Raw genomic sequence first — 144,179 nt, forward strand, 5'->3', positions numbered from 1 at the left:
AAAGCGCAGGAAATGACACAGTTATTGAGGAAAATGTGGAAGAGAATGTAGAACTCACTGTTAGTAAAAATTTTGAAGATGAAATGACAAAATTTGCTATCATCTCTAATGAAAGTTCAAATATTACTTGTATTTGTTGCCGGAGAAGCCATTATAAAATTCAAACAAGGAATGTTGATCTGTATAAAAAAAGTGAAAATGAAGATAATTATAAGTGGAAGGATTTTGCAACATATATATTTCTGGAAAATAGTTTTGATTTGGGTGAAGATCAGCGTATTTGTAAATACTGTTATAACAAGTTAGAAGAAAATAGAATGCCAGCCAGAGCTGTACATAATAATTTAGAATTGGTTGATATTCCTGCAGAACTTTCTGATTTAAATACGTATGAGTCTATACTCATTCAATGAGTCCATCCGTTTCAGACTATAGTGCGTATGGAGCCCAAAACAGGTAAATTACCTCCTTCGGATTTACAAAGAGGTTTAAAAGGAAGAGTTTTCTATTTGCCATTGGATTTGAAAAAAAATATGGAAACAATTGATGCAGATAGATTAGAAACTGAACCATTAGTTATTCTGGTTAATGGAGTACCAACTAAGAATAAGAAAATTTGGCAGGAGCTGGTAGATGTACGAAAAGTACAAAGAGCAAATTTATATTTGAAAAGAAATAATAAATGGTATGAAACAATTTATATGGATGAAGATGAAGAAGTTTTACTAGCAGACTCAGGAATACCAGCTGGGCAAATTGAAAACGTGGATAAGTCAAAAGAAGAAGAAATTTATGAACATTTCAGCATACATCCTCTTCATTCTAAAGAAGTTATGGGAAACACTATTGATCTGTTTCAGATGAAAAAAGCACAAATAACTCCCGTGAGTGTATGGGAGGAGAGCTTGGAAGCTCGTTGTTTTCCCCAGCTGTTTCCTACAGGAAAAGGTGGACGATATGATGAACGTCCAGTACAGATTCCTGCTTCTGAGTATCGGACTACAAGGTTATATGCAGAAGATCCAAGATTTCGTCAAAGTATTCCTTATTTGTTCCATCTTTTATTTGAAAGTGACTTGTCTGCACTATTTTATGCAGTAAATCACATTTTAAAAACTGGAGTACATCTACATAATGTGTCTGCAAAGGATTTTATGAACAAAGTGCAACAGTGAGATGATCCTTTGGAATCTCAATTGATAAATTTGATGGCTTGTCAGCGTGGAACTAATGAATATTGGTACCGACGCCATGGAGAATTGAAATGTATGTTACGGAATTTAGGAACTCCTACATGGTTCCTTACCCTAAGCTGTGCTGAGTACGCTTGGGATGATTTACTGGATTTTCTTCGAGACGCAAATTCAAATATTGAAAACATCCAATATAAGACAGCAGGAGAATTGTGCTCATTGGATCCGGTTAATGTTTGCAGATATTTCAATCATAGATTTGAGGCTATGATTTCCTTCATCTGCAATAAAAAAAATCCACCTCTTGGAGAAGTTGTGGATTTCTTTTGGAGAAAAGAGTACCAAGCAAGAGGTGATCCTCATATTCATATGCTGTTGTGGATCAAGGATGCCCCAAAATTTGGAACAGATTCTGATGATGCAGTTTTATCTTTCATTGAAGAATATGCAACATGTGCTATACCTAAAAGCACAGAAGAAAAAAACTTAAAAGAGCAAGTTTTACGTTTCCAAAGTCATCGGTGTGGAAAATACTGTCGACGAAAGTACAAGAGTAAAGATAAATTCTACACAAAATGTCGATTTGGATTTCCACGACCAGTTCTTTCAAAAGGAAGAGTAAACAGTTTTATGTCAGCTGTGCTACATACTATTACAAGAAAATCGCCTAAGAATACCTACAACCTAAGAAGAAAAGAAGAGTCAAAATATATAAATGACTACAACCCAGTCATTTTATCCATGTGGAATGCTAACATGGATATACAGTATGTAGCTGACAATTCTATTTCTGTTGCTCGGTATGTCACATCTTACATCACTAAATCTGAGAAAACAGAATTGAAAGAAATGTGGGAAGAGATTTCTCAAGAGAAGACTGTCAGTAAAAAGCTATACAGTTTCAGTTTAAAGATGTTATCGCATCGAGAAATTGGATCCTACGAATGCTCAGATAGGTTATCATCTGCAAGTCTGTACTCCAAATCCAGAAGAATAATTTGGGTAAGGTTAGGCCTTGCAGGAATGAGAAATCGGGTACTGAAATCTGTTCGAGAAATTGAATATTTAGCAGAGTACGAACCTGAAAGTACAGACATTTTAAGAACAAACATGTTGGACACATATTACCCACAAAGAAGTCATCATCTTGAGAACATGTGTCTATATGAAGTGCTGCAGAACTACATTTATAAACGGAATACCACAGAAGACATCAACAATGGAAAATATAAAGTCACTGGTGAGGAAGGATGTTTGGTAAAACAAACAAAAGGAAGTTTGATTAATCACCGGAAGCTGAGTTGCGACACTACTGACAAAAAGGAATTTTACTACTTGGCACTTTTACAGCTGTTTAAACCATGGCGTTCAGAGGACGAACTACTTGGAGATTTTCAGAGCTATGAAGATTCCTTTAATGCTTGCAAAGATAGCATAGAATGCAGTACTTTCTCAACTTATGTTCAAATGTTAAATGAAGAAATTGAACAAGAAGCAACAATTGCAGCTGAAGTAGCTAGAGACAGTTCTCAAGACAGTCAAAGTTCTGGGACGTTCAGTCAAGATCCTCTAGGACAACCAATCGTAGAAAATGAAGCTGCAATAGCCATGACTGAAGTCGAAACAGCTATGAATCAAGCTCAGGAAGATTTAATAAACTTACCAAATATGGAACTACAACTGAATGATGAACAACAACAAATTTATGAGGAAGTCAGAAAAAAAATTAATCACGGATTACTACATGAAAATAAAGAGTGCTCATGCACATCGTTTCAACAAATCAGAATGTATGTGAGTGGACAAGCCGGAACTGGAAAAAGTTTCTTGATTAAAGTAATTAGAAGCTATCTACAGCAAAAAACAGATTCAACTTTGTCTTGTGTTGTTACTGCTCCAACTGGGTTGGCAGCATATAACATAAAAGGAATTACCCTCCATCGTTTGCTAATGTTACCAGTAGAGCACGAGAACAAAATACAATACCACAAGCTAACAGGAGAAGCATGTTTTGAAGTTGCAAGAGTATTGAAAAAAATGAAAGTTCTCATCATTGATGAGGTAAGCATGGTATCAAACTTAATGCTTGCCTTTGTGCATTTAAGAATGCAGCAAATTCTAAAGACAAACTATGACGTGCTATTTGGAGGAAAACATGTTATAGTTTTTGGGGATCTTCTGCAGCTCACTCCAGTTAAAGGACAACCAGTATTTCAAACCCTTACACATGAAGACACGAAAAAGTCATTAGGAAGTATAGGTAATGTGAATATTTGGACATACTTTGAGTATAAAGAACTCATTACCAATATGCGGCAAGCCAATGATGAGGATTATGCAAGTATTCTCAAAGATATCAGAATTGGACTACTCACAGAACATGGCAGAAAAGCTTTACAGAGTCGATTGCTATGTAATGTGTTTCCAACAGAACGAATAGTTCCAGAGAAAATATACAAGAACATTGCTGAAAAAAATACTGTATTCTGCTTAATGCCAACACTACATGAATGCTCTATATTCAATCAAGAACTTTTGAAATTGGAAAATAAAGAGATTGTCAAACTGGAAGCTGTGGATAAAATACAACATGAAGGAATAACTATTATATTGACAAACAAATTGACAAGTAAATTGGATTCTCTAGAGAAAAAAATCTAGAAAACAGCCGGTTTAGAAAAGAATCTTTATGTATGTATGAACTGTCGAGTAATTTTAAGACGTAATTTGGATGTAGAGAAAGGTTTAGTGAACGGAGCTATGGGTAAAGTTGTGGGTTTTGTTAATTACCAGAAAAAAGTTGGAATGGAATTTTTAAAAATAAAATTTGATCAGATTGAAGAGGTTAAAGACATTTGTCGTTGTTCAGTTCGTTTCTTGCTTGTGAAAGACTTATATGTACGTAGGAAGCAGTTTCCGTTTTCTCTAGCATATGCTGTAACTATTCACAAATCTCAATGATTAACTGTAGATAGTGCATTTGTAAACATTGGATCTACTGTGTTTAAAGAAGGTATGGCATATGTTGCTTTGTCACGCGTGAAAAAAATATCTGGTTTATTCATGATAGACTTTGATGACTCAAAAGTTAGTGCTGATGCAAACTGTGTAAAGGAGTATAATAGATGAAGAAGAAGCTATGCTCCTCCTTTAGGTCAGTATCCTGTGTTTGAAAAACGTGTTGTTTGTCGGAAAAGGAGATTTGAGAATATCTGTAATGAGGATGTACAGAAGAGAAAACAAAAAGAGAGTGATGTGACTGCAAGCAAAAAGAAAAAGGACAGTGTTGAAGAGGTTGTTGGTTGTCATTTTGAAAATAGCTCTGGTGTCAACTGCTACGCAAATGTAGTGCTGAATTTTGTATTTTATCTTCAAATTTTGCAAGAGCAGATAATACTAAATCATGAAAAAAGATTCTGTTCTCTGCTGAGTCTCCTTTATGAGAAGCTGAGTAATGATAAAACTAAAATAGAAAGTGCTTCTGATGTTAGAAATCTTTTAGATGAATGTTCTGAATGTACACAGTTTACACAAGATGTCCAGCAAGATGCACAGGAATTCTTGATGTATATGCTTATGGTACTGGAAGATGAAGGGGTAGAAATAGAAAATATATTAGGTGTCTCATATAAATGGGAACATTGTTGTGAAAACTGTATGAACACATGCAGCAGTAATGTTGATTCTGAAAGGTTCAAATATTTAACATTACCAGAGAGTAAAACAGTGACTTTTAGTAAATTAGTTAAAGATGCAAATCACAACATGGAATGTTCTCAATGTAAATCAGACATGTTATCAACGTTATTTTTAAATAAATATGGACAGTATGTAATTTTAATGATGCAACGTTGTAGAGCAGATGGAACTAAAATGGAAACTTTACTAAAGAAGTTTGTAGGAAATCAATTATCAATATCAGGTAAAACTTTTGTTGCAGTTGCAATTATTTTTCATGATGGACCTTCTATAACTTCTGGTCATTACACAGTTTATCCTAAATGTGAAAAAGGATGGACACTGTGTAATGATTCTCAATTGATTTTCAAGCAACGTTTGCCTTATGATTTACCAAATTGTTACTTAATTTTTCTAAAACCAAAATTTTAGATACAAATTCCAGCATCTGAAGAAACCATTATTTCAATTTTATAGGATTAACATTGGATATTTCACTTACAAAGGATTTTAAAATTACCATTTGGCCTTATGGAAAGGTAAAGGTAACAATTGTGTACTTGTTTGATAGATATTATTTTGGTGTACGTGCTTAAGCAGCAAGATTTACAGACCTTATTTCTTGCAAATAGTTATTGTTCTTAGAAGGTATTTTTACTATATTTGTGACATTTCTATCAAGGTCTGTTTTAGTGAGAAGAGATTCAGGGCTTTTTTTAAACAATCTTTCAGATTGTTTTTTTTTTTTTTTGCCCGTTGTTAACCCCTTCGATGCTCATGACGGAGCGGTTCCGTCATGAGCAATAATTTTCTGGAAGACTTTTCTGCCCCCCCTGGGGGCAGATCGGTCGACTTTTGGTCCGTTTTCTGGCCCCAGGGGGGGGGGCAGAAAAGCCCACTAGACACCAGGGAATTAGTGTAAATAAAAATGGAAGTGACCCCTTTGGCAAGAGTCGCTTCCAGGGTGCAATTTTTATAATATGTATTTGGCCCACTCGCCCCGGGACAGAGTAGCCTTTTTTTTTGCTGCTGTTTTCTGCCCCACCTGGCACACAACCCGATTGACCATTTGGGTAGTAACATAGCATGTTATAATGTTTATTGTTATATGTTTTGTGAATTGCAATAGTAATGTTTTTTTTTAACTTTTTTGTTCTAGGTGAAGGCTTTTGCTCTTTTCAGTTTGCCGTGTTGTTACTGGTGGTTCTGCTGTTTGTGTAGTTTGGTAAGAGACTTTTTTGTACAATGTAAATGTGTTTGATTTCTCTGCATGAATTTTTTTTGCAAATGGTGTAATAATAGCAGTATGTTTGTTTTTTGAGTGTCAAAAACTTTTTGCATTGGTGCTCGATGTGTATTTTGTTGTCTTGTGAGTAATTTGTTTTGTTTTCTTCTTTCTAGTTTGATATCGTTGGTTTTTGCTGTGTCACTGCAGAGTTGGTTTCTGGTGAGTGCAGCTGTCTCTTGTAATTGAATTGTATAGTTTTTGAGTACATTGATCTTTGTGATAAAGGTACACATTTCTTTACTTACTTGGTTTGCACATTGTTGGTTGTTGTTGACTTTTTTGTGCAGTCTTCTATCTTAGTAAGTATAATGGCTAGCCGCAGGATTACTGCTCAGCAGGTTGTTGGTTTTCTGTTTGAGTCTTCCTCTGACCATGGTTCAGAGACTGACTCTGCATCTGAGGGAGAGGAGGCAGGGGGCGATTCTGGCAGTGAGTTTTCTCTCCGTATGGAGTCATCGGATGATGAAGATACTCTTAGTGCGGATGAAGTGCCTGTGTTAGAGGAGGAGACTGATGTGCCGATAGTCCGGCAAGAGGCATCTGGGCTGCAGCCTGGGGCTGCAAGGCTTCCCGTTGGTGTAGTGCGGCAAGAGGCATCTGGGCTGCAGGCTGGGGCTGCAAGGCTTCCCTTTGCAAGTGATGACCTCTGGGTTGCCCCTGGCATGGTGCAGCCGGCATTGCCAGAGTTTACTGGTGTTCCAGGGTCTAGAGTGAATACTGAAAACTTTTTGCCGGCAAATTTTTTTCAGTTGTTTATGGACGATGTGTTTTTGGCAGAGATTGTTGAGCAGACTAATTTGTATGCCGAACAGTTTTTGAGGGACAACAGTGCCAGTCTTAAGCCATACTCTAGAGCTACCCGGTGGACTCCCACAAATGTTGAAGAGATGAAGAAGTTCTTGGGTTTAACTTTTTTGATGGGCTTGCTAAGGAAGCCATCAATGTCTTCATATTGGTCTAGCAGTCCCTTGATGGCAACGTCTATTTTTCCGGCAGTCATGAGTCGTGACAGGTATTTGCTTCTGCTTCGGATGATGCATTTTGTTGATAATGGTTTAGCGTTGCCACGAGATCACCCTGAGTGTGACCGTCTTTTTAAGATTAGGCCTGTCCTGGATCACTTTGTTGATCGATTTTCTGAGATTTATGTCCCTGGGAAAGAAATTGCAGTGGATGAGTCTTTGGTGTTGTTCAAGGGCCGCTTGGTTTTTAGGCAATACATTCCTAGTAAGAGGGCACGCTATGGAATAAAGCTGTATATGCTGTGTGACAGTAGGACTGGATATGTCTCTAATTTCAGGGTGTACACCGGCAAGGAATCTAGGATTAACCTCCCTGGTTGTCCGTCCACTTTTGGAGTGACTAAGAAAATTGTTTGGGAACTTGGTAGAGGATTTTTTAACAAAGGCCACCATTTATATGTAGATAACTTCTACACTGGTGTGCGGTTGTTCAGGGAATTGGCCAAAGTGGACACTGTTGCTTGTGGCACAATCCGCTCTAACCGTAAAGGTTTCCCGAAAGAACTTGTTTGTCAAAAGCTTGTGCGGGGACAGTGCAGTGCGTTGCGTTGCCAGGAGCTTCTTGCTGTGAAGTTTTCAGACAGGAGAGATGTCTACATGCTGACTACCATCCATGATGAAAGCACTGCACCTGTGACTGTTTGGGGTCAGGTCGCTGAAGCGCGCAAACCTGTGTGCATTTTAGACTACAATAGGCACATGGGTGGTGTTGACAGAGTAGATCAGAGGTTGGAACCTTACACTGCTCTTCATAAGGCTTACATTTGGTACAAGAAGTTGGCTATCCATCTTTTCCACTTGGCAATGTTTAATGCTTTTGTTTTGTTCCAGGATTCTTGCCCTGAGTCAAAGATGACTTTTGCTAAGTTCCAGGAGTCTGTAATAGGCAGCCTTGTTGTAGTGGAACAGGCAAGTGTTCCTAGAGTTGGAGTGGTGGAGGATGTTGCTAGATTGAAAGATCGCCACTTTCCAGATCACATTCCTCCCACACCCTCAAAAGATTTTCCCAGTAGGAGATGTAGAGTCTGTTGGCGAAGAGGTACGCAGAAGGAGAGTCGTATGTACTGCCCCGACTGTCCTTCTCATCCTGCACTGTATCTCCCTGCTTGTTTTAGAGCGTACCACACACGAAATAATTTTTGGGAGCATTCATGAGTGGTAAAGTGAACTGCCTGGTCTGTATTCTTTGGATAATTTGATTCTGTTTCAAGGTTGGTGTTAGTGCAATGTATTTAGTTGCTGATTTTCTGTTAGAAGATTTGTATCTATTTGCGATTTGTTTGTGTTTTTATTTTTTTCTAAAAAAATCCTAAATGTGATGGCGGTGGGTGTAGGCTTGCGCTTGGCTGTTGGTGTGTGTGGACTGGCACTTGGTTGGTGGTGTGCGTGGAATGTTGCTTGGCTGGCGGTGTGCGTGGACTGGCGGTGTGCATGGACTGGCGGTGTGCGTGGACTGGTGCGTGGCTGGTGGTGTGCGTGGACTGGAGCTTGGCTGGCGGTGTGCGTGGAATGGTGCTTGGCTGGCGGTGTGCGTGGACTGGTACTTGGCTGGCGGTGTGCATGGACTGGTGGTGTGTGCGGACTGGTGCTTGGCTGGTGGTGTCCGTGGACTGGAGCTTGGCTGGTGGTGTGCGTGGACTGGAGCTTGGCAGGCGGTGTGCGTGGAATGGTGCTTGGCTGGTGGTGTGCATGGACTGGTATTTGGCTGGCGGTCTGCGTGGACTGGTGGTGTGTGCGGACTGGTGCTTGGCTGGTGGTGTCCGTGGACTGGAGCTTGGCTGGCGGTGTGCGTGGATTGGCGATTGGCTGCCGGTGTGCCTGGACTGGCGATTGGCTGGCGGTGTGCCTGGACTGGCGCTTGGCTGGCGGAGTGCCTGGACTGGCGCTTGGCTAGCGGTGTGCGTGGACTGGCGCTCTGCTAGCGGTGTGTGTGGACTGGTGCTCTGCTAGCGGTGTGTGTGGACTGGAGCTCGGCTGGCTGTGTGTGAGTAGTGACTTTCTGCTGGTCACTACACACACTGCTAGCTGAGTGCCACTCCACGCAATCCATCAGCCTGTGTAGTTGCTGTGTCTGGATTGTGGGCGTATGAAAGTGATGGGCCCTTGAATGGCGCTGTGTGCTGGTGTGAGTTTTGTTATGTGATGGGCCCGCGGCTGGCGGTGTGAATGGTTTTGTATGTCTCACACGTATGAAAGGTGTATGAATGGCCTGTAAAGAGGTTGGTGCCTTGTCGTGGCTTTACAGCTCACGAGCTGTGAGTCAATGGTTCAGTTTCTCGCCCTTTCAATTATTACCAGTGCATTTCATGTTTTGTGAAATCACTTGCTAATACAATTGTATCTACTGAACCATCACTCACCCTCGTGCCAAATCCAACCAGTATGTGTGTGTGCTTGCGGATTAGATGGCTGTGCAGTAATATTTGTCTTTCTGAAGCAGGGTGTACCTTGTCCCTTTTTGGTGAATTTTGTAATGTGTTGCTTTTGTACCTGGTGGTGCAAATGGTCTTGTTTGTATCACGTATGAAAGGTGTGTGAATGGCCTGTAAAGTGGTTGGGGCCTTGACGTGGCTTTACAGCTCACGAGCTGCGAGTCATTGGTTTGGTTTTTTGTGAATTTAATTATTGACAGTGCATTTCATTTTTGTGAAATCTCTAGTTAATAAAATGTAATACACTGAACCATGACTTGCCCTCGTGCCAAATCCAACCAGTATGTGTGTGTGTTTGAGGAATAGATGGTTGTGCAGCAATCTTTGTCTTTAGTTTCTCTGCCAAGGTACACTTTCCATGTAAGAATAACCCACCAACTGTAGATATTGTCGAAAACCCATGGGAGTTCATGGTGATGTCTCTCTTGTGAATTCAAAAAGCTGTTTTTTATCCCCAATGTCCTGCAAACCTCAAAATGTCTGCCACATTTTCTTTTCAATTTTATTCCAAAATTCTCACGCTGTAGGAACAATAGTTAATCTGGTTTTGCAAGGGGGGTCACTTTGGTTTTTGGCCCGGTACTCAGCGGCCATCTAGGGAAACCTACCAAACCCATGCATTTCTGAAAACTAGACACCGGGCGGCTTCCAGGGAGGTATGGCTTGCGTGGATCCCCCAATGTTTCCTTACCCAGAATCCCCTGCAAACCTCAATTTTAGCTGAAAAAATCACTTTTTTCACACATTTTGGGGTGGGAAAGTTGTGGCATCACCGGGCTCACACACATTTACCACCACCCAGCGCTCCCCCAGGTCTCCCAGTAAAAATGGTGCCTCACTTGTGTGGAAGGCCCAAGTACCCGCGGCAGGCAAGGGCCCAACACGTAGTGAGGTGACATCAAAATGGCCTATCACAAAACCACCTGGTTTTGCAAGGGGGGTCACTTTGGTTTTTGACCCGGTGCTCGGCGGCCATCTAGGGAAACCTACCAAACCCACACATTTCTGAAAACTAGACACCCGGCGGCTTCCAGGGAGGTATGGCTTGCGTGGATCCCCCAACGTTTCCTTACCCAGAATCCCCTGCAAACCTCAATTTTAGCTGAAAAAATCGCTTTTTTCACACATTTTGGGGTGGGAAAGTTGTGGCATCACCGGGCTCACACAAATTTACCACCACCCAGCGTTCCCCCAGGTCTCCCGGTAAAAATGGTGCCTCACTTGTGTGGGAGGCCCAAGTACCCGCGGCAGGCAAGGGCCCAAAACATGGTGAGGTGACATCAAAATGGCCTATCGCAAAACCACCTGGTTTTGCAAGGGGGGTCACTTTGGTTTTTGACCCGGTGCTCGGCGGCCATCTAGGGAAACCTACCTAACCCACACATTTCTGAAAACTAGACACCCGGCGGCTTCCAGGGAGGTATGGCTTGCATGGATCCCCCACAGTTTCCTTACCCAGAATCCCCTGCAAACCTCAATTTTAGCTGAAAAAATCACTTTTTTAACACATTTTGGGGTGGGAAAGTTGTGGCATCACCGGGCTCACACAAATTTACCACCACCCAGCGTTCCCCCAGGTCTCCCGGTAAAAATGGTGCCTCACTTGTGTGGGAGCCCAAGTACCCGCGGCAGGCAAGGGCCCAAAACGTAGTGAGGTGACATCAAAATGGCCTATCGCAAAACCACCTGGTTTTGCAAGGAGGGTCACTTTGGTTTTTGACCCGGTGCTCGGCGGCCATCTAGGGAAACCTACCAAACCCACACATTTCTGAAAACTAGACACCCGGCGGGTTCCAGGGAGGTATGGCTTGCGTGGATCCTCCAACGTTTCCTTACCCAGAATCCCCTGCAAACCTCAATTTTAGCTGAAAAAATCACTTTTTTCACACATTTTGGGGTGGGAAAGTTGTGGCATCACCGGGCTCACACAAATTTACCACCACCCAGCGTTCCCCCAGGTCTCCCGGTAAAAATGGTGCCTCACTTGTGTGGGAGGCCCAAGTACCCGCGGCAGGCAAGGGCCCAAAACGTAGTGAGGTGACATCAAAATGGCCTATCGCAAAACCACCTGGTTTTGCAAGGGGGGTCACTTTGGTTTTTGACCCGGTGCTCGGCGGCCATCTAGGGAAACCTACCAAACCCACACATTTCTGAAAACTAGACACCCGGCGGCTTCCAGGGAGGTATGGCTTGTGTGGATCCCCCAACGTTTCCTTACCCAGAATCCCCTGCAAAACCTCAATTTTAGCTGAAAAAAATCACTTTTTTCACATATTTTGGGGTGGGAAAGTTGTGGCATCACCGGGCTCACACAAATTTACCACCACACAGCGTTCCCCCAGCGTTTTGCGATAGGCCATTTTGATGTCGCCTCACTACGTTTTGGGCACTTATCTGCCGCGGGTACTTGGGCCTCCCACACAAGTGAGGCACCATTTTTACCGGGAGACCTGGGGGAACGCTGGGTGGTGGTAAATTTGTGTGAGCCCGGTGATGCCACAACTTTCCCACCCCAAAATGTGTGAAAAAAGTGATTTTTTCAGCAAAAAGTGAGGTTTGCAGGGAAATCTGGGTAAGGAAACGTTGGGGGATCCAAGCAAGCCATACCTCCCTGGAAGCCGCTGGGTGTCTAGTTTTCAGAAATGCATGGGTTTGGTAGGTTTCCCTAGGTGCCGGCAGAGCTAGGGTTCAAAAACTACAGCTCGTCACTTTGCCAAAAAAGGGTCATTTTTCACTGCAAAATTGAGGTGTGACCACGTTGCGTTTTGCGCCGTTTCCTGTCGCGGGCACTAGGCCGACCCGCACAAGTGAGGTACCATTTTGCTCGTAGGACTTTGGGGAACGCGGGGTGGGTGGAAATTTGTGGATCCACGCAGATTCCAGAACTTTCCATCGCAGAAATGTGGGGAAAATTTGTTTTTTTGTCAATTCTTTACGTTTGCAAGGGATTCTGGGTAACAGACCATGGTGGGAGGCAGTCAAGTTACCCCATCCTGGATTCCCCTGGGTGTCTAGTTTTCAAAAATGTATAGGTTTGCTAGGTTTCCCTAGGTTCCGGCAGGGCTAGGGTTCAAAAACTACAGCTAGTCACTTTGCCAAAAAAGGGTCATTTTTCACTGCAAAATTGAGGTGTGACCACGTTGCGTTTTGCGCCGTTTCCTGTCGCGGCCACTATGCCGACCCGCACAAGTGAGGTACCATTTTTCTCGAAGGACTTTGGGGAACGCGGGGTGGGTGGAAATTTGTGGATCCACGCAGATTCCAGAACTTTCCATCACAGAAATGTGGGGAAAATGTGTTTTTTTTGTCAATTTTTCACGTTTGCAAGGGATTCTGGGTAACAGACCATGGTGGGAGGCAGTCATGTCACCCCATCCTGGATTCCCCTGGGTGTCTAGTTTTCAAAAATGTATAGGTTTGCTAGGTTTCCCTAGGTGCCGGCAGGGCTAGGGTTCAAAAACTACAGCTCGTCACTTTGCCAAAAAAGGGTCATTTTTCACTGCAAAATTGAGGTGTGACCACGTTGCGTTTTGCGCCGTTTCCTGTTGCGGGCACTAGGCCGACCCGCACAAGTGAGGTACCATTTTTCTCGTAGGACTTTGGGGAACGCGGGGTGGGTGGAAATTTGTGGATCCACGCAGATTCCAGAACTTTCCATCACAGAAATGTGGGGAAAATTTGGTTTTTTTGTCAATTTTTTATGTTTGCAAGGGATTCTGGGTAACAGACCATGGTGGGAGGCAGTCAAGTCACCCCATCCTGGATTTCCCTGGGTGTCTAGTTTTCAAAAATGTATAGGTTTGCTAGGTTTCCCTAGGTGCCGGCAGGGCTAGGGTTCAAAAACTACAGCTAGTCACTTTGCCAAAAAGGGTCATTTTTCACTTCAAAATTGAGGTGTGACCACGTTGCGTTTTGCGCCGTTTCCTGTCGCGGGCACTATGCCGACCCGCACAAGTGAGGTACCATTTTTCTCGTAGGACTTTGGGGAACGCGGGGTGGGTGGAAATTTGTGGATCCACGCAGATTCCAGAACTTTCCATCACAGAAATGTGGGGAAAATGTGTTTTTTTTCAATTTTTTATGTTTGCAAGGGATTCTGGGTAACAGAGACAGTCAAGTCACCCCATCCTGGATTCCCCAGGGTGTCTAGTTTTCAAAAATGTATAGGTTTGCTAGGTTTCCCTAGGTGCAAGCAGGGCTAGGGTTCAAAAACTACAGCTAGACTCTTCGCAAAAAAAGTGTAAATTTTCAGTGTGAAAATGTGGTGTGTTCACCTTAGGTTTTGAGCCACTTCCTGTCGTGGGCACTATGCCTACCCACACAAGTGAGGTACCATTTTTATCGGGAGACTTAGGGTAGTTCCGATTTGTAAAGCAACTGTTATTACCTATTGATTTTTGATGCATTTCTCCCTTCCAAATGAAAGACATTGTGTAAAAAAAAAGTCATTTTGAAAAATGACCAATAATTGTCATGCAAGTATGAGTATTCCCAATTTCAAAAATGTGCAAGTATGCACTGTTTCTAAACTCTGTAATTTGTTCCCATTTCAGAAATACATAGGTGTCTTTCATACCGATTTTTCCATGTATACATTTTCCCACATTAATTGCTATATACCCGGAACAAAAAGAAAAACCATTACAAAATGCTGCTCAGTTTTTTACTCTGGGTTCGTTGGGCTCTTGGTGAACCTACAAGTCCTATATATACCCACAACCAGGAAGGTCCACCGGATGTAACGGTACATTGCTTTCAAAGAGATGTCATAATTAAAAGAAGTTACAGGTGAAAACGTTGACTCAAAAGGCTGCTTTTTTCAACAAATTTTAAATTTTTCCTATATTTAACTGTTAGTTTCTATAAAGAAACCTTGACGGATCTACACAAATGACCCCTTGCTGAATTTAGAATTTTGTCTACTTTTCAAAAATGTATAGCTTTCCAGGATCCATTATTGCTTTTCTACCCATTCCTACCATTATCTGGAAGGAGGTTGAAAGCACAAAAAATAGCAAAAATAGGGTATGTCCCAGAAAAATGTCAAAACTGTGTAGAAAATGTTGGATTTCTGACAAAAATCTGTCATTCCCTAAAAGCTGGAGAAATTGTGATTTCAGCCCCACAAACCCTTTTTTGATATCATTTGCAGATAAAAACCCAGACGCTTTCATTTGCAGCCACTTTTCCCCATTTTTCACAACAAAAACAAAATGTTGCTGTATTTTGGCTAATTTCTGGGAACCCTCTACGAGAATCCACAAACCCTGGGTACCTTTAGAATCCCCATGATGTTGGAAGAAAAGGACGCAAATTTGGCGTGGATACCTAATGTGGTCAAAAAGTTACAGGGGCCTAAGCGCGCACTACCCCAAATAGCCCAAAAAAGGCTTAGCACAGGAGGTGAAAAGGCCTAGCAGCGAAGGGGTTAAATGATGAAAACAATTGATATCACTATTTTCAGTGAAATTCAATACATTCTGAAAACAGCAAAAAAAGGGCAAAAAATTGCTTTGTTAAATATGAAAAAACATGTACTGCTTAAGAAAATGTATTGTTGAATATTAATACTTTTTTTCTTTTTTTCAGATCATGAAAGAAAATTTAGGAAATGTAATCCATTTTACTTGCAATTTAAAAAAACCATTTAAAAATGTGTTTAAATTTAAAACAAAGGTGGAGAACATGGAAAGGGGGCATGGTAGAGACTTCCTGACCGCCTAGTCTTTGTCAGGGAGTCCCTGAAGGATCACAAAGGGTGAAAAAAACGATTAACTTTTTTTTTTTTTTTTAAGGTGCGCGCACGGTGCACGCACGGTAAAAAAAAACGAAAAATAGATTTTAAAAACAAGTTTTGTGTTTAGATTTTAGGTGGCTCTAAAAAGAGCCCTTGTGTTAATGTAGGGACAGAGGAACAGAAAAACGAAAAAATGAAAAAAACTATGGCCGGGTGCATGAGTGCTCCTCTAACTTTCTCTCAATGAGATCAATACTGGTTTCACCAAGAGAAATAAGAGCATGACAGTCAACGCACCGTGTATACAGCCTCCGAAAAGCAGGGCGTATATCCAGAGGTAAAGAAGTAGGTGAAGGCGCCACCGCAGAGGAAGTACTCGGCTGAGCTGCCAATGATGTGCTCGGCTGAGCTGCTGCGGATGTGCTCGGCTGAGCTGCTTGTGAGTTTTCACTAGCAGCTCGAGCAAAAGACACAGGATGTTGTCCTTCAACGTGCCTTAACATTGTGTGAATACTAAAAGAGTATTTCTTATTAGCATTTCCACGTGATAAGGTCCGCTGGCAAATAATGCAGGTGACTTTGGGAGCATTTACCTTCTTCTGCCCCTCAGGAAAAGTGAAAAACTGCCATATGAAAGAGTCTTTCTGCTTCCTCTGTCTCTGTGGCACAAGAGTCTCCTGATCACTACTAGAAGATGGCTGCTGCTCTGCCATTGTATCTCAAAAACAGATCAGCTCCTTCTCCCAGAGAATCAGAAGTAATAATGAGGGGAGTGGGTGTGGTATTGGAAGAATCTGGAACTGAAACTAATATGAACCAATGAAAAGTGTTGTTTCCTAATCACATGACTTGCCTGGGTGTGGTGTTGGAAGAATCTGGAAGTGAAAGTACTATGAACCAATAAAAAGTGTTCTTTATAAATCACATGACTTGCCTGGGTGTGGTGTTGGAAGAATCTGGAAGTGAAAGTACTATGAACCAATCAAAAGTGTTCTTTCTTAATCACATGACTTACCGTGCGCGCACCGTGCGTGCACGGTGCATGCGCGGAGCGCGTGCACATGCGCGAACGTACTACGCGTGCATGCGCGAACTTAGCACGCGTAGTACGCGCGCACGCGCAAATGTTCCGCGCATGCGCGAATTTAGCGCGCGTAGTACGCGCGCATGCGTAAACGTAGCGCGCGGAGCACGCACGACATACGCATGCGCACACGAACAACGTACGCATGCGTATGTAGTGCGCGCACCGAACGCGTACGAAGCACGCGCGCATGCGCGAACGTACCGCGCGGAGTACACGCGACGTACGTATGCGTACGTGGAGAACGTACGGATGCGTACAAGAACAACATACGCATGTGTACGTAGTGCGCGCACCGAGCGCGTATGATGCATGCGCGCATGCGCGAACGTACCGCACGCAGTACGCACGACGTACGCATGCATACGTTGAGAATGTACGTACGCGCACAGCACCGAACGCGTACGATGACGTGCGCGCACGGTAAAAACCCATCAAAAAAAGAATTAAAGTGTTTATAAGTTAATAGAAGATATTAACTATGCTGTTCAACTTTATCAAAAACATTTTTTTTAAAAGCAGAGCCATTGCAAATTAAAGGATAGAGGTAATCTATAACTATATACATAGGTAAGTTTTTATAAAAGAAATTTATAAAAAATATATTAAAAAATACATAAATTAGCATTAAAAAAACCTTTGAAATTCACTGAAAAAACCATAGGTTTCACAAACGTTATAGTTAGGAATTAGCATTTACAAAACCTTGCAAATTCACTGAAAAAACCATAGGTTTCACACATTTTATAGTTAGCTGGACATTTCACTCGTAAAAAACCAATGAAATTTCCCCGTTATAGTTAGTTCAGCTAACTATAACTCGCGCGCCCGCAATCCACTGCTGATGACGTCACATATTACATCACTCATGACATGGTCAGTGACATCACTCATGACATCACTGATGACATCTCAAATGATTAGGTATCAGCAAGCTAAGAGAAATTAATAGCTTTGTTACATGCAGTACACCATATAAGGTTTACTGCTTGGAATGCCCTTGTGGGCTTAAATACATAGGGAGCACGATACACCCTACCAAAATATGAATTTTGGAACACATGCGGGCTATTCAAAAATGTGATCTGACATACCCAGTGGCTCGCCACTTCATGGCCAAACACAATAGTAATCGAGATCTTTTGGTGTTTTTTGTGTTGGATCATGTTTCCCCACATCCTAGGGGTGGAGACAGAGTCATGAAATTGAGGCGTCTAGAATCACGTTTTATTATAGATCTTCAAAGTAAAGCACCTGCAGGGCTGAATACGAATGAGGAACTTGCTGTACATCTAGGGGATTAGTAGCCATTGTTCACTGTGTATTTCAAGATAATGCGATTCGGATTGTAAAAATGTTTTCTCTGGAATTGAACTGTTTCAGTTGGAGGTTAATTTGGGAACAATATGAATTTATATTGTATGCCCATGTAGGGCTTGATTCAGCGATATATGCAATGAATTTTAAGAGTTATTAATTGGTGGCTTTGTGGGCCCATACAGGGCTGAATTGCATGTTCTTTCAAAAATCAGTCATCAATTAATCTGATGTAATGATATAACTACATTATTTAAATGAGATTTTGATGTACATGAAGGCCTGGGAATTGTTACGTGGCCTTTACAAGATGGCGTCCCCATTTTTGACCTAAGTTGTCCCTTTTCAATATCAACGATGTTTTGATGTTTGAAACTTGCTGTGATGCAATATAAAAATGGCTGTTTCCAGCTCAACTGTGACCATCGAAAAAGACGTCCAGCCGAAACGCGTCTGGTGTGTTTGCAAAATAAAGACTAGCAAACTTTTCCCCCTGCGAGTGCTTGGTTCTTGGAGAAATTGCCGGGAACTTGGAGAAGCAATATATATATATATATATAAATTACATTTCTTGTGTTGCTCCTTCCGCTCCACACAGCCCATGGTAAATAAAGCGTGCTCCGGCGAAACCTACTGGAAATTTTGATTTCACCACATAAGCCAAGTAATACGCTCTCTCAGGTCAATTCAAGTGTAAAGTTTTAATGCCAGTTATGCGTTTCAGGGAACGCCGTCCCCTTGCTCACACACTGGACAATGAGCAACATCGCCATACATATAATCACTAGGTATAATAGATGGACAATACACACTCCTAGGTCAGCCATTGTTGGTTGTTAACATGGCATCCATTTTGTAATGGGTTCTCTGGTAAAGTATGCGAATAACATTTGTCTTCTTACATACTATTACTTCATAATATCGATAGTACACAGTGCTGTATCACAAAACATGAATTGGCAATAATACTACAGTTAAATACAGTTACTATTAACCTGATTTAAGACTCTGATAAATCAAGATCCTTGGTGGGTGTTTATAAGAACGGCATCCCGTTACTGTCTGCCGTTACTGTCTGCCTAGTCTGTTTAGCATATAGACAGAGACTTTTACAGTTTGCTACTGTAAGTAGCGTATATAAACTTTTTATTATTTATTTTTTTTCCGCCCCATACGTAAGAGCATTCTAAAGGTTTGAGTGCCAATGTGCAGTGGAAGTTATGCTGTTACTGTATGGGCTCATATGAGGTAATAGTAGTAGATTCGCTATAGTGGCAGGGATAATGGTGCTAAAACAGAGGGTTTCTTTTACGCAATTGTGGATAATCCTGTGTAGGTACTACGTTGGAGGCTAATCCTAGAATGGTGTTTCTATACTCCAGGCTTCATGAGTCTCTGAATTCCTATAGGACTGACAGTGGGAGCTTAAGTCTTAAAGTCAGTACGGAACTTAGGAGTGATTATGTCCATATAGTGGTGAAAATAAGGCAGGAGGTGTGCTCGAAGTCAACAGCACAGTCTCAAAACACCTACTCTCACGGTGTATAATGTGCAATTATTCTAATAACGTGATTCTAAGTGCAATTGTGTCAAAAAACTATCAAGATTAAAATAAATAAAATTAGTGAATTAGTCTTATCTTTAACCGTGGTCAAATCTGGTTGCTCTGGTTCTTGAAGAAAAGGGGTGGTGACCTCTAGTGAAACATATAGATATGTATCAGTCCCTTCCTTTCCTCCTGCAATAAGAGAAAACAGTGAACATTAAAATATAACATCAGCTCTGAGTAAAAGGTCTTCTCTACACACATGACAACTGGTCAAACAGTCTGTAGACACTCAAAAACATCATCTATGTCTCCCTACTCTTCCTGTAAGTGTATACTCATCTCCTCGTCCTGGTTGTGGCCCCCGGGATTTCTAGTCTGTAAATCTATTATGTGCCAAGATTCCCGTTTCCTTAAATGCAGTGTACGATTTCCTCCTCTTTTCTTCATTTGGGCTTTCTCAATAATGAAGTATCTTAAAAGTGAACTATTTGAGAGATGGTACTCCTCAAAGTGACGTGCTACTGGGTGGTGTTTGTCTTTGTTGTATATAGCCCGTATATGTTCCAGTATACGTTTCTTTGCAGCAAACGTGGTGCTCCCTACATATTTCATCTTGCATGGGCATTCTAGTACATAAATTACAAACGTTGTGCTGCAGGTAAGGAATTGTTGGATGGATTTGGTGGTTTCGGGGGTGTCATATGTTTTGACCATTACACTTGATTTACAAGCTTTGCAATTGCCACAGGGAAAGAATCCTTGTAGGTTATGGTGGTGTATACTCTGCTCTGAGCTGATGTCTCCCCTCACTAGGATGTCCCAAAGGCTTCTCCCTTTCCTGTGAGTTATCATGGGACGGTCCGGTAAATCCTGTCTGACAACTGGGTCGCTTTTCAGGATTTTCCAGTTCTCGTTCAAGGTTTTTGCCACTTGTTTGGATTCTTTGTTGTAGGTTAAAATAACTCGACTCATATTTTCATTCTTGTTCGTTATTTTCTCTTGGAGGGTCTGGTCTCTGCTTATTTCTGTTTTTCAATGCTTTTTTGATCACCCAGTTTGCATAACCTCGTTGTTTGAATCTTTTTTGCATTATTTTACTTTCTGATTCAAACGCTTCCTTTGTACTACAGTTTCTTTTTGCCCTCAGCAGTTCCCCGAATGGTATGCTCCATTTTAGAACATCTGGGTGGCTGCTGAGGGCATGAAGCAGACTATTACCTGCTGCACTCTTCCTGTGCAGTTTGGTGTTAAGTTTGTCCCCCTCTCCTGTGATTTCTACATCCAGAAATTCAATGTTTTTTTGCTCATATTGTATGTGAGTTTGATGTTACACCCATTGTTATTCAGTTGTTCTATGAATTAAGCAGCACTTTCCTCACTTCCTTCCCAGATCAGAAATATGTCATCTATATACCGGAGCCAGGTGTTAACCTATTTCCACATATCCTGCATGTTGGGAGCTCTACGTATTTCTTCCTCCCATATCCCTAGAAACAAGTTGGCAAAACTAGGGGCAAAGCATATTCCCATTGCTGTACCAAGTGTTTGTTTATAGATTCCATCGTCAAATGCAAAAATATTATTAGTGAGACAGAATCTTATAATTTCTACTAACATATTGGTGTTCCAGATATGGAATGGGCCTCTGATCTAGAAAGTGTTGGCATGCTTTTATCCCTACATCGTGGTCAATGATAGTATATAGTGCGTTCACATCCATAGTTATTAAAATCAAGTCAGTTGTCCATTGTATATTTTGTATTTTTTTCAGGAAATCTTTGGTGTCTTTAACATGCGATGGTAAATCTGTCACAAAATTTCTTAGGAAGTAATCTACATATTTTGAGATATTTTCCGTGATACTCCCAATTGAGGACACAATGGGTCTCCCTGGTGGTGTGGTGGGATTCTTGTGTATTTTGAGTAGTAAGTAAACGATAGGCAGTCTTGCATAATCACGTTTTAAGTACAAGAATCCTTCCCTGTGTAAAATGCCATTAGTTCTCCATCCATCAAGTTTTTCCCACTTGGCTGTGATGCTTTGGTTGTATTCCCTTATGTCAATTTTGGAATAGAAGTGTGTGTCTTCAAGTTGTCTTAGTGCTTCCTGTATGTACATTTCTTTGTCCCAAATCACTATGTTCCCCCCTTTGTCAGACGGACAGATTACAATTGTGTCATCTTTGGCTGAAGATTGTATTATGACATTTTGGGTTTGGGACATGTTCCAATTCATTGTTTTTTGTTTTCTATGTTTATGTGTTTTGATTAGATCATGCATCATGGTTTCTTGAAAGGTATCAATGCTGTTGTGTGAAAGAATAGGGTAGAATTTTGATTTGGGTCTGAAATTAGTTTTACTTCCTTGGTTGGTCTCTGGTTCCTCTGGGTCAGTTTCTGCAAGAAGGCTTTGCATGGCTAAGAGGGGACCTGTATCCTTGATCAAGAATGTGTCAGTTTCTGTGGATGTACCGCTAGAGTCAAGGTTGATGGGGTTCATGGGGTTCAGGGGGCCGGGTAGGTTGATTAGCCCTGGCTGGTTCGGTTTATACAGTTTATGCCATTTTTTTAGTTTTACTTTCCGAATATATTTGAAAATGTCAATTCTTGTTTCTGGATAACTAAAGTGGTTGGTAGGGTAAAAAGAGAGACCCAGGCACAATGTTCTTTTTTCAAGTGCAGTGAGTGGTCTGTTTGATAGGTTTACGATAGTTTTGCTTACCATATCATTATCCATTATTGCTTCTTGAAGGCTGTTGCCTTGTTTCCCACTGGCATCTTTCCATGTCCTCTGCCTCTTCTGTTCCCTTTGTTTGTTTTGCTTTCTTCTCTGCTTGTTTCGTCCAGGTTTCTTCCCCGACCTCTCCCCCTCTGTCCTCTGCCTCTCCCTCATGTCCTTGGAGTTGGTGTTGTTCTTGGAGTTTGCCTTCCTGTTCTCATGATGCGGAACTCGTCTAAAAACGTTGTTTTGAACTTCATCTGCATCGCTATTGGTTATTGAGTCAGTTCCGCTGGCAGTTTCGCTTTGTTCTTCAATGGGTTCACCTTGCATTAGTTTTTCGTACAGATAGTCATACTTATGACTATAGGTGAGAATCCTGCCTGATTCATAGTCTGTGCAGTCTCTATGCAGTTTTCTCTGTTTGCGGTTCTTGATGTCCTCCTCGTAGCTTTTCGTTCGGGTTTTCAGTTCTTCTACATATTTTCTAACGGTCTCTTGTTCCTTGTGGTTTTTGAGTTCTTCTTCCAGTTTTTTCAATTCCTTTAGTATGTTCTCCCTATCCTCCCAAGCATATTTAACGAGAATTGTCAGCATATTCTTTGAGCTTTGAGCAGAAGTTTGCGACCATTCTTCAAGCATTCTTGGATTTGGGGATTCATATGATGGTGTGGTGTATATCCGTAGGCCCCGTGGGACCATATCCTTGTCAATGTAGTCTTGCAAGGATATGGCCTCCCACCACTTGGAGATTTCAGTTTTTTTGAGTTTTTCCATTTTTTAGAGTTTATCATGTAGTGTTCCATTTTTTATAGTTGGGGCACATACTTGTTGTTGCTTGTTGGGGGCTCTTGCAAATAGGCTTTGTGCTGCTAAATGTCTTTCTGATTCCTCATCCATCGTACCAGTGTCTTTGTGTGAGCTGAAGTGTTAGTTGTGTGCCAGATAACAACCAGTAAGAATGTGGATGTCGCCGTGACTGGTAATGCACTTGGAGTGACCCCCCTCTTTCTTAGTAGAAGCTTTTTACTGCCGTTGCATAAAGATCAGTGATGTCACTGACCATGTCATGAGTGATGTAATATGTGACATCATCAGCAGTGGGTTGTAGGGAGAAAGTTATAGTTAGCTCAGCTAAATATAACAACTGAATTTCTCTGGTTTTGTACGAATGAAATATCTGACTAGCTATAACGTCCTTGAAACCTATGGTTTTGTCAATGAATTTCTAAAGTTTTTTAAATACTAATCCTTATCTATAAAGTCCCTGCAACCTGTGTTTTTTTCAGTGAATTTCTAAGGTTTTTTAAATGCTAATCCCTAACTATAACGTCCCTGAAACCTCTGTTTTTTTTCAGTGAATTTCTAAGGGTTTTTAAATGATAATTTCAAACTACGCCTACATAGGAAAGACATGTGCAGAAAGAGGGGTGCAGAAAGTTGCAAGACAGGTGCAGATAGAAACAAGAGCAGTACAGAAACAACCAAGAGAGGTGCAGAAAGAGGCAAGAGGGGTACAGAAAGAGGCAAGAGAAGTACAAAAAGAAGCAATAGAGGTGCAGAAAGAGGCAAGCGAACTGCAGAAATAGGGAAGAGAGTTGCAGAAACAGGCAAGAGATGTTCACAAAGAGGGAACAGGGGTGCAGAAAGAGGTAAGAGAGGTACGGAAAGAGGGAAGAGAGGTGTAGAAACAGGCAAGAGAGGTGCAGAAAGAGGGAAGAGAAGTGCAGAAAGAGGCAAGAGAGTTGCAGCAAGAAATGAGAGGTGCAGAAAAAGCAAAAGAAGTGAAGAAAGAGGCCAGAGAAGTGCAGAAAAAGGAAGAAAGGTGCAGAAAGAAGCAAGAGAAATGCAGAAAGAGGCAAGAGAGGCACAGAAACAAGCAAGAGAGTTTTGCACACCATTAGTACCAATCTTACACCCACATTTAGAAATAAGTAACAGGTGACCATTCTAAGTTTGCAAAGGGCCTTCCACCATGCTATACCACTTGTCGCTGCATTTTTGGTAACGTTTGAGCCATTTGAGCTAGAATCAAGGTTTTTTTTGTTCAAATCTGCAGATTACGCAGCAGATTGTAGATTATGTGGCAAATGCAGAAAATGTATAATAGTGCGAAAGTTGGTGCAGCCAAAAAGTTGCATAATTCCAGTGGCCCTGCTCCTACCTCTGACTAGGTTCAGAAGTGTTCGTCAGTGGTTTCTTCTGTTTTTTTGTCTCATTGAGTTTATAGTTTAGCTTCTATGGAAACGAGGAAGACTAAACCAGAGGTTACCACTCCACAACACAGACTACCATACCACATAATTACTCTCCATAACACATAATCCATAACTACATAATTCATATACACTAAAGACCAGATACTTTCTATCCACATAATTTCACTGCACAACATACCACACAATTTCACAACACACAACATACATCCACTCCACTCCAATTCTCGCAAATGCAAGACCTTTTACATTGCAAATGCTTCTTTAACTGGTAGTCGTATTTGCAGAGTGGTGGAGAAAGGGGGCTGGGCCTCCAACCAGCGCTCAGGAATTCTGCTGAGTAGGACTTACAAGAGGTACCAGGAGGGCTTCTTGGCCTCCAAGTCCCTCAGGAGAAAAGTGGACTTCATCCCCTAACCTGTAGTGTGCCAAGAGGCGCATTTGCAGAGTGGTGCAGAAAGGGGGCATGGCCTCCAAAGACCTCTTAGCAATCCCACTGTGCGGGACTTACTGGAGATAACAGAGGGGTAGTTGGTCCCCAAGGTCAACCTTGGGGGCAACTACCCCTCCTATTCCTCCAGTAAGTCCCACACAGCAGGATTGCTAAATTTTCATAGCAGGCCATGCCCCCTTTCCCCATCACTCTGCAAACGCACTTCCTGACACACTCTTGGATGGGGATTAGAGCGGTCCTTAGGGGCCAACTAGCCTACCTGATACCTCCAGTATGTCCCAGATAGTAGGATTACTGACAGGTGGACACACGCCACGCCCCCTTTCTCCACCTCTCTGCAAACACGTCCACTAGCGCATTCTTGGTTGGGGGATTAAGTCTCCTTGAATCCTGGAGGCCCCCCTCCCCTGGGTCACCTTTGCCCCCGGGGACCCCATCCCACGGTGCCGTTTGGGACCATAGGGGAGCCCCAATGCCCCAGTGGTCCCTGCCGGCACCCCACCTCCTGCGGTAGCCGGCATTGCTTTTGGACAAGGGGAGCTGCTGAGATGCAGCTCCCCTTGTCCAAAAGCAATCTTCTTCGCTTCATGGAAGTGAGAGCAGGTTTCCTGCTCTCACTTCCATGAAGCTAAGCATAGTTTGCAATGACAGGGCGGGAGCCGTACTCCCGCCCTGTTATTGCAAACTGCAATGTCCCAGGGGTGGGCATCCCGGGACATTGCTATGCGGCCCCCCTGCCAACGTGAAGGAGGTGGTGGTCTCTGCGGCCGGGGGCCCACTACGGACCCCCATATTATATTTACTGAATGCCTCAGTGAGGTGGTGGTCCCCGGGGCAGTGTGGGGAGGCAGGAGCACCAGGGAGGTAGCTGTCCCTGAGGCTTGGGGGGCAGCGTGCCCCCTGCACTTTATCAACAAAGCCTCAGGGAGGTGGCAGTCCCTGGGGCTTGAAACAAAAGAAGCATGGGAGCTTCATTTTTTAAAAACTTTTCGGCCGTATTCCCGCACCCTGAAAATTAATGGGGACCCCCTGAGCAGGCCTAGGGGGGGTCACGGTGTTTCTACCATGCCCCCTTTTCTTTTTTTTTAACCTTTGTCCATGTGATTCAGTTCTACCGAGTCACAAGATGGCTGCCAACACTTCTTGGTTTGGAGTGTTGACAGCCAATCAAAATGAAGCTCGTGCACAGGAAGGTTCATAATCCTCCTCGGCCACCAGATATCAATATTTTTTATTTTTTAATTCCTCAGGAACTACTGAACGGATTTACACTATTTTAAAAAATCATGCTTTCTGAACCAAGAGCTTCCTTTTTGCCACATTTGGTGTAATCCCATTCAGCAGTTCGGGCTGTAGCTTTGTCTAAAATTTCCTATGGAAATTAAAATAGAGAAAACGCGATTTGGTTCCCCCCTTTTTTCTCAGCCCCAGCTTGACAAATCACCCTGAAACTTGCAAGACAGGAGCTGACCTGAGCGAACCATTAGTTTTAAAAATGTAGCGAAGATTCGTCAAACGGGGCAAAAGATATTGGCAAAATGTAAAAGCACTTTATGAATAGAAACAAGGTCCTATATATATATATATATATATATATATATATATATATATATATATATATATATATATATATATATATATATATATATATATATATATATATATATATATATATATATATATATTGCACTAAATACAACTCTGCTGCCTCGCGACAGCTTGAATTATTATTAAGGATACACTCACTCGTGTTAGTTGAAGTTCAAGGCGGCGTTATTTCAAAACGCTACCGTACCCAACACGTTTCGCCTTTCCTGAAGGCTTGATCACGGGATATTGCACCATCGAAACAGACATCTTTTATTTCTAAAAGCACCCATATACTTCCTGTTTTCAATGTGATGCATTGTGGTTAGTGTAGTTAATTATTAATTCACTTACAAACATGTAAGTTTCTGATTGTGACTAAGTTTAAAGGTGCTCATGTTTCATCAGTGCTCAATTAAAAACATTTTATTACATTTATTTTACTTGGCTCTAAATGCTCTAAGTCCATTATATAAGACCCAGTTCATTCCAGTCATGCTCTCTGGTGAGCTTTCATTATCATTATTCACAGTTCACAACATTATGCGATCGTTTCAGATTTAATGTTTTCCTTCATATTTCCAATTAGTTTCTTGTGTCTCTCTAGTGAGTTTTTATTGCTGTTCTTCATGTAGGTCTGTAATTTTGGTTTACAGTATACTTTGTGATCTTCTCCTTTCTCTTTGTTTTTATAGATGTACAAAGAGTTCCTCATTTTGATTTAATCCTCTGGGGTCAAGTGTTCTAAATGCCACAATATGTTGTGATTCTTTTTGTCTGAGGGTCCTTGTTCGGTCCCCACCTCTCTCAGATTGTGGGATTTGTTCCAAGGCACAGAAACTTAATGACTCCCATTTTCCATCAAGGTATTTCTCTATATGCTTCACAATGGCATTTGACCGATCTTTGTGTGTTGTGGCCTGAGCGTGTTCCAGGATTCTCTTTTTACTTCAAAGATAGTGCTACCTATGTAGCGCTTTTTACATGGACATTCTACCATGTAGACTACATAGGTGCTCTTGCACGTTAGATGCTGTCTATCCATGCCACCCAACATGAATAACGGTCTGGGGTGCCTCGGGTGGGCACTGGGGCACACCTTAAATAAAAAAAGAAATGTGCAGCTGCAGGCGGTAATTAATTGTTTTTTATTGTGGACTCCTGTGCTTTAAAAAAAATACCCACTGGGATAGGACAGGGCCCAGTGGAAGAGTTGCAAAACATTTTATAGGGGAGGGGGGCATGCAGCCCCCCTCCCTGAGCCTGCTTGAGGTCCCAGGGACCCCATCCCCAGGGCTAATACTTAGTTAAAGGGGAGGGGGTCAAGTCTCTCCTGCGGTCAGCTCTGTTGCAGTGTCCCGGGGACCCCATCCCCAGTTCACTGTGGTTTCCCCACCAGGAAGGGCACTGGCAGGGAACTGTTATGTACTCCAACCTGACAGGAGCAGATAAGTTTCTCTCTGCCCATGCTCTACCGGACAGGGAAACTTAAGAATTGGTCCCGCCTGGCAGGAGCAAAAGAAAACTCTTCCCACCAAGTGGGAGCAATGCTGTCTTCCGCCACACCCAGGACAGGTGCTGGTAGGGGAACTTGCAGGGCTGCAGGGCCCTGCCGGCTCCCTTCAAAGCTCCCACAATGGAACATGTTGTGGGGTGCCCCGGGTGAGCACAGGTAAAAACAACAAGGTGATTGATGGAATGCTTGAATTAATCTCATTGGCAATCGCTTGGGCTGCATCCCCCCCAGAGGGCTCCACTGACATCATTGACAAAGTCACTGCAACATCTGAAATGATATAATTGATGGCAACACAGTGCATAGCGAGGCCCTAGTTATAGCAACTTTAAGGCACTTGAGATTAATGGAATTGGTGAATTTCAGTGGTTTCGTTTGCTTAAAAGTGTATGTTTTAACTGACATTTTCACCTAACTATAATGTCCTTTTAACCCTTGTTGTTTTTTTCAGTGAATTTCTAAAGTTCTTTTTTTCTTTTTCAATGTAAATCAAGATATCATTACCATACCTAACTATAATATCAAATTAACCTTTGTTTTTTTCAGTGAACATATATATATATATATATATATATATATATATATATATATATATATATATATATATATATATATATATATATATATATATATATATATATATGCACATCCCCAATCCCACTTCCCCAAGGAAGAGGCACGCACGCCGGTCTGTAAGTATGGGGCTGATTTAATGGTATTTCAGATCGCCCTCGACCCCGCAGAAAAGAGAGCCGCGTTTCGCCTGCGCACTAGGCTTTATCAATCAATCTTTATCATATCTATATATATATATATATATACATACACACACACACATTTGAAGTTGTATACTTATGGAAGGGAAGGAGGCTAAAACACTTTTAAAAATTCCTGTGGCAAACTGCCTGGAGGAAATGTATCTAGGATCCACTCTTTTTCTCGGCCCTCGCTCGACAGATTACTCCAAAACTTTCCAGGAAGGACCTGATGATTTTTTTTTGTAAATTTTTGGGAGGATTTGTCAAACAACATGCATGTGTTATTAACAAAACAAAAAAATACTATATATAATATATATTATATATGATACAAATGTGTACGTATATATATATATGTTATATGATATATATATTTATAATATATGTTATATGATATATATGTGTGTGTGTGTGTGTTTTACCACAAGGGTGACTTTTTTTTATATTTACTTTTTAAATTTGAATAGCCCTCTAAGTAATTGCTTCTTTAACACTGTTAAGTGAATGACAAGTGAATCACGGGATATTGCACCATCGAAACAGACATCTTTTATTTCTAAAAGCACCCATATACTTCCTGTTTTCAATGTGATGCATTGTGGTTAGTGTAGTTAATTATTAATTCACTTACAAACATGTAAGTTTCTGATTGTGACTAAGTTTAAAGGTGCTCATGTTTCATCAGTGCTCAATTAAAAACATTTTATTACATTGATTTTACTTGGCTCTAAATGCTCTAAGTCCATTATATAAGACCCAGTTCATTCAAGTCATGCTCTCTGGTGAGCTTTCATTATCATTATTCACAGTTCACAACTTTATGCGATCGTTTCAGATTTAATGTTTTCCTTCATATTTCCAATTCGTTTCTTGTTTCTCTCTAGTGAGTTTTTATTGCTGTTCTTCATGTATGTCTGTAATTTTGGTTTACAGTATACTTTGTGATCTTCTCCTTTCTCTTTGTTTTTGTAGATGTACAAAGAGTTCCTCATTTTGATTTAATCCTCTGGGGTCAAGCGTTCTAAATGTCACAATATGTCGTGATTCTTTTTGTCTGAGGGTCCTTGTTCGGTCCCCACCTCTCTCAGATTGTGGGATTTGTTCCAAGGCGCAGAAACTTAATGACTCCCATTTTCCATCATGCGATTTCTCCATATGCTTCGCAATGGCATTTGACCGATCTTTGTGTGTCGTGGCCCGAGCGTGTTCCAGGATTCTCTTTTTTACTTCAAAGATAGTGCTACCTATGTAGCGCTTTTTACATGGACATTCTACCATGTAGACTACATAGGTGCTCTTGCACGTTAGATGCTGTCTATCCATGCCTCCCAACATGAATAACGGTCTGGGGTGCCTCGGGTGGGCACTGGGGCACGCCTTAAATAAAAAAGGAAATGAGCAGCTGCAGGCGGTAATTAATTTTTTTTTAATTGTGTACTCCTGTGCTTTAAATAAAATACCCACTGGGATAGGACAGGGCCCAGTGGAAGTGTTGCAAAAAAATGTATAGGGGAGGGGGGCATGCAGCCCCCCTCCCTGAGCCTGCTTGAGGTCCCAGGGATCCCATCCCCAGGGCTAATACTTAGTTAAAGGGGAGGGGGTCAAGTCTCTCTTGCGGTCAGCTCTGTTGCAGTGTCCCGGGGACCCCATCCCCAGTTCACTGTGGTTTCCCCACCAGGAAGAGCACTGGCGGGGAACTGTTATGTACTCCAACCTGACAGGAGCAGATACGTTTCTCTCTGCCCACGCTCTACCGGACAGGGAAACTTAAGAATTGGTCCCGCCTGGCAGGAGCAAAAGAAAACTCTTCCCACCAAGTGGGAGCAATGCTGTCTTCCGCCACACCCGGGACAGGTGCTGGTAGGGGAACTTGCAGGGCTGCGGGGGACTGCCAGCTCCCTTCAAAGCTCCCAAAATGGGACATATTGTGGGGTGCCCCGGGTGAGCACAGGTAAAAACAACAAGGTGATGGATGGAATGCTTGAATTAATCTAATTGGCAATCGCTTGGGCTGCATCCCCCCAGAGGGCTCCACTGACATCATTGACAAAGTCACTGCAACATCTGAAATTACATAATTGATGGCAACACAGTGCATAGCGAGGCGCTAGTTATAGCAACTTTAAGGCACTTGAGATTAATGGAATTGGTGAATTTCAGTGGTTTGTTTGCTTAAAAGTGTATGTTTTAACTGACATTTTCACCTAACTATAATGTCCTTTTAACCCTTGTTGTTTTTTTCAGTGAATTTCTAAAGTTCTTTTTTTCTTTTTCAATGTAAATCAAGATATCATTACCATACCTAACTATAATATCAACTTAATCTTTGTTTTTTTCAGTGAACATATATATATATATATATATATTCACTTAAAAAACCATAGGTTTCACACATGTTATAGTTAGGTGGACATTTCACTCGTAAAAAACCAATGAAATTCCCCCGTTATAGTTAGTTCAGATGACTATAACTCGTGTGACCGCAATCCACTGCTGATGACGTCACATATTACATCACTCATGACATGGTCAGTGGCATCACTCATGACATCACTGATGACATCATCCTTTTGATAGAGTGGCGGTCGCGCGAGTTATAGTTATCTGAACTAACTATAACGGGGGAATTTCATTGGTTTTTTACGAGTGAAATGTCCACCTAACTATAACATGTGTGAAACCTATGGTTTTTTAAGTGAATTTGCAAGGTTTTTTAAATGCTAATTCCTAACTATAACGTGTGTGAAACCTATGGTTTTTTCAGTGAATTAGTACGGTTTTTTAAATGCTAAGTTATGTATTTAATATTATATTTTTTATATATTTATTTTACAATAAACTATGTATTAAAAAATTTTTGGGGGGGGGGGTTTCACCATGCACGCACCGTGCGCGCACCGTGTGCGCACCCCGCGATTAAAAAGAAAAAAATTACATGTTTTTTTCTGCCTTCGGGGTCCTTCAGGGACCCCCTGACAAAGGCTAGGGGATCAGGAACTCTCTACCCTGCCCCCTTTTCACGTTCGCCACCTTCCTTTTTCACTCTTGCACTCAAATCAAACAAAATGGCGGCCGACACTTCCTGATTTCGACCGATTCGAACGTTGACTGACATGTAACCACCAATCAGAATTACGCTCGCGCACGTTAAGGTGCGCGCACGGTGCGCGCACGGTGCGCGGCTATAGATATTTATGTACTTTAACTGCAATTTTCTCAGGAACTACTGAACAGATTGACTCCATATATGCAAAAGGCACATCCCTGACCTGAGGACTACCTCTTTGCCAAATTTCAAGTAATTCTGTTCAGCCGTTCGGGCTGTACCTTCGACTAAAGGTCCTATGGGAAAATGCATGGGGAAAATGCGTTTTGGGACCCCCCTTTTTTCTCGGCCCCCGCTTGACAAATCCCCCCGAGACTTTCAGGGTAGGAGCTGAGCGGAGCGCCCCATTAGTTTGGAAAATTTCGCGAGGATTCGTCAACCGGCGCCAAAGTTATTCAAAATAGAATTTTGAGATTTCCTATGGAAACACGGTCCTAACTATAACTATCTACTGGCGACTGCCAGTAGATAATATATACACACACACATTTGAAGTTGTTTACTTATTGAAGGGAAGGAGGCTAAAACACTTTTAAAAATTCCTGTGGCAAACTGCCTGGAGAAAATGTATCTAGGATCCACTCTTCTTCTCGCCCCCCTGCTTGACAGATTACTCCAAAGCTTTCCAGGAAGGACCTGATGATTTGTTTTTGTAAAGTTTTGGGAGGATTTGTCAAACAACATGCATGTGTTATTAACAAAACAAAAAAATATTATGATACATATGTGTATGTATATATATATGTTATATGATATATATATATATATAATATATGTTATATGATATATATGTGTGTGTGTTTTACCACAAGGGTGACTTTTTTTATATTTACTTTTTAAATTTGAATAGCCCTCTAAGTAATTGCTTCTTTAACACTGTTAAGTGAATGACAAGTGAATGTTAAGTGAATAAAAGCAATGACACAAAAGTCATTCCAATGTTTGAGAGCGCAGTAACATTTTAGAGTGGTTGTTTCTCAGGGTTGTTACGTCCACTTATAGGCCCCTTGTGCACTATTAGAAGGGAGCCATCCTGCCATTGTTGTCCTTTTTCTTGGCTAATTACTGCTCGGTGCTGTCCTGTTCGCACTGAGTATTGCAAAGAAAACATCTGATTATTGTTTTACTTCTACTGGTTCAGATCTGTAGTCAGTGTGATTTTCGGAGCTCTATTAAAACTGAGCTGTTCGCTTATTACTGAATAAATAACAGATCCATCCAACAGACTTATCTGCAGTTTTTTATAGCCCAAACCAGCAACCTTGGTCATCAGAGTGCTTTATATAAGCAAAATGTATAAATAACAATTTTACATGAAAAGATGCAATTACCTAGTACATTGATTCTAGTATCATACATAAAAGTGACTGTAATCACTAAAAGGAGCAATGAGGAAGAATCACCAAACGGTCATAATTTAATTCGTGTCATTTGGACCGAGATAAGTGCAGCAAAGTCTTACACTGATAAACATTGATCATTAATAAATGCTCTCTATTGTATCCTGTTGTAGGGTCAGATTCTATGTCAGGACCGGAGGCTCAGATTATGCTATTATCTTCCTTTAATTTCCACTCAGCAGCCTTAACAATAGGCCTGGGCTACAAATTCCGTTCCGCTTGCGGAAATTGCGATAATTTGACATTTTCGCGTTCCGCGGAGTGCGCGAAAATGTCAAAATTTCCGCAATCCACATTTTACCGGAAATTTTTTGCTTGCTCGCTCTGTAAAATAATATATTCTCACGTGCGCGCGATCGCCTTACTTGAATCCCCGCGTTCGCCGACAAGTTTTCTCGGTCCGGTCGCGTTCTCCACGAGATGTTGGATTGTTGGTAGTCATTCGTCGCGCGATCACGTCTTTCTTCTCGCGATCATGCACCGCGAGACAAGTGAAAACAAGATGGCCGCGCCCGCGAGCAACTACATGGGTAAGTTGGCGAGCCGCGGCCACGCAAAATACCGCGAACGGGCGGGAAAAAAACTTCCGCATCTTCGGGATATTTCCGCGTGTTTGCGGAGATTTTTAACATTTTCGCAATAATTTGCGAAAGTGAATTTCGCAAATTCCGCCCACCGCTACTTAACAACACATTAGATACACAAGACTACATATCCCATGAGTCTTTGCACTGAAAAGAGAACAACAACCATAGATGCAGTCCCATATAAACAATAGCAAGGAACAGCACTTCCTCTTACTTCGCTACTCAGCATCCAGTTAAGTGCCTTTTCTTGCTATTGTTTATTTCTGTCCGTATGCGGCTTATAATTTTCTTAACTATTTGCATGTGTTTATATTTTGGGTCAAGCGTGGGCTAGCGCATTCCTGCGGTTTCTGCGCTCTCACGTGGCTCCATTACAAAGAGGAGCCAGCGGCTACCAAACAGGCTAGCCCTGCCTCAGTCTAGGTAATTTTTCACAGCACTACGCTTCCTTTCGGGAGTACCGATGTGGTCCTGAAGCAAATCGGCATGCTGAAACTAATTTCCCACATTAGAAGACACATCTGACTGCCAGTTGAGGGCGGTGTCCCTCCAACACTGTTTTAAAACCACTGGAGGGCTTGCATGCAACCCTTAGAAAAGGAAGGAGTGCTCCCTCCCACATTCCTCGCATTCCTCAGCATAGGTTGGCATCCGTCAGACGGGCATTTTTTTAATAGCGTGCGTCTGAGGCATTGTTGCTTTTTTTCCTTCACGAACATTAGTTTTTAGGTCTCACATAGAGCAGCCCATGCGCTGCCTCTACGAGGCATCAAGTAATCAGTATTACTACTGAAACGCCACTCATTGCATTTTTCTTTGTTTTGTCGCTTGCCATTGGTGGAATCTGGCATTGCTGTTCTTATCTTGCTCATTGTTGGCTTGTGGTCCGATACATCACTTCCTTTTTCGTCCGTTTCTGGAGGAAGCAGCATCGGCCAACTACAGTTAACTTACGCTGCTGGCTGTTATCTTTTTAATTAGGGACTACTTTTTTTCTTTGCTGCCCTCCTCGCACCCTTTGTTATACTTGGTTTCAGATGCTACATTTCTCCATCTCAACCGTGTTTTTTTTATTGTACCTGTCTCCCCCTCCATGTGTATTATGTTTTTAATTTGTCTCTGTCCACCCCCACGCTGAGATCTCTGTTTATTTTTAAATAATTAAATAATGCAGCCACGCCGAGACTCGAACCCTGTTCTCTAGTTCCAAAGTGAGCAGCTTCAGCAGCGTGCGCAGCCTGCCATATGTTTTGGGTTACAAATGCTTTCACTTTCGTGGCTTCGCTGCTGCTGCCCAGCGAGGTCACACCACTCGTTCACTTTCTTGTTTCGTTTGTCACAGTTTTTGTATTTTTTTCAGTTTACGCCAAGAGCATTCACGTGTCAACTAGGCATGCTTGGCGAACACTGCAAGAACGATTTAACAGATATTTCCAGAGCAATGTATTGTAATTAATCGTGCCTAACAGCGCCGAATGTCCCTAGAAGCGCTAACCTGTCCCCATCAGTAGCAGCTGCCCTTGTGTTCCCCAAAAGAGTTGGGTGTTTTCAGGGCTATTTCACACTTCGAAATTAAAGGCCATTTTTTAAAGCGCTAAAGTATAACGCTGCTAAGGAAGTGCTGCAGAGTGTATGGTTCTTTACTTCCAACAGCACAATACTAGCTGCTTTGTACTTCAGAGCAGAGGTGCAGTCACAACGCGGGCCTACTCCGTCTGTAATTACAACAAAAGCAATGCCTTCTCTGTAAGCTGTATCAAAAAGTGCACCCACAATTAGAATGTGCTGCATGGAGAGCTGGCAGTCCAGCATTGATGGTCTTGTTACTTTTTGTTTAAGATAAGCACGGCGTCCGCCTCACAGCCACTGCGCTTCATCTTAAATCATGGCAGCCGCTTGCGGAGGATTTTCTTTTGTTCTACCTGGTGCTACACTACCTTCTTCCTGGTTTAGTGTGGCTACAGAGCGTGGTCAGCGTCCGGCTTGGTGCCAAGGGTGCATTTCAGTGTGCTGAGCAGGATTTGTGATGTTTAACCCCTTCAGGAAGCCGTGACAATGCCTGTGGCATACAGAACGAGAGTTCAGGCTGAAGAGCTGCTTACTGGGGTGCTCCAGCGTCAGTCAGGCAAGGAGGCCGTCAGTGCAGATGGCCTACTTTTCGCAGCTCCTACGTGAATAGTTAGGCACAGGCTAATGTGTAAGCTGAAATCCTGCAGCATCCATGTGCTTTGTTGCCTTAGTAACATTCAACATGAACTCAAGCTAGCCTGGAGAGTTGGGAGGAGTTTGCACTCGCTCTTTGCACTACATGACGACGGTGATGACGACCATACAGAGTGCGACAGCTTGCTAATGACCCCCTGCAAAGCTTATCTGAAATCTCTCCTTCCACTTTACACTTGCCCAAACATTCGTGAAGTAACAAGGCACAAACTGGATTGCAGAGTAGATAAGCAGGAGGATTTATTGGGAGATAAAGAGAGCCTTGCCAGGCACCTCCAGAACACAGCCCATAACTTCCGCTTTACACATTCACAGAATCTTAACTTAATATTCCATATGACATCACAGAATGTTGACAGTGTTTGAGTCACGTCACCACACCTCCTCCTTTTGATAAAATAAGATAAAGTCAAAATAAGAAGAAGATAAGGTAGTAAAGAGAGAAAAGAGAGAAAAGAGAGAAAGTAGAGAAAAGGTGGAAGAAGAATTTTATAAGAACGTAGGAAGAATAAATTCAAACATAAGTATAATAAACTCAGATATAATCTTGCAATCTATGTGGTCTAACACAAGTTCTAGTGCTTTTCCTAACACCATCCTCCCTTGAAGTTTTTGGATTGATTTTGATAGCCTCATGCGGGATAGAAGGAGGAGAGGGATCTTTTGCAACACGAGAAGTGCTCCACCAATTCCCATTAGACAATTTAACAGCGTTTTTACGCATGTCAATAATCTGTTGTGGATCGAGAAACTTTGAACAACCTTTTTTGACTAAGACTGGATTTTTGATTCTGACCCAGTCTCCTATACAGAGTTTATGTGTGCTTTTCGTAGTGAATTTATGAGATTTCAAGGAAACTTCAGTCGAGGTTTTCCTAGCAGATTCCCACATACATCTCATGTCACAACCGAGATGAAATGATTTGACCAACCAAAAAGGATAAACTTGGGAGGGAGCTTTTCTACCTCTCATCATTTCAAAGGGTGAAAAATTGGTAACCACATGAGGTGATGTGCGGTATGACCACACCAGGTCTTTTACAGCCTGAAAAACACAAGACCTAGATCTAAAGGCTGCTTGCACACATTCTACAACTACCCTGTTGAATCTTTCAGTTTTTCCATTACTTTGTGGGTGGTAGAATGGAGTCCTTGTATGTTGATATTGCAAGAATGTAAAAATTAGGTCATTTCATGAGAAACAAATTGAACTCCATTGTCGGTGAGGATTTCCTCTGGATACCCTTCTCTACGAAAAATAGCATCTAAACAATTGATGACACTTCTCGAATCGGGTGTAGAAATGGGTTCAACCTCTACCCACCTGGATAAATGGTCAATGAGAACCAAGAAATACTTAGAATTAGAAGGAAGAACATGAAAAGGTCCAAGAATATCCATGCCAAGTTTTTGCCAGGCTCTGTTAGGAGATGGTACAGGAGAATCAACTGTACCTTCAAGTACAAGTACTTTGTCACTGGTGTTACAGCGGGAGCATTGCTTAACCAATTCATCAACTTGTGTGTCCATTCTGGGCCACCAAAAATCATTCCTGACCTTCCTCTTCGTAATGGTTGCACCAAGATGACCTGAATGCGCAGCTAGAATGACCTTCTCACAAGAGGGAGGAATACGTTTGTCACCTCTGACGACCTTTCCATCTTCTACAGAAAGCTCATCATTAACTTTCCAGTACATCTGAAGATCATGTGAAAGGCATTTCTCCTTTGGCCAACCTTTCTTAATCAAAGAAGATACCTCTTTGAGAATAGGATCTTTGTTGATTTGTGTGATCCAGTCATGTTCTGCAAACAATATGTTGTCTTTATTAATGACAGCGATAAAACATTCCTCTACTTCACTTTCTCAATCTTGCTCATCTGTGTCCGGAATGGGAAGTCTGGATAAGCAATCTGCTCTGCAGTTCTTTCCACCAGGAATATATTCTACCGTGAAGCTATATTCCAATAGCTTTGTGGATAAGCGTGCTATGCGGGCCGTGGTGCGCTTGGCTTTCTTTCCTGAAAGAATGTCCACTAGGGGACGATGATCCATTTTGAGAATGAAAGATCTACCCCAGACATATTAAATGAATTTTTCGATGCTCCAAACACAAGCTAGAAGTTCTTTTTCGATTACGGAATATTTTCTTTCAACAGGACGGAGCGTCCTGGATGCAAACCCAACAGTATTTTCTTTTCCATTTGAGCATTGTGAAAGAACAGCGCCCAAGCCATGCTCTGAAGCATCTACGGTTTGCTTTCCTTCAACAAAAGCTTGTAACGCAGGGGCTTGAACTATATGATCCTTGATAGATTGGAATCCTTTTTGGCATTCCTCCGACCAAACAAAGGTTGATGCTTTCTTTAATAATGCCCTGAAACACTCTGTTGTCTTGCAGAAATCCTTTATAAATTTTGGATTAAATTCGCATGGCCCGAGAAAGGACATCAGTTGCTCTTTGTTTAGAGGAGGAGGGGCGTCAATTATGCTCTTTATAAGGCCTGGTCTGGGTCTGATAACATTTTCGGAGATGACATGCCAAGATACTCAATTTCTTTGACTTTAAAAGTGCATTTGTTTTGTTGCAGGGTGACTCCTCTATTTGCTAGGACATTAAATACTTGATCAAGAACAAGATCATGCTCAGCTTCGCTACGAGTAAATATTAAAATATTGTCCTGAAAAACAACAACATTTGGATTGTGATGGAACATTTCAGTCATTAACCTTTGAAATTTGGCGACAGCGGAGGCAAGACCAAAAGGGAGACGACAAAATTGAAATACTCCATCAGGAGTGACAAAGGCGTCGGGACTGAGGATGTAGTTCGACTTGGTGATAGGCTGCTTTAAGATCAAGTTTGGTGTACCATGAAGAGGAACCCACTTTGGCAATAAGATCTTCAATGCGTGGTAGGGGAAACCCATCAACCCATATGGCTTCGTTAAGACTCCTCAAGTCCACACACATCCTCAAGTCCCCGGACCTCTTCTTGGCTAAAACAATGGGAGAAAGCCAAAGTGTGGACTCGACTTTCTCAATTATGCCTTGGTTACATAATGATTCAAGGTGTTTGGAGAGATCACCTCTAATGGACAAGGGAACATTCCTTAGCTTATGTTTAATGGGAGTAACATTTTCTTTTGTTTTAATAAAATGTTGGAAGTTCGTAATTTTCCCAAGACGGTCCTCAAAAACTTTACTGTATTTATGTTCCCAGTGAGAAATGTGCTGAGAGTCCGATAGAGAATTAATACTATTGTTAGAACTAAAATGATTGACATTAGATTGGTGATCAATAAAAACTGGGTTGGACAAACCAGGTTTAATAGTGAGTCCAAACTCAGCTTGGTGTACAAGACCAAGGACGTTGATCCCACGTCTGGCTACATATACTTTTCCATTAATGACTTTCCCAAATACATTTATATTGGCGCAGAAATATCCAAGTAAATCTATCTTACTGCCTTCAAAAGCTACAGTGAGTATGTCAGGTGGAAGTAAGTTTTTGGTAGACCAAAATTTCATGTACCTATCATGAGAGACAATAGTAATAGGTGCTCCAGAGTCGACAAGAAGTTGGATATGGTTGCTGTCGATTGTTACATCAACTTCGGGGTCGGGAATATGTTGTATTGTACTTTTCTCTGAACAACTTCTAACTACAACCACATATTCCTGGTTGGTGACGTCGTCAGCATCTCGCTCTACAGATTGATCACCAGACTCATCGATTACACAACTCACATTCTTTCTGTTTCCACTCATGCAAACTTTTGCAAAGTGGCCTATTTTGCCACAGTGACCACATTGTTGATTCAAAGCTGGGCAGTTTTTAAAGGAGGACACATGCATATTAGATCCACATCTGTAACAATTTACTTTGTGGTTGTACTGTCTATTAGGTGTGAATGTTTTTCCACCTCTGTATGTCCTGTAACTTCTTCCCCCCCTATGTGCAGTAGCAAACCCTCTAGTAAAGTTAGGGAGAGAGGGAGTAGAGAGAAAGGGTTTAGCAGAAATAGCACCAGAAATTGTAGTATTAGATAGAGCAGATTCAAGTTGTTTAGCATCATCCATTGATCCTTCGATACTTTTTGCAATATCAACAGCTTCATCTAAGGTCGGATCTTTACAGGTAAGCAATCTTGGTTGTACTTTTTTACAATAACATTGTGCAACAAGTTGATCGCTAACAAGTTAAGATTTAAAGTTCTCAAATTCATATTTAGCAGCTAGGGCTTTTAGCGCAGTGATAAACGTGTTTATAATTTCATTAGGTTTTTGTGTCCTAGTGAAAAAATTGTACCTATGTACAACAATGTTTTTAGTTTTAGTAAAGTATTTATCTAATTGCAAAACAGCTGTTTCAAACTGATCTGGATCTTGACCATCGGGTGGCTCAAAAGGAGGAAGATGGTCAAAGACATTTTGTCCTTCGACACCCAGATGATAATACATTAGATTTTTCTTCCTTTCTGGTCTATATCTTTGACCATCAATTGCACCTAAATATGCTTTGAACGACCTGATCCATAACTTCCATTCAAGTTGTGGCTCCCCAGGTTCTTGTAGAAAAGGTGCTGGTGGTGTGACACTCTGCATGTTTGAGAATATGGGTGATCAAAACTGAAGAAATGATGACAAAAAGAAATTGATAAGCTGTGGATACTTGACGATAGATAATAAAAAAAAACAATGAATTATCCACAAGATGGCAGTGTTGCATGAAGTTGTACACTTAAATGTTTGGTTCCAAAACAGAATACCAAAAATGAATTTTTGATTAAAGAGTGCTGTTGTTTGTATGAAACTTGTACGCAGAGCTGAATATGTCAACTAGATTGAGGATTGTGCGCCTTTACTGCGTTTACTGTATGTTAAAAAAAAAAAAGTTCCAATAAGATTGGACTAGCTGTGTGTATCAGCGTAGATAAAGAAAATGAGACTCAAATTTTTAAGTTTCCTGACTGATACACAGTGGCTGTGTGTATCAGCGTAGAGAAAAAGCAGTGCGTTAATTGCTTGGCTGACACACGACAGCTGTGTGTGTCAGCGTGAGACCCGAGTTTAACTTCACCGTGGTTTGTTCGCTAAAAGGATTTGTTGTTACGGCAACCCAAATGCTTCCTCGACGTGACGCGCGAATGCTGTGAGCGTCAGCGCAGCGCGTGAGCTGTTGCGTTTCAGCAGACTGGTTAGGTTCTTAAAAACGTGTTGACGCACGAATGCTGTGTGCGTCAGCGTAGCGTGTGAAGTGTTGGGTTGCAGCGGACTCACGAGGAATGGAATGCAGAGTTGCCTCGGGATATGGTAAGGAATTCTCTCGTATTGAGTCTCAGAGGGCGCGCGTTGTTTAAGTTCAAATGAGACTCGCGAGCTGCTTAAGTTCAAATGAGAGTCATCTATTTGGCCTCAAAGTCCATTGCCATATACTACGAAACTGCTCTGACGAAAGATAAAAAACGCGGAGTTCAAAGTGTCTCCAAGCAAATTATGAGCGCAGGCACGGCTCCCTTAATTAGCCAAAGTACAAGGACATGCCCCGGGGTAAAAACAAAGCACAAGGGCTACTCACGTACAGTCCAAAGCACACAGTCTCGATGAGGCCTCCACTCTGAATCAAACAGTGAGAGGTGAGAGAAAGCCAATTAAATTGTGAAAATCTCGCCTCATAAAAGGTTCATATTTATGTCGTGAAGCTTTGCAGTAGTCTCCGTGTAGATTCGCATCCCGTCTTTGTCGCCAGTGAAGTAACGAGGCATAAACTGGATTGCAGAGTAGATAAGCAGGAGGATTTATTGGGAGATAAAGAGAGCCATGCCAGGCACCTCCAGAACACAACCCATAACTCCCGCTTTACACATTCACAGAATCTTAACTTAATAATCCATATGACATCACAGAATGTTGACAGTGTTTGAGTCACATCACCACAATTCGTCTTCACACTTTAACATTTGTTTGAGGCAGATTAGGTGCCAATGTGACCCGGGAAAGTCAGTTTCCGTTTTCTTTTTTTTTTAGCAATAAAATATGACAAATTTACTCAGGAGAATAAATCATGAGCACCTAGGAAAGGCGATGTTGGTTCGATTCCCAGCGTCTACTTAAGATCTTGTAATTCAGGGCAAATCACTCAATCTCCCCATCTAAATAATTTAAACAGCTGCCCGTGTGCACTGTAGTCTAATGTTCATGTAACACACTCAAAATTACCGTTTGGGTGGCCAAGTTGGAGCTATATTGAAATTACAAAAAACAACTAATTATAAATAGATTTCTTCTTTTGTGGGAAGCTCCAGAGTTCATCAGGAATAACAAAATGCATTTTTATCGACTGTTTCTATCTTTTTCCAGGTGATTGGTAAAACTAGGCTACCCATTTTGTCTGACTGGGAAACCCAGGGTGGCATCACTCCAACCCCCCTCCCCCACTCCACCTCACAGATTCCCACTCTACCCCTTCCACACCCAGACACCCACATCTTCTCTGCTGAGGGGCTAGTGCCTTTTGCCAAATATTCAACAACGCTGCAGAGTGATTTTAGAACTGCAAGTCAAGTACTGTTTTGCCATACTTTTTCCCTATTTTTAGTCAGGTTGTTTTTAGTTTAATGCAGCACTGCACATCCACATAAATCATTTAAAAATAGTCATTGTTACTCATTCTTTGATTCAGTCTTTCACCATTCCGTACATCCCCCCATTCCATATTCAAACCTATGCATCCATCTCCATCCATTTATATATCCACCCTTCCTTTCACTCATCATCTCTCAATCCACCCTTTCACTCATTCCTCCTTTCAGTCATTCATCTGTCCATCCACCCTTTCACTCCATCCATCACAGCACTTCATCCATCCATCACCCCTTTAACTCATCCATCTATCCACTCAGCCACCCATCCATTATTTCACTCATTCATCCATCCACCCAACCACTCATCCATCCACTCACTCGCTCATTCATCCATGCTTTCACTCATCTGTTCATCCATCCACCCTCCCTTTCACATCCATATAGTATAGTATAGTGTGTACCACATAATCCCACTACAAACAACATACCTCCACTCCACTACAAACAAACAAACATAAATAAACACAATGTTGTTTACAACGACAAAAGCTCTAACTTTCACAAATGCGAGACGGATTGCATTGAAAATGCTTGTTTCTATAGTTCACACCTACTCCAGGGTGCAGTTAGGTCGCGGAGCAATTGTACTGGTATATGGGACTCTCACACATTGCGAGCGGGCACAAGCCTTGGTAACACACAAGCCTTGGCTGATTGAAGGGCATATTTTGTTTTTTTCACTGTCTGGTGCTCACATTTTCCCCAAACTTCTCACAGCCTGACTATGGCAGGTGAGTTTACCAACTGGGAGCCCGTGGATGAGGTGCATTCCCTGCTCCCTATTCACATAGAGCTGGCGGATGCGATTGATGCATCTCTGGAGAGGGCGGTCTCCACAGCTCTTGAACCCTTGAGCCGGGGAATTATAGAATTATAGAGCTCACGGTCAGGAGAATTGTGGTACCCTCATAAGAGGCTTTCTAAAAAGGTGCCTTGTTGAAGACCCCAAGAATGAGGCAGAGGACAATGCCAGAGATGACACGGACCCAGATGGGGACTCGGATAATGATCCAGGCCCAAGTAGAACCTCATGCCCAGAAGGGGGTGTCAAGAAACTTCTGCTGGATGCACCTCCAACCCAAAATGCCCCAGATATATCAGGTAGCTTAACCCTGATGACAACTATCACACCCGCTTCGCGGATTGGATGCTGGGGCCCACCGTGGCATCTTTACGTAGCCAGCCGCATTAGGAAGCCTATGGACCAAGAGGTCTGCGTTCGCCTAAAGGCAGAATGTCCTCACCCCTCGCTGGCGGATAAAGTGGCTAATACGCCAGAGATTGACACCAGAATGGCAAAGTTCATCATTAAATTTATCAAAGAACCTAAGAAGGATTCAGACTGCTCCTGGCGGTCCTGCCAAGATAAGGTGTTGGATGGGCCGCTCACCAAAATCCTGGACATGGGGAGGATTCCAGGGAGACTGGCCACTTGATTCACCCTGTGATTCTATCTGGTTGGACGCAAAGAGCCCTCTTCTTTCTTGGGAATGCAAATTGTGCATTATCAACTGAGTGTAGATGCTCCTTATTGATTCAAATTGAGCCCGGACTCGGGGAGCTAGCCACCACAGAAGCTGGCCTGGAGGTAAACAGGGGCCTCTTCGAAGAGCCGTTTATAAAAGAACCGTCCCGGTTCGTTAACACTTTCTCTGGGCTAGATAAGGCCCAGCAGTCTATTAAGAAGGATTTTAGCCAACACATTTTTTGGGAGGGCGGGAAGAGGTAGGGGGCTCCCCTCCGGCTGTTCATTCAATTCCAACCACCACAGACTCCAGACAAAGCGTTCCATGCAGTGGCAGGACCAGTAGAAGTTCGGAGGGTTCTATCACTCAAGAGGCCGCGGCAAGGGACGTGGCAGAAAGAGCAACTTCCGCAGAGCCAGCAACGCACCAGGTGGTGCCACCAGTAAGGAACCCCTTCTTTCCTACCACAGTGGGGAGAAGACTGCAGTGGATAGAGACAAGTGAGCAAGTGTTACACAGGATGCATGGGTACTGCAGACAGAATTCCACAGAACACCACACCAACTTTCATGACCACGGCCTCTAGTCTTCTCACAGGAGGGAACTCACGTGGTAGACAGGGAGATAGCACACCTTCTCCGCAAAGGGGACATCATGCCAATGATCCTTCACCCCAGACGAATGGACGACTGGATGGTATGGCTAGATCTAAAAGCTACCTACCTGACAGTACCACTTTTTTCCCTCACAGACATTTCCTTCAGTTTCACTTACTAGTCCACCTGCCGACCATTAGTTCTCTCCTCAGCACTCTGGATTTCACCAGGCTGTTGAGCCCAGTCATGGAATGGCCCCGGGCACAGAGCATGCACCTCATAGTATACCTGGACTACATCCTTTTGATGCACCAGGAGAAGGAGATTTTACTTACTCAACTCCAGATGACACAAACCCTTTTGCAGGATCTATGGTTTACCTTGAACGATCTGAAATCAGAATTCACACCGGCAAAATGCATGACATTCCTGGGGTTCAAGGTGGACACCGTACAGCAATGCCTTGGATTACCCAACAAAAAATATGCTTGATTCGCAGTTAGCTATGCCGTAATTTGGCAAAGGAAACCTTTTCCCTGTGCCACTTGGCTCGGATTGTCAGCCTATTGTCATCCTCGATTCAGGTGATCTTCCCAGGTCCCCTACATTACCGGGCTCTGCAACGCCTGAAAACGCAACATCTACATCGGGGTCTGACATACACGCAGCAGATTGCCCTTTTTTTCGGTGACTCGCTCAGAGCTTCTTTGGTGGCTAACACATGCAAGCCGGGAACAGGCGAGCCATTTTCTCTCGGCACCGGAACTGGTGATTGAGTCGGAAGACAGTCGACTCGATTTGGGCGCCCATTGCAGGGACTTCCCCACGGGCAGACTTTGGTCGGAGCACGAGGAGTCTCTCCACATCAATTGTTTGGAGCTCCTGGCCGGATCCTTTGCAATTCGGAGCCTGGTGGTCAACAAAGTGTCCTTCACAATCTTTTTGAAGATGGACAATATCTCCGCAGTGAGATATATCAATCGCTTGGGGGGCACGAGGTCCAAAATACAGTCAGATTTGGCCGAAGATTTTGGGAATTATTGCCTGAGTCACAATCTGTCCGTCACAGCAGAATATCTGCCAGGGAGTCTCAACCAGACAGTAGACTGGCACTCCAGGCACCTGCAGAACTTTAGTGACTAGAAATTGGATCCCTCGGTTTTTCAGAGTCTCATGTCGCATTGGGGTCTCTGCCAAGAGGATCTTTTTGCATAGCATCTCAATTATCAGCTTCCCCGATTCTTCAGCTGGTGGCTGTATGCGCTCACGGAAGCGACGTATGCATTCCTGCAGGACTCGAGCCAGTTTTGGGGGTATGAATTTTCCCCATTCTCCATGATACCCAGTCTCACAGCATTGATCAGGTGGCAGAAAGCGGAAGTGATTTTGGTGCCAACACGTTGAAAATCTCAAGTATGGTTTTTATTTCTACTGGAACTTTCTACGGATTTTCCAATCTGACTACCCCTGACTTCTCATTTGTTGAGCAGCAACTTGCACCCGCTGGTTCAAGAGGGGACACTCACACTCCTGGCTTGGAAGATTACAGGGGTAATTGGTAAAATCCCGGGTCTTTTGGCGGAAGCTTCCTCCCTTATCAGGAAAGCAGGGGCAGACTCTACAGTCAAACGATACAGATCTTGCTGGCAAAGGTGGTCACGTTGGTGTTTGCGATGGGGTTTGGATCCTGAGGAGTCAGTGTGGGAGGGCTGGGTGAAAATTAAATATAGGAGGCTTGATGTGTTTCTCAATCTTGACGGTTTATTAAACAAAGGAATGGACAGTTCTATGAGGGTAACAGGTTGAAGGGATATTCAGTGCTTAATTCTTCACGCCGGCCTCTCTTTTTCTCTTTTTTCATTTTCGGTTTGTCTCTCTCTCTTCGGTGGTATCCCAGGATCGCGTAAGCCGCAACTCTCCTCAGTTGCGGTGGTGTCTTCCTCCCGCGGTAACCACCACTCTTCACTCCAGACCTCTGGAGCCTCATCCTCCGTCTCGACCTTCGACAAGGGCGTCTCCTCCTCGACACGCCTCTCTCTGCTCCAGCTGGGCTCCGGTTCCGTCGCGGTGAAAGGGGCTTCTCCTCTTTGGCGTTCTTCCATTGTTCTTCCGTGCTCCTCAACATCTTCCAGGTTTGCCTCCCCCGACCAGCTCTCAGATCCTGTGACGTTCTTCTTCGTTTCCTCGCTGTTACCCGATTTGCCTGGGGCGCTATGCAGTCCGCCTCCTCCTGATGACGTCGGTTGCAAGTATGCCAAATTAATCCCTTCTTTGGTTTTCTTCCAGGGTAGAGGCTGGCGGAGTTGGTCATCGTGGTCGTGCTGGGGTACAAGAAGTAAGTGAGGGGAGGTTACAGGTATAGAGTAACGGCCCTCATAAGGGGCGGGGTCCTCTTTACAGTCGGATATAGTTCACATAGTGAATTACTTGTCGCAGTTGGTCGCCAAGGGCTGGCACTATCGATCAATTAATGCTGCAATTTCGGCAGGGCATGTTCCCATTCATGAGGTCTCAGTGGGAGAACGTCCACTGGTATGTAGATTAATGTAGAGGTATTCGTCTGTCTTTTACCCGATGTTCAAGTATTCTTCTTTGTGGGATGTTAACGTTGTGCTTAGACTACTGTCAATTCAATTCAATATGTCTTTATTTTGATTAAAATTCATCATAAAAGACAATACAATAAAAAGATTCCATAAATATACAAAGAGAATAAAATCAATACAAGGATAAAAGCAAGATAAAAGCTAGATAAAAACACAGCGAATAATTACCTTAAATCCTATTTCTAATAATCCAAACCCATCCAAGGAATTTGGCCACCCTAATTACAATGGGTTTACTGGTGTCATATCTTAAAATTCTTAAGGCCACGAGCCCCTCCCTGGTGCCCATGTTACGGCAGATGGGTTTGAGCCATCTTGCCCGAGGGGCTGCATAAGCTGGGCATTTAAAAAATATATGACCAACCGATTCCCTACAATCAGTACACCAACTACAGGATTCGGTCATCTCCCCCTTCCAGTTTTTGGTAAACAATCTGGTAGGTAGGTAACCAACCCTAAGCTGGTGGTAAAGTTTCCTGTCGCTGGGCCTACTAATAATATCCCAGTAGTCTTCTAGTAGTGGATCACTTTTACACACAAGAAACTTGCCAGTCAGAGACGTAGCCAAGGTTTGGTTGGACTGTTTCTGGTGTAACTGGGACCAATATAAGCTTTTAAATAATTTTTGGGGAGGAAAGGGGTTGTCAGCAGGATCAGACCACAGATTTCCCAGGCCCATAGATTCTAGAAGCAGTCTGACCTGCTTAAACCATACTATATTCCCAGAACCCAGAATAGAACGAACATCCAGGAAAGCCTTGGCATAGGGGGCTAATTCCGGTGTAGTCCACAGTCTTCTCCATAGGGCCAATGGTTTGAACCAGGCGATATCATCAATTGGGTGGCAACCAAGGTCCAACAATAAAGGTTTCATGGGGCTGGAACAGGGGAGACCCGTAAGGTTCTTCAAAAATTAGTTTTGCACCTTGACCAAAGAGGATAGGTCTGCAAAACCCCATAGTTCCGCACCATAGAGAACCGCCGAGCTAATCCTGGAGTTATAGATCTTTATTGCTGGTCCTATCCTTTTGGTCTGTGACAATCTCTGTTCTTTCACCAAACACCCTGAAAGCTGGGCAAACTTGAGGGATAGAATGTCAATTTGGGGCTTCCAACTCAATTTGCTTTCTAGGACAATCCCCAAATAGGTCATAACATTTGTAAGTTCTAGCTTTTCATTATTCATCGTAATATGGCCTGCCACACGTCTCCCTTTATTAAAAACCATATACTTTGTTTTAGAGACATTTACTTGCAGATCATGATCGAGACAGAAAGCGTCAAACTTATTCAGGGCTGCCTGTAACCCCCTCTGTGTCTGAGACAGTAAAAGGGTGTCGTCAGCAAACATGAGCAACAGGAGCTTGTTACCACCCAGGGAAGGGGTGTCGGTTGAGATAGATGAAAAGTACTGCGCAACCCTATTTATAAATAGCAAAAAAAGGGTTGGCGCTAGGACGCACCCTTGCCTGACACCCCGTGATACTCTAAATCTATCTGTGACCTGGCCTTGGTTCCCCCATCGGACTTGGGCAAAGTTATCATCATGCATCCTAATCACAATATTCAAGAGGTCAGCAGGCAGCCCTAGCCCGTCTAGGACTCCCCAAAGTTTAGACCTGGGAACTAGATCAAATGCTGATCTAAGGTCGACAAAGGCGGCATATAATGTGCCTCCACCTAGATAGACCGTTTTCCAAACAATCAATTGGAACCTGAGGACCTGGTCGATAGTGCTAACACGGGATCTAAACCCAGCCTGTAGGGGCGATAAAATGTCCTCTTGCTCAATCCATAACTGAATCCTAGCCAGAATCATCCTAGCAATGATTTTTTGGATCGAGTCAATTAGACTAATCGGGTGAAAATTCCCTGGGCTCGAGCGATCGCCCTTCTTGTAGATGGGCAATATCTCGGCACCTCTCCATGATTCGGGAATGGCCGCCCCCTTTGCTATGGCGGTGGCCAGGAAGGCGATATAGGGACTCCCGTTGCTCTGATCGAACTTGAAAAGATCTGCCGGGACATAATCAATACCCGGGGCCTTTCCACTGGATATCTTTCTTAAAGCCATCTCAACTTCTCTACTATCATACGAAAAGTTTTGGTTAGTAGACATCTCCCGAGAAAATTGAGGGATTGACTCAGCATACAAATTAGTACCAGAAAACTGGGACTCAAAGTGTTCCACCCATATCTCAGGAAGAACATGGTTGGAAGGTACCAGCGAGTTTGGGGAATTGCCCCACTTCACAATATGCCAGAACTTGGTCAAATCTTTAAGTTTACTGGCGACTAGAAGGTCTTGCCAGTGGTCATTGTCCCATTCTTGTTTGGCCATGGTTTTGGCCTTACGGTAATTACACCTAGCTGTTTTAATGTTGGTCATATTTTTTTATTTTATTGCGGATTTCAATATGCCATAGGACTTGTAGATGGGCAATATCTCGGCACCTCTCCATGATTCGGGAATGGCCGCCCCCTTTGCTATGGCGGTGGCCAGGAAGGCGATATAGGGACTCCCGTTGCTCTGATCGAACTTGAAAAGATCTGCCGGGACACAATCAATACCCGGGGCCTTTCCACTGGATATCTTTCTTAAAGCCATCTCAACTTCTCTACTATCATACGAAAAGTTTTGGTTAGTAGACATCTCCCGAGAAAATTGAGGGATTGACTCAGCATACAAATTAGTACCAGAAAACTGGGACTCAAAGTGTTCCACCCATATCTCAGGAAGAACATGGTTGGAAGGTACCAGCGAGTTTGGGGAATTGCCCCACTTCACAATATGCCAGAACTTGGTCAAATCTTTAAGTTTACTGGCGACTAGAAGGTCTTGCCAGTGGTCATTGTCCCATTCTTGTTTGGCCATGGTTTTGGCCTTACGGTAATTACACCTAGCTGTTTTAATGTTGGTCATATTTTTTTATTTTATTGCGAATTTCAATATGCCATAGGACTTTCGGTACAATTTGTTGTACCAGTGATTACGTTTAGGTTGGGTTAGTTTCTTAGATTTGCTGGGTTTGGAGAAGTAGGATTTTAGGCCCAGAAATAGGGTTTCATGAATTTGGGTGGTCTCCCTAATAACAGCTTCTTGGGATGGAAGGGAGTGCAGAGCTTCCAAAGCACCAGTGACTTGTGTGCTAATTTCAGTGTCAATAGCTACCCTGTCCCAGCGCACTCTCCGTAGGTTATTGGTAAGGAGGGCATCTGCGGTGGCTATCTCGGTTTGTTCATTACTTCGATGATCAGCACAGAACAAGAAACTTAGAACAAGAGGGTTATGGTCACTCTCAGGGCGATCTAAAATCACCATATCACTTAGGGTAGACCAGAACTCCACTTTAATAAGAACATACTCAATTCCCCTGTGGCGAGGACCGTCTACAAAAGTGTCTCTACCCATTTTGTCTGAGACGGTCCGTCCGTTTGCCGCCCTGAAGCCACGCCCCAAACACAGACTCATCCGCTGGATGGCAGATTCGGTCCACTTCATAATGGGTGGAAGATCGAGAAGAGGGATGTTCCAAAGAGCAATATTAAAAGATCAGGGCTGTCTACAACCAGTTCAGAGGGTCTGCACTTGAGGGTTTGCTTAATCCAGATACTAAGACCTCCCGAGGGACGGCCCTTTGACCCTCTGGAAGCTGCTTTATGAAAATTAATAAAGCCAAGTGAGTAAACCGGGTCCACTGCCCACGTTTCCTGGAAAACCAGGACATTATATTTGTCCACCCATGCGGACCACTCATCTATTAAGGTTTTACTCCTTAGGCCAGCTATATTCCATGAGACCACGGAAAAAGAATGGTGATCACTGTCAACTGGTATTTGATCCGAGGGCAAAACCTGAGGGGCAGTATGAATTTCGGTCTCGCCAGGAACTGAACCCTCAAGCTCGCCTAAACTACGTTCCAAGCGCTTATGATTTACTTTATCTAGTCTAGCCTCACTAACGTAAGGAGCTGCCGCTGGGTCAACGGGCAGGGGGCAGAGATAGTTTCTACCCTGTGTGCTCTCAGAGAAATCAAGATCTAACGGGGGAGAATGTGATTCACTACGGGGCACAAGGGATGGGAAAATTGCGGTGTTTAACCGCTCACCACCTGTTCCTATGGAACCCTCCGTAGAGCAACTACTGGTTACTTTCCCCTTCCTGGTTATTCTACCATACCCAATTTTATTTGTACAATCAAAACCGATATTGTTGTGAGCCAGTCAATCCACCCCTTCCATGCCACTCAGCGGTCCGAAGCGATTATACAAAGGGAGATTGAAATCTAGTCTGAGTGGACCTAGTTGGCCTCTATAAACCCTTTCCCACCTAACTAGCTGGGCATGATGTATGCCACTGGGGGCGATAAAATAAAAATACCCCAAGTCAAAAGTAAGTATTCCTCTGGAATTCTGGGTATTGGGATGGGAACATATGTGCCTCACTACTCTGGGGTCCCTAAAATTGATAATAATACAATCACCCTCCACATCCTTGGGTTTAGTGCCTAACCAGCTCACCCTTCGTACAAACAGAATTTCTACGCGCAGGTTGGGAGGGAGAGGCCTGTTGCCATTGAGCCAGTATATGACCTTATTCTTAAGCTCTCTATGGGACTCTGTCTTGTCATGTGAAATCCCAGGGACGCCTGCCAAAATTACCGTATATGGTGATGACTCAGGGGGTAAATTAATACATGGAAATTTGGAGAGCAAACCATCACTCTGAGGGGGGGTAATCCCTCTTGTGATAAAGTCGAGATTAGAGTCAGTTATTGGCAATTTATTCCTACCAACCCTGATTTGAGTCGAGGCATCTTCCCTAACGGGATTCAAAGCAGACGTGTTTGCAGGCTCTTTGGGGGCAGAAGGTATAGGACAATTAAGGGGTTTACTAGACAATGTAGAGTGATTGGTGCCATTCGAAACAATCTTTTCTTTTGTGGCATTATCAGGGAGTGATGTAATCCCAGGACCGGGATAGTGCTCTAAAGTTTTTACCAAGGTGGCCGTATTGGCAAGCACAATATTTTCCAATTTCCCTAGATTTGTGCTGAGTTGCTTAACTCTTTCTAGTATTGGTAACAAAATGGATTTTAACAATTGTTCGAGGGTTTCCAAAAACCCATTGGTGGGTAGGTTAGCACAGAGCTGGCAGGGTATGGTCTTGTTAGACGTAGGGGTGAGGTTAACTGGGGGTATGTTACAATGAGCTAGGGAGGGGTTTAATTTAGGAGAAATGTCGGGTTTAGACAATTTAGCGTGTCTGCCCTTTTTAATCCCACCCACACGTATCCTTTTTCCGACTTTAGACTGGATCGTACTCCCCTTTGCCATGATGACATCCGATGGTGTTTTCGCATCAGACACTGGAGGAATGGTGCTAGGTTTCACAAAGAGAGGTCTGTTCTCTAGAATAGATATACTATCGGGGGTAGAAGCCAGGGTACTGTGGTTGGTTGTATCCGACCCCACGATCTCTGTACCTGGTGCCAGGTCGAAATCGGTACGGGTTGGAAAACACTCAGGGGAAGCAACAGACATTATTTTACCCAAAGAGGATCTCTTTGCCGATAGGTCCAGGGACAATCTTTTTTCGGTAAGGATAATTTCATGTTCAAGAACACGAACTGCTCTGGAAATAAAATGATCTAAAGTCCCAGAAACTGTGCCCCTGCACTATCCTGTGCGATTTTTCTACCCGATCTCAAAGAAGTTGCCATCATTAGACGTGATGTGTATATAGTGAGAGGTAACTGCAACCCCGACAATAACAACAACAAAATGTTAGTCGCACAATATATGGCACAAAATATCACATACACATGTGGGAGGCAGTATATCGTAGCAAAGCCCCACGAACTTGGTAACAGTTGCGTAATGCAGTTTCAGAGCCAACAAGAATGTCTTACGGCAAAGGTTTACAACCAGGATCGCCGATGAAAGGGGGGTGGCCCGTCCTGTCCTCTGTCGGCCCCTGACGGCCACAGATGGCCCGCCCTTTGCCCGGGCTTCGCCCGGCGCCACCCGCGCGCGAGCCCTTGACGCGGGGGCTCTCCTCGGTTTAAATGTGCCTCCAGGCGCGGAAGAGGCGTGTGCGGCTTCCTGCTGCAAATGCTGGTGGGAAATGTAGTCCTCCCCTCACTGCGGCCGCGCTGAGATGCAAGGACGGCAGCGGTGGCAGGGGACACAGGCAGCAGGAGATGAAACCGGCAAGGTATGGCAGGGTACAGCGACCTAGAACTTATTGGCACAACAAACTGAGCCCCCGCTCCACCGGGGCTCTCCTCGGTTTAAATGCGCCTCCGGGTGCGGAAGAGGCGTGTGCAGCTTCCTGCCGCAAATGCTGGTGGGAAATGTAGTCCTCCCCTCACTGCGGCCGCGCCGAGATGCAAGGACGGCAGCGGAGGCAGGGGACATAGGCGTCAGGAGATGAAACCGGCAAGGTATGGCAGGGTATAGCGAACTAGAACTTATTGGCACAACAAACTGAGCCCCCGCTCCACCGGGGCTCTCCTCGGTTTAAATGCGCCTCCGGGCTTCGGAAGAGGCGTGTTCGGCTTCCTGCCGCAAATGCTGGTGGGAAATGTAGTCCTCCCCTCACTGCGGCCGCGCCGAGAGGCAAGGACGGCAGCGGCGGCAGGGGACACAGGCGGCAGGAGATGAAACCGGCAAGGTATGTCAGGGTATAGCGACCTAGAACTTATTGGCACGACAAACTGAGCCCCCCAGACTACTGCAATCCTGGCAGGATAACCGTTATCTTTCACAGAAAGAACGGAAAGAACTCACGGGCAAACTAGCAATGCTTCTAAGTCTGATCTCTTGCAAAGGGGTGTCAGATGTGCGAGCTGTGGAAATTTCTTGATGCTTCTTTAACTCAGAAGGGAAATCTTTTACGATTGCCCATCGGGCGAAGTCCAATTCCAGAATGGTTCATTATCCGACGTTTCCAGGTCACCCAAAGTTGTGTGTGGTGCGATGCCTAAGGCCGTATGAGTTAATGACTGAAGAATATCGCCCTCTTGGTACCTCACAACTTTTTCTGTCATTAAAGAAACCATTCAAACCAGTCTTGGCCACTACAATCGCTCGGTGGGTGAGATGGATCCTGCAGGAAGCAGGTGTGGATACGTCAGCCTTCGGATTTCATTCCACCAGGGGTGCTATGGCTTTGAAAGCTTTCTACTCAGGGAGTCGCCTGAAGGACATCCTCAAGGCAGCAGATTAGTCCTCGGACTACACTTTTAAGGATTTCTATTTCAAGTCTATCTCAAGCATGGATTCGCTGGTGGCCAATCAGGTTTGAACTAGCATAATCTGAGCCTCCATTCCTGAAATAGAATATAAAATGCCCTAGCTAACATGAAGGACAGTTTCAATTCTGTTAAGGACGCGCAGGCGAGAATTATCCCCCCCCCCCCCCAAGTGGTATACATGTTTTATTTGTACCCTCCCAAGATGTGCACAAATATTTACGTTGCATAAGTATAACTGATTTAGGAGAGTTACTTATTATCCCTGTCTACCACTTACCAGGTTTACGATGATGCAACTCTAGGTTGTTTGCAATGTATATTCGGAGTATCTCACTAAAATGAAATCTTGTGTTATAAGAATTGTGGATTGACGTCTTATTTTAGGTCTGTTTTATCTGATGCTGGCTACCTTTTGTTCTTTGCAGGGTCGGATCATAAGCAAGATTATTGAGAGGAAAGCGGTATAATGCCTGTTTCGCACAAATAAATAAGAAATGCTGTTCATTGCTATTGTTTATATGGGACTGCCTCTGTGGTTGTTGTTCTCTTTTCAGTACAAAGACTCATGGCATATGTAGTTTTGTGTATCTAATGTGTTGTTAATCCTGCTGTGCGGAAAATAAAGAAAGACATAAGCAGAAACATCACCTTGGCGTACTTAATAGAATTGAAACTTTCCTTCACGTTAGCTAGGAAAATGTATATTCTATCATAATGATTTTTAAAGACTTTTATGTAACTCGTCTTTTACTCCAGGGTTTGAAGTGACCTAGTCATGATTTCCAGCAGTAACACATTTACTCTAGGGTTTAGTGAAACTTACACACTAGCTTTATGCTATTACCACATATATTCATAGATAATGCCATAGCAATCACAAAACAAATAATGAAAATTAAATTGTGACTCGTGCCATAATTTTCAGGAGGAACACAAAAATAAAAATGTTTTGCATTGGCAAAGATTTTTTGCCGAGAGTGAACATAGCTCACTATTGTAAATACATATGAAAGTAAAAAAGGCTGGGGGGAGATATTCATTAGTGTTCAGGCTTACCCACCACCTTTTGAGTAACGCGGCATAAGGTCTACGACAGTGCTGCTTTTTTAGGTCTCACTAAGAACACCTTTAACCGCCTGTAGGCCAGGCGGATTGTTTCCAGTACTTTACTGTTTGACTTGTCAACCTTAGGGTGGTCTTCCCCCAATCTTTTTGCCCTCGCTCCTGTTTTGCTGAATTAATTTTTTTGTTGGCTTTAGGACTCTGCCATTTTGGGCTGTTTGTGCCTACTCTAGGGGTGACTTTTTTGTATTAACTAGGAAATGTTAGGCTTGGCAAAAGGTTTATTTCACCATGTGGAAATAGCAGTTTATATATAGGTTAATATATCCTTATATGTATGGGCAAAGGTTGGAGAGGCGGCATAGGATTTGATGCGAACATGATCAAGGACGGGGGCGATGAAGACAAAAAGAACTCAGAAAATGATAAGTTCCATTTGCAAAAATATGGGTTAGTGAATATCAGAATTCTCTGTTTTCTTAAATAAATATACATGGATAGTGTAAGAGTCAGGGCTGAGTCAGGGATCTTGTATACCTTGGAGATGCTGCATATATATATCAAAGAGAAATCCTGCAAGAGTCTGATATTAAGTGGATGGCTTACTGTGGAAAAGAAAAGAAGTATTGAGTTATTTTATAGCCAATATTGAGGTGTTACGTGTGGATGGAAAAATGTCCAGAGGTATTTTGTGACAAATTGTGAGTCCTGGATAAATATAAGCATAAGCTTATTGTATAGGAAGGGCCTATGCTCAAGGTTCACAAAGAGAGGCAAAGATGGAGAAAGAACTAGAGATCTTGTGCAGTGGAGGAATAATTGAAAGCATAAAAGTGTTTGACTCCAATTGTTTTAGCCAGGAAGGTCAATAGTGAGATCAGAATGTGTGTGGATATTAGATACTTCTATGGAACATTTGCACAGCTTGGCAGCTGTTACCAAACATCAGTGAGATGTTGGGCCACACACGTGTTCCACCATATTTATTAATCTGGATCTCTACTCAGTCCATCATCAAATTGCTTTTCATGCAGTCTCATTTATTATTCCAGAAGGAGGGTACATGTTTTGCTACATGCCTGTTGAATTGGGTTCTGCAGTTTTCCAAAGGATGGTGCATCAGCTATTTAAGAACATTAGTAATGTAACATACTTCTTATATGGCATACTTGTGAATCAAATGGATTAGGAGAAACACAATACTGCTTTGTAGGCTCGGCTCACTATGAAGGGAGGAAAATGCAGAATGGATGCTTCCGGTGTGTATTACCTTTGAAATTCCAACTGTTGTGATAGTATAAAACCGAATGACTGCTGTGCAAGAGCAATTAAGGAAGCTCCCATTTGAAAGAATAAAGAAAAGCTACTCTTCATTCCTTGCTCTGGAAGAGTAATATGCCAAGATCACTGCAAACTTTGCAAGAAAACAAGCAGTATGAACAAACGTGTGAAAAAACTGAAGGAAGCAATGTGTCATGCACCATCATTAAAACTGTTTAATACTTACTGTGATAGTATTATTGTTTCGAAGGCCAGTAATCAAAGTTTAGGTGCCATCCTTATGCATGCTATAGATGTAAAAGTGGTGTGTGCCTCCAGAGCATTAAAATGGTGAAGGTCAATTACTATAGTGTAGAAAGAAACCTTTGCTTCTTGATGGGAGATTTCTCACTTAAGACACTTATTAGGGAGCACACATTTCACTGTACCATCTTACCAGAAGCATCTGGTTGTCTTATATAGTGATAAGGGGAGGGGAAGGATGTGCTATACTTTTTAAAAAAAATATATTTATTTTTATTTTTTCGAAAAAACAGTGCAATTGCAGCAAATAGTCAAAATACTTATACATACAATCCAAAAACCACATTTCATTTAGAATAATAATCATTATAAAGCCAATTAATGCGTTGATCAAATAAAACAGTATACCAAAGGCTAGAGAATATAAGAATATAAGGGCTATGTACAAGCAATAAGCCGAAGATTTTAGGTTGTTTCAGTCATGTTTAGCCATCCAAACTAAAAAAGTCATAAAATACAGAAGCAACCTACATAGTCTTGAGCAATAATACAGTGTGTATAAAAAAGGCAGAGGATGCATCAAAATTTCATTGTATATACAAAATCATAATTGATTGCTACCATAACATTCATTCTTCTTGGGTGAATGGAGTAACCTAGGTAATAAAAGGGCCCCAGATCCTTTTCCCTTTGATCCTACTCATCTGCCTCTTCTTTCATAAAGAGCTTTTTCTAAATTGTGTATGTGCAAAAATTGGCCTTACCACTGCTGAAAGATCTGGGGTTGCGGGTCTAGCCAGGCTGAGGCAACACAGAGTCTAAGAACTGAAAATGCTGTGAAAGTGAGCTCTTCTCTGTTTTTCCCATCTTGTTCAGTTACACCTAGTAACATAAGCTGGGGTGACAAAGGAACATCCTCTTTTAATACATGTTGTAAAAAAAACTGAAATTTCTTGTCCTATCGGTTCTATGCAAGGACATGTGGAGAAATTGTGTACTATATCCGCCCATGTGCCTTACACCTGAAACAATGAGTTCCCTCCACGCATCCCCATTTAGCAATTTTCACAGGTGTAAAGGTCAAATTGAGTCTTAAAATTTTGTGACCGCAGGTTGGCAGAACACAGTACGGTATCCCCTATTTCTAGTGATGTCAAGAATCCGTAACCCCAAGCTTATCCTGCCATCTCAGCCTAAGCTTGTCTAAATTGTCTGGCACCCCTTCCAGCAGGCATCTATATAGTTGCAAAATTGAAGAGCCTGTGCTACTAATTAGCAATTCCATTAGAGATACCTGCCCGAAGGCTGCAGCACCTTTAACTTTTTTAAGAAGGAAATCCCTCAGCTGTAAAAACTTTTAAAAATCCTGTGGCCCACCTGTCCCCACCTAGCCAAACAACTATCTTGTAAGGCCTTTGGAAGCAGATCATTCCGAATCAAGGGGGTATACCTACTGAACCTACCTACCCTAAGTTTCTTCCTTATGCCTGCCCAGTTATGAAAAGCAGTGATTAAAACCTTAAACCTTTTTTTTTTTTTTTAAATAGCTTGCTTCGTAAAATTTCAAAAGGCAGCCGTTAGTCCATGCTCCAATCATTATCTCAAATATTGACAGGACATAGCAGGGGTCATCTCCATTCCTTGCCTTGATACTAAAGAGAGGCCCATAATATTGCAGAGCTGCGGCTAAATAATATAACTTGAAGTGAGGGAGCCCCCATCCCCTCTATCCCAAGTAAGGGCTAGGAATGCGTTGGCTCTCCTAGTCCTGTCATAAGACCAAATAAATCTAGCTACCCCCCTCTCAATTTGCCTAAACCAATAACTGTGTATTTCCAAGTGGATCGTACGAAAGATATACAATAGTTTTGGCAAAATCATCATTTTAATGAGGTTACACCTCCCCATTATTGACTACTTCAGATTGTCCCAGCGCTGGAGGTCATTCTTGATTTTCCCTATTTTAGGAGCAATGTTTAAATCTACTATATCCTCCACCTTCGCCGTGATATGTATGCCTAAATAGACTGCTATCTCAACAATCCTGGTGTCCGAGCCTGTGGCAAATCTATTTTTCAAAATCTGTGTTTTGGCCTTATTCAGTGAAAAACCAGTTTGGATCCCAAATTTTTCTGCAATGCTTTCCCCTGCACACATTCCTATATTGGGGTCGGATGTAATTATAGCCACATCATCAGCATATGCCAATAGCTTAGTGACCCAGCCATGCAAGCTAACAGGAGTGATGTCGGCGGAGGCCTTCAATCATCTAAGAAAGGTTCTATATATAATGCGAATAAAAGGATGGAGGACGGACATCCCTGCCTTGTCCCCCTGCCAATTGAAAATGTCTCAGTTTCCTCCCCCATTATTCGTAGTCGCGCTGAAGGGTTGGCATACAGAAACTGTATTGCACTCACAAATAAGTTCCCTAGGCCGTTGGCCTCCAAGATCTTCCATAGATAGCTCCATGACACCCTATCAAAAGCCTTCTCGGAGTCCAAGAAGGCAACCCCCATAGGGTTTGTGAGGACCTCAGTGGCATCAAAGAGTGAGATTACCCTCCTGACATGATCTACCGTCCCCCTCCCCTGTATAAAGCTGTGCTGCCACACTGAAATAAGATGATGCATTACAAAGTTCAGACGGGAGGCAAAGATCTTGGAATATAATTTGGCATCATTGTTTAACAGCCTAATAGGTTTATATGAGCCCATACTAGTAGGGTCTATGCCCTTCTTTGGAAAAAAAATAATATTGGCAGTGCCCCATGAGCCAGGTGGTGCAGTCCCTTCCCTCGCCTCCTTAAATAGGCCAAGCATAACCTGGTAGGTCTCTCTAAAAAGGACTTTGTAAATCTCTAAGGGAATACTGTCAGTTCCCGTTGCTTTGCCCGATGGAAGGGCTTGAAGAGCGCTGTATAGCTCCTCCTGTGATATATCTGACCCCAATTGGAAACCCTACTCCTGGGAGACCCTTCCATTCAGGACAAATTCTAACAATTCATTGTTCGTTAAAGGACAAGCTGAAAGTGAAGCTGTATACAAATCCTCATAGAACTCCCTAAAAGCCTCACGGATATCAACAGGATATGTGACTACTTTCCCCCTCATATACCTGACCTGCTCTATATGTCCTGCTGCTACCTGTTGTCTGTCCCTGACTACTAGTAATCGACCAATGGTCTCACTGTATTCATAACAATCCTGGGGCAGATTTACAAGCCCCTTGCACCATTTTTGCACTACGTGGTGTCACTTTCTGTGATGCAGCGTTGGCTTACAAATGCGGCCCATATACAACGTGACGCATCTAGGGAGATGCGTCACGTTGTACAGCCCTAAGTCACATTATACCTGTGTCAGGTATAATGTATGCAGGGTGGGTGTTCCCAATTAAAAAAGCCTCGTAGAAACGACGCAGTGAAATCTACAAGATTTCACTGCACCACTTCTAGGACGTCACTGCTTCAAAACTTTATACCTGCTTGAAGCAGGAGTAAGGAGTGACACTGTAGTGAGAATAGGCCTCCCCATGCATTGCTGGAGATACATCGTGCTTGCTGCACAACTCCAGCAATGCGTGACTTTTGGGTTAACAGATGTGTCAGAATTTCTGATGCATCTGTCAATCCTTGCACCATGGTGCGCCATAAATACGGCGCATCCATGGTGGTGCAAGGATTTCTCAGGGTGGCGCAGGGAAAGTGACGCATCTCTACAAATGCGTCACTTTCTTATAAACCTGCACCCCTGTCTTTTGGCAAGGTACTTCCCTGCCGTCTTCTCTGCATTAAATTCATTTGGACAGGCTTGCTTTGATTACTATAATTGAGTTCAGGGATGCAGAAACATTGCCTCCCCTAGTCACAATACTTATTAATTCTGTTTCAAGACGGGCAAGCTTTTGATAGAGCCGTTTGATCTGTTCTGTCCCTTCTTTTGTTTGATCAGGCTATATTGCAGCATCTCTCCTCTCACTGATGCCTTAAAAGCATCCCAAATCATTCCAGGGGGGCGCAATCCTTGTTATTGTTATAGAACTCCCTGATCCAACCCTTCATATAGTTGACAAATTCTTGATCGGATAGAAGTGCCCTCTCAAGCATCCAACTCGTGTACTCTTTTCTTGCTCCAACAAGTGGGAGATCCAGGATGACGGGATTATGATCAGACATTGCCCTAGGAAAGAGCTCCAACCAAGCCTCCTGAAGTAGAGATGGTGAAATTAGAAAGTAATCAAGCCTAGCAAACTTGCCAGGAGGGGCGGAATAATAGGTTGGCTTTCAAATTAGGCCATGCATCTACCAAACCAATATCTCTTAAAAGGTTTTTAAACGCCGTTATGGATTGTGATTTACACCCCTTACTAGAAATCCCATGACCCCCTGAGGCTTCTCTAGATCCATTAATATTTAGATCCCCACATACCCCATATGGTGCAGGCCAGGAAGGTAATTCTTTCGATAGAAAATTCAATAAGCACGGGTCATCTAACACTGGAGCATAGACTGAGCATAGTGTAAATAAACCAGCACTATATCTGCATTCCAATATTACCCATATGCCATTCTTACCCACTGCCTTTCTTTCCGGCTTAATAGCACTGCATTTAGTAAAGACAGCAACACCCTTATTTCTAACATCTTGTGTTGTATAGGCTGCTACTTTCAATGCCAAACACTTAAAGAGATTACTGTCATTCCGCGCTATGTGGGTCTTCTGGAGACAATACAAATCTGCCTTTAGAGCTTTAAGATCTTCTTGAATCTTTCTCCTTTTGGCACTGTTGTTTAGCCCACAGATATTAATAGTGGCAATATGTAACTTAGCCATTATGCCAGTCGATCAACTTATCAAACTGTATTACCTTGTCACATTTAACACAAACACTATACTGCCCGAACAAACTCTCTGAGACAATCTTACTTACACATTGTTCTCTAGCCTTTAATACCATCCAAAAATCACAAAAAACACCAAACTTCAGCTGCAATTGACGTTCTGCCATGTGAAACCCCTTCCCAACCCAACACCACCCTTCCCACCACCCTCCCCCTGCCCCGCCCTACCTCCCCACGCTTGAAAGCAGCCAGACCCATAGGGTCTGTGTGAAAGAGATACTAAGAAACACCGCAGCCCCCACCGCCTAAGACCCCTGCGCACCCTGTCAAACCAATATTGCACATGAAGGAGAGGAAGGCCATTGAAAGAGAAATACATCCCCAATCTTGCGGCATTTAGCCTGGGCTTATTTAGTTAATCTGTTAAGCTACATTGAGGTCTTATGTGGTTCTTTTCTCCACCCGAACTTGATCCAGATACTCTCTAGCTTGAATTTCAGAAGTGAAAAATTTAGCAAACCCTCTTACAACTGTCTTAATCCTAGCTGGGGCCAACATCAATGCCTCAAATCCCGCATCTTGACATGGCTTAATTAGTTAACGTCGCCATCTGCGTTCCACAGTTATGTGGCAAAAATCAGGGCGCACTAAAAGGAGTATTTTTTATACTGCCTTCTAGCCTCAGGGCGTGCTTTCTCAAATATAGCCTGTCTGAGCATATAATTGCCAAAAAAAACTAGAATGGCCCTCGGCTGATTTAGATCTCTGACAGAGATTTTGTGACGGGCAAATGGGTACCGGTGAACCCTCTGGATTTCCCGTTCCCAGTCCCACCCCTTACACTCTGGGAAGGCATCTTTAAGGAGGTCTAAAATAAAAGAACAAATGTATTCCCCTTCAGGGCCTTCCTTAAACCCAAGAAAGCAGAGATTATTTCTCCTCTGGAGATTCTCCATATCTTACAGTTTCCTCATACCATCTATAAGCTGAGCTTCAAGAGATCCTCTCTCACAGTAGACAGTTCTATTTCAACAGCAGAATTTCTCTCTTCCATAATATATATCCATTTGCCAATCTCTCCGCAGGCTTTACCTACTTTCCGCACCGCATCCTCCAGTTTCTTCGCATCCTGTCTTGCTTTTTTTCCATCCACCCGGGTCTCTGCATATCTTCTTTAATTGATACTGATATAATGCTCAAAACGGAATTCATATCAGCTTCTCACTTAGCTTGCTGTCCACCTATGGAGCTTTCAACCTGATCAGTTACCAAGTCCGCAGGTCCTGTTATCTTTGTGTGAGAATAATCCCACTTCAGCCCAGGGCCAGCAGAAGGCCTTCCCTTATTCTTCTGTATCTAGGTATGGCCCTTGGACACTTTAGAACTCCTTCGATGTTTTGCTGCTTCAGGGCAGTCTCTGGTGCTTTGAGTGTGCTAGAGCCTGAAGTCGATACACTGTCCTCAGTTTCGCTGTGGTCAGAATTATAAATTCCTGAAAGTGATTCCTCAGTAAGAGAAAATAACTTATCTCTACCATCGGATATGATGACCTATGATTCAGGCAACCCCCCCAAAAGCATTTTCTGTTAAAGATGATAATATACTTGACTGGGGAGCAGGTGTGGTTCGAGATGCGCTCTGCATGACACCTTGAGCCGTCTCTTTCGGGGTGCCAATATCCTTATGGTGCAGTTCCCTCTCCTCCAAAACTTCCAGATGCACTGTAGAGATTTCCCCCATAGCATCACTTAAAATCTGGTCAGGTATCTCGAGGCCTGATTCATACAGGAGTTCAGAGGTGCATTGGCTCCATGTTCCATCACTGGTTTTGAAGAAGTCTGTAATAGCTGTTTGGGGTGTTGCAGAGGTAGAGATTGGGTTGCCCCTCCTTCTTCCACTACCTTTGAATTTATCAATTTCCTCCCCCCGGTTTGTAAACATTTGACCAAATTCCTCCGCTTCCCTGCCCCTCCGCTGTCCACCTGCTTCTTCAGATTGCGAGGCTCATTAGGCTTACCTGCATGACCCACGGAGGCTGGTGGAGACTCCTGTCTAGTTCCATGGGGTTGAGCTGAATTTCGCCCCACTGCTTCCTTGAATTGTCTTGTTGTTTTAGGAGGCATCCCTCCTATCTCTGCTACCAAGTTGGAGCTAGTAGCTGCTGTGTACACCCTCTGGACACGTTTCTGACTGAGAGCAGCTGCAAAGCCCGCCCACAATCTCAGGGTGCAGCGTTGTGACAGTACAATTCTCACAGCCAGCACGCCGCATGCATCGAGGCAGCTCTTCCTCTAATCCGTACCAGCTGATCCGCTGCCTGCCCCTGACTCCTGCTGCGCGGGGACGCCATCAGGCACCTCCTCCCGCGTCCGATGAACAAGCCTTAACTCCAACACCGGCCGGGGCAGGCTGCCCATCTGCAATCCTCGATCCGTGGTCCGTGAACTGCAGTCTGCGGTCCGCAGGTAAGCCGTGATCCAGATGCGCAAGCTACGCTGGCATAACGGTGCTTCGGGGTTAAAAGAAGGGGAGTTCTGCTGTGGTGATCCACGCTGCCGCCATCTTGCTTTTCGCTGATCGGATCAAGATGTGCTATACTTTCAATGCAGAATGTTTCTGTAGGTTACAAAAGTATGCATTTAAGTGGAGTATGTTCTGGGGGAGAAAAACGTGACATCTAATGTTTGTCTCATTTACCAGTTGTTGACAAGAGCGAGAGGAGGCAGATGAAAACTTTGTTGTAATGGGAATAAGGGGCATCACACAGAAATGTATTTCCAATGAGGAATGGGTAAGTGCTGTAAAATAGTATGATGCGTTAAGTTGTATGAGAGAAAATGTTTGGTTTCAGTGGTCTGGAAGAAATGAGCTGAAGTAACAAGAAAACTTGTATGGTAATGTGGCTTTATAGTTGTTGTGGCAGATAAAGTGCTGAGAAGGACATAAGAGCCTTCAGAGGAGGATACCATAGATAGCAGTGTGAGAGCAATGAAGAGGTGGATCAGGGCAGATTGTTGGTGGCCAGGATTGGATAAGGAGGTGGAGGATATGATGATGAGATAGTGTATGACTTGCGCTTGGGATGATAGCCACAAAAACATTGTTTTTCTGCCTAAGGAAGTAGCATGGCCTGGTAAGGCACGTGAAGGGTTATTTATCACTCTCCATGTACATGCCCATGTAATATCTGAAAGGGGATTGGTGTTTAAAGAACTTTATGTTAACATCAAGCAAAAATACACAAGATCACAAACAACAGCTCACCTCTCATAACTATTGGGACTGAGGAAGGAAGAATCAAAGAATCAGATTAATGGAGATTACTGATAAGTAATCTAGACTTTACTGCTTCATCATCTTCCTGTCCAATTCATTACTTAATGAGCATCTATTAAAGCAGTGACTTTGTTGTGATCAAACAGTCTAATCCTAAGACATACAGAATCCAAACCAATGCACCACCCCATCCTTGTATTACATTATCTGAGGCAATGGTCGTTCGAATAAAAAAAAGAACAACATGCCTAGAGTGGAAATAACAAACAAGTGGCATCTTAGACTCTTTAACACAGGACAACAAATAATGTATCTCCATTTCAGAATTAATTTTATTTTTCTTTAAGGCGATCTAAATCCCACATCGCCAACTTTAGCAGGATTTGAAATCGAGCACACTAGGTGTCTGTGACTCAAGAAGCACACCAAGTTACACTTCATAGCAACTATTTCCTAGATAGAGTCCCTCAAACCACTTTTCAGGATACAAAACCTGATAAAAACAATATTAAAACTCTGAAGAGCAGAGGAACTTCCAGCCCTAAAGATGGACGAGTTAATTAATGGCCCAAACTCTGCACCCAATTCTACATCAAATGTACGGTAATAACAAAGTGTCACTTAAATACAATAGCTTTTGTATGGGGTGCCGCTCGAGAAAACAGGGTCATCTGCTCATCAAGTAAATTCATGGACAAGGAAGGAAGAATTGGAGTAATGCAAATTAACAGAAGTAATTTAGACATTACTTTACACATCTCACACATCTTTCCAAATAGTCATGAAGCCTCTTCAATGTGATTTTACCTTACTGCATAAATGTAACCACTTGCATCCAGGTTCTGGTTAAAAACAGGTGAATAATGCCATGGCATAAACCATATATGCAATTTTGCAGAGTGTAAAATGCTATTTATTACCATTGTTGAGGGAGGGGTGAGGAATCATGACTAGATCTAAGCTTTGTTTTATGTGAATCATGGCCCCTCCCCACAGTCAACAGTGGTAAAAAATAGCACTGTGCATGTCTACATATGTACTACGTATTACAAAGAGGCCCATGTTGGCCTCCAGAGTTCAAGAATTCACTCCAAGGGTCGATGAACACCCAAACAAAATAAAAAAAACTCCTAACAATTTCAATCAAAACGGGCAATGCCCTTTTTAGAGAAGGGCTGTGTGGGCCCAACCTGGGTTAGGCACTCACTCGGGTTGGCTGTGCACTGTGCGGAATAGGTACATGGCATGTAAGCAGTACATTATACCTAAAAACAGAAATTCCCTGGAAAAAAACATGAAGAAAGGTTAGTTGTGGTTCAGTGAACTTGAAAAGGCCTTGAACGTCACCAGTAATGGTATGCAGTGCTGTGCTCAATACATCATTTTGCAGATGGCATGTGAGAAAAAGCCTCTCAACAAAGAGCAAAACATGGGAAGGAGAGTGAATTATGGTGCACGCTGTGCAGTGCATACCATAGCTGACACATTTCAGAGCTTTTTCTGGGTGTGCGTTCCCTCAATTATATATAAATATATATATATATTATATATATATATATATATATAATATATATATATATATATATTCACTTAAAAAACCATAGGTTTCACACATGTTATAGTTAGGTGGACATTTCACTCGTAAAAAACCAATGAAATTCCCCCGTCATAGTTAGTTCAGATAACTATAACTCGCGCGCCCGCAATCCACTGCTCATGACGTCACATATTACATCACTCATGACATAGTCAGTGGCATCACTCATGACATCACTGATGACATCATCCTTTTGATAGAGTGGCGGTCGCGCAAGTTATAGTTATCTGAACTAACTATAACGGGGGAATTTCATTGGTTTTTTACAAGTGAAATGTCCGCCTAACTAGAACATGTGTGAAACCTATGGTTTTTTAAGTGAATTTTCAAGGTTTTTTAAATGCTAATTCCTAACTATAACGTGTGTGAAACCTATGGCTTTTTCAGTGAATTTGTACGTTTTTTTAAATGCTAAGTTATGTATTTATTATTATATTTTTTATATATTTATTTTACAATAAACTACGTATTAAAATTATTATTTATTTTTTTATGGTTTTTCACCGTGCGCGCACCCCGTGATTTTTTTTAAAACAAATTAAAATGTTTTTTTCTGCCTTCGTGGTCCTTCAGGGACCCCCTGACAAAGGCTAGGGGGTCAGGAACTCTCTACCCTGCCCCCTTTTCATGTTCACCACCTTCCTTTTTCACTCTCGCACTCAAAACAAATAAAATGGCGGCCGACACTTCCTGATTTCGACCGATTCGAACGTTGACTGACATGTAACCACCAATCAGAATTACGCTCGCGCACGGTGCGCGGCTATAGATATTTATGTACTTTAACTGCAATTTTCTCAGGAACTACTGAACATATTGACTCCATATATGCAATAGGCACATCCCTGACCTGAGGACTACCTCTTTGCCAAATTTCAAGTAATTCTGTTCAGCCGTTCGGGCTGTACCTTCGACTAAAGGTCCTATGGGAAAATGCATGGGGAAAACGCGTTTTGGGACCCCCCTTTTTTCTCGGCTCCCGCTTGACGAATCCCCCCGAGACTTTCAGGGTCGGAGATGAGCGGAGCGCCCCATTAGTTTTGAAAATTTTGTGAGGATTCGTCAACCGGCGCCAAAGTTATTCAAAATAGAATTTTGAGATTTCCTATGGAAACACGGTCCTAACTATAACTATCTACTGGCGACCGTCAGTAGATAATGTGTGTGTGTGTGTATGTGATATATATATATATATATCTATATATATCTATATATATAGATATATATATATATATATATATAGATATATATAGATATATATATATATATATTTATGAGAAGAAAAGGTTACCCTACGATTGAGAGGCACTCGCAGGGGGTCCATTACCAACCGGGGAAGAGCTCAAGGTTGTCGCGCTACCTGACGCGTTTCGGGCTACGCCCTTTATCAAAGGTATGCTGCGCACAAGTCACCAACAAAAGAGACCCAGTATCTTCCCATTTCTTTTATTTCTTTCAGCATGATTAATCTCAGGTGAGTAAATCCGCAAGCATTCTGGGACTGGAAGTCCATCATAGAACCCATGTGGGCTGCTGGTGTCTCGCATGCACAGTTCTTTCAAATCACGGTTCCCACATAAGCAGCTTTCCCATTCCTCCTGCTCCGTTAGCCGCTATTACCTCCAACAGCGGCAAGTCCGCATCACGCAGTGGTGCCTCTCCCGACCTGGGTGTGGCCGTACATATGAGAAGAAAAGGTTACCTTACGATTGAGAGGCACTCGCAGGGAGTCCATTACCAACCGGGGAAGAGCTCAAGGTTGTCGCGCCACCAGTTTCCCCGCTGTGGCCTCTGCTTCTTTACTTGATGGAGGAGTTGCTGCTATATTTTGCGCGGTATCCAGAAACGCGCTACAGGGGCTCCGTTCTTCGAAGTAGCACGGGCACATCTGGTTTCTGCTTCGGCGGCTTGTTTGTACATCCAAGGTATTGGAATAGCCTGGTGCTTGCCTCTCTTCACAACGGAATCCGAGGCGGCTGCTACGTGGTCCGTGATTTCACGGAGGACCGGAGAGCATTGTCCTCTTGATCCCTGCCCGGCTGACGATGATTGCTGGGAGGCTGGAACGTTTGGGGACTGGAGGAGGCAAGTTGTGATTCCTACAAGCTGGATATTGACTTTTATTTCACCGTTACTTTGCCGCATATCGCAGAATCCATATGGACACACCCCGTGCAGCACTTACCTGGTCAATGAACTCTGGGGCTTGTAGTTCCCATGAACTACAAACAGTGAGCAATTAACCTAATGAGGGGGTGTGGCGATTTCCACCCAATGGAACTGTGGCAGGGTGATTTTAAACGGGGGAAGGAGTCTCCAGAAATATTGATGGCATCTGAGGAAGGCCGAATTACGGCCGAAATGCATTATGCCTTACATCAAATAAACCGCTTCCACCAGTTTCCCCGCTGTGGCCTCTGCTTCTTTACTTGATGGAGGAGTTGCTGCTATATTTTGCGCGGTATCCAGAAACGCGCTACAGGGGCTCCGTTCTTCGAAGTGGCACGGGCACATCTGGTTTCTGCTTCGGCGGCTTGTTTGTACATCCAAGGTATTGGAATAGCCTGGTGCTCGCCTCTCTTCACAACGGAATCCGAGGCGGCTGCTACGCGGTCCGTGATTTCACGGAGGACCGGAGAGCATTGTCCTCTTGATCCCTGCCCGGCTGACGATGATTGCTGGGAGGCTGGAACGTTTGGGGACTGGAGGAGGCAAGTTGTGATTCCTACAAGCTGGATATTGACTTTTATTTCACCGTTACTTTGCCGCATATCGCAGAATCCACATGGACACACCCCGTGCAGCACTTATCTGGTCAATGAACTCTGGGGCTTGTAGTTCCCATGAACTACAAACAGTGAGCAATTAACCTAATGAGGGGGTGTGGCGATTTCCACTCAATGGAACTGTGGCAGGGTGATTTTAAACGGGGGAAGGAGTCTCCAGAAATATTGATGGCATCTGAGGAAGGCCGACTTACGGCCAAAATGCATTATGCCTTACATCAAATAAACCGCTTCCACCAGTTTCCCCGCTGTGGCCTCTGCTTCTTTACTTGATGGAGGAGTTGCTGCTATATTTTGCGCTGTATCCAGAAACGCGCTACAGGGGCTCCGTTCTTCGAAGGGGCACGGGCACATCTGGTTTCTGCTTCGGCGGCTTGTTTGTACATCCAAGGTATTGGAATAGCCTGGTGCTCGCCTCTCTTCACAACGGAATCCGAGGCGGCTGCTACGCGGTCCGTGATTTCACGGAGGACCGGAGAGCATTGTCCTCTTGATCCCTGCCCGGCTGACGATGATTGCTGGGAGGCTGGAACGTTTGGGGACTGGAGGAGGCAAGTTGTGATTCCTACAAGCTGGATATTGACTTTTATTTCACCGTTACTTTTCCGCATATCGCAGAATCCATATGGACACACCCTGTGCAGCACTTACCTGGTCAATGAACTCTGGGGCTTGTAGTTCCCATGAACTACAAACTGTGAGCAATTAACCTAATGAGGGGGTGTGGCGGTTTCCACCCAATGGAACTGTGGCAGGGTGATTTTAAACGGGGGAAGGAGTCTCCAGAAATATTGATGGCATCTGAGGAAGGCCAAATTACGGCCGAAATGCATTATGCCTTACATCAAATAAACCGCTTCCACCAGTTTCCCCGCTGTGGCCTCTGCTTCTTTACTTGATGGAGGAGTTGCTGCTATATTTTGCGCGGTATCGAGAAACGCGCTACAGGGGCTCCGTTCTTCGAAGTGGCACGGGCACATCTGGTTTCTGCTTCAGCGGCTTGTTTGTACATCCAAGGTATTGGAATAGCCTGGTGCTCGCCTCTCTTCACAACGGAATCCGAGGCGGCTGCTACGCGGTCCGTGATTTCTCGGAGGACCGGAGAGCATTGTCCTCTTGATCCCTGCCCGGCTGACGATGATTGCTGGGAGGCTGGAACATTTGGGGACTGGAGGAGGCAAGTTGTGATTCCTACAAGCTGGATATTGACTTTTATTTTACCGTTACTTTGCCGCATATCGCAGAATCCATATGGACACACCCCGTGCAGCACTTACCTGGTCAATGAACTCTGGGGCTTGTAGTTCCCATGAACTACAAACAGTGAGCAATTAACCTAATGAGGGGGTGTGGCGATTTCCACCCAATGGAACTGTGGCAGGGTGATTTTAAACGGGGGAAGGAGTCTCCAGAAATATTTGAGTTCAAAATATTTTATTAAATTTTTCCATAATATTAAACAAATACAGACAATACAGAAAAAAAAAAAAAGAAAATTTGATCATAAGCGAAAATACCTATGTAAAATAAGAAATTTCAAAAAACAATTCTAAATACAATAGGTAAAGAAGTATAAATAATCAAGTAAAGGAGGGATGACAAACTAAAAAGAAGGGAAGGAGCCATGAAAAATTGCGATGTCAACTTATTTAGAAAAAAGAGCTATAATCATCATAGAAATCTTGAAGTAGAATGACTGTAAAACGGTGGATCAAGTATAAATAAACAATTATAAAGATAAGTATATATCTATAGGTAACCAGAAAGAGTGAAACAACTTAGAATTATGATTGATCCCTTGCAGGGATAATTGAGCACCTCTTCTTGTAAAAATGACCCATGACCACCAAGCATGAACCGATAAAGACGAAATATCCTTCCAGCAAAAAGTAATGGACTTTAAAGCAGCTGACAGTAGGAAATTAAACAGTTTACCTTCTAATTCAGATAAGTTATGCAAAAGACCAACAGATTTACATATTAATATTTCGTAAGAAATAACATCATGAATATGAAATATTTGTTGAATAATATCCCAAACATCAGACCAAAATTTAAAATTAATGGACATTCAAAAAGCATATGTCGTAATGATCCAGGAAGTAATTTACAATGCCAACATAGGTCGTCTTGCATCAATTTAGCACGAAATAAACGCACTGGGGTCCATAAACAATTAAATAAAATATAAGAATTGGTTTGGTAAAGTGAAACAGGCAGCCATCCTGAAATACTATTAAGCCAAACAGCCATCCAAGTATCGTTGGACAAAGAAAGTGAAAGCTCAGCATTCCAGAATGTTGAAATAATATTTAAATTGTTTTCTATAGAATTAGATAATTTCTTATATAAAATAGAGACAGTATGCGATGACATAGAGATAGTTCGAATATATAGTGCTAAATCTGCTTTAACGTTAAACGGAATACCATGAGGGAAAGAGTCTAAAATCGAATTACATAAAGATTCATATTTAATCAAATCAGAATGAGGTAAACTAAATTTCATTTGTAAAGCTTCAAAAGAAATAAAAACATTGTCAAAATAGATATCTTTAAGATACAAGACACCAGCTTTAATCTAAGCATTCCAAAAATTAACATTTCTATTCAATTTAATCACATTACTATGCCACAGTGACAGATCTTCAGTATGATTCATAGGGGTCAAAAAAATTGAATCTAGGTCATTAAAAATGAGTTTAGCGGATTTAATAATAACCGACTTATGCACATATGTTGACCTATTGGACATTGTTAGTAAGGCAGTCAATGGAAAAGGAGCCACAAGAGACTGCTCTATATGAAGCCATGTAGGTTGGTTATTTAAAGAGGAAGGAGGAAACCATATAGAACTTTGTTTCAGTATAAAGGCCTTGTGATATAGAAAAAAGTCAGGCACGCCAAATCCAGCATTGCATTTAGGTATTTTTAATTTCTTATAACCAATACGAGCTGGTTTATTGTTCCAGAGAAATTTGGAAAGAAGTCTATCAATGTCTTTATAGAATTGTAATGGAAATTGAATAGGAATCATAGCAAGTGTATAAAATTTTTTAGGAGCAATAGTCATTTTAATGGAGTCCATTCTACCCCACCAAGAGAGGTGCAGTGAAGACCATTTAGATGTTTTATCTTTGATATAATTCAGAATAAAGTTACTATTTAATGTTAATGTTGCTTTTATGGAGGACGCAAATAGAATCCCAAGATATTTTAATTTATCTTTTTGCCACACAATATCAGCCATGGGTAACATATCAGGAGTACAAAAAATGTTTAAAGGGAAGAATTCAGTTTTATTAATATTAAGTTTATAGCCAGAAACCATGGAATATTTTGCAATAATGTCTAATAAGGCAGGCATTGAGGATATAGGTTCACTAATAAATAACAGCACATCATCAGCATATGCTAAAGTTTTGATATTAATCTCCTTAATCTTAATACCTTTAATATCAACACATTGTCGTATATGAGTAAGGAAAGGTTCAATTCCAATGAGAAATAAAAGTGGAGAGAGGGGACAGCCTTGTCTCGTGCCTCTAAAAAGAGAAAACTGACTAGATACTTGGCCATTAATAAATAAACGAGCAGTAGGGGCATAATACAGAGCAGAAATCATGCGTATAAACGACGTACCAAAATTAAATGATAGTAAGGTTTGAAATAAAAATTGGCAGTGAATTTTGTCGAAAGCTTTCTCTGCATCCAAAGCCAAAATTCCTGCAGGGGAACTTAAAGTGGAACTCTGTTCAATAACATGTAATAAGGTTCTTGTGTTATTTGTAGAATATCTATTCTTCATAAAACCGGATTGATCAAGATGTATAATAGAATCCAATACAGGAGCCAGTCTGGAAGCAAGTATTTTAGCATACAATTTACAATCTTGATTAATTAAAGAAATAGGGCGGTAATTTGAAACAAGAGTGGGGTCTTTATCTGGCTTAGGAAGTACAATAATTAAAGCATCAGTAAAGGAACCGGAGACCGTTCCCGAAGAACCAAAAAAAGTAGAAAGTTGAAATAAATAAGGCAAAAGTTGGGATTGGAACTCTTTATAAAACTCAGCTGGAATACCATCTGGGCCAGGGGATTTTTTTTTTTAAATAGATTTAATAGCAGCTAAAATTTCATCTGTAGTAATGGGTAAATCTAGCCCAAGCCTGTCCGAGTGTGAAATTTTGGGCAAATTACATGTATTTAAAAAAGAGTCCAATATGGAGGGATCATGAGGATCAGGCTTATTATATAAAGTAGAATAAAAATCCAAAAATTCCTTAACAATATCGTTATGAGATATTGCAATATTACCATTAGGGCCGTGAATTGAGGTAATTTGCGTTTTATCTTTTTTTATGCGTAAGTAATTAGCTAAAAGCTTCCCAGACCTGTTGGCATTAAAACGGAATTTAGCCTTAGAGTTAGAAATTTGGATGCCAGCTCTTGTACTAAGAATTGAGTTAAATTCATATCGAAGTTTTTGTAGCTTGACTTTAAATTCAGGATCATTTGATGAAATAAAAAGCCTTTCAAATTTCGCAATTTGTTTTTCCAAACATCTAATACGAGCGTTGAATGTTTTATTTTCATAGGCCATAATTGAGATAGTTACACCCCTAATATAAGCTTTAAAGGCGTCCCATCTATTGACCATAGAAGTGGATCCTTCAGGATTGAGTAAAAAATAGTCTTGAATAGCATTTAAGATTTTAGGCTTATTATGTTCATTAAGAATAATTCCAGTATTCATACGCCACCTAGTTTGGTTTGCAAAAGTTGAAGTTAAGTTCAGAACAAACGAAATCAAGGCATGATCTGAGATGTCAATATTACCAATCTTAGGAGTCTTAACAGATTGAACTAGTTGAGTGGAAATTAAAAAATAATCAATTCTAGAATGTGAATTATGTGGATTAGAGAAAAATGTAAAACATTTTTCCGTAGGGAAGTGCAAACGCCAAATGTCAACTAACTTGGTGGTATGAATAAATGATTTAAAAGCATGAAAAACCTTAGGAGGGCGAAATTTAGTACTGGACATTCTATCCAATAATGGGTCAATAATAACATTAAAGTCACCTCCAACAATTAAAGGAACTTTTCCCAGTTTTAGAACCTCAGTGGTAATATTAGACCAAAAAAGAGGGTCATCCGCAGTAGGACCATAAACATTGAGTAAAAATAAGACTGAATCATGAATTTTAATTTTGGCTATAATATATCTTCCATCTGTGTCCGAAATTTTGTTTAAGACTTGGCAATGTAACTTTTTTGCAACAAAAATAGCCACCCCATTTTTTTTACCAATAGCAGGTGATGAAACAATAGTATCTACCCATTTTTTCTTCATATAAGTTAAGGTTTTGTCATCTATATGAGTCTCTTGAAGAAAACAGATATCTGCCTTACAACTACCTAAATAGTCTAAGATTTTTGTACGCTTAACTGGATGACGTAAACCTTTAACATTTAGTGAAACAACTTTAATATTGTGATTATCAGCCATAATGAAGAAAGAAGGAATAAAAAGGATCAAGAAGAGGAGGAAAAAGAGAAAAAGGAGAACAATGATAAGAGAAGATAGTAGCTCCAGAACAAATAAAAAGAGGTGGAAAAATTAAAAAAAAAGAGAGAACAACAAACAGGGTACAAACATATCAAAGATGAGACGCACATACGCTCAACAAGCATGACCGAACCGTTGGAGCCCAATGTAGCATTGATCCATTAACCTGTCAGAAAATTACGTAAATTAGCTGTAATCAAGTATTAGAGTCATGAGTATCCATGGACTGCTGTGAACGCTGATCCAAAAACTGACGTAAGTCATCAGGATGTTGAAAAGATTTTGACAGATTGTCTTTCCAGATACGCATTGTTGAAGGGTCAAAAAGACCATATTTGAAACCAAGACTTCTTATCTGAGGCCGAAGAGCAGAAAATTCCTTGCAGATTGAGACTGTTTCCTTGGCAAAGTCTTGGTGAATAAAAATTTTATTCCCATTAACCATCAAAGAAGGAATCTCTCGTGCTGCCTTGCGAATCAAAACCAAATGATGATGCCTGAGGACTTTGAAAATCATTTGACGAGGTTTTGTATGTTTAGGATTGCGGTGTGAAGGAATTCTGTGGGCCTTGTCAATCTCAAATTTTTCTGGAAATTTAATTTGTAGAAGCCCAGGAATCAAATTTTCCAGATACAATCTACAGTTACCACCCTCCACATCCTCTGGTAAATTAAAAATGCGTAAATTGTATTGTCTGTTACGATTTTCCATTTCTAGAAGTCGGGAAGACAAAGGAGATATTTTAGCTATCAGTGGAGCGAAAGTCTCAAGCTTAGCCTTATTATCGTGTATTCTAATTGTGTTATCAGAGATTTTCATTGACAGACTCGCCATTTCCTTTCGAACATTTTTAATCTCTGAGGCAATGGAATCTGTGTTGACACGAAGTGCTTGAATTTCCTCTAAAATTAAGGCTAATGAGGGTTCTGTAGACTCTACCGCCTTTGATTTAATTGGCGGAGGCGAAACCTGTTGCTTCCTTTTAGGATGAATATTTTTATTATCCCTGTTGATGTAGTATAGTAATAATAACTTATAAAATAAAATAACAAAATTGCGAAAATAATATCCACAAAGCAAGAAGATGAAGGAAAAAATATTGCAGCAGTGAGAAAATCCTTATTAAAGCTGGTGCAGCAGCTATAACTGGCTATGGGAGTGGCTAGGCCCAAGCCAGGCCCTTTCCTGAAGGCTTGCTCCGCCCCCTGACAGACCAGGCTGGGAATACCTGAAGGTAGAACTGGAAGCAGAGGCTGGACACCGAAAAACGCCTCCAACACCGTCCAAATCCAGAATAAATCACAGCAATCGGCAGGTAAGACTTTCAAAAGCCAAGCGACCTCATTTGCGCCACAAAACTGACAGGATTCGTCGTTTTTAATCAAAAAACGGGCGAAAAAGCGCTGGAGCTCTCTAAACGGCGGCCATCTTGTTTCGCGCGCTCGCGCAGTCTCCAGAAATATTGATGGCATCTGAGGAAGGCCGAATTACGGCCGAAATGCATTATGCCTTACATCAAATAAACCGCTTCCACCAGTTTCCCCGCTGTGGCCTCTGCTTCTTTACTTGATGGAGGAGTTGCTGCTATATATATATATATATATATATATATATATATTCACTCCAACGCTCACCTTCACTACAAAGCAAGCAGGACACATGCTCCGGGTATGGTAAAAGGATTTAATGAGCTCCCAGCTAATCACTTGAAACAGTCTGTGGAACGCTGTGGCAGACGCGTTTCTGGCCAACCATGGCCGTCATCAGTGCCGATTTCACAGGCTGATGGGTTCACCTGTAGGTTCAACGATCACTCCTGATAAGTAGTCTCTCGACTCCTCCCACTGCAGTCAGGTGTTGGTTTTATATCGCTGGACTCCAGGAGAACTGCATGCTGGTACTTACAGTCCAACGTGGTTCCCCATTCAGTGTTGAGGACTTCCAAACACAAGATAATGCCCCACATTCCGTGGCAGTGGACAGTCTACTGCAAATTCCTCCTGGATGAGATTCAGCTCGCATCCTTATCCGTATCCTTATCAGGCAGACACTCGCTGCCTCCTCTCTCCCCTCGCAAACATAACAGCCCAGTGGCAGTAGTTTTTCGCTCGGGGGGGCGCTGCGTTTGTACTCTTCGTACTCGTCCACAAGTTTGCTGAAAGAACGCAGAGCTCCTGACCGAGAGGGCGTGTCCAAAGCCGGTATCAGCAGAACCGGCCAAATATTCACTCCAACGCTCACCTTCACTACAAAGCAAGCAGGACACATGCTCCGGGTATGGTAAAAGGATTTAATGAGCTCCCAGCTAATCACTTGAAACAGTCTGTGGAACGCTGTGGCAGATGCGTTTCTGGCCAACCATGGCCGTCATCAGTGCCCGTCAAGAGTACAAACGCAGCGCCCCCCGAGCGAAAACTACTGCCACTGGGCTGTTATGTTTGCGAGGGGAGAGAGGAGGCAGCGAGTGTCTGCCTGATAAGGATACGGATAAGGATGCGAGCTGAATCTCATCCAGGAGGAATTTGCAGTAGACTGTCCACTGCCACGGAATGTGGGGCATTATCTTGTGTTTGGAAGTCCTCAACACTGAATGGGGAACCACGTTGGACTGTAAGTACCAGCATGCAGTTCTCCTGGAGTCCAGCGATATAAAACCAACACCTGACTGCAGTGGGAGGAGTCGAGAGACTACTTATCAGGAGTGATCGTTGAACCTACAGGTGAACCCATCAGCCTGTGAAATCGGCACTGATGACGGCCATGGTTGGCCAGAAACGCGTCTGCCACAGCGTTCCACAGACTGTTTCAAGTGATTAGCTGGGAGCTCATTAAATCCTTTTACCATACCCGGAGCATGTGTCCTGCTTGCTTTGTAGTGAAGGTGAGCGTTGGAGTGAATATATATATATATATATATATATATATACATATATTAGAAACCAATGCCCACTCTCAAAAAGAATGAGCCCGACATATGCTGGCACACAATCCAGGATTTATTCTGCCAAAATTAAAAGCAAAGTTTTAGGAAACCCAGGCAGACGCGTTTCAGCGAGTCTTTGTGCTTTCTTCAGTGCCGGTTCTTGTTTCCCAAAAGAGCCTCACACCTGGGGATTATTTCAAGGTCTTGTGGCGATCTCAGGTCACTCCCTTTCAAGTTGTTACTCCCCGCCTCTGCTATTGGCTGAGATGCCTCCCGTGTTGTTTTCGAGAACAGGAGCATGCTGGTTCATCGAGTCCAAAGTGAAAACCCATACAGTGAGGGGCTGCCAAACACCAAGTGGCGTGTCTCGGCGACTCGCAATCATCCGCTCTCGATCACAGGGATAATAATGCAGTACCTGGTGTGACCCCCGCAGTAAATGCTGCGGCCTCTCTCCCCATGTAGTACATCTCAGTCCGTGCTGTTACAACCACTTGGGGGGGTGACGCGCTGTAGTTCTGTACAAAAATCCAAAAGTGCTGATTTTTGCGCGTCACACCAGATCGGGAGGGCATGCCGTTTAGCCAGTGCTCAGCATACTGGCATAATATTAGAAACCAATGCCCACTCTCAAAAAGAATGAGCACGACATATGCTGGCACACAATCCAGGATTTATTCTGCCAAAATTAAAAGCAAAGTTTTAGGAAACCCAGGCAGACGCGTTTCAGCGAGTCTTTGTGCTTTCTTCAGTGCCGGTTCTTGTTTCCCAAAAGAGCCTCACACCTGGGGATTATTTCAAGGTCTTGTGGTGATCTCAGGTCACTCCCTTTCAAGTTGTTACTCCCCGCCTCTGCTATTGGCTGTGATGCCTCCCGTGTTGTTTTCGAGAACAGGAGCATGCTGGTTCATCGAGTCCAAAGTGACAACCCATACAGTGAGGGGCTGCCAAACACCAAGTGGCATGTCTCGGCGACTCGCAATCATCCGCTCTCGATCACAGGGATAATAATGCAGTACCTGGTGTGACCCCCGCAGTAAATGCTGCGGCCTCTCTCCCCGTGTAGTGCATCTCAGTCCGTGCTGTTACATATATATATATATATATATATATATATATATATATATATATATATATATATATATATATATTCAATCCCAATCCTGGCGGCGACGAACAGTCAGGCACAGACTCCGTGAAGTAATGGCAAAAATAAAGTTTAATCCAAACAAAGGCTAGACGTGTTTCGGCGGCGTACCGCCTTGGTCACTACGTCTATAACACACTCGTGTAGCACATAAATACGTTTCTCTCAGTTGTCAAGGCAACCTCACAAAGGTAATCATAGACATAAACAATTACTATGTTACTTCTAACATGACATAGCAAAAACAAGAAAATAAATGGCAAAACACATTGTGCTAAAATAAATGTTAGGAAGAAAAGCACGAGCAATTCGTAAATATATTGATAGCATACATTTACCGAAAATGCAGAAAAGATGAACATAAAGACAGATAATAGCTTATGTATGGAAACGTCCTGTCTACAGACGTAGACATAGAAAAAACATATGTGTGCCTCTAGGGAACCAGGTTGAAATTAGATGAAAAATAGATAAATGCTCGGTCTGAATAAATCACAATAGATAAGGTGGATATACCCGAGATGGATGAATGAAGACTCTGAAAGATAATTTCCCACCCAGATGTCTACATCAAAGATGTACATCCCACGTTAAACAATATGGTCTAAAATAGACCGGGGGTAGGAAAAACCATGTGTATATAGATCGTAAGTAAAAAACGATCTAAGGGGGAGTCTGTGAACAGAATTTGTCAAAGGTAAAATTGACAATGCAGCCCTAGTGGGCTCACGGGCAGAAGACCTATTGTATAGTTAACAATCACCAAAAATGAAGGTCACTGCAGGGGGTGCTCCCTAGGACAAGAATATTCAGGATGGAAAAAGACAAAAATGAAAATAAGAAAGAAAAGGAGGGTTGCAGAGTAGTGTAAGAGAGAGAGTGAACGCTATAAGTTGGCCTAATAAGAAAAAAGTGTGTATAAAACGTGACAGAATGGAGGAGGGTGGGGGAGAGTGGACAGCGAGGGACAGAATTAGAGGTGTACAGTTAACGCTTCATCCGCATTCATTCCGTTGGGAGTTTTGGAATTATAGAGGATGATGTAGCGTGATTCCAATCTCCTAAGAGCTAGTTGTCTGTTGCCCCCCCTGGAATTCTTGGGGATGGTGTCTACCACATAGAAGAAAAGATCTTGTGCCTTGCCTTTGTGGGCCGTGTTAATGTGTCTTGCAACGGGGTAGGTAGGGTTGTTGTGCGTAATCGCTCTCAGGTGTTGTAGGATGCGTACGTGTACTGGGTGGATAGTACTACCCACATACCTTTTTCCGCATGTACAAGTTAAGACATATACAGCGAAATCCGTTTAGCATGTGTAATGCCCGCTGATGACATAAGGGGATTGCCTAAACGGTAATGTAACCTCTTTGGTATTAATGCCATGTTTACATGCCTTGCATTTGGCGCATTTGAAAAAGCCTTTGGGTAATTTAAGCCAAGAGCTCTCAGTTTTAGTTCTGCCTGGGGCGTTGTTGACTATCTCCTGCCTCATAGATTTGGCTCTCCTGAAGGTGATTTGGTTTTTTTTTGCTGATAGTTGCTCCAAGAACGAGGTCATTTCTGACCGAGTTCCAATGCCTGTATATGATTTTACGAACTTGGGCATGATAAGCATTAAAGCCAGTAACTAATCTCGGGGTATTGATGGTGGAACACTCTTTAACTGCTACAGGGGTGGCTGACTCCATAGTTAAAAGCTCTTTGTGGGTTTTGATTGCTACTTTAGATTTGGCTTTTGCGAGGGTTTCTTGGCTGTATCCTCTGAGAGCTAGTCTCTCGCATAGTTCGCCTGTAGTTTCTTCAAGACCAGTGTTCGTGCTACAGTTGCGTTTCATGCGGAGGCATTCAGCATAGGGTATGCTGGCTTTGAGAGAGGTAGGGTGGAAACTATGTGCATGAAGTATAGCGTTTCCTGCAGTGGGTTTTCTGAAAGTTTTGGATTGTAATTTGTCTCCTTCAACATACAACTCCAGGTCTAAAAAGTGTATACTCTCTCTGCTCATATTACAGGTAAAGCTGAGGTTTGGAACATTGTGATTAATCTCTTCAGAGAAAGCAGTAGCACTTTCTACAGAACCTTTCCACAGTATAAATATATCGTCAATATACCTGACGTACATTTTAACTTGTTCTGAGAACGTAACAGGATGCATTGCCATGAGTACCCGTTCCTCCCACCAGCCCAAATGCAAATTAGCATAGCTGGGGGCGAAGCAAGTACCCATGGCAGTGCCCTGTAGTTGTTTATACACCAAGCCATCAAAGATAAAGACATTGTTTTCCAAACATATTTCAGCCATCTGCACAATCACCATAGAGTGCTGAAACATCGATATAGGTCTTTTGCCCAGGAAGTAGTGTAATGCATTAAGTCCATCTGTATGTCTAATGCTGGTGTACAGTGAGTTGACATCCAATGTCATCAGTATATAGTCACTTTCCCATGTCACATCGTAGATCTTTCTAAGGAAATCCCCTGTGTCCTTGATGTAAGCTGGAAGACTGCAGACCGATGGTTGGTATATATATATATCACTCGATGGCTTGGCTTTCCACCCACTCGTAGCGAAGGAAATGAAAAGCACGAACTCCTCTGCAGTTTGGGTGAAAATTATTTTATTCCACAACGGTAAGAGTCATTACGCGTTTCGGCTGATACAACGGCCTTGATCAGATGTGGAAATACGTTGCCATGATTGTGTTTATACCACCCTGAAGTGTCATACGCCCAAAAACAACTGTGAAAAAAGACTCAAATCCTTAAGTCGTTCTTTTGCATTTTACTGAAAACTAGTGCTTTAAATACATTGCTTAGCTTAGTCATAAAAATTATTATGCCAGCTGGCAAGACTTTCTAATAAAAACAGCAACAAACTTTATAAAGCAGTACATCTTAAAATTAGAATTGAGAACAGGTACTATGGCATAAAATGTGTAAAATTTGTACAAAACTACTTAAATATTTAAATATAACAATGTGAACTTATATAAATATTAAATACTATACAAACCAGATCTGAGCCAACATTTAGCAACGGAAATGATATAACCATAATTGATTGGTTTACTATCTGCTTGAATGCACCATTGAATGTTCCACCTAAATATCTGATTAAATCATTGTTATATTAGTATTCAATATGCTCCGTAATGCCATAGTGAGTTTTACCCATAACTTAAATTGATGTATTTTTTACCTGTAGGCTGCGTTTTCTAAGGCTGTTAAAGATGACCAATGCTGGCCATTGCAACGGTAATGTATGATAAAGTGCAAACGCAAGTGAAAAGTGCTATGTGCTATACAGTGCTAATTACCTAAATGTGCAAATTTTTGGCAATTTTAAAACACTTCTAAAAAATATTTTTATAATTTTATGGGGTTGCATTTTTATATGCATAAAACAAACATATTAAAATGTGGTATAATCTGTGATGTTGTGTGAGGCTGAAAATAATTCATATTAGCCCGTATGATCTTTGTTACTTCCTCAAGACCTTTGGATAGATGTTGGTATAGGGATAAAGTGTATATGTGTAATGTCATGACTTCCAAGTATGAGGGAAGGAAGGTAAACTTGAAAAACTAATCATAAGAAGTTATGTAGGTCCTCCGTGGTGTTAAGACCATCGTGGGATTTGCTATCGAACTCCAAAAACATTTGTGTTTCCAACTGCCTTAACATACGTTCCCTATTGCCACCATGCCTTAGAACAGGAATGCCGTCGACTACAAAATATTTTAGACAGTCTAAGTTATTATTGTGTGCTGTTTTAAAGTGGCGCGCCACAGGGTAGTTGGCATCGTTATTGACTATGGCTCGAAGGTGCTGCAAAATACAAACTTGCACCTGTAACTTAGTACTGCCTATGTATTTTAATCTGCATGTGCAAGTTAGGACATATACAGCAAATTCAGTGCGTCAAGTATAGTGACCCTTTATTGTTCTTTCACTAGGACTAAACGGTATGTAGTAGTGAGTCGTATTTTCACCAAATTTACAGGCGCGACATGAAGAACATTAAAAAAAATATATGTATAATAGGTATATAGCGCAATTGCACCTGAGAGGGCCTTCCGATCATGGATATTACCCCATCTTAGTATTAACTCTTCAGCCTTATGGTTCTGCTATCACTGGTTTTGGAGTTGCTGCTAAGGCTGTGTCCGGCATTGCATCTGGGAAATGTATTATGCAGTCTCCTTCCGGAGTAATTGTACTACCGCATCTTTCTTTAATGCAGTCCTCTAATAGAGTATCTTTACTGTAGCATCTTTCCTTAATGAAGTTCAATACTGGAGTACCTACACCACAGCATCTGTCTCTAAAGAAGTCCTCTATTGGAGTACATGTACTGTAGCATCTTTCTTTAAGGGAGCCATCTATTGCAGTACCTATACTACAGCTCTTTCTTTAAAGCTCTCCTTTACTGGCAATCCTGTACTGCAGCATCTTTCTTTAAAGATGTCTTCTATTAGAGTACCTGTCATGTAGCATCTTTCTTTAATGCAGACCACTTCTGGAGTACCTGTATATTAGCATCTTTTTTGAAGAGGTCCTCTATTGGAGTAACTGTACTACAGCATATTTCTTTGATTCTATTCTCTATTCTATTTGATTCTATTCACCTGATTTGTACAGTGCCTGGCTACCCCCACAACGGGCTTCCCCACGCTTTCAACAACTACTGGAGTGAGGAAAGTTATAAATAATGAGATTAGGGAAACAGGTAAGTTTTTAGTTTCTTTCTAAAACTCATAACATTGCCGTCCATTCTCAGGCTAATCGGCAAAGAGTTCTAGAGTTTGGGTGCCAGAAAAGCGAAGGAGCGTCCACCACTTCTGGCACTCTGAACTCTGGAAACAGCAAGAAGCTCAAGACTGCTGAACTTGAGAGCCCTGTTGGTCCGATAGGAGGTGACCAGCTGATTAAGAACAGAAGGGCTCATTTTATGTTTTGCCCTATTTGTGATGCATAGTGCCTTAAATTGTACTCTACATCTTATAGGCAACCAGCGTAGATTATTCAGCACAGCACAGGCTGAAATTGTTGCAGGGATGCCTAGCAGAATTTGAGTGGCAGCGTTCTGAATAACTTGAAGTTATTTGATAACTGACAGAGGATTGCCTAAGTACAGGGAGTTGCCGTAATGAAGGCGCTAGAGAATCAGTCCTTGATTCACAATTCTCCATGACTCCATCGGAAGCCATTTCAGAGTTTTTTTTAAGGTTGTCAAATGGCCAAAGCAGTTGCTAGCCACCCTCCTTACTTGGCATAGCATGGAAAGGTGTTTATCCAAAGGAATCCCAGGCTCTTGACTTACGGCTTAGGGGGTGGACGTTCTCCCAAGGAATGAGGCCAGCTTATCTGGTTCCAGAGTATTGGGTTATTGTTGTTGTATATGCTTTATTTCGGCAACTTGTATCATAAAAGCTTCAAGAAACATTTTAGAAGAGGTAGAAAAGTGCAAATTGACATATGATACAATAAAATAGTCCAAAAGGGTGTACACGGACAGTCGATAAAAGTGCACTATTACATCCAGTAAATACTACAGTTGTCGGAAGCTATACAATATATACTATTAAAAATTCATTAATAAAAACATAAGTGGTTGATAATAAAATACTGTTAAAAAAAAGGATGAGCAAAATAATCCTTCCTATCATGGGCCTCATAATACGTGCAGTGTGGGACCCACAATACATGCCCAATAAAAAACACAAGTTGAACCTACTATCAAATGGCAGGAAAGATAATCTATTGTAAAGTGCCAGTGCATGAAATATAATTCCAATGGGGGATTGAACAGCCATCGAGTGCTAGAATAATTTCTTCGCAACTTCTGGGGTACCCTTTTGAGCCACACCTGGCAGAGCTTTTCGTCTAATTAGCCAGGCATGGATGAGGAACTTGGCCACACCACATACAAAGAGAGCTCTTGTGTCAGACTTTAGGATGCGCAGAGCAAATCAATGGTCCTGTGTGCCCAGTTGTCAGCAGATTGGTTTTAGCCATTTAGACCTAGGTGCATTATATGCTGGACAAGCAAACATAACATGTGCAACGCACTCCAATGGGGCTCCGCAGCAGGGACAATCTTCTGATGTCTGTTTCGGTGGGTGCCATTTTGCGGTAAATGGGCAGACAGGGAACGTGCCGAACCTAAAATGAATATACAGCGTCCTGTTCCTCGGGACCTGGATTATATCTAAATAGGGCTCTAGGCATCTGGTCTACTTATGAAGATAGAATTCTTCCGTCAATCTACCCACATTAGGTTTACTGATTTCCTGGTTATCCACCCACATCCAATACATCTGTGTAAGCTCCTCTTTACTTGGTAGGTCTTGCCTGTCCCAATGTCCTTGCAAGCCAAGAGCTGTCAGTGTTTTCCTGATATTTGAGATTCATCTAATTCTGTGGCCAACATCTATATTTAGGACCTCAGTGGGTGCTTCGGCGTATTTGGAGAGTTCAGGGGTCCGCCTAATGCGAGCCCAAAAGAGCAACAGGTCCAACTTTGTTATGTCACTGATTGACCGCCTGCCCATGTCGAGCATTAAAGGTGTTAATGGTATGTTACGGGGAAGCATCACCAGGTCCCTCAAAAACTTGTGACCAGATCTACAAATATCCTCAACATTGTCAAAACCCCATAGCTCGGCTCCATAAACAGCTGTGCTGACTGCTTTGGCGTCATAAGCCGTGAGGGCTGGTGCAACTGGCCTACTCTGTGAGGAGCGATGTTCTTTGCCTAGTGCTCCGTCCAGACGTTTATGGCCCATGAGCATCTTAGCTAGGTGGGGCCTCCATGCGTCGGACGCCCAGGTAATCAAAGGTACCGACTTTTCCAGGGGTGCTCCACTCAGCAAAAGATTGCTTCTAAACAATTTGTGGGAGTTCAATGTCATGAACTTAGTTTTTTGCGGTGTTGATAACCAGTCCCTGGGAGGCACAGAAAAGCTGGAATCTATTAAGTAATCTTTGCAAGCCTGCTGGGGTCTTGGGTTATTGCTAACCCTGGGCGTAGTTCGCGAAGTAGCACTACGCGAAGCTACGCAAAGTGCACTTCGCACTACGCGAGCTACGCGTAGCACTTCGCGAACTGCGTAGTACCCTGTTTGCACTGTGCAAGATGCCTTTTTCAATGATCGCACAGTGCGGACAAGCATCCGGCAATGTGCAATCATTGAAAACAGCATCTTGCACAGTGCGAGCTGTAGTTTTCTGCCGCTCAAGTAGATTTTTACTCGAGCTGCAGCTTTCTCAACGCGGACTGGTAGTTTCTCATCGCGAGCGGTCGCGAGCATTGGCGACCACTCGCATTGGCGACCACTCGCATTGAGAAACCTGACCTCCTCGCATTGAGAATCTCGCCGGGATGTTTATTTTCCATGCTCGCAATCGGCAACTTGATGTTGCTGATCGCGAACAAGGAAAAAGTCTCGCCGGGATGTCATTTTGCTTGCTTGCGGTCGCCAACTTGATGTTGAGGACCGCGAGCAAGCAAAAAATGACCGCTGCACTACGCAACGCTACGCTACGCATGTTTGCACTGTGCTACATGCAATTCGCATAGTGCAAAGTAGCGCAAACTTCGCAAACTACGCGAGCGTAGCGTAGTGCTTTGCCCAGGCTTAGTTATTGCCAACCACCACCAGGACCTCCCTTTTCTCTCGATTAAGAGTTAGGCAGCTGGCCACCATCCATTTAGAGTCCTTCGCTAGACAGCTGTCCAGTTTCATTGAGGTAGAGCCTATGTCTGGTGCCAGAGACACAATCATCTCAGTATCATCTGCATAAGATACCATTGTGAAACCAAAAAAGCAGATGATATATTATGTGCCCAGTTTAGGCCCAAGTAACAGAGCTACACATCTTTCTTACCTTGTCCTAATTTTACACAATAACATTTCTGATGTCACCTTTTTCACATATTTACATGTGCGACAATGTTGGATTGGTTTCTCTCAAACTACTTTGTTTACACATCTAGCTTCGCATAACATTATCACGATGCCTCGAACACCATGTACAAGGCCTCTTCATGCACTATGTACAAATGTCATTCTATCTTCATCCACGGGGTGATAGGGCTATCTACATATGTATAACATCGCTAATCTATTCGTACATCACAAGGAGCATCCCAAAAGATTATCATAGGAGGCACTTCAGCTGGCACTGAGGGTCCCTGCATGCTGCGACCTAAGTCGTTTTTTTAAATAAATTGATTTCAAAAAGGTGCTATGTGGACTTGAAAGCTTTAACAATGTTCTATACATTGGCAGTTGAATCCTCGAGCTGTCCTTGTGCCTGGGTTTGATGGAAGTTCTTGGATCCAAAAATTTAAAAATAAAGAAAAGCAATTAAACAAAGGAGCTTTTTCTGTTGTCACTCACTTCTGGTCTACTGACTCACACCAGGGCCCATAATCCCAAAGGATTTGATTGGCTGGCTGCGAGGGAACATTTTCTCATGCAACCATCAATACATGATATATGGCTATCTCCACATGTCCAGAAAAAAAAAACATTAGAAGAGCTCTAAAAGGACATAGGCAGATTCATTTGACCACCAGACCCATGTTGACCTCCAGAGTTCAAGAATTCACAACATTAGACAATGAACACCGAAACAAAATAAAAAAAAAAATCCTAAAAAATGTCAATAAAAATGGGCAATGCCCTTTTTTAGAGAAAGGCTGTGTGGGTCCAACCTGGGTTAGGCACTCACTCGGGTTGGCTGTGCACTGTGCATAATAGATACATGGCATGTAAGCAGTACATTATACCTAAAAACAGAAATTCACTGGAAAAAAAATGGAGAAAAGTTAATTATGGTTCGGTGAACTTGAAAAGGCCTTGAACTTCACCAGTAATGGTATGCAGTGCTGTGCTCAATACATCATTTTGCCGATGGCATGTGAGAAAAAGTCTGTCAACAAAGAGCAAAACATGGGAGGGAGAGTGAGTTATGGTGCACGTTGTGCAGTGCATGCCATATCTGACACATTTCAGAGCTTTTTTGGGCGTGCGTTCACTCAATCATATATACAGAATAGGTATAAAGAGTGATTGCACCAGAGAGGGCCTTCTGATCATGGGTATTACCCCATCTTAGCATTAACTCTTCAGCCTTATGGTTCTGCTATCACTGGTTTTGGAGTTGCTGCTAAGGCTGTGTCTGGCATTGCATCTGGGAAATGTATTATGCAGTCCCCTTCCGGAGTAATTGTACTACCGCATCTTTCTTTAATGCAGTCCTCTATTAGGGTATCTTTACTGCAGCATCTTTCCTTAATACTGTCCTCTATTGGAGTAATTGCACTGTAGCATCTTTCTTTAACGAAGTCTCCTATTAGAGTATCTTTACTGTAGCATCTTTCTTTAATGCTGCTGTTCTCTATTGGAGTAATTGTACTACTGCATCTTTCTTTAACGCAGTCTCATATTAGAGTATCTTTACTGTAGCATCTTTCTTTAATGCTGCTGCTCTCTATTGGAGTAATTGTACTACTGCATCTTTCTTTAATGCTGTCCTCTATTGGAGTAATTGTACTACCGCATCTTTCTTTAATGCTGTCCTCTATTAGAGTATCTTTACTGTAGCATCCTTCTTTAATGCTGTACTCTATTGGAATAATTGCACTGTAGCATCTTTCTTCAACGCTGTCCTCCATTAGAGTATCTTTACTTTAGCATCTTTCTTTAATGCTGTCCTCTATTGGAGTAAGTGTACTTCCGCATCTTTCTTTAACGCAGTCTCGTATTAGATTATCTTTACTGTAGCATCTTTCTTTAATGCTGCTGTTCTCTATTGGAGTAATTGTACTACCGCATCTTTCTTTAATGCTGTCCTCTATTAGAGTATCTTTACTGTAGCATCCTTCTTTAATGCTGTCCTCTATTGGAGTAATTGCACTGTAGCATCTTTCTTCAACGCAGTCCTCCATTAGAGTATCTTTACTTTAGCATCTTTCTTTAATGCTGTCCTCTATTGGAGTAATTGTACTGTAGCATCTGTCTTCAACGCAGTCCTCCATTAGAGTATCTTTACTGTAGCATCCTTCTTTAATGCTGTCCTCTATTGGAGTAATTGCACTGTAGCATCTTTCTTCAATGCAGTCCTCCATTAGAGTATCTTTACTTTAGCATCTTTCTTTAATGCTGTCCTCTATTGGAGTAATTGTACTACCGCATCTTTCTTTAATGCTGTCCTCTATTAGAGTATCTTTACTGTAGCATCCTTCTTTAATGCTGTACTCTATTGGAATAATTGCACTGTAGCATCTTTCTTCAACGCAGTCCTCCATTAGAGTATCTTTACTTTAGCATCTTTCTTTAATGCTGTCCTCTATTGGAGTAATTGTACTTCCGCAACTTTCTTTAACGCAGTCTCGTATTAGATTATCTTTACTGTAGCATCTTTCTTTAATGCTGCTGTTCTCTATTGGAGTAATTGTACTACTGCATCTTTCTTTAATGCTGTCCTCTATTGGAGTAATTGTACTACCGCATCTTTCTTTAATGCTGTCCTCTATTAGAGTATCTTTACTGTAGCATCCTTCTTTAATGCTGTCCTCTATTGGAGTAATTGCACTGTAGCATCTTTCTTCAACGCAGTCCTCCATTAGAGTATCTTTACTTTAGCATCTTTATTTAATGCTGTCCTCTATTGGAGGAATTGTACTACTGCATCTTTCTTTACTGCTGTCCTCTATTAGAGTATCTTTACTGTAGCATCCTTCTTTAATGCTATCCTCTATTGGAGTAATTGCACTGTAGCATCTTTCTTCAACGCAGTCCTCCAATAGAGTATCTTTACTTTAGCATCTTTCTTTAATGCTGTCCTCTATTGGAGTAATTGTACTGTAGCATCTGTCTTCAACGCAGTCCTCCATTAGAGTATCTTTACTGTAGCATCCTTCTTTAATGCTGTCCTCTATTGGAGTAATTGCACTGTAGCATCTTTCTTCAACGCAGTCCTCCATTAGAGTATCTTTACTTTAGCATCTTTCTTTAATGCTGTCCTCTATTGGAGTAATTGTACTGTAGCATCTGTCTTCAACGCAGTCCTCCATTAGAGTATCTTTACTGTAGCATCCTTCTTTAATGCTGTCTTTTATTGGGGTAATTGCACTGTAGCATCTTTCTTCAACGCAGTCGTCCATTAGAGTATCTTTACTTTAACATCTTTCTTTAATGCTGTCCTCTATTGGAGTAATTGTACTACCGCATCTTTCATTAACGCATTCTCCTATTAGAGTATCTTTACTGTAGCATCTTTCTTTAATGCTGCTGTTCTCTATTGGAGTAATTGTACTACTGCATCTTTCTTTAATGCAGTCCTCTATAAGAGTATCTTTACTTTAGCATCTTTCTTTAATGCTGTCCTCTATTGGAGTAATTGTACTACCGCATCTTTCTTTAATGCAGTCCTCTATTAGAGTATCTTTACTGTAGCATCTTTATTTAATGCTATCCTGTATTAGATTACGTTTTGTACAGCATCTTTCTATAATACAGTGCACTACTGGAGCACCTGTACTACAGCATCTTTCTTAAATGCTGTCCTGCTTTAGAGCACATTTGGAGCATTTTTCTTTAAAGCAGTGTAATACTGGAGTACCTGCACTGCAGCGTATTTTTTTAATGGAGTCCTCTATTGCAGTACATATACTGCAGGTCTTTTGTTAAAGCTCTCCTCTATTGGAGTACCTGTACTACAACAACTTTCTTTAAAGATGTCCTCTTTTAGATTGCCTGTAGTGTTTTAAAGCAGACCACTACGGGAGAACTTGTACTGCAGAATCTTTCTTTAAATAAGTCCTCTACTGGATTACCTATTCTGCAGCTCTTTCTTTAAATTGTCCTTTATTGGAGTACCTGTACTGCAGCATCCTTCTTTAAAGAACTTGGCGAGAGTAACTGTACTGCAGCATCCTTCTTTAAAGAACTCCTGGGCGAAAGTAACTGCACTGCTTCATCTTTCTTTAAAGGAGTCCTCTATTTGAGTATCTATTCTGCAGCTCTTCCTTTAAAGCTGTCCTCCATTAGAGTACCTGTACTAAAGCATCCTTCTTTAAAGAACTGGGCGAGAGTAACTGTACTGCTGCATCTTTCTTTAATGGAGTCCTCTATTGGAGTATCTATTCTGCAGCTCTTCCTTTAAAGCTGTCCTCCATTGGAGTACCTCTACTGCAGCATCCTTCTTTAAAGAACTGGGCGAGAGTAACTGTACTGCTGCATCTTTCTTTAATGGAGTCCTGCATTGGAGCGCCTTTACTCTAGTATCTTTCTTAAACGCTTCCCTGCATTGAATTATAATTGTACTGCAGCCCCCTGCTTTAACACAGAGCAATACTGGAGTACATGTATTGCAACATCTTTCTTTAAGGCTGTGTTCTATTGGAGTAGACGTACTGCAGAATCTTTCTTTAATGGAGCCCTCTATTGGAGCACCTTTACTGTAGCATCTTTGCTTTACACTGTCTGTATTGAGTTACTGGTACTGCAGACCCTTGCTTCAATGCAGTCTACTGGAGTACCTGTACCACAGCATCTTTCTTTGAGGCTGCGCTCTATTGGAGCACACGTACTGCAGAATCTTTCTTTAATGGAGTCCTGTATTGGAGCACCTTTACTGTAGCATATTTGCTTTACACTGTCTGGATTGAATTACTGGTGCTGCAGCCCCTTGCTTCAATGCAGTCTACTGCTGTACCTGTAAAACAGCATCTTTCTTTGAGGCTGCGCTCTATTGGAGCACACGTACTGCAGAACCTTTCTTTAATGGAGCCATGTATTGGAGCACCTTTACTGTAGCATCTTTGCTTAACACTGTCTGTATTGAGTTACTGGTACTGCAGCCGCTTGCTTCAATGCAGTCTACTGCTGTACCTGTAAAACAGCATCTTTCTTTGAGGCTGAGCTCTATTGGAGCACACGTACTGCAGAATCTTTCTTTAATGGAGCCCTGTATTGGAGCACCTTTACTGTAGCATCTTTGCTTTACACTGTCTGTATTGAGTTACTGGTACTGCAGCCCCTTGCTTCAATGCAGTCTACGGGAGTACCTGTACCACAGCATCTTTCTTTGAGGCTGTGCTCTATTGGAGCACACGTACTGCAGAATATTTCTTTAACGCAGTTCTTTATTGCAGTTCTTGAGAGATGAAACAGTGAGCAGTTCTTGCCCCGAGGCACAGCTGCTTCTCTATAGCTTGCGGTATATACATGCCACTGCTAATCCGAAGATTGACAAGTGTTCTTGCGGCAGAGGCCTAGAGATGGCAGGATGCTATGCTTTGGGTCTGCATTGCTGTCCATGGGCCACATGTTACATCGAATGCCTTTGCACACCACTTTTCATGGTGAAAGGTTTAAGCCAACAGTCAAAATTGCCGCATGCAAAACTACAAATTCTCAAACAGAAAGGCGCCAAATCACAAAAGCATCCATGAGTACGGGAAGTAGCGCTACAGGAGTAGCTTCCACGTACTCCTATAATTCTGTGTGAATCTGCCCCAAAACATCGAACTCCCTATTAATGAAAGTGCAAAGAAGGGAGAGGCCTTTCTATTTGTATTAACTGTATATGAATATGACTTGAATATTCCCATTTTATCCCCATGTAAGATGTTTTGGGTGGGTTCACAGAGACATGTAAGATGACGTAAAACAGTGGTCCAGTAGTACTCTTAGAGGGGCATATTATCAAGAAACTGCGTTAAAATTATCGCCGCTTTATTGGCAGAAAACTGCCGCTAAAGCGGCGATAATGGGCTTGATAATATGCCGTCGAGAATTCCCATAGAAGCCCAAGGGGCATATCAACAAGGGCTTTATCTCTGCTTTTTTGGCTTTAAAGCCAAAAAAGCAGAGATAAAACTAGCACCCTATCAACAACAGGGTGCTAACATGCAAATTTGCATGTTAGCACACCTTTACTCTACGCTTCCCCTTGCATCTCTAATGAGATGCAAAGGGGGCGTTCCAGAGTAAAATATTAGGAGAAATGTCGCTAAGCGACATTTCTCCTATTATCAAGAATATCGCTAACCCTGTTAGAGACAAAAAAAGCAGCGCTAACCGCAGTTAACGCTGCTTTTTTACGTCTGGTATTTTTCTGACTTAGCCATGATATCCTATGGAAGGAGGATATCATGGCTAAGTTTGTCTGTCCCTATCAACAAGCTAACGTGAGATTATCGCTGGGTTTCCAGCGATAATCTCACGTTAGCCTCTTAGCGTGAGGATTTTTATCGCTATTGAGATAAGCATTGCTAATAGCACGCTATCTCAGTGATAAAAATCAACGCTAGCCGGCGATAATTATCCTAGCGCCAAGTGCGCTTAGCGATAATTATCGCCGGTTGTTGTTGATATGCCCCCATGTTCTGGTGTCAACATGGGTTTCTATGGGAATTTTTCCAGGGCATATTATCAAGCCCATTATCGCCGCTTTAGCGGCAGTCTTCTGCCGATAAAGCAGCGATAATTTTAACGCCGTGCTTGATAATATGCCCTAAGGTTCTCTTAGGCGCCTTATAGATTCAGCCCAACAGCGGCACGCTTGAAAAGCCAAAGATGCTGAGCGTGCCTCATATGCCATGGTACCGCTATGCTTTCACTGGACAATGTCTTATTAACTTCATACCCCATTTAGAGAAAGGGTCACAGGTGATGAGTTCGGAGAAGTTGTGAGCGAAACCCTCAGCTAATGATCAGTCCAGCACAGTCCTAAGAGGCCTCGTTTTGTAACCGTTCCTGCTCCGACTTCAAGAGGAGGGGAGGTTCAAAGAGGAGAAAACAGCCTCGTGTGTTTATTACATGAATATTTTAACCCCATGGGGAACAAAGACATTTCACAAGCATCAAAGCAACAGCACACTGCGCTTCGTGGTCACTGAAGAGCCCCGCCGGAGCCCCCAAACATCTCATTACCTTCTCAGAAGCAAGAGGGCCTCTTCGGGTAGCCAAGAACACTCCAATCTGAAATCATCCTACAAGAAAGACATCCTGCTTTTTTGCAATTGTTTCCATCCGCGCGTGCACTGGAGGTAATTAGGCAATTATGACATTCAGAGCAGCAGAGTACGGCAGATCTATAATTTGCAATCGTTTTTCGGCTTTGTAATTAATGAGCTGCACTGCTAGCGCCCGACAATTACAAGGCTTGAAGGTCAGTGTTTTCCACATCAGGCTCAGAAGATTAGATTGGGTATAATGCATGCCGAGGGCTCGCGCCGGCGCGTGGCGGGAACTCGGAGGGAGGGGCTGTGTGACGCCGGATCCGCGGATCCCCGCCGCAAGCGGGCTCTTGATTCATTCAACCTCCGACTGCTCTTGGATGTACCTGTAACGATTCAGGGCCCTGCAGTGACTGCCGCACATGATGAAATTCAGGAGTAAGTTACACCTAAGTCGGGAGTAAGAAACAACTACTCACAGAAAAAGTTTGGTAGATATCAGTTAGTCGGAGGACATTGTGCACATAATTGTGGCGTGCACAAATGTGTTTGCACACAACCTACACACACACATGCTTGTGCCTTCAAAGTTCGTACCTGCCTTGCAATATAGACGTAGGGCAGATTTACAAGAACTGGCGCATCTCTGCATATTAGCAGAGATGCGTCAGTTTATTTGCGTTCCGTAAAAAAACACTTGCGCCACCATGGATGCGTTGCATTTACAATGTGGCGCATCATGGCGCAAGGATAGACAGATGCGTGACACATCTTTTGGCGTACAGGCAGCGCATTGCTGGAGTCATGTCACAAGCACGGCGCAACTCCAGCAATGGTTAGGAATGCCTATTCCTAACATGCTGCGTCACTCCTTACGCCTGCTTCAAGGAGGCGTAAGGTTCTGACGCAGTGGCGTCGTAAAAGTGAATCAGTGAAATCTTGTAGATTTCACTGGGTCACTTTTACGAGGCTTTCCCACGTCGGAACGCCCACCCTGTATACATTATACCTGATGCAGGTATTATGTTGCGCAGGGCTTTACAACGTGACACATCTCCCTAGATGCGCCACTTTGTAAATATGTTGCAACGTGGTGCATTATTTACGACGACGCTGCATCACAGAAGTGACGCAACGGCGGCGTAAAGTTGTCGCAATGGGCTTGTAAATCTGCCCCGTAGTGCGAATTGATGCTTGTGTGATCAGAAGGCAGGCTTGTGGGGTCCAGGCTGGAGGTACTCTACATGGATACTGCGGTATTTATTATAAGCAGAAAAAAGGAACCTGTCCTGCTAGAGTTCAGACATATTTAAAGCAAACATCCATGATGCTGTCCAGGCCTGCGGAATGCTGGTTTCTGAGCCTTACATAAATAATGACATGAGCCGTCAGTCTGGCTGAATTTTGTTGCAGTGAACTTTCGTCAATATTTTTCTTTTTTAAAAGTATAGATTTTTTTACACACACGTATACTTCCAGCATTGCACGAATTATCATATATATTTTCAATATTTTATAAATAATGGACCTTTTTTTAAACTAGCAACTGAAAAATAGATAGAAAACATCTTTCGCTTTTTTTGTTGCCCCCTAGTGCTTTATGTTAGCCCGGTGTTACTTTCTATGTCGTATCATCGGAGCTGATTTAGGGAGACATTTGGCCCATCTTTTGCTCACATTTATTTAATTCCATGTAAGCAGGGCTACTCTACAGAATAGGTTCACAATAATCCTCACCTATTTATTTTGAAAGCTTGTGAGGAAGGGAGTATACCTGACTTGTTCATTGTGGAAAGTGTATGTTCAAGTCAATAGGCTTATAAGCGTGGACTGTAATTACACTTGGCTAAATCCTTTAGAAGGGGATTTATTGCACTAAATCTCACCCCCTGTTGCTGCCTCCGCCGCCACACCGTGCTCCAGAGCACCCTCGACCCCCTCCCACCAGCGCACTACAGCTTCTGAGGCAGGGTCAGTTGGTTCTTGTATTTTCATGCCACCCGGTGCCGAATAAAGGGCCACTGCACCTTCAGCATCGCTGGAAGCCACTTGACCGCCCTTCCCTCCACAAGGTGTCTCACCCCCTCTTGCTGCCACTGTCGCTGCACCGCATCCTGGACCCCCGCCACCACCAGACTACACTTCCCAGCAGCCCCGGAGGTGGGGCCAGCTGGTAATTGGATTTTTTTGCTCCTCCCACTGCCAGTTGGGAGACTACCATGGGCGGAGCGCAGGTCACAATGGGCCAAGTGCGGGCCCGTCCATGCCTGTCAGAGCCCAGGGGAGGCTGGCCTGGGCCACTCCTCTTTCACCTGACCCCAGCTTAAGGTACTGTGCCCACCCCATCCCTGCACTGCCTGCGGTCCCTGCACTGCTGCTCCCCCTGCGCCGTCCCTACGCAGCCTGCTGTCCCTGTTCCTGTACTAAACACACCAAAGAAGTATGAGTATTAAAAAAAGTATTTGAAAAAATGTTTTACACTACAGGTTCAAGTGGCAAACACTTGGTTTGAAACACTGCCCTCGCCCACAGTTTAGTGGCATGCTTCATCATAGGGCTTGCTAGGCACACCCCTGCGCAGACCAACGCCTGGGGTGGAGGAAAAGGGAGGGGGAAGACAATACAAAGATTCAATAGTGAGGATCAAAAGAAAAAAAGTAAATGTAGAGTTTACAAATTGACTCAGGAATGTCCCTGCTAATATTTTATTCCTGGACTAACTGGTCAGGATTAAAAAGAAAGAACGTAGGATGGTGGTGATAGGGCTGATTAGTGGCCCTTCACACCTCCTATCTGCATGTCTGTCAACATGTTTCAGCATTTTCCTGTGTCTTTACGGCTTTCGCCAGGACCAACTGATCCCCTTTATTAACACTCCTTTCCTAGCTGTCTTTGGTAGTGCGAGGTCAGACCTACTGAGGTCATGAAAGGTGCTTAGTCACACTCCAGTAGTACCCAATTTCACTGAGTTTCACTGATGTTGAAGCTCGAAATGGCAGGAGAGCGGTGGCGGCTCCCTGTCGTCAAACATTCATCAAGGTGCGCTTGCCTGCCCACAAAATCCTCTCCCAGCTTCCCTGCACTGCCTGTTGTCCCTGCACTGCCGCTCCCCCTGCGCTGCCTGCTAGCCCTGTTCCTCCACTGCTGCTTCCCCTGCACTGCCTGCTGGCCCTGTCCCTGCACTGCTTCTCCCCTGCAATGCCTGCTGTCCCTGCACTGCTGCTCCTCCTGTGCTGTCCAGGAGCTGCCTGCTGTCACTGTCCCTACACTGTCGCTCTCCCTGCGCTGCCTGCTGTTCCTGTCCCTGCATTGCCTGCTGTCCCTGTGCCACGGCTCCTCTTGCACTGTCCCTGTCCTTGCACTGCCACTCCCTCTGTGCTATCCCTGTCCCGGTGTTGCCTGCTGTTCCTTCACTGCCGCTCCCACTGCGCTGCCTGTTGTCCCTACGCTGCCACTCCCCCTGTGCTGTTCCTGTGCTGCCGGGTGTCTCTGAGCTGCCGCTCCCACTCTGCTGTCCCTGCGCTGCCTGGTGTCCCTGTGCAGCTGCTGTTCCTGTCACTGTACTGCCTGCTGTTCCTGAGCTGCTACTCCCGCTGTGCTTTCCCTGCGGTGCCTTTTGTCCCTGTGCTGCCTCCTGTTCCTGTACTGCCTGCTGTCCCTGTGCTGCCCCTCACACCATCTCTGAGGCCCTGCAATGGATCGACCTCCAGATTGTCCTGGGGAGTGTGTGATAGGATGACCATCTTCTTGGTCTCCACTGGATAACCAAACTTGCATGATTCCAATCACGGTTTTTGGACCTTTAAAGACCTTTGGAGTTGTTCTGACCCCCACTCAGCAGCTTTGGTGGGGTGCCGCTTTGGTGAGGGGATCTTCAGAGACCTTAGGAGTTGTTCTGAGCCCCACTTAGCAGCTTTGGTGGAGTGCCGCTTTGGTGGGGGGGACCTTCAGAGACCTTTGGAGTTGTTCTGAGCCCCACTTAGCAGCTTTGGTGGGGTGCCGCTTTGGTGGGGGGACCTTCAGAGACCTTTGGAGTTGTTCTGAGCCCCACTCAACAGCTTTGGTGAGGTGCCGCTTTGAGTATGGATGGCTCCACAAGCACAACTGCGGGTGCCTTCTCTTGGGTTACTCCCTACAGAGCTGTGGCATGATGATGACTCTCTGTAACCAGTACTGGTAAGCAAAGGACCACTTTTTGTACCTCTTTGCCTTTAGGTATTTCTTTGTGCTGTCTGACACCTGGTTGATCTCTGCCTCACAGCGTTTCTGTTCGAATTGTTATCTTGCACTTTGGCAGCTCTTTCAACACCTGGTGGTGTCTACCTATAGAATGATCATTCTATGACTGTATGGCTTTGGGTTGCATAGCAGCGCAGTACTTCTTTGTGTGGCCTTCTCAGCAGGTTCTCGGGTACCGATCTGTAGACTTCTCAGTAAAGCTTTCATTAACTTTAAATGCTTTACACAGAACTGGGGCTGCACTTTGACTCCACACAGTGCTTAATTTGAGTCAGTGGTTTCTGGTGCTCGGCACTGGCACTTATTTGTCACCACATGGTGGCGCTGTCTAAGGTGAGGTGACCAGAACAGCTGTGCTTAATAAGTCAAATGGCTTTGAAAATTAATAATACCAGCCTCTCATGACATTCTTCTAGCTTTGTGTAGCCTGAAATATTCTGAATTGCCACACTTGCAGGAGTGTGATGGTTAGGTGTTATGTTGGTACTGTCAATAGCAGCACTGTTGCATTGCGTGGTTCACGCTACAGTGACTTTGCGGGAGGGCCCTGGCACTTAATTTTTTCACAAATTAGGCACTACTGACACCACATATGCCAAACGTCAATTCTGTACTTTGATGACAGCACACGTGACATGCACAAGCAGTTTACTTTACTCTCTGGGAGGGCACTGTCAATCATTGGGTTACTTATCCCATATCTCATCGCCATTGTAGCGTTCTCCCCAGCTTGAGTACTAGCCAATGACTACGCTACATGCAGAGCTTAGTACAAGACGTCTTTATTCATCTGCATGTAACTGCGAACTCAACATTCTAAACACCCTTCAATGCATCCCACTCTAGCACTTACATGGCAGCCCTATGGAGTCCATCAGGAGCCATATCGGTTTCATCATTGCTAACTCGCAAGACACTACAAAGCCTATGAGCTCAAGTAACAGTTTCTTGACAGCATAATGGTCTTTATTATCAACATATCACTGTCACTTTTACACAACCAGTTATTAAGCAGTTACCAGCGCCGTATAGAGTAATTACAAGGTACCTATTTCACCCGTAGATGTGCCTTTTGTTCCGTAATCCGATGATTATGTGGCTCATTGCCCGTTAATAGTTTTCAAAAAGCAATACGGCAAGTGAAGAGCCTCTGGCCTGGTTGCCCCCTCGCTCCTCCGCGATCCTGCTCCAGGGCCCCTTGCTGTGCAAGTTCTTCACCGACGCCGAGAGCGGCGCCCCAGCCACCGCAGGGCCGCCCGCTCAACCCAATCCTGTTTTCCCGCCGCTTCCTGCCTGTGGCCCCGCCCCCTCACCAGTCCATTGGTGGACGCGACCCCGCCTCCCAGCTGACCCGCCCTCCCGGCTCCCCTCTTAAGGGGACCCCGCACGCACCTGGATAGCGACCACTGCGCCTCTGGCACGGTTGCCCCCTCGATCCTCTGCGATCCTGCTCCAGGGCCCCTTGCTGTGCTAGTTCTTCACCGATGCCGAGAGCGGCGCCCCAGCCGCCGCAGGGCCGCCCGCTCAACCCGATCCCGTTTTCCCGCCGCTTCCTGCCTGCGGCCCCGCCCCCTCGCCAGTCCATTGGTGGACGCGACCCCGCCTCCCAGCTGACCCACCCTCCCGGCTCCCTTATTATGTCGCCCCCTCAGCGACCGCGCAGCGGACGCGCGCAGCGGGAGCACCGACTGAGCGCCGAAGGTGCGCCAAAGGTAAGCCCGTCTGCGCCCGTCCGCGCCTGGACCGCGCCCAGTGCCAGGACCCCTGGCCCCCGCAGACCCCAGCCCACCCGCCGGACTTACGACGCCACCGAACTCTACGCACTCAACGCCGGAAGAATCCCGGGTTGCTACCGAGCCACCCTGAGACGCACCCACGGACCCTTCTGCTGCAGCGCCTGCAAATTCACCTGCATACGGACCTGCACCACTCCAGCAGCGCTCAAGACCTCGACGAGCAACAGCAGCAGCCACCTGAAGTGCATCCTGCTCAACACCCGCTCCGTTCACAGACACGCCGTCGAGCTCTGGAACCTGCTCGACACTACGTCACCAGACGTCGCCTTCCTCACGGAAACCTGGATGAACGCCTCTTCAGCGCCCGACATCGCCATCGCCATCCCAGATGGCTACAAGATCATCCGAAAGGACCGCATCAACCACACCGGAGGAGGCATCGCCATCGTCCACAGGAACACCATCCGCATCACGACCAACACCGACGTCGCCCTGACAACCGCCGAACACCTTCACTTCCAGGTCCACATCAACCCCAAGACCACCCTCAGAGGCACCCTCATCTACAGACCCCCGGGACAACGCACACAATTCTGCGAAGACATCGCCGACTTCATCAGCCCGCACGCCCTCTGCTCCGCTGACTACATCCTCCTAGGGGACCTCAACTTCCACCTGGAGAACAACAACGACTGCAACACCACCAACCTGCTGGACAACCTCGCCAACCTGGGACTCAAGCAACTGGTGACCACCCCCACCCACTACGCCGGACACACACTCGACCCCGTCTTCTCATCCAGCAAGGACATCGCCTTCAGCCATGCCACCGGACTCCACTGGACGGACCACAGCTGCATCCACTTCAGCTTCGGTAGGCCCACGATCCACCACCACCAGCAACAGGTTGCACGCAGGAGCTGGAACAAGATCACAGCCGACCAGCTCATGACCTCCCTGAACATGAACCCTCCCACCAGCACAACGAACCCTAGCCAGGCGGCCACCAACCTCACGAAGTGGATCAGCGACTGCGCAGACGAGCTCGCCCCACTGAGGACCCCGCCCAGCAGACCCGGTAGCAAGAAAGCCCCATGGTTCACCGACGAACTCAAGAGCTCCAAGAAGAACTGCCGAGCCCTCGAGAGAACCTGGCGCAGAGACCCAACACCGGACAACATGACTGCCCTCAAGCTCGCCACCCGAAAACACCACCAACTCATCCATGCCACCAAGAAAACTTCCATTCAAGGAACGACTGGACAACAACGCACACAACAGCAAGGAACTCTTCAACATCGTCAAAGAGCTCTCCAACCCCAACGCCGGAAACAACGACTTCACCCCTTCGCAAGACCTCTGCAACTCCCTCGCCTCCTACTTCCACAACAAGATCGCGGACATACACAACAGCTTCAGCTCTCTACCGACGAACGCCACGACCGAACCACCGCCCCCCACCACCACCCTCCGCGCCTGGACTCAGATCAGCACCGAAGACACCGTCCGCACGATGAACTCCATCCACTCCGGATCTCCGACCGACCCCTGCCCTCACCGCGTCTTCAACAAGGCCGACGCTGTCATCGCACCCCACCTGCGGGACATCATCAACACCTCCTTCGACACCGCCACCTTCCCGGAGAGCTGGAAGCACGCCGAACTCAGCGCCCTACTCAAGAAGCCATCGGCCGACCCGACCGACCTCAAGAACTACCGCCCCATCTCGCTGCTCCCGTTTCCAGCAAAAGTCGTCGAGAAGACCGTCAACAAGCAACTGGCCGCCTTCCTCGAAACGAACGGATCCCTCGACCCCTCGCAGTCTGGCTTCCGAGCCAACCACAGCACCGAGACCGCCCTGATCGCAGCCACCGATGACATCCGAGCGCTACTCGACAACGGAGAAACAGCGGCCCTCATCCTCCTCGACCTCTCCGTGGCCTTCGACACTGTCTGCCACCGTACCCTAGTACAACGCCTCAGCAACATCGGAGTCCAGGAGAAGGCACTGGAGTGGATCATCTCCTTCCTCGCCGGAAGGACACAGAGAGTCCGTCTCCCTCCGTTCAGATCTGAAGCCACCGAAGTCATCTGCGGCGTCCCTCAAGGCTCCTCGCTCAGTCCAACCCTCTTCAACGTCTACATGAGCCCCCTCGCAGACATCGCACGCCAGCACAACCTCAACATCATCTCCTACGCCGATGACACCCAGCTGATCCTCTCCCTCACCAACGACCCCGCCACCGCCAGAGCCAACCTTCATGAAGGGATGAAAGAGGTAGCCGAATGGATGAAGAACAGCCGCCTGAAACTGAACTCAGACAAGACGGAAGTCCTCATCCTGGGATCCTCACCCGCCGCGTTGGACGACTCCTGGTGACCCCCCGCCCCAGGCAGCGCACCCAAACCAACAGACCACGCACGCAACCTGGGCTTCATCCTGGACTCCTCCCTCTCCATGACCAGACAAGTCAACGCCGTCTCCTCGTCGTGCTTCAACATACTGCGCATGCTACGTAAGATCTTCCGGTGGATCCCCACCGAGACCAGGAAGACGGTCACCCAGGCCCTCGTCACCAGCCGTCTGGACTACGGCAACTCCCTCTACGCCGGAACCACCGCCAAACTCCAAAAGAGACTCCAGCGGATCCAGAACGCCTCAGCGCGACTCATCCTGGACATCCCCCGTCGCAGCCACATCTCCGGACACCTGAGAGACCTGCACTGGCTCCCGGTCAGCAAGAGAATCACCTTCCGTCTCCTCACCCACGCACACAAAGCCCTACACAACCAAGGCCCAGGATACCTCAACAGCCGCCTCAACTTCTACGCTCCCAAACGCCAGCTTCGATCGACCAGCCACGCCCTCGCCGCCGTCCCCCGCATCCAAAGAGCCACCACAGGGGGACGGTCCTTCTCCTACCTCGCCGCCAAGACATGGAACTCCCTCCCCACCCACCTCCGCCTGACCCAGGACCACCTCACCTTCAGGAAGCAACTCAAGACCTGGCTGTTCGAGCAGTAGCGGACCCCCCCAGCGCCTTGAGACCCTCCGGGTGAGTAGCGCGCTATATAAATGCGATGATTGATTGATTGATTGAAGAAGAACTAGACTTTTTCTTTGTGGTGTGAAAGCAGGTCTGTTCGCAGCCAAATTCTGAAAGTTTTTGTTAAGTTTCAGCTCTGTACTTCCTCCTCAACTGATAGCTTACTGTTGGGAAACATATTCTAAATGCCATCCTGATCTCTGTTTTTAAAGAGGCAGATGTTTATGGTTTTTTTTTCAAACAATTTTCTTAAAGGTTCAATCTACTACCCAACATAAACCTGTGCTGTGTCTTCCTATTCTGGTGCTCCTGGTGTCTGGTCCTTTCAGGTGCCCCATAGAGGGCCTTCTTGCCCAGATGAGTCTGACATATTGGAGATACGGTGATTGGGTTTGAGGGCTAATTGGACTGAGACTTTGGCTGGAGGTGGCAAACAGGCCTGAGATTTGTCAGCCATTATTTTTAAATATTTTGGTGCTGAGGAACAGTATTGAATAATCTACATAGACTGAAGCTGAATCATAAGTTATATTGACTGGTGCTCACCATTTCCTGCCCCTTCTTGTGTCCCCTGGCTAGACTACCTGATGAATGTAATGATTCTGGGATCTAGTGGTGGATTTCGCAAACATGGAGGTTCCCACCAGAATGAGAGTTCAGCCACATTCGCAAACAAATCTCTTTGCACATCTGTCGAATACACATCTAAAACAATTTACTAATCGGCCATTTCATCAGGTTGTCAAAAGAGCACCTTTGAAAAATCTTTGTCATTTAGCCTGATGACGAATCTGTGGCAGGCATGGCAATTCTCATTGCAAGCGGCAGTAAGACAAAGTGACTTGGGGGCTTCTTGGGCTGCCTAGTTTTCATTGCAGAAAAGATTGGTGATAATGGTATTTTACTGACTGGTGTCACTCACTATCAGATGTTGCGTAGGTGAGATGGTAACACCATCCAGTGAGATCCCTCTGCTAGTATCGGTGTGCGACCATGCAAGGACATGTTTACTCCCCCTCATCTGAGAGTGGAGTGGAAGCTCGTGGACCATCATCATCCCCATCGCCAACAGAAGAAGCAGCAGCCTACCTGCTTCTTTGCTTCACATACTGTGGTCTAAAATAGGAGCACTTTAAGCACTTTCCAGGTCAGCCGGGGCGACCGGAGAAAATCATTCTTTTTATATAGTTGAAAGATTGATCTTCAACTGTGATCAAATGAAAGATGACCGTTTATGTGAAAGTCTCTTCAAAGTTTCTGAGATCAAAGCAAATCCATCCCGCAAAAACCTATGAAGTACTTGACCTTGTTCCACATTATTATTAGGAGGTTTAGCATCAGAAATAGCCTTCGCTGGGTCATTCTTCGGTTTTATTCCTTCAGGTGTTAAATAATTAGCTAAATATTCAGCGTGTTTTGTAAATAAAACTTACATTTGTTAAATTTCATTCGGTTTTTCCCAAGCATGTTTAAAACGTTATCCACTGTACTGCTGTGCTCTTCAATGGTATTCACATGTATTAAAATGTCATCCTGAAATGTGTAAACCCCATGAATGCGTTGAAGCAAATTGAATATCAATTTGTGAAATACTGAGGCCACAGAGTGCAAACCTAAAAGCACTCTACGGGCAGATTTACAAGCCCCTTGCGCCAACTTTACGACGCCGTTGCATCACTTCAGTGACGCAGCGGCGTCGTAAACAATGCGCCACGATGCGACATATTTACAGCGTGACGCATCTAGGGAGATGCGGCACGTTGAAAAGCCCTGCGCTACTTTATACCTGCGTCAGGTATAATGTATGCAGGGTGGGCATTCCGTCGCAAGGAAGCCTCGTAAAAGTGACTCCGTGAAATCTACAAGATTTCACAGAGTGACTTATACGACGCCACTGCGTTAAAACCTTGTGCCTGCTTGGAGCAGGCATAAGGAGTGTCACAGCATGGTCAGAATAGGCATTCCTGAGTATTGCTGGAGTTGTGTTGTGATTACGACACGACTCCAGCAATGCATTGCCTTTCCGACAAAAGATGCGTCACGCATCTGTCTGTCCTTGTGCCACGGTGCGCCACATTGTAAATGCGGCACATCCATGGTGACGCAAGGCTATTTTTTAGTCACGCTAATGAACTGGCGCATCTCTGCAAATATGTAGAGATGCGCCAGTCCCTGTAAATCCACCCCTTAATACCTGTATGCGTCGAAAGGCGTGAACATGTGTTCAGGGACCTAGATTTCTCAGCTAACTCAATTTGATGATATACTGTTTTCAGTTTTGTCTAATTTGGCAAAAATTTCACAAATTACGGCCGACTCAAAACAATTCATTAGTAACACAAATTCAGGCAAGATCAGTTGAGTGGTGCATCATCAACAGGAGACCAAGAGTGGTATAACAACGATACCTGGCAAGATCAGCATTGCAGCACTAAATACAGCACAGCAGAGAATCTAAATTGACAATATCAGTCAGGCGACCACATTCCTACATGAACTAACAGTGCCGGTGCATGTCAGAAGTGAAATAAAATGATTAAGCTGTTTAATTGAACAGTTGTTTTCTTGTACATCATCAAACAATTGAAGTAAGCGGCATTATTTTGCTTTCTCATTGTTGAATAACTTGTGGTTATTACAGTAACGACAGCTAATAACTTTTGGATAAACTACCACAAGCATTTAATTAACAAAATGCAAGTAATAAGTGCACCCTAGTCATTTTAACCTGTGCTAGGTGATCCTGTTTTATGATGGAACAATGACTAAAAGGCTTTGAGAGATATTTGATAGCAATTGATGGCAACAAATTTGACAGTAAATGCAAGTTTGCTTTGTTATACATACAGCTGTTTACCCACTGAAGTGCAAAGAATTTCTAATCCTCTTATTGAAATTGAAGCTGACAATGCATACTTTGGTTTTTGAAATGAAAATTCAAAAGATGTGGTTAGACATGGAAGACATTTTTCACAGAACCAAGCATTGTTGTTGAGATACCGCTTCTTTATTAAATGACATGATGGTACATGAATAAATTGACCAATATGTAGCTGAATTACAAATTCAGGCAGCATCTTGTAATTTTGATGGCCCTATTGATCAATGTTATGATCAAATTGTTGCAGGGTGATTTGATAAAAAGGCACATAGAGCATATACTGTATAGCAGAGATCTCATGCCTGTCACTAGTTTGTGAGGATGTTAGGACCAGACATGCAAGAGTAAGTTTTAAAGTAGCTGCTTACTTTGAATTAGGTAGTCATAGTTAGGCCCATGTTTCCATAGGAAATTGATGTTTTTGGTTTGCTAATACCTTTGGTGCCATTTGACAAAACTTTACAAAGCTTTTTTTTTAAAGTCTCAACCACCTCTGTTCATTCCTGGAAAGTTTTGGGGTGATCCTTCAAGTGGGAGGCCAATAAGTAGGGGGTCCCAAAATACATTTTTCCCATGCAATTTTCCACAAGACAATTGAACAGTGATACTGCAAAAAACGGCTGAACGGATTTACACCAAATTAGGCAGAAAGCTAGATCTTAATCTAGAACGTGTGCTTTTTGTAATTTGGTGTATATCAGTTATGAAGTTTGTTAGAGTCGGGGATCTCTGGTTGGCGCAAGGTTGCCCTTGTGTCAAGCAGGAACCCTCTCCTCCACGTCAGGGCGCAGGATAACCCCTCGCGAATGACCCTTGCTCACCCTCTAGGTGCGTGGCGTGAGCAGCCAAGGCGATTCCTCAGGCGTTGTTGGTTAAGCACTCACAATTGTACACACAGTAAATACATTAATCCCCCCAGAAACGGACACCAGACTTGGATATATATAAAAATACGATTCTTTATGTAAAAATAAGGTATATATATCTCAACAGACTTATCACAAGACCAATAACGTTTTCGCTAGGCCACCAGGTTATGCAGTAGGCAAATGTTCTGGGTTTGTAGGTTTCCAAATGGATAGTTCGTAGTCTCTTTACTTGTAGTTCCAGTACTCACAGAGATCGGTTCCTGCGAACGGGGAAATAAGGCGTTGCGGGCCCCGAGCCCGATACTGGAACTTCTTTCGTGATGTGGAGAGTCGGCACAGGTCGGTGCGACTCTCAGCTTGGGAAGTGTTCTTGGGTCCTCAATCAGCAGGTGTGGGCACGTAGGCAGGCGCGGCCAGCGACCCTTTAGCACGGCGGTGCAGGAGGGTCTCCACAGCGGGGGCGGCGCGGCCTGAGATGTCCGAGGATAGCGAAGCGGGGTCACAGGGCACAGTCAGTGCAGCTGGATGACCCGGCGGGGATCACAGTCGTCGGACGGCTTCCGGCAGGAGGGGTGATAGCGCGTTCAGCGCGCTCCAGTAGCAGGCGGTGACAGGGATGCAGGCGGCCTGGCCCGGGGACAGAGAGCGGCTCGGGACGGAGCGGGGCTCTCACGGGTTGGAGGCAGGCGAGCTTCTGAGTGTCACGGCCCTAGGAGGGGCGATGAGGGGCGCAGTCTCTTTTCCAGCGGGATGCCCACACGGCTCGAATTGGAGGATGAGCAAGAAGCACAGAGAACCCACTGTTCCTGGGGTTCAGTTCAGGGGGCAAGCTCAGATCAAGCCCTTGGAGAATGTTCAAGCACAAAGTAGCAAAGTCTTTTCAGTAAGTCTCTTCCTCTCCTTTCTCAGCAAGGCAGGCAGCAGGCCAGCTCCTCCAGCGTCTCCTTCTCCTTCTAGTCGGGCAGAGGTTCTTTGTGGTAAACAGGATTCTGATTTCTTAGGAGCCAGGCTCCTATTTTTATACCATGATTCTTTTGTTCTTTAGCGCCAGGGGGCCTAGGCCTGGCTCAGTCCAGTTCTGGAGCACTTTGTTATTGTGACTCTGCTCTTTCCTTTCAGCAGCAGGGCAGAGACATCAGCCGCCCCACGGGGGGTGGCGCCGGCTTTGTGGTGGCAGAGCACAGGTCTATTCAAGAGTCAAGGTGTACTCCTCCCACCCATCCAGGTGTAATCTCTCTACCCACCACCTGGCAGCCAACCTGTCTCTGGGGATTCCCCCACCCTGCTCCTTACTGTTGCCAGGCAGAACACATACACACAGCAGAGGCGGACTGAGATGGTCAGGTCAGTAAATACTAACTTTCTAAAAGTAGTATTTACAAACCCAGGATATTAAAATAAACTTGACTACAAGAAGTATTTTATTATTCTGAGTTCAGGCATACCAAACTTGACACTCTACCATGCTCTCTGAGTCCACTGGGGTCACAGCGTTGGCGGGATCCCAGCAGCCCATTCTGGCCTATGGAGAGCAGGTAGCCTTCAATAGTGAAAAACGACAAGGGCTGTAATTCACTACTAAGACATGCCACACACATCAGGGTATGTCCTACCTTATGCCTACAATGCACCCTGCCCTCGGGCCTACCAGAGGGGTGGCTAATATGTAGGTAAGGGAAGGTTTAGGGACTGGCAAGTGGGGGCACTTGCGCAGTCAGCGCGACGGTCCCGGACCGCGCACAGGGTCTGCGGTGGCAGACCCTAGATACACTTTACAAGGCCGCTTCCGTGGGTGGCGCAACCAGCGCTGCAAGCCCACCAGCAGCATTGGCATTCACAAGCCCTGGCACCCCTGGTGCACTTTACTGGGGACTGACAGTGAATCCAATAAACCAATCATGGACATCAATTACAGGTACACTTTACTTAGGGAGCACTTGCACTGCGGCACGGATTAGCCGTGGCGCAGTGCCCTGAGCGGACAACACCAGCAAAACAGTCGAGGCACACCATCAAAAAGTGGAAGGGAAACTCACGCCAAGGTGCCAGGTCTAACACGTGTCCCCTCCAGCTGAAATGTGGGGAGAACTACCCTTGCCCAGGGGGTTCCTCGTCACTAAGGCGGAAATACCTGGACAGACCGTCAGCGTTGGCGTGATCTGTACCAGGACGGTGTTCCACCGTAAAGTCCATACCCTGTAGGGAGATGGACCACCTCAACAGCTTCGGGTTTTCACCCCTCATTTGCATCAACCATCTGAGGGGCCTGTGGTCCGTCTGAACCCGGAAGTGAGACCCGAACAAGTAGGGTCTTAGCTTCTTCAGCGCCCAGACCACAGCAAATGCTTCTCGCTCAATTGCACTCCACCTACTTTCCCGTGGAAGTAACCTCCTACTGATGAAGGCTACGGGTTGGTCCCAGCCCTCCTCAGTCATCTGTGAGAGAACAGCCCCCACACCATGCTCTGAAGCGTCTGTCTGGACTAGGAATTCCTTGGAGAAGTCAGGGGCCAAGAGCACGGGCGCCGTGCACATGGCAGTCTTCAGGGTGTCGAAAGCTTTTTGACAGGTGTCAGTCCAAACCACGTTCCTGGGCTGCTTCTTCGAAGTCAGCTCTGTCAAGGGGGCAACGATCGTTCCATAGCCCTTGACAAACCTCCTGTAGTACCCAGTGAGCCCCAGGAAGGCCCTCACTGCGGTCTGCGTCTTGGGGGGTTCCCAAGCCAGGATGGTCTCAATTTTGGGTTGCAAGGGTGCCACCTTGCCACTCCCCACTTGGTGTCCCAAGTACACCACGGAACCCTGCCCGATCTGGCACTTGCTTGCCTTGATCGTGAGGCCTGCTCGGCGCAGCGCCATCAACACTTCCCAGAGGTGGCGCAGGTGTTCCGGCCAGGTGGCACTGAACACTGCGATGTCATCCAGGTAGGCGGCACTGAACGCATTCAGCCCAACCAGTACCTGGTTGACCAACCTCTGAAAGGTGGCAGGGGCATTCTTCATCCCAAATGGCATGACTCGGAACTGGAAGTGCCCATCTGGTGTAGAGAATGCTGACCTCTCTTTGGCCCCATCGGTCAAGGCGATCTGCCAGTACCCAGACGTTAAATCAAACGTACTGAGGAACCGGGCAGCCCCCAGCCGATCAATGAGCTCATCAGCTCTGGGGATGGGGTGCGCGTCAGTCTTCGTGACTGAATTGAGTCCTCTGTAGTCCACACAGAACCGGAGTTCAGGTGTGGCTCCCGGCGCAGCAGCTTTGGGGACCAAGACCACGGGGCTGGACCAAGGACTGCTGGAGGACTCAACCACCCCTAGCGCAAGCATTTTGGAGACCTCCTCCTTAATGCAAGCTCTGACCCTGTCAGTTACCCTGTAAGCCTTGTGCTTCACAGGTAAGCTGTCTCCTGTGTCCACATCATGGACGCACCAATCTGTGACACCAGGAACCAGGGAGAATCGGTCGGAAAATTGTCCCAGCAAGTGGCGGCAATCTTCCTGTTGTTCGGGCGTCAGGGTGGGTGAGAGGTTAACTCCATCCACTGACCCATCTTTCTCCGAGGCCACTAAGAGGTCAGGAAGAGGCTCGGTCTCCTCTTCCATTCCATCATCAGTGGCCAGCAGCATGCCCACTTCGGTCCTCTCTAAGTGGGGCTTAAGGCGGTTAACATGTAGGACCCTTAAAGGGTTCCTGGGAGTCTGCATGTCCACCAAGTAGGTGATAGGACTTTTGCGCTCCACAACCTCAAATGGACCTGTCCACTTATCCTGAAGTGCACACGGCTCCACTGGGGCCAAGACCCACACCTTTTGTCCAGGTTGAAGCTCTACCAGAGTGGCATTCCGGTCGTACCACCGCTTCATCTCCTCCTGGCTGGCTTCCAGATTTGCCTCAGCAAGTTGCCTGAAACGCCGAGTCTGGTTTCGGAAGGCCAGCATGTAACTATATACATTCTGGGGAGGTTTCCTGGGAGATTGCTCCCAGCCTTCCTTTACCAAACTCAGAGGTCCTCTTACCGGGTGACCATACAGAAGCTCAAAGGGGCTGAATCCTAGAGACTTCTGTGGCACCTCTCGGTAAGCGAAGAGCAGGCATGGCAAGAGGACGTCCCACTTACGCCTCATCGGACCGTCCAGGCCCATGATCATGCCTTTGAGGGTTCGGTTGAATCTCTCAACCAACCCATTTCCTTGGGGATGGTAAGGAGTGGTGAACTTGTACGTTACCCCACACTCCTTCCACAGGGATTTCATATATGTGGATATGAAATTGGTCCCCCTGTCGCTCACCACCTCTAGAGGGAATCCCACTCGGGAGAAAATTCCCATCAGTGCCCGTCCCACCACGGGGGCCGTCACTGTCCTCAGAGGGATGGCTTCAGGGTACCGGGTGGCATGGTCCACCAAGACCAGGATGAACCTGTTGCCCAGGGCTGTCTTGGGGTCCAGAGGCCCCACAATGTCAATACCCACTCGTTGGAATGGCGTACCGACCACAGGGAAAGGTTGCAGAGGAGCCTTGTGCTTCCCTCCGCTCTTACCACTTGCCTGGCAAGTCTGACAGGTTCTGCAGTAGGAATCGGAATTCCTATGCATTTGGGGCCAGTAGAAGTGGGTGACAAGCCTGTCATAGGTCTTGTCCATCCCCAAATGTCCTGCTAACGGCACATCGTGAGCCAGCCCCAGTAGGAAGGTTCTGAACTTCTGGGGTACCACCAGCACACGGGCTGACCCAGGTTCAGCAGCCTTAGGCTCGGAATACAGGAGGTCACTCTCCCAGTACACGTAGTGTGTTTTGGCCTGAACACCATTGGCCTGGTCTGCAGCCTGTTGCCGCATACCTACGAGAGAAGGGCATTCTTTCTGCTCCTTGCAGAATTCCTCCCTGGAGGGACCTCCTTCTTGCTGCCAATGGGTCAGCTCAGGCAGATCTCCCAGTTCGGCAATCTGTTCCCCGGTAGGCTCCAGAGCATCCCCCTCAGGGTCTACTTCCTCCGGGGCCGTGGGAACTTCGGGGGCCGGTTTCCCGCGCCTCCTGCGCCTTCTCCCTAAGGCTGGTTCCTGGACCTCTCCCTCAGGCTCCAGGACCCTCTCAACACCCCTACTGGCTGCCATGGACCGGGTGGTCACGCACGCCCAGTCGGGTAGACCCACCATCCTCAGATGCGTGGTCTTCTCCACCTTTTCCCAAGGGGAACTCTCCAGGTCGTTCCCTAGCAGACAATCTACAGGCATGTCAGTTCTCACAGCGACTTGTAGAGTACCAGAGACCTCCCCCCACTCAAAGGGAACTTGAGCCATTGGACAACGACTCTCTACGTTGTCAGCATTGACAACCCTACAGTAGGCATTGGGTACAATCTGCTCTTGAGACACCAGGTGTTGCCTCACCGAGGTCACGCTGGCTCCTGTATCTCTAAGAGCCTCCACCTTCTTTCCATTGATGGTCACCACCTGCCCATATTTCTTAGTGTTAGAGGGCAGGTAGGTTACAGGGACCATCTCACTGTCTCCTAGCGAGACTAGGGTCATCTGCCCGGGACCCCCACCCTCCTGGACTGCTACTTCCTCCCCAAAGTTAACACTAGCTACTTGCCGGGGTGGAGCACCAGTGGGTGCGGTCTTACCAAACAGGCGACACTTAGGATCAGAGGCAATGTGGCCCGGATCGCCACACTTATAACAATTGAAGGGCCCCTTTGGAACAGGTCTACCTGTCGGGGCCCCGTTCTGCTGCGGGGTTGGGGGAGGCTGAGAACCCTTCTGCTGGTTCCCTTGGGAATTACTTTGGGGGCCTTTTTGGAACCCCTTCTGTTTACCCCTGTCCCCCCCACTCTTCTGCTGGGGACCCTGCCCACCTTTGGCGGAGTCTCCCACTTGACCCTTGTGGACCCTGGTGCTGAGCCAGCGGTCCGCCTCCTCAGCAAGCTTCCTCGGGTTGGACAGCTTGCTATCAATCAGGTGCTGGCGTAGCTCAGGAAAACATTGACTGGACAAGTGCTCCCATGCAATTAAATCAAGCAGCCCTTGATAATCATTCACTTTGCTACCCTTCACCCAACCATCCAGCGCTCTGCAGAAAAAGGTCACATATTCCACATACGTACTCTCAGGGATCTTCTTGGTCTCCCTGAACCTCTGTCGATATAGCTCAGGAGTTAACCCATACCTGCTCATTAAAGCTTCCTTCATATGGGGGTATGAGGTCTGGACTTCTAAGGGTAAATCTAACAGTGTGTCCCGCCCTTCAGCAAGGAACCTTCCCCACAACCCCGCTCCCCAGTCTTTCTCAGGGACCCGGTGTGAGGACATGGCCACCTCGTAGGCCCTAAACCACTGCCCTATGTCATCCTTTCTGAAATACTCCTTAACTACATCTTTGGGGATGTACACCTTGGACTCTACCTGCGCCGGTGGAGTGCTGCCACCAGAAGGAGCGGTGTCCAAACTTTTCGCCTTCAGCTCCAACTCCTTCAATCTGATATCATGATCCATTTGGCGTTGTTGTGCCTCCAGGGCCAACTTCTGCTTTTCCATTTCCATTTGTCCTGCCAACTTTGCCATCTCCATTGCATGCGCCCTGTCGGCTGCCCTGTCTGCCAGCTCCTCTGGCGACCGGACTCTGCTGGGTTCCTCAAGGTTGTCGGGTGGAACGATGTCCCCCGCATTCCGTAGGTCTCGTGACTCCTTCCAGGCTCTCAACGCCTTGGTGTACTGGGTCTTCCTCTTGCATCCAGCATGGGGGACTCTGAATTGTACACTGTAGCCTTTCAATTGCTCCATCGTGTAGCCTTCCAGTCTCTCCCAATCCACCTCATCTATTCCAGAAATCACAGAGAGTGCTCTTCCAGCGGAGTGCGAGCCAGGCATGGTTGCAGTAATGGCAGATGTCTCAACAAAGTTCAACAATTACAAACCTGTGGCTGCGTTATTTGGTCTGCTCTCACTATCTGGCGATTAATAATTCACTGTATGCAAATTACAAGTGCAAATCCGAAATCCCAACCGCTGCCAACAATGTTAGAGTCGGGGATCTCTGGTTGGCGCAAGGTTGCCCTTGTGTCAAGCAGGAACCCTCTCCTCCACGTCAGGGCGCAGGATAACCCCTCGCGAATGACCCTTGCTCACCCTCTAGGTGCGTGGCGTGAGCAGCCAAGGCGATTCCTCAGGCGTTGTTGGTTAAGCACTCACAATTGTACACACAGTAAATACATTAATCCCCCCAGAAACGGACACCAGACTTGGATATATATAAAAATACGATTCTTTATGTAAAAATAAGGTATATATATCTCAACAGACTTATCACAAGACCAATAACGTTTTCGCTAGGCCACCAGGTTATGCAGTAGGCAAATGTTCTGGGTTTGTAGGTTTCCAAATGGATAGTTCGTAGTCTCTTTACTTGTAGTTCCAGTACTCACAGAGATCGGTTCCTGCGAACGGGGAAATAAGGCGTTGCGGGCCCCGAGCCCGATACTGGAACTTCTTTCGTGATGTGGAGAGTCGGCACAGGTCGGTGCGACTCTCAGCTTGGGAAGTGTTCTTGGGTCCTCAATCAGCAGGTGTGGGCACGTAGGCAGGCGCGGCCAGCGACCCTTTAGCACGGCGGTGCAGGAGGGTCTCCACAGCGGGGGCGGCGCGGCCTGAGATGTCCGAGGATAGCGAAGCGGGGTCACAGGGCACAGTCAGTGCAGCTGGATGACCCGGCGGGGATCACAGTCGTCGGACGGCTTCCGGCAGGAGGGGTGATAGCGCGTTCAGCGCGCTCCAGTAGCAGGCGGTGACAGGGATGCAGGCGGCCTGGCCCGGGGACAGAGAGCGGCTCGGGACGGAGCGGGGCTCTCACGGGTTGGAGGCAGGCGAGCTTCTGAGTGTCACGGCCCTAGGAGGGGCGATGAGGGGCGCAGTCTCTTTTCCAGCGGGATGCCCACACGGCTCGAATTGGAGGATGAGCAAGAAGCACAGAGAACCCACTGTTCCTGGGGTTCAGTTCAGGGGGCAAGCTCAGATCAAGCCCTTGGAGAATGTTCAAGCACAAAGTAGCAAAGTCTTTTCAGTAAGTCTCTTCCTCTCCTTTCTCAGCAAGGCAGGCAGCAGGCCAGCTCCTCCAGCGTCTCCTTCTCCTTCTAGTCGGGCAGAGGTTCTTTGTGGTAAACAGGATTCTGATTTCTTAGGAGCCAGGCTCCTATTTTTATACCATGATTCTTTTGTTCTTTAGCGCCAGGGGGCCTAGGCCTGGCTCAGTCCAGTTCTGGAGCACTTTGTTATTGTGACTCTGCTCTTTCCTTTCAGCAGCAGGGCAGAGACATCAGCCGCCCCACGGGGGGTGGCGCCGGCTTTGTGGTGGCAGAGCACAGGTCTATTCAAGAGTCAAGGTGTACTCCTCCCACCCATCCAGGTGTAATCTCTCTACCCACCACCTGGCAGCCAACCTGTCTCTGGGGATTCCCCCACCCTGCTCCTTACTGTTGCCAGGCAGAACACATACACACAGCAGAGGCGGACTGAGATGGTCAGGTCAGTAAATACTAACTTTCTAAAAGTAGTATTTACAAACCCAGGATATTAAAATAAACTTGACTACAAGAAGTATTTTATTATTCTGAGTTCAGGCATACCAAACTTGACACTCTACCATGCTCTCTGAGTCCACTGGGGTCACAGCGTTGGCGGGATCCCAGCAGCCCATTCTGGCCTATGGAGAGCAGGTAGCCTTCAATAGTGAAAAACGACAAGGGCTGTAATTCACTACTAAGACATGCCACACACATCAGGGTATGTCCTACCTTATGCCTACAATGCACCCTGCCCTCGGGCCTACCAGAGGGGTGGCTAATATGTAGGTAAGGGAAGGTTTAGGGACTGGCAAGTGGGGGCACTTGCGCAGTCAGCGCGACGGTCCCGGACCGCGCACAGGGTCTGCGGTGGCAGACCCTGGATACACTTTACAAGGCCGCTTCCGTGGGTGGCGCAACCAGCGCTGCAAGCCCACCAGCAGCATTGGCATTCACAAGCCCTGGCACCCCTGGTGCACTTTACTGGGGACTGACAGTGAATCCAATAAACCAATCATGGACATCAATTACAGGTACACTTTACTTAGGGAGCACTTGCACTGCGGCACGGATTAGCCGTGGCGCAGTGCCCTGAGCGGACAACACCAGCAAAACAGTCGAGGCACACCATCAAAAAGTGGAAGGGAAACTCACGCCAAGGTGCCAGGTCTAACAAAGTTTTTGAGAAATTAAAACTTAAAATGTATGTATATTTAATGCCACAATTCCACCTCATCCACAAATGTGCAGGCTCAAGTGCACTTTGTGATTGGCTGAATGCAACCTGAAAGGAAAGTTATAGCCGCCATATTAGGTCTTAGGGATTCTGTCCCTGAGTCCTACAAAATAAAATATATTAACATATAAGGGGGCAGGGTGGAAATACCCTGATTCACTAGGCCATATAGTGGAGCCCGAGGGGATACCACAGGAGGCAAATTAAAAAAGTAAAAGTTTGAGGGAGTTCCGTGGATCTACAGTTTCACCATGAGCCCCGGCCCAGCCACCTGGAGTAGTGTGGCAGATCTGCGGATACAAAAAACAATGTGCACTATTTGTGATAAAACAGATGCAATTTAGACAGTGCATGAAGAACATAGTTGAGTAAAAATGCAGTTATCCGCTCAATGATCAGAACACTGGACAACATGTCTCTACTTAGCTCACATGTGCATTGGTACAAGGATGTGTGACTCACCATCATTGATTGGAGAATTCACCACATCTGTCCTGGCATACTAGCTGAAGGGTACGTGTGCCAGGCCAACCTAATGGAAAAGGTGCTGGCGTTAAAGTGGAAAGAAGGAGGATCAGTAGAGTGATCAAAGAGAGCGAGTATTGTGTGTCCGCAAGAACAAATGCATTCAATGGAGGCTCAGAATGCGAAGAGGAAAGGTGCCAGATAGAATAATATCTCTAGTTGGCACATAGTGGAGTATGTCTAAATGCTGGTGACACGCATTATCAGATCACTCACATGGAGCAGGAGGACCAGGCATGTAACCAAATGGCCCTAACAGTACTGAGGGTGTAATGAGAGAATCGACAACGACATCCCAGTTGTTGCAGGGCCAGGAGCGGCGGACAGAGAAGATCGTACCACCCAGTACAAACCTCGGCGCCGGCACCAGAGGGATTGAAGGTGATTAAAGAACGCATTGTCAAGAAGAGTGGGTGGGCACAAGCGAGCAAGAAGACTCGCGTTGCACAAAGCCCAAATACACTCAATTCTGGCATGTGGGCAGCTTGGGTGTCCCGCTGTGGAGACCCGGGCAGGTGAGCGGGGGCTGGCAGGGGTGCGAACTAGCAGGAGTGGAAGAATTAACAAGGGCCGGTGCTGGATTCGAGCAAGAAAGCTGACTTGCGTTGCCTCCGGCACAAACAGAGAGGCTGAAGCCACGCCGTGGGGTGTGGTGGATCGACAGGTCGGATGTCCCGCAATGCGGACCCGGTCTCTTGCACGGGTGCAGACGGGAGTGCAAACTGGTGTGTGAAGCGTAAGCACAAGCCAAATCACATGTGAACTAAGTAGTTACATGTTGTCCAGTGTTCTGATCATTGAGCGGATAACTGCTTTTTTACTCAACTATGTTCTTCAAGCACTGTCTAAATTGCACCTGTTTTATTACACATAGTGCACATTGTTTTTTGTCTTATCACAGGTTCCATGGTGAATATACAGCAGGACCACTGGTTCAGTATAATACACCAATAATACTGCACATTAATCTTTACATGTGCTTGAATCTCACTTTGTTGCAGTAGCTGTATGCTCGACCCTGATGAAGGCCATGACACTCTAACAGGTCCCTAGGCCGAAACATGTTGGTCATACACTAAAACAGAAGCCTCTAATGATGGCAGCTGTGTTTTCAGCTATGTGTTTTTAATCCTGCCATAAGGTAGCCGATTAAAGTTGCTACATAGCTAACCTTGTAGCCAGTTTTAACCACGTTCACCTTAGCACTGCACCTTTCACCAAGCACACCAAGTTCACATAGGGTTTTAGCCTAACCCACCTCATCTATACCAAAACACCCCTGTGCTCCTCCCTCATAGCGAGGGGGTTGTAGCCCGCGTAGAGACTAGGTCTTTTACGCGAGGAAGCCCCCCTATGATGAAGCATGACACCTTTGGTGTGTGCGAGGAACCTTCCTTAAAGGGATTCCGCCTCTAGTACATGATTGATTAGATCCTATTGCACTTTACACCGCTCTTTCTGGACCCGTGGCCTTTTTTGGGTTTTGACATTACGAGAGGAAAGGTGGCCCACGCAGGTCCTTAAATCTCCTCCAGCCCCCCTAGTGTGTATCCACATGTTATTTGGGACCTGATAAAGCGCTTTTCATCATGAAACAGGTGTCAGGCTATCTCTAAATTTTGACAATAACTTTAAACACATATGTTTCTGTGAGAAGTTGGCCTGGTATATGCTGACCATTAATTAAAGTGTGCACCTTGTACCAATCCAAACAACCCTTATTGATGATTAGGTTAAAGACAACCTTTATTGAAAGCTATCGTAGTGGTAGCTATGGAGAGCAGCCTTCAGGCTAAGTCTCGAAGAAATGTAAAGCAGCTTGTTTTTCCAGATTAGAACCTCCTGAATGACCAAACGAAAGGAGAACCAGACAAGGACTATACAAAATATATGTATTTATTACTAAACACTCTCTACTAAACTCTTTATGAGATTAGAGAACAAAGCACACAATATTAAATCACTAGAACAACAGTAAATAGCACAATATACAGTGGGCTCCAGGGGGAGACCAAACCATATATTAAGAAAGTGGTATAACAACCACGACTTGACTAGACACAGTGCCTAGAGCATGTAGAATCGCTGGGACCCCAAGGAACCACCAAAGGTAGTGACACTGGGGATCCAGGAAGGACGGGTTGTCAGGAAATTCATGGTTGCCACAATAATGAATCAGAATTCATGCAATACGTTGAAAAAAGCCAGAGTCGTTGTTAAACCTTGTTTGGTTAATTTCTGGTATGATCTAGAGTAGGCAATTGAACATTACAGGATGGCCGCTGCATTAGTCGCTGTTATACTCACACTTTGAAAACACCTGTACAGTCTAGTGGTTAAGGGAAGTGCGTGTGGTCTCTGCTGCGCACTTCAACTGAAGTTTGTTTTGAGTTCGCACGCTTCTGCTGTTTCTCCTTAGCTAATGTTGGGAAGGAGAGAACGGGTTTCAGTAGTGAAATTCGGAGTTAGGGAATACGAAGATTACCGCTTTCAGAAATTACTTGGTGAAGACGTCGCGGGAGAGTTAGTCTCCCCTTTGGTTCCAGTGAGGTATTATCTCCTCAGAAATTCGTCCGAAGTTCCAGAGTTCTCAAAACCAGCAGAGAGAAATTCTGAGTATTAACTTAGCGTCATTCTAAATCGTCAAGTATTCAGCGCTATCGCCCTCAGAGTCAGACTAACCAGTAAGAGAGCGTTACTTCATGTTCTGCAACGGTTCAGCTAGGAGTGAACCGAGCTTTTGAACACTATCAGCAACTCCTCTTTGAAGTAAGACTCACCCAAGAAAGTAGCGCTTGTAAATAAAATACCTAATGCCAGTTAGCAGAAAGTTTCCTACCTGGCGCTAAGGCAGTTCTGCTGTTCCCTCTCTTGCGCTTTACCTTTCCTTTCCTCCCTCTTTTCCCTCCCTGGTACCTTTTTGCGTGCAATAGAACAGAGGATTGTAAGTACTGGCGAAAGACTAGAGTTTACCAAGAAGACACGACAACCAATCTGAAGATCAATATCAAAGTGTTAAATCTATCTTTTATACAATTTGAGATAGAAGGTATATTTAGGAATAGACTTTATCATAATTGACAAGAATGTTTTAAAGAACTCAACTCATGTAAACTTCTCTTGGATATAGGAATTCTCCTCTATCACAGATTGAGCATCATCACACCAACAACACAGTAAATATAGAAGAGAGGCTTATACTCCTGCTACAGCTGGTAGGGAGATAGTTAATCTAAAAACAAATAGAGTGTTATGTAACTAGGCAGCAGATTGTTGTATTTATGTTCTCTTTCCCTCTGTGTATTAGGCACCCACTTGACAGTCAGGAACATCTACATAGAAGATTCCTGGGAGCAACACGAGGGTGGTAGCCGAAGAAGGAGTGTCTCTTCTCTGTCCCATTCCCCTTTTCCCCCCTATTGGTGGCCTCACGCTGTGAGTAGTGCGGCGGCACCGGTGGGCGGGCATAGGGATCAGCATCCGTTCTGCTTCTGCAAAGACTACAGGGACTCTGACAGTTTGAAGTGCCATGAAGTTACTTCGCCCAAGCAGAATGGCGGAAGGATTAAATCTAAAGGCATTAGGGGAAATGCTAGTAGGAATTCAGAGAGAGATTGGGGCAGTCAGGGAAGAAAATAAAAATGTAAAACAAGAGTTAATAGCTTCACGTCAGGAAACCATGTTATTATCACAAAAAGTTGATGGGTTGGCCATGGGAGATTCAGTTGCCACTTCCTCCACCTCAGCAAAAACTTCATCAGAGACTGACCCCAGAACAGTAGCACAGGTAATTCATTCGGTATCCCCATTAATACCTCTAGCGGCCCCAGAAAGGTTTCAAGGGGATCCTAAGAAGGCCCAAGTATTTTTGATGCAGTGTTCATTACATTTTATGTGCCGTCCCACCTTATTTCCAGATGCACAGTCCGAGTAGCATTTGTTCTGTCCTATTTGGGGGGAGATGCTGCCAATTGGGCAATGCCATTGGTATCTAGAGATGATCCTTTCCTTTATGATTTCGATTTATTTAAAACAGAATTTCTCAGGATTTTTGATAGAAGAAGAATATCCCAGGACACAGATAACGAATTATTAGAACTTCGTCAAGGTTCAAGAGACCTGATTTCTTACTTGACTCAATTTAACAAACTGATTAACTAACTGGCCAGAGGAAAAGAGGGCTGTCCTCTTTTATCGTGGACTACGAGATGAGATCACAGATACATTAGCACAAATCCCTAACCGTCCTACTGATCTCTCAGCTTTAGTGGATTTAGTTTTAGAAATTGATTTTCGCAGTTCGGAACGCAAGGGGGAAAAGAAAAAAGAATTGAAGATGAGTTTTACTCGCTTTGATAGAATTAAATCTGAAGGAGGGAAAGTCACTGGATCAAATACTGATGTGGAACCAATGCAGATTGGAGCAGTCTGTGGCCCTTTGAGTAAAGAAGAAAAAGAACAGCGGAGGTTGAAGAAATTGTGTTTATACTGTGGTGCGTCTGGACACTTCGTAAAAGAATGTCTTAAACGACCAACGACCCCGGTGAAGGGAATCGCTTAAACCATCAGTAGAAGGGGTCGCTCTGATGGCGAAAGAAGAGAAGACGATCCCAGATTCTCATTTGATCATTAACACCCTACAGACTTTAGCCCCTCATTTGATTTTGCATATGACACTTAAGTTTCGAAACCAAACAATCTTTGGAGTGGCCATAATGTTAGACTCGGGAGGTACTGCTAACTTCTGCGACATCAAATATGCTCAACGAATTGGAGTCCAAGCTATCCGTAAAGAAAAAAGTGAACCAGTTAGAGCAGTTGATGGTACTGATTTGTCTTCGGGTCCGATCACTAGTCACACAGAGCCTTTGGAACTAATTCAGTCTGATGGCCATCGAGAAATTCTGCAATTTAATCTTATCGATGCGCCCCAATTCCAACTTATTTTAGGATTGCCTTGGTTAGCGATCCATAATCCTACCATCGACTGGGAGAATAGAATGGTGAAAATGCAATCCACCTTTTGTTCGGAACATTGTTATTGCCCTACAGATGAGATTCTAGAACCTTCACAGGCCTCATTGTTATCTTTTGGAGAACAGTCAATAGGGGTGATTGACTCTATGGAAATTCCAATGGAATATCAAGATTTTGAGGAAGTGTATAGTGAGCAAGAAGCAGACCACTTGCTTTCACATCGTTCTTATGATTGTGCTATCGACCTGGAACCTGGAGCGGCGCTTCCATGTAGTAGGATTTACGCTCTAACTGAAGCTGAAAACCATCATCTTAAGGAATATCTAGATTGTTACCTGGCAAATGGGTTTATAAGACCCTCCCAATCTCCAGTCTCATTCCCATTATTTTTCATTCCTAAGAAAGAAGGAACTCTAAGAACTTGCATCGACTATCGAGCATTGAACCGAGTCACCGTCAAAAATCGTTACCCTCTTCCGTTGATTTCAGTATTGTTGGATCAAATTAAGGAGGCCCGAATTTTTACTAAACTAGATCTGCGTGGGGCCTATCATTTGGTGCGTATGAAGGAGGGTCATGAGTGGAAAACAGCTTTCAGAATGAAGTTTGGATTGTTTGAATATAGAGTGATGCCCTTTGGTCTCTGCAATGCTCCCGCAGTATTCCAACATTTCATCAATGATGTAATGGGAGACTTGATTGACAAGATTGCAGTTATTTATTTGGATGACATATTAATCTATTCAAAAGATCCTCAGGACCACCCTGGGCATGTTAGAACGTGCTGGAACGTCTTCGTACTCACCACCTATACGTTAAGCTTGAGACATGCGTTTTCAGTTCTGCTAGTGTGGAATTTTTGGGATTCATTTTATCCTCACAAGGCATAACCATGAACCCCGGAAAGGTGTGAGCAGTGGAGAGTTGGCCTTCCCCAAAAGATGTCAAGGAGATTCAGAGGTTCCTTGGGTTTTCAAACTTTTATCGGCAGTTTATTCAAGGATTCTCACAACTGATTGTTCCCATCACTTGTCTATTAAAGAAAGGAGTGAAGTTCCAATGGACATCAGAAGCAGAGGAAGCGTTTATGTGCCTAAAGAAAAGTTTCATTTCAGCCCCAATGTTGTTACATGCAGATCTCTCAGAACCCTTCTTTGTGGAAGCGGATGCTTCTGATCAAGCCATTGGAGGTGTACTGTCACAGCAACATTGGAATACAGAGCAGCTGCATCCAGTAGCATATCGATCACGAAAGTTGAGTCCAGCTGAGATCAATTACACAATAGCTGAAAAAGAACTTCTGGCTGTAAAAGATGCATTCGAAGATTGGAGACATTATTTATTGGGGGCCAAACATACTGTTACAGTATTCTCTGAAAATAAAAACCTTCAATTTTTGAAGACCGCGAAGACCCTAACTCCAAGACAATTGCGCTGGTCGTTATACTTCGCTGACTTCGATTTTGTCATTACATATCGTCCTGGAAACAAAAATGGAAAAGCGGATGCTTTATCTCGGTTACAAACGGAAGAGTGTGAATACTCTGTGGAACCACAGCCAATAATTCCAGATTCCAAAATCATCTGTACCATTTCATTTGACAATTTCCAAGCAGAAGTTCAAAGTTGTCTAACTACTGAAGAAATGACGCATTGGGCATCTCAAGGAGCTGAAAGAAAAATACAAGATCAATTATCCTATTATAAAGAAGCTTTGTATCTTTCTACTTAAACCTTGCAAGGAAAGGCGCTTCAAGTGTGTCATGATCAGCCTTTAGCTGTACATAAGGGGATCTCCAAGACACTAGATTTGGTACAGCGTTATTTTTGGTGGCCTAGGTTATCCTCACATGTAAAACATTATGTCCAGACCTGTGACTTGTGTGCCCGAAGTAAACCCAGTCGACAGGCTCCACAGGGAATGCTACAACCCTTGCCTACTCCCTCCCATCCCTGGCATACGGTGACAATGGATTTAATTGTTGAGTTGCCCTTGAGCCATGGATACAATACTATCTTGGTTTTTGTAGATACCTTCACAAAAATGAGCCATTTTATTCCATTAATTGGAGTACCTTCAGCAAAAGAATTGGCACAATTATTTAGTGAACACTTAGTGAAATTGCACGGGGTACCCAAAATGGTAATTTCAGATCGGGATTCTCAGTTTGTGTCCCACTTTTGGAAGGCCTTCTTGCATGAACTGGGAGTGGAGGCTAGGCATTCTACCAGTTATCATTCCGAGACTGATGGCCAATTGGAGAGGACTAATCAAGAGCTAGAGCAATATCTTCGTTTGTTCCTCATGGATCGGGGATGGGAATGGTCAGAATTGTTGTGGATGGCTGAATTCGCATTTAATAATGCGAAAAGTGTGTCCACAGGTTACTCTCCTTTTTATTTGAATTACGGTCGCCACCCTAATCCTTTTCACACACAGGAAGAATTACAAGTACCAGCAGTGGGAGATTTAATGAAAGATTTGGCTCTTCTCCATAAATCTGCAGAATCCAATTTAACTAAGGCTAAAATCAACTATAAAAGATACGCAGACAGACATCGAAAACCAGCACCAGAGTATCAAGTGGGAGATCAGGTTTGGTTATCCACTCGCAATTTGCATTTAAAAGGTAATCGAAAATTTCAGCCCCGCTTTGTAGGCCCCTATGCCATTGAACAAATATTGGGATCAGTGACAGTGAAACTGAAATTGCCTCCCAAGCTAGGTATCCATCCTGTCTTTCATGTTTCCCTTTTGAAAAAAGCTGCACCACATGTTAGAGTGTCAAAACCCCCAGAACCTCTTGAGATCAATAGACATCCTGAATATATAGTAAAAGAAATTTTAGATTCTAAATTTACTAAAGGAAAACTTTTCTACTTGATTGATTGGGAAGGGTATGGTCCTGAAGATAGATCATGGGAACCAGCTGATAATGTTCATGCCCCCCAGTTAAAAAGACGATTTCATTCACAACACCCTTCAAAACCTGGACCGATAAATCGGTCTTTGAGAGGGGGTACTGTCAGGAAATTCATGGTTGCCACAATAAAGAATCAGAATTCATGCAATACGTTGAAAAAAGCAAGAGTCAGTATTGAACCTTGTTTGGTTAATTACTGGTATGACATTACAAGATGGCCGCTGCATTAGTCGCTGTTATCCTCACACTTTGAAAACACCTGTACAGTCTAGTGGTTAAGGGAAGTGCGCGCGGTCTCTGCTGCGCACTTCAACTGAAGTTTGTTTTGAGTTCGCACACTTTTGCCGTTTCTCCCCAGTTAATGTTGGGAAGGAGAGAACGAGTTTCAGTAGTGAAATTTGGAGTTCGGGAATACGAAGATCCCCGCTTTCAGAAATTACTTGGTGAAGACGTCGCGGGAGAGTTAGTCTCCCCTTTGGTTCCAGTGAGGTATTATCTCCTCAGAAATTCGTCCGAAGTTCCAGAGTTCTCAAACCCAGCAGAGAGTAATTCCGAGTATTAACTTGGCGTCATTCTAAATCGTCAAGTATCCAGTGTTCAGGGCTGTCGCCCTCAGAGTCAGAATTACCAGTAAGAGAGCATTACTTCATGTTCTGCAACGCTTCAACAAGGTGTGAACGGAGCATTTGAACAGCTATCAGCAACTCCTCTTTCAAGTAAGACTCACCCAAGAAAGTAGCGCTTGTAAATAAAATACCTAATGCCAGTAAGTAGAAAGTTTCCTACCCGGCGCTAAGGTGGTTCTGCTGTTCCCTCTCTTGCGCTTTACCTTTCCTTTCCTCCCTCTTTTCCCTCCCTTGTACCTTTTTGCGCGCAATAGTACAGAGGATTGTAAGTACTGGCGAAAGACTAGAGTTTCCCAAGAAGACACGACAACCAATCTGAAGATCAATATCAAAGTGTTAAATCTATCATTTATGCAATTTGAGATAGAAGGTATATTTAGGAATAGACTTTATCATAATTGACAAGAATGTTTTAAAGAACTCAACTCATGTAAACTTCTCATGGTTATAGGAATTCTCCTCTATCACAGATTGAGCATCATCACACCAACAACACAATAAATATAGAAGAGAGGCTTATACTCTACTAGATAGTTAATCTAAGAACCAATAGAGTGTTATATAACTAGGCAGCAGATTGTTGTATTTATGTTCTCTTCCCCTCTGTGTATTAGGCACCCACTTGACAGTCAGGAACATCTACATAGAAGATTCCTGGAAGCAACACGAGGGTGGTAGCCGAAGAAGGAGTGTCTCTTCTCTGTCCCATTCCCCTTTTCCCCCCTATTGGTGACGTCACGCTGTGAGTAGCGCGGCGGCACCGGTGGGCGGGCATAGGGATCAGCATCCGTTCTGCTTCTGCGAAGACTACTGGGACTCTGACACGGGTGCAGTGTGTGAACACAGGCGAGAGCTCCGTACAACTCTATGGGAAAGTCGCGGTTGGAATTTTAAAGATTAAGGACACTTCGGAAAGGACTTTAAGCAAACCCAGTTAAACATAGATGGTTCTAAGGCCAGCACCCTTGAGAGCACTGAGATACCCGTGTTACCTATCCCAGAGGAGCCGGGTGCATAGGGGTCAAGTGATGTTGGAAACCTTCGTAGTTTTCAATGGCGTGATGCGGAAAAGTGCTGCTGCCATGAAGATGAAAAGTGTCCGTGTGATCCAAGCCTGGATCAGAGATGAGAAGAACCTGAAAGCAGAGGGGACAGAGTCTGGGTCACTTCACAGTGACCAGGGGCACAATAGACGAATGCCCACCAATGTCGGGTGTTTCAGGTGAGAAGAGGTGAAGCTTGACTCTGCAGCCACGGGGACCAGGAGACGTCGACGATGACCAAAGTCTGGAGGTGAGCTGTCCCACGAAGTATGTCAAGTGCTGGGGTGTCAGTGTTTGAACACCAACAAGCCTTGGCAACTGCAACCCACGCGGGCAAAAGAATGATGCTTCGGTGAGCACCAGCAAGGTCCTGGTGACTCTCCAAGCTATGGAGAGTCGGGGTACATCTGGGACAACCAGGAAAGCCCACAGAAAGTCAAAGTTACCTTCACAGGGACCCACAGGCCAACGGACCAGGGATTGCAAAGAGACCTCGAGCTGAATCACAAAATACCAGCCCACAGAACACTCGTGGCGTGTAGGCCGGATATCGTCAGTGGAATTACTGCTCGGGGTCAGGACTACAAGTAGCCCAAAGCACAGCCTCAGGGATCGCCAAAAAGCATATGCTGCTGCAAATGTACGCAGTGCACAGGGGCACAGGGGTTTGGGTTGCACGGTCCCCACGAGGGTTACGGGCCTCAGAATTGCTGAGAGAACAGATCAACCTCGGAGACCTCAGGAACCCACCTCCTGTGTTGCAGAAATCTTTGAAGTCCTCAGGAGCTCAGGAGATGCAAACCGGTCAGATGCGTTTAGATGCCTGCCTGGCAGGGGAGTAACTCCTTTATTCCAAGGGAGATTCTTCAGTCATCCAGCGTTGTGCAGACCATCGAAGTACTTGGTTTCTGTACCAGAGTTTAGTCCAGGTAAAATATAAAGTCCTGAAGTCAGGGGTTCCTACTTTATACCCAAGGAAGGGGTGGGAAAAACTCTGGGGACCCACCTATGAGAGGGTCAGGACAGAGGGGTGGTTACACCCAAGACCTTTATCCAGTTTCGCGCCAGAGCAGGAGCAAATGGCTCCTGCAACCGGTTTGAGCTGGACTATGTACAGGGACACCAAATGTGTCCCCAGTGCAGACATCAAAGCACTCTCAGAGTGCACCCACCTAGCCCCAATACACTAAATCCTGTCTGGGAGGTGGTCACACCTCCCTGTGACAGGAAACCTATTGTCAAGCCTTCCCCTGCTCGAGCTTGGCTCAGCAGCAGGAGGGCAGACTCGTGTTTGTCCCTGGCAGCATACATTTTGTGATGCCCAGGTCGAGAAAGCTGGTACCGGGTAGCCCGGTATGTCACATTTGCCCCTCTAGGAGGGTGGAATCCTACCTCCCCCGCCAGTTTCTGGCAGGGAGGTATGATTACAAGGTGTTTGACACCAAACACAACATGTTTCTATGCAGCCGTTTTAAAGTTAGCATTTACCTCGAGGTTATAATGCACTTAAGTATACATGGTTGGCTGCATCATAAACAACCCCGGAAAATAGGTTCCGAAGGCTGCAGAGGGGCTCTGCTCATGCAGGTGCACCCTCTCACATAAAACCCAGCACCCTGCCTTCAGGATTGATAAGGCCTGCCATAGGGGTGGCTGATAGGTTTATATGTGCAGTGATATAGAATAGATATAGTGACCTCATATATCTAAGTAAGGGGTGCATGCACCACCTTACACAGGCTGCTGTAGCAGACCTGTGGTGTCATTTTGAATGATCTCCCAGGGGTGGCATAATACTTGCTGCAGCCCCTGGGAGGCCTCTGGGGTACCTATGCCCTGGGTACATAGTATACCATATACTAGGGACTGATAAGGGTACCCCAGAATCCAATCTGGAGTGTACATAAAGTTCATATACAACCAATTTAGGGAGAAAGCAGATAAACTGGGGTCCTGATTAGCAGGATCCTAGTCAGACTAGTCAAAAATCAGCAAAAAAACTGGAAACAATTGGGGGTAACCATGCAGTCAGATTCCACCTTCCTACAGTTTCCAAAACTATTTGCATGCTACACGAATATTACTTTAGGTTTGGTGGACAGGTTTGGCTGCCAAAGCCAAAAAGTGAGCAAATTATGGCACAAAATTAATGACTGGCCCCTCTAACCATCAGCAAAAAAGCACAACACTTTAGGGAACAAGATCAATTCTGCTTCAGCACACCCCAATAGCTCTTTACTAACAGACCCCATTCCTTTGCACATTACCTAAAGATTGCAAAAAAAAGTGAACCTCATGGCTAGGCACAGTTCGCACAAGCAATAACAGTGTATGTGTGTACACAAAATGCCAGTCACATTGCAGCATGTGGCTGAACCACCCAAAGTCCCCCCCAAGGCGCATGCTACCAACACAAATGAAAATAACACACATTTAGCAATCACTTGGCTGTGCTGCCTTCCTTCCGAAGCTTCTCCTAACTCATGTCAAAGCAGCAGGAAAATGAAACCAAAGCCGAGACACAGCCAGCTACAACTTCAAAGACCCTGGCCTACATAAAGAAGACAATGACAGACAATTAAGAAAGTGATCTTAGCTGTCCTCCCCCTGCAACTGATGAACGACACTATATCTTGTCACATTTACACACAATTATTACAGGGCAGGCTGACGGTCAAAATACTAGGCCAATCACGCACATGACCAAGCAGGGTTCATAAGTGGCTCTGAATCATGTCTCCATAGGAGAAAGAGAACACAAACTTTTAAAAACATGTTTTACTACCAGCCTACCATAATCACCACACCTCTAAGACTTGTACTTACAACTTTCACAAATATAGTACAATTATGATGAAGATCGGTGGCCATCATGCTTGCCTTAATAGTGACAGGAAGGACAGGAGTATTGTGACCTTGCCTCACACGCTGAAAAAAGGGCTGAATTTGAAGCTTATCTTCAGGGTCTTGAGAGTGTTGGCTTTATAGTGGTATCCTTCCAGAGATGTAGTTCAAAGCTGAGTTATGTGGCTACATAGGACATTGGTAGACATTTCCTGGTGAGTCTGTCACTTCTTTCAGGCAGCATGCAACACTATAGCCTTCATCATGGTATTGCCTCATTAGCATTCCTGTACCAGAAATTATCGATCATGCGGTTTTCTGTAATGTTAGCATGCAGGAAAAAGATGGGGTTCCAAGTTTTTCCTGAGGGTTCCCTGAAAATTGGTGCCTTCTGACTCTGTTAGACGTCTACCCAGCACTTCACCGGCATCAAGTCACATCTCCTCTCCTTTGCAAGAGGCCATACCAGCTTCACCGAGGCTAGTGTGCATTGGTGGAATAAGAACCCAATTGGTATTGGAGCTGGAGCCTTGTTAAGCTAGATCTCAATCAATGTCTCATTATGAGATTACTACAGCACAGTGGTCTTCGGGGACTCTCCGGCAGTGCCTTTGCCTCAGCACCATTATTGTCGATGCCTTGAGGCTTTCTTTGACTCAGGCTCAGATCCCAAGGAAGGCTTGAAGAGTGTCTCAAATGGCAGGATGATGAGGAGGAGGTGGAAAATGTGTTGTCCCTTCGCTACACAGATACTGGACTATGGTTCAACCTACAAAATGTTAGTCTTGACGTTTCACCAGAGATGGAACGGGATTCTCCATTTGGGTCACTCAGTGAGGAAAGCACGTCCTTTGCTATTGTAGCACAGAGGGCAGTGGAGATGTTGGAATAGCAGATGCCAACTGTGAAGACTATTCTTCTCACTGAAATGTTGCTGCCCAGCCCTGCAACTTCAGAGCCTTTGCTCGCCCTTTAATGAGGTCCTAACATACAGTCTACCTGTGGTATGGTTGAAGCCTCATCAGTGCCACTGGTAAATCACCCCATTGCTTGGCAAAATAGGCCTTCCCCAGATGACTCAGCCTTCTTCACTCAGCGCCAAACTAAACCTGAGTGCCTTCCCTACTGCCCTGCCTGATAGAGGATCAAAGCACATTGACATGCTTGGCAAGACAGTGTTCTTTATCAGTTTTACATTACGATTTCTGAATACAGTCTGTCTGTTGGGCAGATACACTCATGACTTCTGGAATATGGTAAGCAAGGTCTTGGCCACCTTCCCTGAAGAGTTGCGGAACTTGTTCACTTAGTCAACAATGGATAGGATAGAATCAAATATATTGTGCTGACTGGGCTGGACACCACAGACTGTGTAAGTCGTGCTATGGGCATTGGTGTGGTGATTCTTCATCACACCTGGATGAACACCATGGGTTTCTTAATGGACATGCAGGTATCCTTTATGGACATGCCTTATGAAAGCTCCAGTCTGTTCGGAGGCATAGTGGTTTCAGCTGTGGAGTGGTTCAAAGATAACCCACTACTTAGGCTTGTTCTCCCTAGCCTGCGATTTCCATCAGCAATACTTGTAATTCAAGGGTTACTCCTGGGGCCTGGCTTACCACCAGAGACAACTATCTCAGCCAGTTCAGAGCTCATTTGGCCCGTTTGATGCTACAGGTGTTGTGGTGATGGTGGTGGTGGAAGAGGATGGGGCCACCAATAACACAGCCAGTCCCCATCATCCTTTTTCCTTTTTCTAATAGCTACTGCATGTCATAAATCATGGTTCGCCCTTCCGTTTGTATCAGCACCCCCTGCAGTTCCTTCTGTTGTCATTGAGAACTCGGCAGAATATAACTCTTCACTTGCCCAAGTAGCTCAGTTATTGCTGACCAAAGTGGCAATAGGGAGTCCCCAAGAAGGAGAGGTTTATCATTTGCTAATCCTGTTACTGATGGCCATCTCATTTTGGACCTCTGGTGCTTCAATACCTTCTTTTGAAAGGACAAATTCAAAGGAAAGTCTTCGTAGTGCACAAGACCCTGCCTTTCTCTGCCCTGGTCCCTGACACACTACTGGGGGTGGAGAAGTCTTTGTGTGAGGACAGGCACAGCTCTGTTCAGGTGTCAGTGTCAACTCCTCCCACCACTCTAGCTCAGGAAGACTCATCAGCCTAGTGATGGGCCATTGGGAAATGAAGGGCACACCTCAGCTCTTTTTGCATAACTATGTAGAGTGAATGCACAAACAGCCCAACTGTCATGCTGACCCAGACGTGTATTCAGAGACAGGAAGAGGCACAGAATGGCTAAAGTAAGAAAAGGCCAACTTTTTAAAAGTGGCATTTTCAAACTTGCAATTTAAATAGCGTCTTTACAAAAGATGTATTTTTAAATTGAGAGTCCAGAGACACCAAACTCCAATTTTCTATCAGCTCCTAATTAGAAGAAACACTTGTAAGATGTTGCAAGCAGCTCCAATGCTAACCTATGTGAGAGATAGGCCTTGCTGTAGTGGAAAATGTAATTAGCAGTATTTCACTACCAGGACATGTAAAACACAACAGTACATGTCCTACCTGTTAAATACCCTGCACCCTACCCCTGGGCCTACCTTAGGGGTGCCTTACATGTAATAAAAGGGAAGGTTTGGGCCTGGCAAGTGGGTGCATTTGCCAGGTCGAAATGGCAGTTTACTACTGACACATAGAGACTGCAGTGGCAAGTCTGAGACATGTTTACAAAGCTACTCATGTGGGTGGCACATTCAGTGCTTCAGGCCCACTAGTAGCATTTGATTTACAGGCCCTGGGCACCTCTGGTGCACTGTACTAGAGACTTATTAGTAAATCAAAATATGTCAATCATGGAGAAAACAATCCTCGTTACATTTTAGGGAGAGAGCAAATGCACTTCAGCACTGGTTAGCAGTGGTAAAGTGCCCAGAGTCTTAACTCCAACAAAAAGACGGTCAGAAAATAGGAAAAAGAAGGCAAAAAGTCAGGGATTACCCTGTACAAAGGACCAGGTCTAACATTAGTCATGTCTTTACATGACTAAGGCCGTAAAAGCTATGTTCACTGTAGCTGTTCCATATGATACAATTTAATAAAATTAAACATTATCTCCACTTAGAAAGGAGATACAAACTTTATTCTTGGACTTTTTAAAATATTTATTGCATGCCCAATTCACGGGTAAAGTTGGATTTGTACTAATCATTTTACAAAAGGTACGTTTAAAAGTCACCTTTTGCCTGCCTAAAGCCTCTGGAAGCCCATTTGCATGAGCTTCCAACTGTCACCCAGTAGCTGACTAGCCTCTTTGATGAGGTGTGAACTTGCTCCGAGAGATGCGACAAAGGCTTTGGGTGTGGGGAAGTGTTCTGCTCCTCTGGCAGCATGGTCATAGGGACAGTGCCCAGGAACTTAACTTCAAAGAGGCCTAACCTGTCCCATGAAAATATAGCTAACATTTGGGCCTGCCCCCTCTTTTTTTCCCTCTGGGTCAGCAGGGCACCAATCCCAATGGAAGAGAAGCTGCCCCCAGAGCTGGTTTTGAGTGACCACAGAGGAGGAGTTGATCATATCCCTGTCTACACCTCTGTGATTGGCCTCAGGAGCTCTGCACAGGAGATGAAAGGTCTGCCATCATGGTCCTAGGTAGAGAAGAAACTGTGTTTGCAGTAGAAACTGCTGAAAAAGTTGTTAGGTCCATCCCTTGGAACTTTTTCTTTATTGGTTATGGTGGGGCCAGGAGTCACCCCCACCCATAGGCTAATGCCAGGCATAAATGTGGCACACCCGGCACCCTATTTTAACACTACTGGACCTGTGAAAGACAGAAGAAGGACTGCACCTGCTGTTGAGACCTGTGAGGAGACCTGAAAGGCTCAACCTGCTTCCACTTTTATCTTGGATATAGAAGTGGCCTCCAAGGGTCAGTTGGCTGAAGCCAACAGGAGTAAGCTATGGGGACACAACAATCTGCGAGAAGCCCTTTTCCTGAAGAGCCAAGTTGACCAGTTCCAACTAGACCTGCCCTGGACCCTGCTCTTGGCTTCTGCTGGAGGGAGTCTTGACCCCCAAGTGCCATTCCTGTGGTCCTGGGACCCTTGTTTGGATCAAAATGTACTCCTCCTAAAGAGAAATCTGAGACTTAGAAACGTTGTGGTCCAAAGACGTCCAGAGGGCTGGGACAGACCTGACAAGTCAATCAAATGAAGGTGCGTGGCTCCTAGGCCAAAGATTCAGGCTGCTCTCGCTCTGAGATTTTTTGTAGCATCAAATCAGTTTCAGCGGGACGTCACAGAGAGGCTACTAAGCCTCGTGGAGCTGTCTTCTGCTACAGGTTTAAGCCCTGCACCACTAGAGGAATACAAGCTCTGGAAAAAAGGGACTAAGTCAGAAGGTAGAAATCTTCACCAGGCAAAGGCGCCAAAAGTACCTGGTAGGTGAGGGACCCTCCTTTTTTTAATTGGTTTTTATTTCGGTGCATGTATAATCAAGCAGTACAATCCCTAAAAGGGACACATGGTGCATAGTGAGTGACATACCAAAGCGAGGGGGCAAAAAAGAAACCCCACTATAGAATACAATCAATAAACCCAATATATCTACCATCCCTGATCAGTCTATATTTGTGATACAAAATCAAGTGATTATTAAGAACTAGGCATAAATTGACAGGACAGTGTAGTAGATATGTTGACGGATTACATAGATTGATAGACTCCAACCACTATTTCCATCCCTGTCCTCCCCCCTGGATGGAGCAGCAATGTGTACGATAACAGGTGGACAGGTCCATATGCGAAGGATCCACTGGCAGTGTGGGGCTGGATGATGACGGGATGGGAGAGGATATCATTGCGGTTAGTGGATTATTACAGTAACCTGTGCCCTACTGCCAATGTCAGATGGCCATCCCCAATGCCCAAGCCCACACGGTCATGCTGGCTGATGGAGTCTGAGTGACTAGGGTGCCCTCCAGTTCCCCCAACCTGCAGGGGTTCCTGACTGTGTGAGAGCGTCAGTGTTCTCTCCCTGCTGCGCAAAAGCCTAAAGTTTTTCCAGAAGAATGCCCCATGTCTCCAGATCTTGGGTGGCTTTTTCGTCTGTGTCCCCGGGAGGATCCCGGGTCAAGGATCACCAACAAAGTGATGGACTCCCCTGGCTCCTCGGGGAAAGATGTTAAGAGGTCATGTGTGGTAAGCAAACGTTTTGCATATTGTAAAAAATATCCAGCTGGGACCCGGAAACACCCCTGAGCGATGGCGAAGGAAACAAAGGTTCCATTGAGTTACTTATCTCCTGCCGCAAGACACCCCCGCGAACTACTCTGTCAAGTTCATCAAGTATTGAATACGGCATAAACTATGGCACCTTTGTAATGGCAGCGTTCGTGCATATGGAGCCTTCTGTAGCACCAAGGTGACAGCTCGTTACTAAGCCCGTGCGACTCGACGTAGTACAAATGGGTAATCCAGCGGGGTCCTGGAACCCATCATGAGACATTCCGGGAGACTATTCACCTGTCCCCAGTTCGCCAGGTGATCCTTGTCTATATTGGGGCCCTCTGCATACCACTGAGCCATGTATTGGAGGAGAGCTGCAAGATAATAAAGACGCAAGTCAGGGAGGCCCGTCCACCCAGTTCCATGTTGTGAGAAAATGCCTTCTTTCTTGCATGGTATGCCCCCACTTTTTGCTGAATGTACTTTGACTGAGTGTGCCCTGGACTCCTGCCAATCAGGTGCCCAGGGCCTATGTTCCTTCCCTAAACAAAAACCTCAAACCCAAATTGGTAGACCCTGGCCACATGTCAGCCCCTGGTAAATGGTACCCTAGGTACCCAGGGCCTTGTGACCAGGGAAGGCCTCTAAGGGCTGCAGCACTCTTTGTGCCACCCTGTACCCTAACACCCACACACTGCCCTTGCAGGCTGAGTGTCTGGGTACAAGACAAAACAAAGAGTCGACATGGCACACATCCTTGTGTGCCATGCCCACCACCTACACTGCCCTGGCATACATCAGCCACCCCTCTAGCTGGGCGCCCTATGCCAGTGGTGTGAGCATGAGCCTTGTGCCCCTACGGTACCCAGGTCCATTCCTGGGTCCTGTAAGTGCAGTGCTGCCATTTAAGAGTACATGGTGCTGAGAGCTCGTCAAACACGAACTCCACAGCACCATAATGGCAACACTGAAGACTGAGAAGTTTGGTATCAAACTTCTCAGTACATTAAACCCTCACTGATGCCAATGTAGGATTTAATGTACCAAGCACCACAGAGGGCATCTTAGAGATGCCCCCTGAAACCTAACCTACAATCCACGTCTAGTCTGAGAGGCTGCCTAGGCTGCCACACAGCAGACATGTTGCTGGCACCTGGGGAGGAGAGCTCCTGCTCTCCTGGGCCTGCAACAATGCACATCCTGGGCGAGGTGCTAGGTCTCCTCCCCCAGGATGGGCAGGGGGAAGCTTCAAAGGCCTGCCACCTCTGTGAGCTTCCCCAGGCCTCTTGTAACCCCACTCTGGCAGGAAGCCTGGACGGAAGCCCCAAATAAGGACAGGGGATGTGCCAGCCTGCTAACCCCACCCCTCAGGTGGGGGAGGCGAGGTGAAGCACATCTCCGGGCGCTCGCCATCTTGAAGATGGGAGGCCCTACCCAATCAGGACTAGGCTACTGCCCCCCCTCCCACAGGAGAGTTGCAGAATAGGTCCCTGACCTTTACCTACCTGTAACGCCCCTAAATCTAGTATTTAGGGGCACCCTGAACCTTCCTTCCCCAGATTCCAGATTCAAAAATACAAAGAAGAGCAAGAAGAAAGAAGACCTGCCGTGCAGCTGCTAAGAAGAGGAAGACACCAACTGCTTTAGCCCCAGCCCTACCGGCCTGTCGACCCTCGAACCTGCTCCTGCTACAACCCGGCACCTCTTGTGGCTAGCAACCTCACAAACCCCCGGAGGACCTGACTACCTTTTGGCTCTAAGCACCTGGGACTCCCATGAGCAGAGGCTCTGCTCAAACTCAGCATCTAATTCCTGGCATCAGCCCGGAACCGTGAACCCTGCCCACTCTGCACCCGCCAAGCCTGGCCTGTGCCGGAGTGAACAAAGACCACGAGGACGACCCCCCGGCAACTGTGACCCCGAGTCCGGCACCCAAGGACTTCCCTCGACGCGCCTGACGACGCCGGCAGCCTCAGAACCAGGTACCCCCTCAACTTCGATCAACAGAGGGTAAGATTTCCCGACATCAAAAGGCACCCCTGCACCCGGCACCCTGCGACCCCCTGTGCCCAACTCCTGGGTACCTACCTATTCTCCAACTACCCAACTTACCTCTCAAAGTGGTGGTGGCACCTGAAGAATCTTTGTCCCCGAGCTTGCAGTCTTTTTCCAAACCGGAGCTTTCCCACTGAAATCAATTGAGCGCCCGAAGGCTCAAAAGCACATTGCACCCAGCTGCCCGGGTGGCCCTGGCAGTGTAACCTTTGCACCTATCTACTTCCCCATTTGCCCTGAGCAAGTGACCAGGAGCCCAGCTCCCACACCCGCGTGGCCTGCTAGTCAGCAGCCACCAACCAAGGCCCCCCCCTGCCTCCCATAGGATAACATGGGGCACTCACTCTGCACCAGGCTGCCCCTGTGCTGCTGAGGGTGTAACAACTGTACCTACCTGACCCTGGGAGACCCCTGAGTCTGTGCCCAGAACCTTAACTTTGCCAGTCGAGTACTTACCTGAAAGCCGATAACTCAATTTTCTCCATTGGGTAACATTGACTGGTTTCTTCTGAAATTTCTTGTGTGGAGTTTTCAAAACTTAAAATATTCACCAAAAATCAGCCGAGTAACGAAAACAAAAATACTCACCTGCTATTAGGTGAGATCCCAGTGCTGGATCTTGGTACCCAGTACTGACTCTGAAAAATATTGACAACCGTACTTACCAGTAACCCAATTTTCTTCCATAGGAAATCATTGACTCTTTTTCTGTGAAATTTCTTCAGTGTCGATTTTTGGAAACTTCAAATATTCTTTAAAAATCGTACAAACTGTGAAAACGTAATTACTTACCTGTTTTAGATAGAGGTCCCAGTACTGAGTCTAGGCACCCAGTACTGGATTACAAAAGTAACAAGAACATACTATACCTGCAACTTGAATTTTCTTCCATAGGGAATCATTGACTGTTTTCTATGAAATTTCTTCTGTCAACTTTTAAAATAGCAAAATATTGCCTAACAATCATAACAGCAACTAAGTCGACTTTTATCACTTGTTTCTAAGAACTGACCCAGGACTGAATCTAGGATCCAGTCCTGGAATTACAAAAGTAATCCTGAAAGTAATCTATTGCAAATAACTTAAAACTTCCATTGAACTCAAAGCATTATTGTGTTTGAAATTGTGTTGCCTATTGCAACAACCTGTAACTTTCTACAAAAGCCAATTGCATATTGCAAAAGTATTTACCTAAAGCATCTCATTCTGAGAAAGTATATTTTGATACCTATTGTTGGTTCTAAAATAAAACAAACATATATTTTTTTTAGATATAAACCATTGGCCTAGAGTTCAGTTATTGAGTGTGTGAGACCATTTGCTGACTGAGTGTGTGCAACAAATGCTTTACACTGTCCTCTGATACTGCCTTACTGCTCAACCAAGCTACCACTTTAGAGAGTAAGGTTATATCTAACTTTAGCCTCTGCCAAACCTCTGTGGAATGTGGACTCTGTACACACTGTACCTTTTGGGGAACAGTATATACAGAGCCACTTTCTCACATTGGTGGATCAGCGGTGGGATACAAACTTGCATTTGTTGGACTACTTAGTTACCATCTGATCACACAACAGAACTCTTAAAATTGCCTTTAGGATTCTGATTGGTCTTTTCCAAAACACTAAAAGTCTTGCTAGGGCCTTGCTTAAGTCCCATTAGAATTTTAGAAAAATAAAAGTCACTATAGCCACGGCAGAGTATTAGAACTGTCAGGTTAGAATGACTCAAACAAACCCAGCTATTAGTGAAAATGATAAAATGGACCTGGTGGAGGAGCTCGACCTCACACCTTACTTACACTTGTCTTTCAAGGAATTGAGGTCCTTATGCAATCTTCAAAATATACCAATGGGCCTGCATCCAACCAAACTAGGGCTCCAGGAGCTCTCGGCTGAGTATGCTAAGGACCACCCATCTGAACATGGTGATGGCCAGTCAGATGAGGAAAGGGAAGAAGAGGAGGTGGATAATAACCACCCCCCACACACACACACACACACTATTCCCTAGGGAGGAGAGGGCCCCCATACCCTTCAATCCAAGAATTAGCATCTGGGGACCTAGAGTTCACACAGGTGACTCTGGTACCAGAGATATCACTGGAGGACCCACCAGTGAAGAGGACAGCCTTTTAGAAAGGCTGGCGAAAAGATTAGAGCTAGAGTCCAGGCTCCTGGCTCTAGAAAAAGAAAGGAGAGAGATGGGTTTAGCACCCATCAATGGTGGCAGCACTAATAAAAACAAGGATAGGGAGGAAACTTCTGATCCTAAAACCCCCAAAGGGATTGTCCCTAAATTTGAGGAAGGTGATGACATCACCAAATGGTTCACAGCCTTTGAGATGGCTTGTTAAATAAGAAGAGTAAATAACCCTCTCTGGGGGGCACTCCTGTGGGAACTGTTCTCTGGTAACTGCAGAGACAGGCTTCTGACCCTCTCTGGGCCAGAGGCAGGATCCTATGACCTCATGAGGAAGACTCTGATTGAGGGATTTGGATTCGCTACTGAGAAGTATAGAATTAGATTCAGGGGGGCTCACATAACCCAGACCCAGTCCTGGATTGACTTTGTAGACTTCTCGGTAAAGACACTGGATGGTTGGTTAGCTGGACATGGTGTGCAGGATTTTACTGGATTGAACAATGTATTAATGAAGGAACATATATTAAGTAACTGCAAAAATGAAAAGTTGCATCAGCGTTTGGTAGACCTAGGTCTAATTTCTCCCCAAGAATTGGGAAAGAAGGCAGACCACTGGGTCAAGACTAGGGTGACAAGGACAGCCACTGGGGGTGACCAGAAGAAGGTGGTCACAAAGCCTCCCCAGGGGTAAGGTGGTGAGAATCCCCAAGATAAAAAGTCTGAGTCTTCCAAAGGGCCCCGAAAACCTGTTCAGGTGGGTGGGACCCAAACTACTCCCTATGTGCCTCAACCCTATAGGGGGAAGAACTTTAATCCCTTAAAGGCCTGGTGTAATAACTGTAAGAGGTCAGGACACCTAACTGTAGATAAATCTTGCCCCCACAACAAAACCCCTAAGGCACCCAGTACAGCTACTCCTGGGGCAGCAAGTATACAGATGGGATCAGAAGTGTACCCTGAGCAAATCTGGGAACACAGTCTCACTGGGGGAAGTGGAGTTTGCCACTGTAGCTGTGTGGCCACCCAACTTGAAGAAATATTTACAGTGCCCCTGGGTGAATGGAACTAGGGTAGAAGCTCTGAGGGATACAGGTGCCAGTGTCACTATGGTGAAAGACACACTGTTTTCCCCTGAGCAACATTTGATTGGGAAGTCTTACCCAGTCACCAATGCAGACAGTGTCACCACTAGTCATCCCATGGCCATGGTGACATTAGGCTGGGGGAGGGGGGGTTACTGGCCTCAAACAGGTAGTGGTCTCTCCAAAGTTGCCAGCTGCATGTCTGCTAAGGAATGATCTGGAAACCTCAGCCTGGGCTGAGGTTGAGCTGAAGGCCCATGCAGCCATGCTGGGCATCCCTGAATTGGTGTGTGTGCAAACCAGAGCACAGAGCAAGAGGAAGGGTGAAAAGGTAGGTCTGGAGCCTGAAATAATGGCCCAACCAACCAAGAGAAAAGGTAATAAGACTGGGGAACCAGCTTCTGTACAGCAAGACATTCAGGACCCCTCTCCACAGGGAGAGGATTTGGATACCCCTGAGGGAACTGAGCCATGGAGCTTGACCCTTACCAGGTTGAGCTCTTGGGCCCAGGGGGACCCTCTAGGGAAGAGCTGTGCCAGGGTCAGCTGGACTGTCCCACTCTTGAAAGCCTGGGTCAGCAAGCTGTTTCAGAAGCAAAGGGAGATGTCAGTGGTACCCACAGAGCTTATTGGAAAGAGGGATTACTGTATGCTGAGGCAAGAAACCCCACTCCTGGAACCACCAGGAGGGTGGTAGTGCCACAGAAGTACAGGGAGTTCCTCCTAACTTTGGCTCATGACATCCCCCTAGCTGGACATCTGGGGCAATCCAAAACTTGGGAAAGGCTAGTGAGTCACTTTTACTGGCCCCAGATGCACCAAAAGGTGAAGAAGTTTGTCAGCTCCTGTGTCACCTGTCAAGTCAGTGGCAAGACAGGTGGCCACCCAAAGGCCCCCCTCATCCCACTACCGGTGGTGGGGGTGCCGTTTGAAAGGGTAGGAGTAGACATTGTGGGTCCCCTTGAACCTCCCACTGCCTCAGGAAACAAATGTATTCTAGTAGTAGTGGATCATGCTACTAGGTACCCTGATGAAATTCCACTTAGGACTACTACAGCTCCTGCCGTAACCAAGGCCTCCTGGGTGTTTTCACCAGGGTAGGGTTTCCTAAGGAGGTGGTTTCAGACAGAGGTTCCAACTTCATGTCTGCTTACCTAACACACATGTGGAAGGAGTGTGGAGTGCAGTACAAATTTACTACACCCTACCATCCACAAACCAATGGCCTTGTTGAGAGATTCAACAAGACATTGAAAGGCATGATCATGGGTCTCCCTGAGAAGCTCAAAAGGAGATGGGATGTCCTGTTACCATGCCTGCTTTTCACTTGCAGAGACGTACCACAGAAGGGAGTAGGTTTTTCACCCTTTGAACTTCTGTTTGGTCATCCTCTGAGGGGACCACTGTGTTAAATGGTAGCGGCAGTTTCAGTCGATAACCTTTCAAGTATTGCCCGGCGGTAATCGCCTCTCATACCACTCGATAATTTACCAATGAAAGAGGCAGGCGCCGGAGACTGGAAGGCAGGAAACAAAGTTTTATTCCGTCGGAGCAGAACACATCAGATCAGACAGCAAGGTATCGTCACGAGGTGCTCTAACTGCATCTCTGAGACCTGGTCTCTTATACACAGGTTTATTGCTTTATTACATATGGTACATTCTTATTGAGACTTTGATGTACGGAAAGACATTCCTTGGAACCCCCACTTCAAGCTCGTTCCCACACATATCTACAGTAGAAGTCCCCACCCCACCCACAGTAGGAGATGGCTATCACGCAGCTGGATATTCCGCCAATTCCCGGGGGTGTGTGCAACCGGCCGGGTCTCAGGGGGTAGGGGCTTTGATCCACCGTAATCCCTTTGATGTGGGGTGTTTCCCTTACAGTAGGGGCAATAAACTGCATCCGCAGGGCTAGGTGATGGCCTGGGATCGGTTCAGACAATGGGGCGCAGAGGAAGGGGGTTTATCAAAGAGGGGCATGACCATGTATGGGATGTCGGTCAGGTGTGGGATGTGGTTCCATGGCAGGGTCGCGCTGAATGAGAGGGTTTATGGCCCGTGTATGAGAGAGCGGGGGTGGCCGGCGCGCGGGGGATACTTGCAGCATCAGGGGAACGCGCTGGCGATCGACAATGAGCGCGGGAGAGAGTGGGGTGCCTAAAATGGCTGTCGTGTGCTCGCTGTGTGTGGCGTTGGGGAGAGGCAAGATGGCGCAGATAATGTTCAGTTTGCAAGCTAAATTTCCACAGTCCTCCCTTTTAACATATCTCGCCAGCTTGTCTAGTTCGGATTTATCCCCATAATACTGCGGACTTCCACCTCATAAAGAGCTTTCACCCGCTCTGCTTCAAAGTTCAAAGTCTTAGGGCAGATGCAGTTCATAAAAAGCGAACATAAAGGTGGCAGACACTGAATCCCCAAGCAACATCCACATAGTATCACAACCGGTATTAGGATAAATGAAAACAGCCTCCATCCCCAACTTTTAATAGTGTCCCAAAACCAGCTCCCAAGTGACCATCCTTCCTGCTCCTGATGGACCTCTGCGGAAAGTCTGTGGAGGTGTTCAATTGCTTTGTAGACTGAGGGTGAGTTATCCGGTACGTAGGTACAACAGCTGGACCCAATGATGCGGCATGCTCCTCCACGATCAGCCAGAACCACATCTAGAACAAGGCGGTTCTGAAGAGCCACCAGGCGGACGGCCTGAAGTTCGGCGGTGTTGTTGGCAAGGGCGCCAGCTGTAATGTTCATTGCTGTTTCGACTGCCTGGGTTAAGTGGCGGATGGCGCGGCTGTTTACCATTGGACCCCAGAGTGGAACAAGTCCCTTTACTGCATCCAGGAACTGTGCTCCGGTGGAGTCGGCTTGTACAATGTCTTTGGCACGTTTCTGTCGGTGATGGTTTGCTGGAGCCACAAATGTCGGGGGAAGGACAAAAGCGATGTAGCAGGTGCCTCCCCAACCTTTCGGGAGCCAGGTGTAGGCCTTAGTACCACAGATGAAGTACATATTCGGGGAGGCAACAAAGGAGGGTGGATCGACTGAATCCAATGTTCGGGTGATGAGGCAGGAGCTGTGGCCCACCAGCTGCGCCCCCAGGCCCTCGAGGCACACAAATCCAGTGATGTTGATGACGGTTAGGGCCACTGTCAGGGTGGCGGCCGTTCGTTTCCGGAGGTAAGAGAAGGTAGGTCTGGCTGGGTTGTTGAACACTTGCATTTCAACTCGTTCTTTGGCAGGGATGTCCAGGTAGAAGGAAGTGTTTGACTTCAGAGGGCAGAAGAGGGCAGAGGTTTTTCCAGTTTTGTTCAGCCAGAACCCATGGTAGAAGTGTGACACAGTTTTGCCGGAAGTGGCATTGTCCTTGTAGCTCTCCTGCAGGAGGATTAGCCAGGTGAGGCAGGAACCATATACAGAAAAAGGTGAAGGGATGAAAGGGATTGAATGCCCAGTGGCATGTGGTAGCAATCCACAGATCCAGCAGTTAGTGGCGTTGGCGGCAAGATTGTGTTGGTGGAGCAACTGCACAAAAGAGTTATTCCAGAACTCCTTACGTCTTTCTCGGAGTTGGGGTGAAAGTGAGATCAGATGGTGTTCTTTCATGGTGGTAGGTTGAACGGTGGTCAGCAATGTCCTATGAGCAGGGGTGCTCTCCTCCATGATCCAGAAGGTGACCATGAGGAGAAGGCAAAAGAGAAGGGTAACGAAAAGTATAATATTCTTTGAGCTGTGTATTCTGTCAGTCTTTGGGTTTTTGTAGTGGGTCTTCGGACGTCCGATTGCTTCCATCATCTTCATGTCGGGCGCTTCCATCACCTTCAAGGAACTCGGTAGCGGGCAGAACCACAGACTTTGTTTAGTTTCTCTCCTGATGGCCTTTGAGGTGACTAGGCAACCGCTCTGAGATTTCAACTTAGTTTGTGGTCTGCTTATCCGAAGTTCTCTCCTTTCGTCGCAAGTTATACCCTTCCTTGGATGGCACAGTGGGATCGGGATATTCAGTCAATTCAAGTGTCTCTGTATCCGGGCAGCGGCTCAGGGATGGTCGGTCTTTGTCCAGAAGTTCCTCTTGGGCGGTGATGTTGTCCGTGGTTGTCAGGGTCGGTGATACCTTCTTGCAGTGGTGTGCATGCAGCCAATTGCGTTTCCCCTCCACTCGAAGAGCTGTTCGGGTGGTGATCAGGACTTGCAGGGGGCCCGTCCACCGGGGCTCCAGACTCTTGGTGCGCTGGAAGTTACGCACTAAGACGAAGTCACTGGGTTGGATGTCGTGTCCGGGGCCCCTGGAAACATCGGGAATGGCGTGCAGCACCTGCTGATGGATAACAGACAACGTTTTAGTTAGATTGTACAGATAGTCAGACATGAGGACGTCCGGGACGTCGTGGATGGATGTTGGTTTCGGTGCAGTCCAAAGGTTCATGGGCCGCCCGAAGACGACCTCGTAGGGGGTTAAGTGGTGTTTGGTGGGGGTGGAAAGCATTGATAGCAATGCTAGCGGGA

This window comes from Triturus cristatus, chromosome 2_2 (assembly GCF_964204655.1).
Source record: "Triturus cristatus chromosome 2_2, aTriCri1.1, whole genome shotgun sequence".
Lineage (NCBI taxonomy): Eukaryota > Metazoa > Chordata > Amphibia > Caudata > Salamandridae > Triturus > Triturus cristatus.